We start from the raw sequence: 144,179 nt of genomic DNA, 5'->3' as shown, positions 1-144,179 counted from the left end.
ATCAACTGAAATACCTCTGCTAGAAACCACGTGTCCCAGAAAACCGACTGAGGATAACCAGAACGCACACTTGCTGAACTTCGCGTACAGCTGATGTCGTCGAAGAATCTCCAAGACTATGCGAAGATGCTGTGCGTGCTCCTCCTCGGAATGTGAGTAGACCAATATGTCATCAATGAAAACGATAACAAACTGATCCAGATACTCAAGAAAAATGCGGTTCATCAAGTCCATAAACACCGCTGGAGCATTGGTAAGCCCAAATGGCATTACCAAAAACTCATAATGACCGTATCTGGTACGGAACGCTGTCTTCTAAATATCTGAATCTCTGACTCTCAGCTGATGATATCCGGATCGCAGATCAATCTTAGAATACACTAAAGTACCTCTGAGCTGATCAAACAAATCCTCAATCCGTGGTAATGGATATTTATTTCTGACGGTCACTGAATTCAGCTGCCTGTAGTCAATACATAACCTCATGGTACCGTCTTTCTTCTTGACAAATAATACTGGAGAACCCCATGGTGAAACACTAGGGCGTATAAATCCCCTATCCAAAAGCTCCTGGAGTTGAACCTTCAGCTCGTTCAACTCTTTCGATGTCATACGATACGAAGCTTTCGATGTCGGTGAGGTTCCCGGAATCAGCTCAATAGTGAACTCCACTGGCCTTCTAGGAGGCAAACCAGGAAGCTCCTCAGGGAATACATCTGGATACTCTCGGACTACAGAAATGTCGGAGAGCTGCGAACTGCTGCTATCGTCTGTACTAATCAAAGATAATAAGAAACCCTGACAGCCATGTGACAACAGCTTCTGAGCCTGAATCGCCGAAATAATCGAGATGTCGTCGTCTCTAATGCCAGTGAAACTCCACGAGGGTTGGTTCGGAGGCTGGAAGGTGACCACCCTCGTCTGGCAATCAACGGTAGCATGATATACTGATAGCCAATCCATGCCAAGTATGATATCAAACTCGACCATCTCCAATACTAGAAGATCTACTGTAAGTATCATGTTGCCAAAATCTAACGGGCAACCTTTGACCTCCTGGGTGACATCTAAAGTATCACCGGACGGTAGAGAGACAGTCAATCGCTGGGGTCTACAAGTGGGTAATCTACCAATCTCCCGCATAAAGGTACGAGATATGAAAGAATGCGAACTACCAGTATCAATCAATATATCAGTGGAGAATGAATAAATGGAAACCATACCGCAGAAAATGGATCCGTCGACCCGCTGTGCATCCTCCCTGGTAATCACATGTACACGTCCAATCTCTGACGGAGGAGGCGGTGGTAACACTGCCAGCGGCTGTTGCGGCTGGGAAGAAGCCTGCCACTGAGGCGCTGCTGGATAATGTGCCAGAGAAGATTGAGAAGACGGTGACTGATACTATGCAGCTAACTGAGACTGAGTCTGGTACTGACCTAAAGGTTGAGGCTGCATCTGATACTGCCCCTGCATCGGATAATAAAGTCCCGGAATAGAACCCTGGGGTGCTATGGAAGCACTGGAGTACTCCTGTCCAAGCATGCCAAATGCCGCTGCTGCAGGTGAAGCACTCTGCTGCTGACCATGTGAAGGTTGGACTCGTCGCCCTCCTTGATAAGTTCCGGACTGACCGGACTGTCCTCTATGATCAGACCCTCCGGAAGCCATATGCTGAGTCTTCTGCGGACAATCTCGGCTCTGGTGCCCAAGCAGTTTGCAATGAAAGAAAACTGACTGTCCCAATGTAAAATACCGGAAAAATAGACGAATATTAATAAGGGAAATTTCCGGAATTTTTGGAAATTTTTCGGAGCTCGTGTAGACGAGCTAACGGGGACAAGAACGGGGTCCGGAAAAGCCTGTTTTGGCTACCCGATTTAAGCGAGGAAAAGATTATATTTATATATCCTTTTTCCTTTTTATTTCTTTATTTCTTTTGTTTTCTGTTGTCGCCGAACCGAGCCATCTACCCCGCATCTCTTCCCCGAGACCTTCTTCTCCCTCGCGACCTTCTCCTTGCCCTAACCGCCACAAGCGGCGGTTCATTCCCCTCCCTCGCGTATAAGCTTCGGCTCTTACCTCTTCTTCTTTCTTTCCGAGCGCGCAAGCCTTAGCCTCTGCCCCGATTTCTTTCTTCCCGCACGAAGCAGTCCAGCGACGCCGCCGAGCTTTGGTCGCCTCACAGCCACTCTCCTCGGTCGATTCTCTGTGCCGGCAACCGAGCCATAGCGCTGACTTCTTCCCGACGCCTTCTCTGCCCGAAGCCGATCACCTCTTCCTCAGCCCTAGCGTCACTTTTCACGACGCCGGCCAAGGTTTGGCTACCCTATCTCCTCCTTTCTTCTGGTACAGCATTTCATACCTTTCCTTCCACTCGCGTCGTCCCAATTGCAACGGCCGACACTGGTCGGAAAGCCGCCGATCACCTCACTGTGGTCACACCTGATGTGCTTTGCCTTCTCCACAGGGAAGACAGATTCAAGGATAGAGAGTTCGGTGCCTTGGCTGTTGGCCACAGGTTTTTGGTTCCAATCGGTTGTTATTGGCTACTGTCGAAGAGGAAACAGGTAGAAATATGATTTCCAATTTTTGTGCTTGGTGAGTTAATTGGTTATTGTGGTGTTTCTTGGTTTCTAACAGCAATTAACCTTTTGCTGGCAGCAACAAAACCTTGTGTGGATCAACAATCAAGGCTGTGAATAGAGGTAAGGTGTATAAATTTGTTTTGGTATTAGGTTCATATTTGGAAGATTTCAAGTTTAGACCTAAATCAAATTGTATAGTGGAACGAATATGTAGCTAAATAAAATATCTGTGTATTGGTATTTCAGGACTTTGACGCGAGACGAGTATCTTGGAGTCAGATTTGCACCCTTTTATCGGAGGCGGGTACTTTTGACTTATGTCATTTGATATGCTTAGTAATTAAATTAACATGTTGTATTAATTGTGTTTCTTATCTGTTTCGGTTAATCACTACCCAAATCTTACATGCTTGATTGATTGATTGGTTTTGCATCTCAGGTATATTTTACCTGTTTATACATGCTTATAGGGGTAGTGATATACCATGTTTCACCATGTTCAGGACCTAGGTTTTATACCTTCTGTATACCTTTGGATTGTTTTGGATTCGTTGACCTATGATGCATTTTTATATATATGTGGATTAGGTCAGGATATTCTTGTGGTTAGTGCCATGCACCATTTGCATGATTGCATGCTGAGCGATAGTCCGCTCCATTATTGTTGAGCACATCGCCAGTTACATGGATCTGCACACACCACCACTCATGGGTTAGTGGTCGATTCAGGCTGAGTGTGTTGCAGCAGGGACTCTGTTAGGCACCGTTGGTCCGCTCATGGGTAGTGTGACACAACGTGTTATCCGGCAGGGATTCCTCCCCGTCTTTGAGTACCGGGAGTTGAGAGCATTGCGCTCCCCCATCTATGATTTGGGGTAGGAGGATAGGTGTACTCCGACAGCATCCCGTCCACTCGGTCACTCATCAGGAGTAGTGACGACAGAGTGCACGGTTGTCACAGCCCTACCCACTCGGCCTCACTTTTGTATGAGATGATCGACTGGCGTCAGGGGTGACCAGGACGCATCATTGGCATCATATGCATGATGCATTTATTGCTTGTGTTTGTGTTTGCTGCATTTATATGCTGCATATTATTTGGATACCTATGTTTGACATGCATACAGGATTTCCTTATCCCTCGGACTGTTTGACCTTATACTCAGGACCTGGTTAGTACAGTATTCTCCTGTTTATTTCAGATGCATTCTTATCTTTCTTATCAGGAGACTGTACGCATGATTAGTGCTAGGTGTTATTTTTTTTACTTTGCATATCAACTGTACCTGCTGAGTGTTGGACTCACCCCGCCTCCATTGTTGATATTTTCAGGTTGATGCTGTCAGGAGGGAGTTCCAGTCGCTAGTCCTCACTGCACGTAGTGCTGGTCCTGCAGACCTCCAGGATATGTTTGGTTTTCTTTGGTTTCTTTCTGTTCTAGACTGTTTGAACTCGTTATGTTCTAGATTTATTTGCTTATGGACATGATATAGATTTTATTATATCGATGGATTTGGATTTGGTTTTTTATTCTACTACATGCCTGCCTGGATGGCAGAAGATGTGAGTTCGTCGGTTTTGAGCTTTACGAGTGTAGTTGAGTAGGGTGGTTTTTGAGTCAGAGTATTATTATTGCGTGGTTGTGTCAGCCAGAGGCTGAATATATATATAAACTACGTGGTGATTGCTTTTTATTATTGTTATGATTCCAGCCGCCTGTGGCTGAGTATTTAGTGCTTGTAGAAAATTTTTGATTGTCCGCCGTACAGGGGAGATGCTGCCGAAATTTTCTCGGACAGGGACTCTTCTGGGGGCGTGACACCCAAAGAACAGGCTGAAGTGACATAATCTCTGGATCCACATCTGAAACAGCGAATGTCGCTGGCGGGTTGTTTCCGGTTCTGCTGGGAAGACCGAAAACGTCCTGAAGAAGACTGCCCTGATTTCTGAGGTTTACGTGATACCCCAGATGTACCCTGATTTGATCGACTACGCCTGCTCTGCTGTGGTGTAGCCTGAGGCTGCTGGATCTGTCCAGATGTCTGACTCGGTTGTTTCCTTTTCCTATCCGGAAAAACTCTCTGCTGAGCTGACTCAATAATGAGGGCCCTGTCCAACATCTCCGCATAAGATGTGATACCAAGACCGACAAGTCTTAGTTGCAAATGTCCATCCAACCCCTGAATGAACTGCTGCATACGTGAACTGTCCTCAGCAACTAGCTCTGGACAAAATCTGGCCAATCTATCAAACTCTGCAGTATACTCAGTCACTGTCCGATTATTCTGTCGCAAACTCAGGAAATCCTGCCGGCGAGCCATCTGATAAGCTCGTGGAAAGAAACGGCTCTCAAAAGCCTCCCTGAATCTGGCCCAAGTGATGTTCTGCTCACCGATGATGGAACGCTGAGTAATCCACCAGGTGTCGGCCGCGTCCCGTAAATGAAAAGCAGCCAGCTCTGCTTTCTCCCAATCGGAGCAAGCAATATAAAAGAAAGTCCGCTCCATAGTCTCAATCCAAGACAAGGCCACACTCGGATCTCGGTCTCCTCGGAAGAGTGTGAATCGACTCTTCATCGACTCTGCCAACACTGGAATCCTGGCTCGTGCCGCGGCAAAGTCAGTGAGGTGTGTCGGAACGGCTGTCGGGACTGGCGGAAACACTGGAGCTGGTGCTACAGGTGGTACCGGTGCATAAACCGGAGGAGGTACTCCCGGTGCTGCTGGGTAACCTGGAGCATATGCCGTCGGTGGCACTGTATGGTGAACATAAGTGGTCGTAGCTGGATGTACAGTAGGCAATGGTATCGGATGTGGAGTAGCCGGTATCCCTAGTGCAGGTGCTGCTGAGTACACTGTAGGTACTGGGGGCACAGGGGCTGCTGGTGCCGGATACACGGTGGGTCCAGGTGGCGGTGGTGTCGGATACACCGTAGGCTGGGCTGGAGCTGATGTCGGGAACGCCAATGGTACCCCTGGTGGTACCGGAAATATAGTAGCAGTGGATACTGTCGGTGCAGCTGAGGTAGGTACCTCTAAGGGAGCCATCGGGGTCTGAGAGCCCGACGCACCCACAGTAGGCTGAGTCTGTCCCTGACTGACAGGCTCATCAACAGAAGGCATCTCTGGCGTATCCAGAGATCCCGCGGTCCTCGAACGTGGTCGTCCAGCACCACGTCTCGCAGCAATACGTGTAGATCGCCTCATATCTGTTAAATTATATTACAGATATTACTACAGGTATAAACAATTACCAAAATGACATCATACCTAATTGCTGTCTGGAGATGTTCCGTCGCTATCCAGTCCCCAAAATAACCTCGGAATTCCGTACGAGAAAGAACAAACATCGGAAATCCATATAAATCCAAAACGGAAGTCCATAACATAATCGAAAGGGAAAAATCCGTGCAACCCAAAATAACTACCCAGTTTGACTCGCAAACTTGGGCTAGCACAATATAGCACAATATATCCCGAATACCAAAAGCAGGTATCATAACTCTGCTCTGATACCAATAAATTGGTATCAGATAAATCTCAAAAATCCAACACACGAAAACCAAACAAGTATCGCCAAACTTGGCGCTTTGATACCAAATAAATAAATTGGTATCAGGTTATCCAAAACATCCTAAATACGAAAACAAAGATCGTAAAACTTAAGCTCTGATACCACTAAATTGTCACGCCCCAGAGGAGTCCCTGTCCGAGAAAATTTCGGCAGCATCTCCCCTGTACGGTGGACAATCTGAAACTTTTCTACATCCTCATATACCTCAGCCACAGGCGGCTGGAATAATAACAATAAATAAAAACAATCACCACACAGTTTATATAGATATTCAGCCTCTGGCTGTCACAACCACGCAGTTAATAATAGTAATCACAAACTATAATACTCTGACTCGAAATCCACCCTACTCAACTACACTCGTAAAGCTCAAATCCGACGAACTCACCTCTTCTGCCCTCCAGGCAGGCATGTAGTAGAATAAAATCCAAATCATACCAAAAGTCCATCAAACGGAAGGATTTCATACAATATCCATATGTAAAATCCAAAACAAGACTAAAACAAAGTCTGATAGAGAAAAACTAAAATAAAATAACAACTCAAAACCAGCAGAGGTCTAGCACTACGTGCTGTGGGGACCAGCGACTGGAACTGCTCCGGACAGTCTCAACCTGAAAATATTACAACAATGGAGGCGGGGTGAATCCAACACTCAGCAGGTACAACTGATATGCAAAATAAAGTAAATAACAGACAACACTAATCATGCGTACAGTCTCCTGAATACGAGAAGGATAAATGCAACTGAAACAAAAACAGGAGAACTGTACTAACCAGTATCAAGGTAAAAGATATCTGGGTCGTCAGACCGAGAGTGTCATAAACCTGTATGCATGTCAATCATATGAATCCAAATAAATGCAGCAAGTAAATGCAGCAAACACAAACAATCAATGCATCATGCATATGATGCTAATGACATGGTCACCCCTGACGCCAGTCAGCCGTCTCACACACAACGGTGAGTCCGAGTGGGTAGGGCTGTGACAACCGTGCACTCTGACATCACTGCCCCTGATGAGTGACCGAGTGGACGGGATGCTGTCGGAGTACATACATACTCTTACCCCAAATCATAAATGGGGGAGCGCAATGCTCTCATCTCCCGGTACACGATGACGGGGAGGACTCTCTGCCGGCTACCACGCTGAGTCACACTACCCATGAGCGGACCAACGGAGCCAAACAAAGTCCAACTGCCTGCCGGCTACAACGCTGCTACACTAAACCAACAGAGCGGAACTGACTGCCGGCTACCACGCTGAGTCACCAGACCAACGGAGCCAAACAGCAGCACTGCCACACACCTGTCTGATATACCACTAACCCATGAGTGGTGGTGTGTACAGATACAAGTAACTGACGATGCACTCACAATAATGGAGCAGACCACCGCACAGCATGCAATCATGCAAAATGATGCATGCCTCTAAACATGGCAATATCATGAATAGCATAGCAAGATCCATACATAAATAAAAAGTGTACCACAAGTCAATGTATCGGATGGAAGGTACACAAACAGATAGGGTATCAAATAAACCCTAGGTCCTGAACATGATGTATCATATGGTTGGGTCACTACCAAAAGCATGTATGGTCAGGTCAATAATAACATGCAGTGCATAATAAATAAACAAACAACATGTAACAGATCATGTAGTGACCAACCGAATCAAAAGGATAACACAATCATTGCTATATGTTAAACACTTTATTATGCATATCAAAAGACATAAGTCAAAGTACCCGCCTCCAATAAGAAATGGTCCAATCCAAAAATTGAGAAACACGTCTCGCGTCAAGGTCCTGTATATCAAACATAAGGTCTAGTTTAGCTAATTCTATCATACTACAATTAGCCAAACTAAATTCTAACCCAATTTAAGAACTTCTAAATTGGATCCAACTAATCCATCCAACACAATTAATACACCCTAATCAACACATAAAGATCTATTTCTTAATTCCAACTCAATCTACAACACGAATACAACTCTCTACTTCTTACCTCAATTCTTCTTCCGCCGTTCTGTAATGACAACAGACCCAAACAGCAACGGGATGGCTGGAATTGAGGAAATCCCAATCTGCAACCCGATCAGAACCAAAAGAAAAATAGGATGGTGGCACTGTAGAACCTGGTGGTTAATAGTGCTTGTCGCAGTTGAAACTTGCTCCAGCAAAGGTCACTGCAACAAGGCATCACCCAAATCAGAGGCATTGAAATCTGCAGCCCTAGAACTGTGATCAATAAACCAACCTATTGCAATTACCTGAACCTGTGCCCTTCTTCCCCCCTGCCGGCAACTGGTGGACGGAAAAGATCGCCCCAATACTGAGTCTAGGGCACGGGAGGTGACACTAAGGCACAAGCACAGAGGAACTCGGCGATCGGCTAACACTGCTGTGCTGGCTTCGTGCGGGAAGGAGGCTCGTCTAGGGCACAGGCGACGACTCGAGTAGAAGGAGGAGAGGCCGATGCTAGGGCTGAGGAAACCTCGGCTTGATCGACGCTGCTCGGATGGCTGGCAATCGGAGATAGGCGCGGCGGAGAGTGAGTGGAGGAAAAGAGAGCACCGCAGGAGATCGGCACTAGGGCACAGGGTGGCCGACGATGACCGGCGCTGCTTCGGTCCAGAGAAGGCAGCGACAAGGGATCGGCGGTGTCGCACGGCACAAGCACAGAGAGAAGAACACAGAGAGAAGAAAAAGGTCGGCTTCTCCCTTGGTCCGGGCTTATGCACGAGTGGGAGAGGCGGTTGGTGCTCCGGCGGTTAGGGCTCAGAGAGGGTGCGGCGGCGTCGAGGAGAAAAGGGAAGAGATGCGGGGGATGGCTCGGGTTCGGCGACAAAAGAAAACGAAAAGAAATAAAGAAAATAAAAAGGAAAAGGATATATAAATATAATCTTTCCCTCGCTTAAATCGGGTAGCCTAAACAGGCTTTTCTGGCCCCGTTTTTATCCCCTTTAACTTGTCCATACGAGCTCCGAAAATTTTCCAAAAATTCTGAGAAATTCCCTTATTAATATTCGCCTATTTTCGGTATTTTACAGTAAGAGTAATACATCAAAACCAAATGTGAGAATAAAAACAGGATCAATTGAACAAATGTGGAGAAAACAAAGCATATTTTTTAGCCTTCCATACTGGGAATTTAATTTGATCCGACATAATTTGGACCTTATGCATATTGAAAAAAATGTTTGCGACAACATTGTTGGAACACTTTTAGATGATGCCAACAAGAGCAAAGATAATTACGCAGCACGTAGAGATTTAAAGAATTTGGGTATTATGAAACAATTATGGCCTCGGGCACAATCAGATGGTAGAGAGTATTTGCCACCTGCATGTTACGCTATCTCTAAAGATGAAAAAAAATATTTTGTTCTGTATTAAAAGATATTCGTGTTCCTGATGGTATGCCATCTGATATCTCAAAGTGTGTGGATGTTGGACGTTGTAGGATTATGGGCTTGAAAAGCCATGATTGTCATATTATGATGGAACAATTCCTTCCAATTGCTCTTCGTCGCGTGTTGTCAAAAAAGGTAACTGCTCCACTTATTATTTTGTGTGAATATTTTAGAACAGTGTGTGCAAAGACCCTACAAGAAGAAGAATTACAGAAGGCTGAAGAAGGAGTTATTTTGGTTTTATGTCAATTAGAGAGAATATTTCCACCATCTTTTTTCACAATAATGGTTCATTTGGTGGTACATTTAGCGTATGAAGCAAGAATTGCTGGGCCTGTACATTATCGATGGATGTACCCAATAGAAAGATATCTAGGGAAACTTAAAAATTTTGTTAGAAATAAAGCACGACCAGAGGCCAACATTGCAGAGGCATATTTAGCAGATGAATGCGTTGTGTTCTGCTCTCGTTATGTAGATGGTAACAGCTCATTAAACAATTCTGGAACACGACATAAAGAGACACCAAATGATGAGTTTCCCACACTACCGATGTTTCCACATATAGGGCGACCAACAAAAGGGCTTCAAGTAGTTACCTTGGATGACAAAACTCTAACTCAAGCTCATAGATATATTCTCTCTAATTGTACAGTGTTGCAACCATATCGTGAGTAAGTATTACTATTTTTTATTTTTTTTGCATAATGTTTTATTATTTTATGATCAATCATTTTTTCTAATTATATATTAATGTTGATATTGAACAGTGAAATAAAAAATGAACTAAAGAGAAGACATAGATATGGCTAACGCCCAAGTAATTCTCAGTTGGATGACATGGTTAGAATGCAATTTCCAGAATGGTTTGCAAGACGAGTAAGTAATATATGTGATTTATTTGATATTATAAATTTTTAATAAATATACTTGTTAATTTTTTTACTGTAAAAAATTATATGTGTACCTTACAGGTTGATCGAGTAAATGAACGAATCGATGACTTAGATCTTAGGGTGCTTTCGCGTGGTCCAAATCCAGTAGCATTTAGCTATCATGGGTTCAACATAAATGGGTTTGCATTTCACACGGTGGAATCTGAAAAAAAAAAATAAAAAGGTGCAGAATAGCGGAGTTATGGTGCAGGCGATGCATGATAATGATAATCATGAGTCAATCTATTATGGTCGACTAACTGATATCATCTCACTTGATTATGGTGGTCGTGGACGAATTGTTCTTTTTCAATGCGATTGGGTTAACATTGCTACAGGTTTCAAAATTGATCCATTTGGATTTTCAATGCTAAATTTTTCACGCTTGATACGTACAGGAGAACGTGAGGAACATGAACCTTTTATTTTGGCTACGCAAGCTCAAATGGTTTATTATGTTCGTGATCCAAAGGAGGAGGATTGGTATTGTGCCATTCATCACACACCAAGAGATACATACAACATGGGCAACGAAGATGATATGGATATGATGCATTTTATTCATAATAATTTTTCTAATATGGAATCGATTTTAGGTGATGTAAATAGAGTAGATGTTGAATTAATTGGAACTGATGTAGAGGGCTCAATAGTTGATGTTCTTCCAGTTGTGAACAATGAAACAGATAATGAAAGCTTTAGTTGATTTTTGTATTGTCGTTCATTATGTTGAAACTATCTTTAGAATTCTAAAGCTCTATCAACAGGAATTGTTACTTAAAAAAAGAACAAGAATCTTCACTTCATGTGTTAGATCTCTTTGGTTGTGTGCCATGTGCTAGTTACAAGTAATTGATCATAAACAAATCTAAATGAATACATGTGCTATCAATTAAGAGAGTTGACAAATATATTAACTAACAGTAAACTATGAATTCAGTCAAAGATTTCTGAATCTGTGTTAGAAAAAGAATTGGAACTTGAATTCTGATAATTCAAGGAAATATCAGTTTAAGTCATGAAGGGTTTCAACAACATCCTTGATCACATAATTCAGCAACAGATTCTATGATTCTTTTTCCTTCACTTTTTTTAACCGAACACCAGATGATAATAAGGAAATAAGGATTTCAGCTAAGTTTACATCTACTAATTAAAAATCTACAAACAGAATTCGTAGCGCAATCCAGCAGCTAGTTCTTGTGGATACATTCATTGACCATATCATTGACCTATTCATTTCTTCAAACAGAGTGCAGATTCAGACTCAAGCCTGAAAAATTCCTGCATATCTGAACTTAAGAAACAAATTCAGCAACAAAACATAATCTGACTCAAGCCTGAAAAATTCCTGCATATCTGCATTTGGCACATAATCTGATTCCTGTTGACAAATATTTGATTTCTGAAACTGCATTCCTTTTCTGAAACTGCATTTGGCACATAATTCTGCTAATGTATCCCACTAAACTTTTGTCATCCAACTAACTGCATTAAGACCCATTAGAAGATATTAGTACATTCCCACTAATTCTGCACATGTAGGGACTTGATTCACAAAGGTTTCTAGTGGCAGTTCAAGATACTATGAGTTTACAGCTAGCCAAGCTAGGAGTTAATATAACAAGAACTCTAATGAAGTGCTGATGAAGCCATGATTCAGTTTCAGAACATAGCACATTGTCTAATTAGTGAGTTTATTAGATAATGCATTTCAGAAATTAGTGGGATGCCTTCCTAACAATTGGCATTTGGCAACGTGCAGTAGTGAGGTTATGTGCCAAATCTAAATTCTGAATCTGGTTTCTAATTTCTGAAATGAAACCAGATTTGTGATGTTTTAAAGTACTTTAATATTTTCACATTAGGTTTCTGATTTCTCAAATATTATGAAATACATCCCCATAGCATTTGCATATGCTCACTTGTTCATCTGCAATTGCATAGAGTTTTTTGATCTGCATTTGGTGAAACACGTTAGCCATAAAGAAGCAATTTTCTTTATACTTAATTTAATGCAAGAGTTTTTTTTTTTTTTTAAATTTCTTTATAAAATTTCTTTATAATTTCATTATACTTCACCTGCAATTGCATAGAGTTTTTTTTTTTTTTTTACGTTTTTTAAATTAATTTAAGTTGTTTAATTTTTTACATTTTTTTACAATTTTATTTTTTAAATAAAATATCACATATTTTATCTTTTTATTTAATTTTTATAATTTAAAATGGAATTTTTGTTATAAATAATTTTAGGGGTATTTTGGCAAAAAAAAAAATTTGTTAACCCGGAATCAAAGAAAATCTTACTTTTTTTGAGGTTTTTCAAATCTGGGTTGCATGTCCCTTTTGCTCATGCGTCGGACATGAATCATTACTTAGGAATTAACCGCTTACATAAATCAAACAAAGTTTTCATTAATAACCTTGGATGGATAACCAAAGTTATCAAGGATAACATCCAACCAAACGCAACATGATGGTTACGGGGTATTTAATTGTGGTTATCTTATAAAATGTCACTTAGTTTACATTAATTTTTTTTTTGTTTACAATATAAGCAGGGCACAAGGTTCAATCTTAATTACATGTCTTCGTAATTTGAATTGTCGTTAGTTATTAAAAATGTGTTGCATTATATCAAATCTAACCTCGTTACAATTCATATTAAAATCATAAGAAACAAGTCTGGATTATTTTTTTAGTTACATGCGAGTGTCCTTAATTATTTACATTCCCTATTTTTTTATTGTTATTATTATTCTTTTTGTTTAATTTTATTAAAATTGATAAATATAATTTTTATTTTTCATGATAATTCACATTTTTATAAATTTATTTGTTATTAGACATTATTAGTGCTACTATTACATTTTTATTTAAAAAGAAAATAATAGTGTCAAGAAGATTGTGGTTGTCGTACCGTATCAAGTTTTAACCTAAAATCGATTAACAATTTTAATTGTTATTATTTTTGTTTAATTTTATTTAAAATATTAATTGAATAAAATATTATTTTTAATATAATAAAAATAAGACTTTGTACTAATTTCTCTCACTCAAACAACAACAAAAATTGATAATTACAATTTTTATTTTTCATGATAATTCATATTTTTATCAATTTATTTGTTATTAGACATTATTAGTGTTATTATTATATTTTTATTTAAAAAAAATAATGTCAAGAAGATTGTGTTACGGCACCGCATTAAGTTTAAAACTAAAATCGATTAATCATTTTAATTATCATTATTTTATTTTATTTTATTTAAAATATTAATTAAACATTAATAATACAAATGAACTTTTATATTAATTTCCCTTCCTCACACTCCACCCAAAATTTCGCATTCCCGCTATTCATCTCCCTCCCCTCCTCTCCCCTTACCTTGCACGGCCGCCTGATATTTACCTACCGCTATTTCCCGATTCTGCGAGCAAGTGCGAGGAAGCTTCATCGCACTGCGCTCTGTGTCGTCGCTTCCGCCCTCTACCTCTGACCTCCGACCTAGCTCCGCCCGATATTTCCTTGCCGCTATTTCCCGATTCTGCGAGCAAATGCGAGGAAGCTTCATCGCGCTGCGCTCTGAGTCGTCGCTTTCGACCTCCACCTCTGACCTCCGACCTAGCTCCGCCTCCTTCTAGTTACACATCCAGGAGAACCTCCGTCCCCTCGCAGGTACGCAGCTAGCATAACCTCCTCCTCCTTCAAGCTATTTGACCTAGCTATCGTCACCGATTCCTTCCTCTGACCTCCACCTCTGACCTCCGACCTAGCTCCGCCTCCTTCTAATTACACATCTAGGAGAACCTCCGTCCTCTCGTATGTACGCAACTCTCCTCCTTTAAGCTATTTGACCTAGCTATCGTCGCCGATTCCTTCCTCTGACCTCCACCCCTGACCTCAGACCTGCGCCTCCTTCCAGTTACCAGGAGAACCTCTGATTCCAATATGCTATTAAGAGTATCTACAATTGCAATCCTGACAAGCTCCAAGTGGTACTTGTGACATTTTATCATAACTAAGTTATTTTTGTCACTAATTCATCTTTGTAGCAAAATCCATGCTTGTGCGTGTACTTTCAACCTCTTGCATCATGTTAAAATTTCAGATTCTTGATCTTTTGTAGATTGTTGCATTTTTAGGCTTTGGTTATATTGTTTTTGCTCATTTATGGAAAATTTTGGTTCTGCACTTTTTATTTTCTTGAGTTTTGTAATTCCATTTAAGCAAGGCATTGTTTGGTAGAGGTTCTATCATGACTTACTTAGCTGAAAGAATTGATCCATAAATAACAGTCACTTTTACCATTCAATAAGCACTCTACAGAATGTCTACCTATCTCTCTAATTGTTATTATAACATGGATCTTCTTGCCTATAAACATGTATTAATTCTGATTAAATCTGTAAAGTTTAATTATTGTTCAACTGGGTGAATGCTTAGGAATGGGTCACAGACAACCCTTTCATCATTTCACTGAGAATTACTTTTCAAGTTGGTGTGCGTCTTCTTGGTGGGTTAATAGCACTAGGCTATAGCATTGCAGCTATTTTAAAAAGAAACAACCATGTATTCTCTGATGATCAAGTAGTTGTAAAGCTTGATTGGTTAGAACAATTAAATCATTGCTATATACAGGTAACTCTATTTCTTATTTCATGAAATCATCATTTTCACTATTACATCATACATTGCCTTGGATTTATTTGAAGATGCATTTGTTAAGTACGTATGTATCTTTAGATAAATATACTAATTGACAGCTTTAGTTAAGAAGAGATTCACGTTAACAAATTTTTTTCTTATTTGCTTTTTTTGCACAAGGACGCACTAATATTCCATCATTGGAATATAAATTTGTAAGAATCAAAATTATTTCTTTTCTTTCTTACAGTTAGTTTCACACTGCTTATTTACTGTTTTACACTTTAATGCTCTTATCCTTGAAGTTCCAAGGTTTTATGAGATCTAGAAATTGATTACAAGCAATGTAATGTATATAGTTAGTTTTTGATGGAATTTGCAAATTAGAAGTATAAGTTGTTATGCAAATAGAAGAATTTATGCTATTAATATTTGGTGCTAAATGTGGATTTGTTATCCTGTTAGTCTCAAGAAAATGGAAGAAAATCGAGTCGTATTGAAATACAACAATTGAGTCGAAGAAGTAGAAAGAAAGGAGGCGCCCCTATTGATGACGAGGCAATACGAATTGAGGTAATAATATATTTCACTTTTTAAGTCGACTTTTAAATATTTTTTTATTCTATTAACAATTTATTTTCTTGTTAGAATTTACTTAAAGAGACTGTGGATCGTCACCTTCAAGATAAACCTGAAGGAACACAACCAATAGAAGTCCATGAGGAGGCATTTCGGTAATAATATTTTTTTAATTTCATTTCATTTTTGTAAAAGCTGTTGCAAATGGTTTAACTTTAATTTTATTCAATATATAGTGAGGTTTTTGGACCCGAGCATTCTGGTCAGGTATGATGTTTAGGAGCTGGTGCGCTGCCTAGTCAAGTGTTCCCAGAGCTATGTAAACGTAGCTCAATGTATTGGCAAGACTATCACTCTAATTCAGATATGACGGACAAATTTAAGGAAATGGGAGAGAAAATTAAAGATATGGAGTTGCGAGAAGCACAACGACAAATGGAAATAGAGCAGATGAAAAGACAAATGAAAGAAAATGATCAATTCCAAAATTTTGCACAGGTAATGCTCAGTATGATGTCGGGTAGTGCTGGAGGTTCTCATGGACTTGAATCATTACCGGCCCAGGTAATAACATTAATAAAATAAAAGAATTTGTTTAAAATTATTTGTATAGTTAAGTACATGATAGCAAATTTATTTATTTTTGTAGATGGCAGCTATGCTTACAAATATTATGCAACAACAAGTTTCATCAACTGCGGAAGGAAATAGATGTTGATCCTCCCCATCACCAGAATCAGATAATAACTAGACAGGTTAGAAATTTTTAAATACAAATGTTTTTGTTAAGATGAAGTTTTAGCAGCTCATCTTGTTTATCACAATTAAACTGGAAACAATTAAATTTTGAATTAGGTTCAAGGTCAAACTCCATTTTGTGACTCTATAAGTTTACTATTTTATCAAGTTAGTATATAGTCATTAAAGTCGTAAAGTATGACTTTATTAAAGTCTCAAAGTATGATTTTGGCTGATGTTAATTGCTTATTGCGATGCCTTTTCTGGCTTCTTAAGCAGTAAGATCAAATCTTGCTTTGGTTATTGCATCAATCTTGATCATCTCTCAACTTAATTGAGATGCTATGTATGATAGCTTTGATTGGAGCTGTTAACTGTGAAAATTTACCTCACTGAAGTGACCTCTGCTGTACTGGTTCAGGAAATTGAATTGTTCAACCGAAAAAAAAACCTTACCTAATTGATAAATTTACATTATTTGCTTGCTAGCAATATACTAGAACAATGTGCTCTTTTGTAACTTTATTTTTTATATCTGCAGAATTTGACCCAACGATCATTATCTTTTTTGAACAAGCCTGGAATGTCTATATTGCTCCTTGAGATATTAAACTACAGACTACTTCCTCTATACAGGTGCTACAATGAGATATCCTTTACCATGGTCTCTCTAAAAATCTAAAAAAGTTGTTTATTCCTTATAGAATTTAACTTGGATATTTCATGGTTCATATTGAGTTTTGTTGGTGATGGAAATCTTGTAGATCTGCAATATCATATCTCACAACCTTGACTAGATAAGCATTGAACGAGTTAAAGTAGTTTATGAAGACCATGTATAGCTGCTTTGTGCCTTGATCTTGTCTAAATTTTCTATTTCATCCTGTATTGTAATTTTTTTCCAACTACTAAATAGTTGGATTGGCCAAACATATGAATAGATTGCTTGTTCTTCTCGAAAATGGTCATATGCTAGTCATTTTAGGTTAGCATGATGTTATGAATCTTTAAAAAGGCTATTGCTAATGTTATGAAGCAAAAAACTGTATTCTTACTTTGATCACTAAAGTCGCAAGGGTATTCATCATTCTTTATAGCTATATAGTCTTTTATGTCTTTTTCCCTTCTATATGTCTTTGCATTATTTGAAGTTTGCATTTTTTTGAAGGTTGCTATTGAAGGTTGGAGTAAATGCCTTTTGTCGCTTGAAGCAAATGTCTTTTGATGCTTTATTGGCGGAGAAAACTTGTTATTGAAGTTTCTATATATTTTGGGAATTAAAGAAAGGATTGTATTAATGGTATAGTGTGGTGTTAAATGTATGTTATGAATATTTTGAACTTAAATATGAATATGACTTGTTTATTTGGTAATCCAAATTGTGTTATGAATATAAATTAGATTTGTGCAGTGAAATATTAATATTATCAATTGATTTAAATTGAGCATTCATTTTGGAAATCTATAGGTACAATATGATATAAAAGCATTTTTAAATATGGTAATTCTGTATATTTAGAGGTGGTTTAAAACCGCTCCTATAGATAGTGTCACTGTTGTATAATAAACTTATAGGATCGGTTACCACCGCATCTAAATGACTATTTTCTAAAATGGTTTACAACCGCCTCTAATAAATCATCCTTTTGTGTCAGTTTTAGACCACTTCTAAAAAGTCATTTTTAAATTGCAAAGTAAGTTATAAGACCGGTTTTAACTATTTGTAAAAGTTGACCTTCGGAATCGGTTACTAACCGCTCCTAAAGGTCCACCTTAAGGCGACCCATATTGATCTATATACGCGGTTACCAACTGCTCCTAAAGGTCCACCTTAAGACCGCTGCTATTGGTAAGCATTAGAAGCGGTTTATAAGTTTAAACCACCAGTCAGTATTACCGTTTCGGTTGCATTTAGCGTCGCCAACACCTGCACCGGTTTTGTAACCGGTGCAATAGGGTTAGCAGCGGTCGTAAACCGCTGGTATAGGCCTTGAAAAACCGCTGCTAAACCCTTATTTTTTTGTAGTGTTTGGATATTATCTTTTCTGATGTTTGGTCATCTCCTATATCATCATTTGATGGACTCAAGTATTATATTATCTTTGTTGATCATTTTACAAAGTATATATGGCTTTATCCTTTATGAAAAAAATCGGATGTATACTCTACATTTATTGCATTTAAAACTCTTATTGAAAATCGATTCTCGATGACTATCAAAATACTTTTCACTGCCAATGGAGGCGAATTTTAGCTCTTCACTCCTTTCTTGCTACTCATGGTATTAGTCACCTTACCACTCCTCCACACACTCTTGAACACAATGGATACTCTGAACGTCGTGATCGTCATATTGTCGAAACTGGTCTCACTTTATTGCATAAAGCGTCTATTCCACTCACTTTCTGGCCTTATGCCTTTGCTACGGCAGTCTATTTGATAAACTGCATGCCTAAGGTTGGTCTTTTCCACATGTCCTCTTTTGAAAAATTATTCACCACCATTCCTGATCTTTCTAAGTTTCGAGTTTTCGAGTGTCTATACTTTCCATGGTTGCGCCCCTACTCTCACCAGAAGCTTGATCCCAAGTCAACCTCTTGTGCCTTCCTGGGCTATTCTCTCACCTAGAGTGTCTTCATGTACTATGATGTCACTCTCAAAAGAGTTTTTGTATCTCGTCATGTTAAGTTTGTGGAGCATGTTTTTCTATTTATCATCACCTCCTCCTTGGATTTCACAGTAATAGACATTGATTCTGAGTTCTCTGCTGCACCAGTCCTCTCGTGGGACCCTTCGGCACCGGTTTCGTAACCTATCACTAGCCGTAGTCACCCGCAACGACTTCTTCACCACTGTCATTGCCGCCACCATCACTGCCTCTTGTTGTCGAGCCATCCATGCTGCCTGGTGGCGACCGACTCTCTAACCCACCACCTCTCTATCTCCCTCTCGCTTCTCAAAACCAACATCTCATGCAAACTCGCTCCAAAAATGTCATCTACAAATCCAAACCAAAGTATATTCTTCATACTAGACTTCCACAACCCCGTGCACCCTCCTCTGTCACGCAGGTGCTCCAAAATCCAAATTGGGTGCAGGTCATGCACGAAGAGTATGATGTTTTTCTCCGTAATTAGACTTGGACTTTTGTCCCGCCTTCGCCAAACCAAAATCTTATGGGAAACAAGTGGGTGTTTTGTATTAAGCGTAATTCTGATGGCTCAATTGATCGGTATAAGGCTCGCCTTGTTGCTAAGAGTTTTCAGCAGCGTCCTAGTGTTGATTTTCATGATACATTCAGCTCTATTATTAATCCAGTAACAATGTACATTGTTCTTAGTCTGACTGTGAATCGAGGGTGGTGTCTTCACCAACTTGATGTCAATAATGTGTTTCTTAATGGTCGCCTTGAATAGTAGGTTTATATGGTGCAACCTTCGGGTATGCGCAGTGCTGAGTTTCCGGATCATGTATGTCGTTTGCATAAGGCGCTTTATGGCCTGAAGCAGGCTCCGCCTGCTTGGTATTTGGAGCTCGCTTTCTTGGTCTCTTTTGGCTTTGTCGCATCTCGGGTTGACACATCCTTATTTGTTTATTTTCAGGATGGTACTCTTATTTACTTCCTTGTATATGTTGATGATATAATCATTACATTGAGTGATGCTTCTTTTGTTAACGTCATAGTATGTAAACTTCATGTAAAATTTGCGATTAAGGATTTTGGAGCTCTTTCCCTCTTTTGAGTGTTGAGATTTGTCCAACCTCAAATGGTCTTCTCTTGTCTGAGCAAAAGTATGCCATTGATCTTCTCTCCAAACACCACATGCTTGACTCTAAGCCGGTTTCCACTCCTATTGCTGCTAGCTCTCGTCTTACTTTGCATGATGAGTCTTTGTTTTTTATGCGACTAAGTTTCGACAAGTGGTTGGGAGCTTACAACATCTCCGTATGACTCATCCTGATATTTCCTTTGCGGTCAATAAGCTCTCACAGTTTATGCATGCTCCTTCAAAGACGCATTAGAGCGTTGTGAAGTGTCTACTTCGATATCTCAATGGTACTAGGGATCTTGGCATTCGTCTTCTTGTGGATACACCTCTTACTCTTCATGGTTCTCCGATACAGACTAGGCAGGAGATTCAGATGATCGGTGTTCTACGGGTGCATTTATTATTTTTCTGAGTGTTAATCTGGTTTCCTGGAAATCTACCAAACAGCACACGGTTACACGCTCTTTGACTGAGGTTGAATATCGTGTCATTGCTTCTACTACATCTGAGATCCAATGGATTACGCCACTTTTGACAGACCTACTTCTTCTGGTTACCACGCCTGCTGTGCTCTTTACTGATAATTTGGGTGTTACCTATCTTTCAGCTAATCCTGTTTTTCACTCTTTGATGAAGCATCTGGCTATTGACTATCACTTTGTTTGTGATTTGGTGCATGCCTCCGAACTATGAGCTCATATTCTTGTTGAGGATCAGTTGGCTGATGTACTTACCAAGTCACTTTCTCGACCTTGCCTGTTCGCTATTTGCAGCAAGATTGGTGTTATTTCTAGGGCACCATCTTGAGGGGACGTATTAGGAAATAATTATTATTAGCAAATACTTATTTGTTTACTAGTTATTAGAGAATAATTATTATTAGGAAATACTTATTTATTTTCTAATTATTAGAGAATAATTATTATTAGGAAATACTTATTTGTTTTATAGTATTTTATATGTTTTCCTATTTTATGTATTTTTCTATTTTTTACTTTATAATATTTTATATTTATATACCACATATTATCATTAATAAAGTATATGAATTTTATCGTCAACATTTCTTTTATTGAGGGTTCATAAAACCCAGTTAGAAGGACATTAAGTAATATTAGGAAACAAATGTTAACGAAAATAGTGAAATGAAAAGTAATAATATCTAACATGCACCCTTCCTTTAGCATCATTATAATCGTCACCATCTTTTTCATTTTTTTTTTCACCTTGGATGTACAATTGACTCATGTGTAGTAGTATCGTCATCATAAAATTGGAGTTAAATCTTGATTATTAACTAAGTATTTGTCTGTCTTTTCCTATTTACTATAAGAGTTGTAATTTCCATGAGGCCAGAGAGGCAACCGCCTCAAGGCTCAGCTCAATAAAGGGTCCATTTTTTTAATTATACCTGAAATAAAATAAGAGGCATGGACCCGACTATGAACCACTATAATTGCCAATTCATTCTGTGTCGTCAGTTCCTCCACATTCTGCGGTTGTTGGTTGATTTGTCTTGCCCGACTTCTATATCTCGGTTGCGATCTCCTTCTCCCCCAGTGACCCGCTGATTTGGACCTCGGCCTTCCTGCACGAGGCTCATTCATATTTGATTGAGATGCACGCCGACAGTCTTCCTTTCGATGACCAATCTTCTTACAAACTTCACAATATTCGGGCAACATTTCATAAACAATCCTGAGATCAACCTATGCTCCAGTAGGTAACGTGATTGGTACCTCATAAATTCTATCGTCAATGATCGGAACCTCCACCAAGAGACGAGTATACTCCAGCCGCTCCCTTGATCACGTCAAGTTATCAGTGTATAGAGGCTTTCCTATCTCTGAACCAATCATACTCAGTACTTTCCGTGACCAACAATCTAGTGATAACACATGGATTTGAATCCAAACTGGAACTAGTCGACTATCCTCATGGAAGAGAAAATACTTTGGCATAAGTTTTAAGAAAATGGAAACTCCAAAAGCAAAATAAGGCTCTCCTTGCAATACAACATCTCGATCCTCTTTTGTATCAAAACGGTAGACCACCCACCCACTTTTGTGCATAAAAAATTTGTAGGGAACCCTCCACTGATTGGCAATTGCATAGACTCCATTTCTTCCCGTATGTTGGCCCATGAAACAACCAATAAGACAAAAACCCATGGTGTCTTCAATGTCATCAATATCATCAAAATTGAAAGACACACCTTTAGCTTCATATTGCTCCAGAGACACGCCTGATGTTGCCTTCCGGTTGTTTCTGAATAAGCTTGCCCAAGTCTTTTTCTTTTGTGTCGCCTGTGCCGGTTGGGTAGGTGGAACAACATCCTTCTAATTATCGCCATCTCTAACCCCTGGTACTGAATTCGGCGTGACCCCCTCCGTTGGTGCAGCTTCATTTATGTTGATAGTCTCACCAACAACCTCCGACTTTCCATGTTCATCCACCTCAGCACCATTTTTGAGATTAGAAGACTTGCCATCAAAAACGTCCTTCACAGATTGGTCCACCTCACCAGAACGAGGGTCCACTTCAAACTCCTGGGTCACTTCATGAAATCCATTGGCTGCCAAGTTGACTGCTTCAATGTGGCTAAATCTTTGCTCTTCATATGAGGCAATTTGCAATTCACGTGCTTGACTCAAGGGAGAGTACTTGAGTCCCTTTTTCTTTTTTCCCATTGGGGAAAGTTGACATCTAAGCACACTTCAAAAAAATTAGCTTCTCAAATAAAAGCCACCGAATAAAGATTTGTCGTTGAAACTAGGAAAGTGGCCTCATCCCAGATTTGCCAATCAATGGGAAGATATTTGGCAATTAATTAATACAATGAATGCAAATTAATGAAAATATTTATCGTTGAATACTTTCCTTCTTTGGCAAAACTTGGCCGGACAAGACAACCACTTGAGTTCGCCGTCGGGAAAAAATACAACTAGAAATCACCAACCACTTTTAACTCTAGAACTCAGAGAGGCCAACGAAACCACAAAGAAAAAACAAAGAGAGAGAAACAAGGGGAGGAAAAAAAACCCAACGAATGGAAAAACCTCCATCTTGCACCGGTGATTAGGGATGTAAATGAACCAAACGTTCGCGAGCTATTCGGAGCTCGATTCGGTAAAAAGCTCGTTCGAGTTCGTTCGTTTATCTTATCGAGCTGAGCTCAAGCTCAATTTTGAACTCGACAGTTTTATCGAGCCGAGCTCGAGCTTAAGGATATTCAACTCGTGAGCTCGCGAACATGTTCGTTTATAGGCTCGCAAGCCAAAAAAAATGAGCCTTAAAACAAGCCTTAAACCAAGCCAAAAAAAATGAGCTCTAAAATGGGCCAAAAAAACGAGCTCTAAAACGAGCCTTAAAATGAGCCAAAAAACGAGCTCTAAACGAGCCCGAAAACGAGCCCGAGCTCGCTTAACGAGTTAGGCTCGTTAACTTTGATAACCGAGCTAATAACGAGTCGAGCTCGAACTATTCGCGAGCTTGATAATTCTAAAACGAGCCGAGCTCGAGCCTTGTGATAAAAGTTCGATTCGAGCTCGAGTCCGAATATAACTTAAACGAGCCGAACTCGAGCCTAATACTGTTCGACTCGTTTACATCCCTACCGGTGATGAAAAAGAGAAAGAGGAGGAAGAGTAGGGGGGATGAAAGCGCCCACACAGGCGCTGGAGAATGACTCCGTTGTTCCTACCAACCTCCAATCAACTTTTCTCTAGAAATTATAGAGAGAAGGGAGAGCTTCTCTCTCTAGAGTCTAGACCAAAGTGTTGGTGACTGAGAGCTGACTGAGAGCTCTTTCACTTATTCACTATTCATGTCTGTATCTATTATTGCTCCACCTTTTTCCTCTTTCCAGTGTCTGACTTGAGCGTCGGAGAGCCAACGCCAATGACCCCCTTCCCTGGCTCGGTACTGACTGCTCTTGTGCTTGCAGGTCGGAGCGTGATCTACATCCAGTCAACACAACAGTTACATCCCCAACTTTTGAACTCCACGATTTTCGGACAGGATCAAGATCAATTTCCGATAGATACATACCCTCAATGAAAAAAAATCTCTCTCGCCTCTTAGCCAATTTAGCGGTTGTACTGCGAGGAGCACCTAGTGTGAGCATAATGATCTTTTGCTACAATTATAATCATCACCACATCCTATAATAATAGTGCAATGGTTAAGTTATCCTATAGATAATTAAAGATTTTAAGGCTATGTTTGGTATGCATGATAGGATAGGATTTGATTGATTAGGATAGGATTAAAGGTAGGATAAATAATCCCTCTTAAAGTCAAGGTATTATGAATCCTATTTTTAACCATCCATAATCCTACCTTTAATCTAACTTTAACAAACACTTGATTAAAATTTGTTTAAAAATATAATTCTATTCTAACATACAAACCAAATGGAGGATAGGTCCAAGTTAAGCTATAGCACAGTGTATATAATTTTTTCTCTCAGAAAAAGTGAATCTAACAATAATGGGCTCTATAACTATTTTTTAATATCATTTCTAAAATTAATCAGTGGGAAGAATTAAATATCTAAATTATCAAATAAAAAAAATTATATTCGTCACCACTTATATGCGACGTTCATTTTTTTTTTTACAGACCTTTCTTTGTAAAAAAACATCTTCTTGACAGACAACTTCTTCGTAATTAACCTCTCCTTTGTAACTGACGGTTTCTTTGTAACTGCCTCATTGCATCAGAGCTCGGGCGAAGCATGGGTTGAGCCCAGCCATAAATTTGACTAGTCCGATTTTACTCAGACATGACTCAGATTGACTCGCCTTAAGCTTGGATGACTTGTTGAGTTGAGCCAAATAAATTTGGATGAGTGCCGGGCAGACTAGAGATAACCCGAACTCACCATGAGCTAGGCCAATTTGACTCGAGCTCTGTCTTGAATGGGGCTGATCCAACATAACTCAATTTGACCGTGAGTTAGGACAAGTTGACTCGAGCTCGTTGTTTGGCTTTCCAAATGCTCATTTGTTCCTCAACCTTAGTTAGGGTTGTAAAGAAGTCGAGCCAAGTTGAGTTTTGAGGTGTTTAAATTTGTTTGATAAGGTAATCGAGCCGAGTCGAACCGAGTCAAGTTTAATTGTTTGAGTTTGACTTAATTTATTTTTTATGAATTTGAGCTTATTTGAAACTTGGGTTGAAGATGTTATCGAGTTCTTAATTATATTCAAGTTCGACTTGAGCTTGGTTCGAGCTTGGTTTATTTATATGTTATGGAGTTCTCAATTTAAGCTTGTTTACTTGTTTGATTGGATATTGAGTTTGATAATTTAAATTTATTTATTATTTATTTAGTAAATTAAAAAGAGTTTTATTAATGAATATGATTTGTGAACATTATTCACGAACGTTAACGAGCTGAACACATATATGCTCAAGTTTATTTGTTTAGTTCAACAAATTATTTAAATTTATTTATTTAATTAATCTAGTATATATTAAATGAGCATAAATAAATTTTTACTAAATCAAATACTAAATTTATTTACAAATGCTTAATTTATTTACCGTCCTAACAATCATGAATGAACATAGAATACGATTTGGGTCTTCATAAATGTGCTTCGGCTTCTCGTTGTATAAATTTCAGACCAGAAAATGCAATCTGTGTATGCAAAACATGTTAGATTTAATCTTACTATTCCGTGGATTTGCATGATGTTTTGAAACACATATTTTTATGTGATTACCGATAAATTCTAATTCATGTTAATTGTAGATTGATATTATTGGATGTGAGTTTATATACCGAATGTGTTAATCTTATTATGCTATTAATTACGATGGGTTGATAATAGAATCGGTCCTACTGTTATACATAGACCATGATCTTTGACCCCACAGGTCATCCGAGTTGGTATGTGTGTTAGTTAGAGCCCTAGAGCCAATCATTTGATGATTGTATGGACTCATTGTATCATATTCTTGTATATTAATAAAGACATTTGTTTGGTTATTATACTTATTTGTATTAGTGCCAAATAGACTAAGTATAATAGCGTCCTTGAGTAGAAGGTTCATACCTATATCAATCGATTAGTTAAATCGATAGTGAGATGATATAGGGAACACTACTCTAAATCATTCCTAGTCGAGTATTAACATTCAGGGACAATGTTAATGCAATAAGACTAGCATGTAGGTCAGCTCGATGACTTGATCTCACAAGTCATGGATATGGAGACATCAAGTTGACACATGGGTATGCATTGGAGAATGTATACTGAATGACCCACCATGAGAAAGTATCATGGATCGTTATATGAGTGTCATATACTTTCTCATGTGGCTATTAGTATGACTATTAGTCCTTAGACCTGAAGTCACCATGGATCCCTACATAAGGAGTTATGTACTTTGGTTTCGTCTAACGTCACCCGTAACTAGGTGGACTATAAAGGCGATTACTGGGTATATAACGAATTATGCAGAGGGATGTGAGTGATGTAGATGGGATCTATCCCTCCCATATGACGGGAGCGACATCAGTATTCTTGATAGAGTTAGACCACGAAGTGCATGGCCATGCCCAAATGAGTCAACATGAGATGTTGAACTCATTTGATCGAGTGAGTCTACTTGGAGTTCAAGATTTAGATTAATTAGAGGATGACACGGTCTATGCCTCACATTGATCAATCTAGATGTCTAGGATAGAAGGACAATGTCACATTTTGTGAGGAGTCACAATTAGTAGTCACAAGGTGATGTCGGATCTCGACATTCTTGTAACTTGGGTAGTAATGATGTGTTGCTAGATACTGCTCATTACTTATGCTCCTAAATGGGTTTAGGGCATTGCCAACGTTACAAGAACCTATAGGGTCACACACTTAGGACAATTAGATGGAGATTAGGTTCATATGATGAACCAAGAGGATTAGATTCATTTGATGAATCAAATTGGATTAAGAGTAATCATAATTGGGCTAACTTGAGTTCGACTTAAGTTGATTCATGTGTTCAATGAGTCTAATTTAGATTTTGACTCATTGAATCAATTTAATTAAATGAATTAGATTCATTATATTAAGTTGGCTTGAATCAAATGGTTGGATTCGATCAACCATGGAAGAGATTTGGTCAAGTTTGACTTGATTTGAGAGGAAAATTAAAAGTCAAGTTTGACTTGACTTTATGCCACCTCATTGGTGAGTTGGCATTGATGTGGACCAATGATGTTACTTCACATCATCATGGGTGCCACCTCATGAAAGTTACAAAGTCATTCTCTTTAATGGCTTCATATTAATTGCAATTAATTTGGGAGTTTCACCATTGAGAGTGGCCGACCACTTTTGGTTTGAATGGGAATTTCATTCATTCATTCAAGTGTGTATTATTCTTCCTTCTTCCTCTCAAGCTCTCCCTCTCCCTCTCCTCCTTGCTTGGCTGAATCTTACCAAGGTGCTAGCACACCTTTGTGTGAGGTTTTCTCCACCTACGTGTCCGTGTGGATACTTCTAGAGGACCGACGCTTGACGGTCTAGAGATCCGGCAATTCCTTGGACGAGCGGGAACGCGAAAGGGCACGCTTCAAGGTATACTTCTTAACACATAGATCTAGGAGTAGATCTAAAGGTTTTGAAACTCGTACTAGTATTTCGTTCGATTTTTCCTTGCACGGATCTACGACTTTGGGTGATTCGGGGTTTCCGCGAAGCGAAAAGCGGTTTTCGCGGCCCGAAAAATCCAACAATGTGGTGGGATGCTTGCCACATGAGGTCGCGAGGTCGAAACTCAGGGTAGTCGGGGCGTAAATCCCCGGTCCCTGTGCAACTCACCCCACCTGCCACATGCTCGCTTTGGATGCTGTAATTTACCTCCCTCGTGATGGTCTTGGGTCGGGTGCGGCGGGGGCGCTGGGGGCGAGCGATTTCGCCTTTTGCCACATGATCTTTGTAGAATTAGTCCCCTCAAGGTGACATGGTGGTTGAGGTATGAGATGCTATCATATGAAATTTTAGGATCAAAACTCAACGCATTCGAGCATGCTCTTCCCCATATCTTAACTATTTGCACTAGCTAATAGTTAGTAGTTATCCATGATTTACCTCTTTTGTGTCGACTTGGGATGAATTGACAGAGACGTTGAGACAAATGAATCATCTTTACCACATGATCTCCATAGAATTCCATAGGATTGAATAATTTGGCATCTCCCTTCTTCCATTGGTAAAAAGAGTACAACATCATTACCTCAGCACCTACGAAAAATCTGTCTCTTATTTCTTCTTTCCAGAATCATTGGATTTCGATGACACAGGCAAAAGCTAGCCACTGGTGAAGAGAAAGAGGAACCTCCTTTGTTTGTCCGCTTCTGTTTGCACTAACCTTCCGTTCTAGTCCCACTCCCACAGCAGTCAGCCGGTACAGAGAATGGCATTTCCCTAGCTAGTTCACTGCAGTAACTCAGTGATCCCTGTGGGGATCAAATGGGACAACAATAATAAAAAGGAGTTTTTATTTTAGTTAAAATTAATAAAATTACTTCAATATAGTCAAATTCATTTTAAAAATGTTATATAATAGATATTATTGTACTAGCCATTAATTTAACATCTATTACTTGGCTACAATAATGTTATAACATTACTAATATTATAGTTAGAAATGATTTTAATATATATATATATATATATATAAGTCCTCTATTTATAATTTTTGAGCAAATTGAATTAATTTACTCTTACATGGTATATCAGTGAGTTCATAACTGCTAGTAGTAACCCTGGAATAAGGATATCTTCTATATGAGAAATTGATATGTGTGCTTTTATTGTTTTTTTAATCTTTTTAATAATTTTTTGCCCACTTAAATTATAGAGAAAGAGCAATAATTAAGAGATTCAAAGGGGAGGTGTTGAGCAAAACAAAGAAAGGGATGGGTGAAAAAAGGTATAGATAGATAGGGTTTGCAAGTACTGTGGTCCAAGACCTATAGGTGTTTGATATACATTGTGGGGGTACACCCTAAACCTTGATGGTGGTCACAGTCACAGATGGGCAGTGTTAGAATAATATAACTTTGTACTCCCACTTGATATTACATAGTGAGAAGTGCGAGAGGGGAGAGTTTCATGAGCCCACCATCAAAAGGCATGCCTGCTTCTTCAACTTCATCCCCACACTACTTTGTAGGTTCAATAAGTTTCTCTGAATCTCTCTCCCTATCTTTTATTGCATACATCATGGTTATCTCTCCTACAAGTACTTAAACATAGGGTTGTAAATAAACTAAGCCGAGCTAAGATTTAGGAAGTTCAAATTTTTTTGATAAGATAATCGAGTAAAACCAAATCGAACCTAAAATGAATCAAGCTTGAATTGTTTTTTTTTATGAGCTTTAGTTTGGTTCAAGCTTGATTTGAGCTTGATTCATTTAGATGTTATCGAGTTCTCAATTTAAGATTGTTTGATTATTTGAAGCTTTTATTTATTTGATCGATTATTGAGCTTAATAATTTAAACTTATTTGTTCATTTTAAAAGGTTTTTTGTTTATTTAGATGTTGATAAGAGCTTTATTAATAAACATAGTTCGTAAATATTATTTGCGAATGTTCATGAATATTATTCATAAACATTGTTCATAAATATTGTTCATGAAGATTAATAAGCTAAGCATGTATACAAACTATGATTATTATTTTTTTTTACAATCTAAGTGTTTGAATTTTGGTTAATTAATTCTGAAAGTAAATGATTTTTTTTATAAATGTAAAACATAATTTAGGCATATTTAAAATTCACTTTAACGAGGCTAGAAACAATTCATTTTTTCACTTAATATTAATATAATTTAAGGTTATATTTACTTAAAGGATAATAAATTGAAGATGCCCCCACGGGAATGCCACAGCGGTTAAGGTGCAACAGAGTTAAAGAGAGTGTCACGGTTCAATCTTCTATTGGGACATGTGTTGACGTTAAATTTAGTGAAAATATTTAGGTTGGACGGTCGTGGTCCAAGTATCCATGGGTGGGAAAAGTCCACAAGTTTACCTTCACGAGCGAAGTATCGATTTAGCGTTAGACGATCTTACAAGGATAACAAAGATTGTAGGGGCCCACTGTTGTTGACTTGCTACAACACTTTCGTGATTTACCCTAAGGACAGGTAGAAAAACTTTTGTGAGATCAGACTGATCTCCTCTAAGATTAATTGGATCGTAAAAATTGGATACATGGATAATTACAAAAAATGAAGATAGAATCAAAAGAGAAGAGGGGTAGAAAAGGAAAAAAATAAACATGATTTGGATCTTAGCAAAGGATGGACATTAAGAATTTTATAGATAAACAAATTTAGAAAGTAAGAAAAAATTTACTCTAACAAATTTCATTCAAGTAGTATCAAAAATGAGAACTCATTCCTTAAACCCTAAAAACACTGCCTAACTATGCTTTAATGAGAACTTATTTCTTAAACTTTAAATCCTAAACTCTACTAGTGCATTCAGTTCAAGGTTATCATATATAACCTTGGTTATGTAATTACCAGATAATCATAAAATCAGATTATAATGAATAAAATATAACTTAATATTATTTAGTTCAACCTTAGTTAATTTAATAAAAACTTATTTATTTAGAAGTTTTAGTATATAATTTTGTTTAATATTTTATTTTAAAAATGTTAATAATATAATTCATAATTACTGAGGAAATAAATTGATATGAATATATAGAATTTATTAAACTTTTTCAAAAATTTTAAATATTTTAATGAGATAAATAAGTTTGGGTTTAGAAAAACATGTTTGGTTATTTATTTAAACTGTGAGTTGATTAGAACTTGACCTTTGAAAAATTAAAACCTAATTTTTAATTAAACTCTTCCTTGGCACCGTTCTCTTCTCGTTCCTCATGAGCACTTGTAGTGTTGTCGCCAGAGCAACCGACCGAGTGCAAGTCCACCACGTCACCTCCATCCATGCGAGATGTCGACATCCCATCCTTCTCCTTTTTGAGTCATGCAAGACGTTAGTGCCTAAACTAGAGTTCCTCGTGAGCGCCTGCAGTGCTATCACCAGAGCCACCCCATCCTTCTCCTTCCCAAGCCACGTGAGATGTCGATGCACGTACTAGAGTTCCTACACTGCCTGACCAGTTCGAGAAGACGAAGGTCCACCCATGTGTGCCCTTCATTGGCCACTCCTCGCCGCGGCACTCTGCCCCTTACTCGCTGATCACGTTCAATAATCGGTAGTTGCTCATGCTCGACAACAACCCGCCATTAGATTCTCATCAACTTCGGAATCACGAAAAACCTTAGACTTTGAAAGTAATAGGATTTCGTGATATATGACCCTTTTGTCGATGTTTTGTGATGTGACGGACATACATTATAATTTAGGAATCGATCATTACCTAAACCAAACGAAGTTAAATAATATAACCAGATATAGATAACTAAGGTTATCATAAATTATGTATCTTAAACTAAACACACCCTAAAACACTCCTTATCCCTCCCAATCATACTCCAAGTTCATTCTGCAATCAAACATGCATGCTCTGAAATGATCATGAATGGAGTAGACTTGTAGCAACACAAAATCATCCTGATCCAAAGGCAATACAAGAATAATAAATGCATTGCAACTGAAAAGAAAATCATGTAGCCACAGTGTAAAGCTTTCAGTGTTCTATCACACTATTGTTGTTCCTTGGGTAAGCTAAATAATGAGGTCATGCTAGTAAGATATTTACTGATATGTGCAGGGTGATAAGATTTTAGGTATTGAACATAGGATTTAGGGTTTAAGTTTAAAGTTTAGGATTTAGTGTTTAAGATATGTAATTGGTGTCCTTTTAAACTTTAACTCTATGCATGTTCTTCTCCACCTTTTTGAGGGAAACACAATAGGCTCACACACAGTAGCCAACACTCCATGCCCTAAAGTCAAAAGTACCAAAAACTACACCACATACACCAACAAGAAACACTGTCCCTTTCATCTCACTACCTCATAGCTAATAATAATAATAGAAAATAATCTCAAATTAATTTTAGTCAATTGAGATTTATCATATTGACATCACAATCAAGATCGACATGAATCAAATAGTAAAAATAATACTTCCAAATTTATTATATTTATTACTATGCTTATAATTGTATGTCATATTTAATCTTTCCATTATTGTTTAGACAACTTATATAAATAAGTCTATTGATTGTAGTAAATAACAGATAAAAAAATTATTCTCTATTCTATTTATTTCTCTATCTATTAGTTTCAACATAGTATCAAAGTCATTTTCTTTTCCTTCCAATTTTCTTCTTCCGAATTTTTATTACAGCAGCTACAGGAATTTCTACATGCTGGTTTGATATCATTGTCTACAGTGCGGCAACCTCGGCAACTTCGACGACGCAATAGTAGCTTCGGCCACAACAACTTTTCTTCTCCTTTCATCAACAACTCTTTCTGTCGACGACAACAACTTCGACAACGTCAATCATAGCAAGACAGAGTTGCTATTTGTTCATTTTATTCATCTGTCGTTTTTCTTTCTTATTTATTTTTTTCCCTTCTCATTCTCTGTTCTGTTAAAAAAAAGCAAAAAAAAAATAATCAAAGAGAAAAAAAAAATGAAAAAATAGAGTGCAAAAAAATATCTTCTTTAGATTCTACTTGTTGGTTGCTACTCGGAAAACCTAATGGTTCCACTGTACAAAAATTTTGTACAAAGGTCTGAACCTTTTCCTAGTTACCATGTGTTCTTTTAAATTAAACTTGGATCGCCTGCGGAACTTAACACGTTTGATTCAAAGTTTAATATATTTGTTCTTTTAGGTTTAGACTTAGATCTCTTGTGGAACTTAACACGTTCGATCCAAATCACCTAGGTTATTAATTCCATTAAATATTAATTTCCAAAATTGACTTCCAGGACTGCATGGCGAGACACATGGCCTTCTTGGATATGGGAACAACCACCACCACCTAGACAAAGCCTTTTAAGGAAAGCTAATATTTAATTTCCTTAAATAACTTTAGGTCAACCGAAAAGAACAATCAAATCACAAGGAAAAGAAAAACAAAGAACACAACATCGAAAACAAATTCGAAATACTAGAATCGCATGCCTCTTGTATTTGGTATTTTTTACATGAAGATAAAACTAGTATGATGCGGAAATAAAATACTAGTATACATTTTCTTTTGCAAGCAAAAACCTCTAGGTCTTCTACCGTATTCCTCTTCTAACCTCGGACGTTGTGTGGGCAACGGTCTTCCGAGATGAGAAACCACCAAAGCACCTTCTTATCCTCCTTACAAGGTTCGGCCAAATCAAGTGTACCTCCAAAGAAGAAGAGAAACAACCAACCAAGCTCCAAGGGATGAAAGCTTTCTCTCCTTCTTCTCCAAGCTAGAAACCGGCCACCACTTAATCTCCAAGAGCAAGGGGAATTTCGGCCACAAAGATGTTGGAGTATATACTGAAAGCCTAAGCTTTGTAAATATTCATTATGAATAAAGAATCACATTTGGTCAAATTGTCTATATTTAGTTGTAGTTGTTCAATTAATTTATACTGTAGATAACATAGTATGTGGTGCCACATGCAGAAGATGATGTTATCAGTACCTTATAAATTATAAACAGTAGCTCACGACCAAAATGGAAAGGAACAAACCATTAGAAGGTCGTAGTGTAATTAGGTATCAGTTTATCTTGACTGTATAATTACACTAGTACACTTAGAGTGTATTGAGTAGGACCATTTGAGGTCGTTTCTTTTATACTGACTTTATAAAGAAACAAAGACCTCGGTTATTATGGAAGTGTGTGCTCTTAATCCTAATATAATAACAAGCATATATATTTGATATTTATTTCTTTAATTTATCAATGGGTGAGATTTAGTTCGATGAATCAATAAGTCTGATAAGTTGGGAAATAGTATCACTTATAGTGTGTGTTGTTGATTATAGAAGGAAACTGTGTCCTAGAGATACTAGGTTGATAATGTCCTCAAGAGGAGGTCATAAGGATTGTCATGTTAAACCCTACAGGTGGACCTAGTCCGACATGATGATAAGGTTGAGTGGTACTACTCTTGGACTAAGATATTAATTAAATGAGTTTTCAGTAACTCACTTAATTAGTGGACATTCGATATCTTAAACACAGGGAGACTAACACACTCATAATAAGAAGGAGCCCAAAAATGTAATTTGGGATTGGTGCGATAGTTCAATAATAGTTCTCTAGTGGAATGAATTATTTTTGATAAAATTAAGTTGTGTGTTCGGGGCGAACACGGGATGCTTAATTTTATCGGGAGACCAAAACCAATTCCTCCTCTCGGTCCCTATCGTAGCCTCTTATTTATAGAGAACTATACCCACCTATACCCACCTTCTATACCCACCTAAAAGGGGCCAGCCAAGCTAGGGCCGGCCTAGGTATAAATTGGGGTGGCAGGCCTTAGCTTGAACCCAAGCTAGAGGGGCCGACCAAATTAAATTAAAAAAGAATTTTAATTTTAATTTTTATTATGTGGAAGATATAATTTATTAAATAGAATTAAAATTAAATTATCTCTCTTGTAAAAGATCTATAAAAGATTAAAGAAAGAGATTAGATCTCTTTCCTTATTTGTAGATTGGTGAGATATTTTATTTTCTCTTTAAAAATTATTCACATGTTGTAAAATTAAAATTATAGAAATTTCTTTTTATCAACCATGAAGAGATTTTGAAGAGAAATTTTAATTTTAAAATTTCCGGAAACAAATTAGGAAGTTTTAATTGTTGATTGAAACTTGTCTAATTTGATTTCATGATGTGGCCGGCCATTAGAATTTAATTGGGAAATTTTATTTTATTTTTCTCAATTAAATCATGTCAAGGAAATTAATGAAATTTTATTGTAATTAAATTTCCTAATTTGCTTAGGCCAAGGAATATAAAAGAAGGGGTGAGGGTGCCTTCATGAGATACAACCTCTATTATTTCTCTCCCTCTTTTGTTCCTTGGTGTGGCCGGCCATCATCCTCTCCCTCTCTTCCTCTTGTGGTGGCCGAACCTCTCTCTCCCCTTGGAGCTCTTGTGGTGGCCGGATACTACTTGGAGAAGAAGAAGAAGAAGGAGAGAAAGCTAGCATCTTTTGGAGCTTGGTTGGTGTTTTGATCTTCTTCCTTGGTGAAGCTTCCTTATTGTTGGCCGAACCTAGCTAGGAGGAGAAGAAGGTGGTTGGTGGTTTCTCATCTCGGAAGATCGTTGCCCACACAACGTCCGAGGTTAGAAGAGGAATACGGTAGAAGATCAAGAGGTCTTTCTAGAAGGTATAACTAGTAATTTTTCCTTTCCGCATCATGCTAGTTATTTATGGAAATAATACCAAATAAAAGAGGCTTACGATTCTAGTATTTCGAATATATTTTTCGATGTTATGTTCTTTTGTTTTATTTATCCTTGTGATTTGATTGTTCTTTTCGGTTAACCTAAAGTTATTTTAGGAAATTAAATATTAGCTTTCCATAAAAGGTTTTGTCTAGTCGGTGGTGGTTGCTCCCATATCCAAGAAGGCCGTGTGCCTCGCCACGTTAGTACTGGGAACCAATTATGGAAATTAATATTTAATGAAATTAATAACTTAAGGTGATTTGGGTCGAACGTGTTAAGTTCCGTAGGAGACCCAAGTCAAAACCTAAAAGAACGAATAGATTAAGTTTTGGATCAAACGTGTTAAGTTCCGCGGGCGATCCAAAATTTAATTTAAAAGAACACATGGTAGCTAGGAAAAGGTTCAGACCTTTGTACAAAATTTTTGTACAGTGGAATCTCTAGGTTTTCCGAGTATCAACCAACAATTGGTATCAGAGCTAGGGTTTTGCCTCTGTGTATTTGGTATTAGTTTAATTATGCACATGTCATACATAATTTAGGCAGGATAATAGTAGGATGTGCTAATTTTGTGGATGCAGGATCCAACTATTATGGCTTTTAGTTATTATGTGTGTGATTGGACCCTTGGACATGTCAAGGGCATTTAGATGTGTGTGTATGATTGTATTAAAAATACAGTAGGAGCTGTATTTACTTTTATTAGGATTTTATTTTTGATCTAGATACATGTACATTCCTTTTATGGAATATAGGATCAAAAATGTAAAATTCTATTTATGTCGCGGATCGAATCTTGCAAAGCATGGAACCTTCTAAGGACCAGAGGCGCAGCGGAACTAGGAGCAAGATGGATGCGACATCTAGACCCGGTGGCGGTGGCCAAATATGGTAGCAGCTTGGGATGACAACACACGGAGGACAACTAAAGATAAAAGCCATAATAGTTGAAAATTAGATTTTCTATTTATTGCTTTTATATTGTGTTGTGTGTGTATGTTAGTTTACATGTTTAGTAGGCTAGCATAGTTAAAATTCCTCATTTATAAATAACTAAGTGAGAGAGGGATTTTTAAGTAAATCCCATGGTCTCCATTACTGGTTTGTAAGTGATGCAAACAAGCTTGCGCGTTGGCTCTGAGTGCCTTCCTCCATAACGGATGAGCTTGTTTGTGGATCACTAGAACATACTTCCATTTTTGGATGACTATAGGAAGTTAATTAAGAGCGTGTGATCTTCCCCAACGGAAGGGGCATAATCTTATTAATGAACTTAGTGTCAAGTAATGGTATACACTTAGACACATCTAATAGTATTCCCCCCATCGGAGTCACTGCTATCATTTGTGTGACCAAAAGACACCAACTATTAATTTTATTTGTCAAAAAGTTAGGTTGACAAGATAATAAAATTAATGGGTTAAAACCCTCCTTTTACAAATGTTGAATTTGTATACGTCCACACTAACGTGACATACAAAATTCACGGTGTTTTGAGGTGTTGGTTAATTTAAAATAGTATTGTTTGAGGAATCAATATTATTCTAAATTTAGAGTTCTGACCAAAAGTTATTTGTGATTCTTAGGATGACTTTCAACCCACTGTCTATCATACTTCAACAGAATAGACTTACTGGACCAAATTACATAGATTGGAAAAGGAACCTGAACATTGTTCTTATTGCTGAAAGCTATAAATTTGTACTGACTGAGCCTTGCCCTGAAGCACCTATTGGTGAATATACCCAAGAGGAGATTGAATTGTTAGAGTGTATACTAAAAGCCTAGCTTTTGGTATAAACATTTATCTAGAAATAAGAATCACATTGGTCAAATGTCTACATTTATGATAAATGTAGTTGTTCAATTAATTTATATTGTAGATAACATGGTGTGTGGTGTCACACACAGAGGATCATGTTATCAGTATCTTATAAATTATAAACAGTAGCTCACGATCATAATGGAAAGGAACAAACCATTGGAAGGTCGTAGTGTAATTAGGTATCAGTTTATCTTGACTGTATAATTACACTAGTACACTCAGAGTGTATTGAGTAGGACCATATGAGGTCGTTTCTTTTATACTGACTTTATAAAGAAACAAAGACCTCGGTTATTATGGAAGTGTGTGCTCTTAATCCAAATATAATAACAAGCACATATATTTGATATTTATTTCTTTAATTTATCAATGGGTGAGATTTAGTTCGATAAATCAATAAGCCCGATAAATTGGGAAATGATATCACTTATAGTGTGTGTTGTTGATTATAGAAGGAAACTGTGTCCTAGAGATACTAGGTTGATAATGTCCTCAAGAGGAGCTCATAAGGATTGTCATGTTAAACCTGCGGTGGACTTAGTCCGACATGATAATAAGGTTGAGTGGTACTACTCTTGGACTAAGATATTAATTAAATGAGTTGTCGATAACTCACTTAATTAGTGGACATTCGATATCTTAAACACAGGGAGACTAACACACTCATAATAAGAAGGAGCCAAAAATGTAATTTGGGATTGGTGCGGTAGTTCAATAATAGTTCTCTAGTGGAATGAATTATTATTGATAAAATTAAGTTGTGTGTTCGGGGCGAACACGGGATCCTTAATTTTATCGGGAGACCAAAACCAATTCCTCCTCTCGGTCCCTATCGTAGCCTCTTATTTATAGAGTTCTATACACACCTATACCCACCAATAGGGGGTCGGCCAAGCTAGCTTGGGAACCAAGCTAGGGCCGACCTAGGTATAAAATTGGGTGGCCGGCCCTAGCTTGAACCCAAGCTAGTGGGGGCCGGCCAAATTAAATTAAAAAGGAATTTTAATTTTAATTTTTATTATGTGGAAGAAATAATTTATTAAAGAGAATTTAAATTAAAATATCTCTCTTATAAAAGATCTACAAAAGATTAAAGAAAGAGATTAGATCTCTTTCCTTATTTGTAGATTGGTGAGTTATTTTATTTTCTCTTTAAAAATTATCCACATCTTGATAAAATTAAAATTATAGAAATTTCCTTTTATCAACCATGAAGAGATTTTTAAAGAGAAATTTTATTTTTAAAATTTCCGGAAACAAATTAGGAAGTTTTAATTGTTGATTAAAACTTGTCTAATTTTTTCCTTCATTGATGTGGCCGGCCATTAGAGTTTATTTGGGAAATTTTATTTTATTTTTCTCAAATAAATCTTGTCAAGGAAATTAAGGAAATTTTATTGTAAATAAATTTCCTAATTTGCCTAGGCCAAGGAATATAAAAGAAGGGGTAGGGGTGCCTTCATGAGATAGAACCTCTATTGTTTTCTCTCCCTCTTTTGTTCCTTGGTGTGGCCGGCCATCCTCTCTTTCTCTTTCTCTTCCTCTTGTGGTGGCCGAATCTCCTTCTTCCATTGGAGCTCTTGTGGTGGCCGGATACTACTCGGAGAAGAAGAAGAAAAAGGAGAGAAAGCTAGCATCTCTTGGAGCTTGGTTAGTATTTTGGTTTTTCTCCTTGGTGAAGTTTTCCTTTGTGGCCGAACCTTGCTTGGAGGAGAAGAAGGTGGTTGGTGGTTTCTCATCTCGGTAGATCGTTGCCCACACAATGTCCGAGGTTAGAAGAGGAATACGGTAGAAGATCAAGAGGTTTTTTCTACAAGGTATAACTAGTAATTTTTCCTTTCCGCATCATACTAGTTATTTATGGAAATAATACCAAATACAAGAGGCTTACGCTCTAGAATTTCGAATATGTTTTTCGATGTTGTGTTCTTTTGATTTTTCTTTTCCTTGTGATTTGATTGTTCTTTTCGGTTAACCTAAAGTTATTTTAGGAAATTAAATATTATATTTCTATAAAAGGTTTTGTCTAGTCGGTGGTGGTTGCTCCCATATCCAAGAAGGCCGTGTGCCTCGCTACGTCAGTACTGGGAACCGATTATGGAAATTAATATTTAATGGAATTAATAACAAAGGTGACTTTGAATGTTAAGTTCCGCAGGAGATCCAAGTCAAAACCTAAAGAACAAATAGATTAAGTTTTGGATCAAGCGTGTTAAGTTCACAAGCGATCCAAAATTTAATTTAAAAGAACACATGGTAGCTAGGAAAAGTTTAGACCTTTGTACAAAATTTTTATGCAGTGGAACCTCTAGGCTTTAGAGTAGCAACCAACAATTGGTATCGAGCTAGGGTTTTGCCTCTGTGTATTTGGTATTAGTTTAATTATGCATATCATACATAATTTAGGCGGGATAATAGTAGGATGTGCTAACTTTGTGGATCTGAGGATCCAACTATTATGGCTTATAGTTTTATGTGTGTGATTGGACCCTTGGACATGTCAAGGGCATTTATATGTGTGTGCATGATTGTAATACAGCAGGGGCTGTATTTAGTTTTATTAGGATTTTATTTTGATCTAGATACATGTACATTCCTTTTATGGAATATAGGATCAAAATTGTAAAATTCTATTTATGTCATGGATCGAATCTTGCAAAGCGTGGAACCTTCTAAGGACCAGAGGCGCAAGGAGCAAGATGGATGCGACAGCTAGACCCGGTGGCGGTGGCCAAATATGGCAGCAGCTTGGGATGACAACACACGGAGGACAACTAGAGATAAAAGCCATAATAGTTGAAAATTAGATTTTCTATTTATTGCTTTTATATTGTGCTGTGTGTGCATGTTAGTTTACAAGTTTAGTAGGCTAGTATAGTTAAAATTCCTCATTAATAAATAACTAAGTGGGAGAGGGATTTTTAAGTAAATCTCATGGTCTCCATTACTGGTTTGTAAGTGATGCAAACAAGCTTGCGCGTTGGCTCTGAGTGCCTTCCTCCATAACGGATGAGCTAGTTTGCAGATCACTAGAACAGACTTCTATTTTTGGATGACTATAGGAAGTTAATTAAAAGCGTGTGATCTTCCCCAACGGAAGGGGCATAATCTTATTAATGGACTTAGTGTCAAGTAATGGTATACACTTAGACACATCTAATAGTATCCTCCGGAGTCACTGTTATTATTTGTGAGACCAAATGAAACCAACTATTAATTTGTCATAAAACTAGGTTGACAAGATAATAAAATTAAAGGGTTAAAACCCCTCTTACAAATGATTGATTTTGTATACGTCCACACTAACGTGGCATACAAAATTAACGGTGTTTGAGATAATTTTATTTGTCATAAAGTTACGTTGACAAGATAGTTAATGGGTAAAACCCTCCTCTTACAAATGTTGATTTTGTATACGTCCACACTAACGTGGCATGCAAAATTTACGGTGTTTTGAGGTGTTGGTAAATTTAAATAGTATTGTTAGAGGAATCAATATTATTTTAAATTTAGAAGTCTTGACCAAATATTTGATTAAAGATAGACCAACTATTAATTTTATTCGTCATAAAGTAAGGTTGACGAGATAATAAAATTAAATGATAAAATTTCCTCTTTGAATTTGTATACGTCCACACTAACGTGGCATACAAAATTCATGGGATTTGGTCTTAACCAAATATTTTTGTGATTCTTAGGATGATGGTCAATCCCTAGCTGATATACTTTAGGATAGACTTAGTGGTCCCACTTATAATTCATTGGAAATAGGATTTGGACATTAAGGTAGATGTCCTCTTAGAACTAAGAACAATATAGGTGTATTTTATTCATTAGTTCAAACATGTTTAGTGGTGTTATCTACGGAACCTGGAGTGTAGATACAGATGTCATTAATCATGTCCGCAATTCATTGCGGGTTCCAGGAAACCGACAACTAAATGAAAATAAAACACCGCCCACATGGGCACTTCTGTAAAAAGTGGCGGCTATTGCGATGGGAGATGTTTATCTTTGATAAAACAAAACATGGATTTTAAGTAATTGTCTTTACGCACCAAGTTTAGAAAGAACTAGTTTTAGGTTTCTAAACTATTCAAAGAACATGATATTCTCTTTTAATAACAAAGTTGTTATTAAGAAAAGACGGAAGTTATACGCTCTGGTACGTTAGTTGGCAATTTATAAATCCAATAACTCTCACGATGCAACAAATGGAAATTAGTAACACATCTTCTAACTTTAAGAGAAAGTAACCTTGAAATGAACCAATTATATCTTTGGCATCTAAGGCTAGGTTATATTAACTTGTATGATTCATTGGTAGGTGATGAACTTTTGGGTTCATTAGTAGTGAAAATCTTTCAACTGCGAGTCTTACTTGGAAGGAAAAATAACCAAGAAGCTTTCAAGTCTAAGGGTATGGAGTCAAAGATATGTTGAAATTGGTTCATTCCGATTTATGTGATCCTATGACTATCCAAGCAAGAGGTTGTTTCAAATATTTTCGTTTTATATGACAACTATGATATATGATACATTTACTTGATGTGCCACAAGTCTAAGTGCTTTGATTAGTTCAAAGAGTATGAGGCCGATGTGGAGAAATGTCAAGGTAAAGTATCAAGACACTACGGTGAGATCGTAGTGGCAAGTACCTCTTGGGAGAATTTAGGAGTCACTTATCGAAGTAGGGATTCAATCCCAACTAACTACACCTAGGTATATCCCAACAGAATGGTGTAGAAAAGGAAGGACTCTTATGGAAATAAGTAGATTGATGATGAGTTATTTAGAAAATTACCAAATTCATTTTAAGGATATACTCGGAAGGAAGTGAACATAGTACCTTCAAATTCATAACTCTCTATCATATAAATTCTTAGATAATAATATCGAAGCATATTCGGATTCGGATAGTCTAGCACATATGAAGAGAGACAATGAAAAGTTGGACAGAATTCACTTGTTTGTGGGTTATCCTAGAGAAATGAAAGTAGGTTTATAGTCTTAAAAATCAGAAGGTCATTATTAGCATCAATGATCGATTTTAGAAAAGAACTATGTAATAAACCTCATGCCCATAAGAAAATTTGTTCTTAAGGAAATAATAAAGACATGTCTAATCTAGTACCAAGTGTACAAGATGAGATACCACAAGGCGCAACACGTATCACAAATGATACACAATTGTAGAAAGTGCCTCATCGTAGTGGGAGGTTATTAGGCAACCTAAAAGATTTATGTTTTGGGAGAGTTTTTGGACTCGATCCCGGAGGACATGAATCGATCTCGGACATATGACAAAGCACTCCAAGATAAAGATGCAATATCTTGGCAAGAGTAATGAATAATGGAATTAGAATATATGTATTCTAATAAAATCTGGAAGCTTATAGAACCACCAATGGTATAAAAGCCTTTGGGTGTAAAAGGTCTATATTAGGAAAGATGGATAGACAGGAAGGTAGAAACTCTCAAAGCAAGGCTAGATGAAAAAGGAAACTTTTCATTGGTAGCCATGCTTAAGTCTATCTGGATTCTTTTATCTATTTGGCAAGTGGATGTCAAGACGGCATTCCTTAATGGAAGTCTAGAAAAACATCCATATAAAGCAACCGAAGGGTTCATTGCAAAGGCTAAGAGCATCTTGTGTGTAAGCTCAATCAGTCTACTGAGGCAAAGCTTCAAGGTCTTGGAACATCCGGTTTATCAAAGTAATCCAGATCTATGGATTTAGTAACCGGATAAGTTTTGTGTATACAAAAGGTGTGATGGAAGTGTGGTGGTATTTCTTGTACTATATGTATATAACATTTTTGGTAGTTGGAAACAATATCAAAATGTTGTCAGAAGTAAGGGTATGGTTGTCCAAATAATTCGATATAAAAGACTTGGGAGAATGAATATATTCTTGAGATCAAAGTAATAAGGGATCGCAAGAAAAGAATATTTTACTTATCCCAAGCTTCATACATCGGAAAAATCCTTGCTCGTTTTAAGCATACAAAACTCCAAGAAAGGTTTCTTACCTTTTCAGGATGGAGTAACTTTATCTAAAGATATGTCTCTGTAGACATCAAAGGAGATAAAGGAAATAAAGGCAGTTCTTTATGCTACGGCTGTGGAAGCCTAATGTATGCTATGCACGAGATCAGAAATCTGTTTTGCCAAGGGCATAGTTAGCAGATATCAAAGTAACCCTGGACAAGGACAGTGGACTGCAGTAAATCATATATTGTAGTACCTTAGAGACACTAGAGATTATATGCTAGCTTACAAGGCAGTTAATTTAGTCCTTGTGGGTTGCATGAATTTTGACTTCCAATCAGATAGGGACAATAATAAGTTAACCTCGTGGTTTTGTGTGTACTTTAGAGAGGTAAAGTCATAACTATGGAAGAGTGATAAGCATAGGTGTTTTTCTGGACTCCACCATAGAAGCTTAGTATATGGCAAGCCTCTGAGGTAGTCATAAAAGCTGAATGACTCAATAATCTCAAGATAGACTTAGATATGATTTCTGGTTTATCCAAAGATTATTACAATTTATTGTAATAATATTGGTGCGGTAGCAAACTCGAAGAAAGCATAAGTCTATAAAGGCAAGTAAACACAATAGAGCGCAAGTACCACCCAATACGAGAAATCGTATAAACGAGGAGAAGTTGTTGCTGCCTAGATTACATCAGGTGATGACCTATAGATCCTTCCACCGAGGTCCTTAAGGCAAGAGCTTTTGATGGACATGTTGAAGGGTTAGGAATCAGATGTATAGCAGCAGATATAGCAGCTTAGTCTTTTAGTATAAGTGGGAGATTGTTAGAGTGTATACTAAAAGCCTAGCTTTTGGTATAAACATTTATCTAGAAATAAGAATCACATTGGTCAAATGTCTACATTTATGATAAATGTAGTTGTTCAATTAATTTATATTGTAGATAACATGGTGTGTGATGTCACACACAGAGGATCATGTTATCAGTATCTTATAAATTATAAACAGTAGCTCACGACCATAATGGAAAGGAACAAATCATTGGAAGGTCGTAGTGTAATTAGGTATCAGTTTATCTTGACTGTATAATTACACTAGTACACTCAGAGTGTATTGAGTAGGACCATATGAGGTCGTTTCTTTTATACTGACTTTATAAAGAAATAAAGACCTCGGTTATTATGGAAGTATGTGCTCTTAATCCTAATATAATAACAAGCACATATATTTGATATTTATTTCTTTAATTTATCAATGGGTGAGATTTAGTTCGATAAATCAATAAGCCCGACAAATTGGGAAATGATATCACTTATAGTGTGTGTTGTTGATTATAGAAGGAAACTGTGTCCTAGAGATACTAGGTTGATACTGTCCTCAAGAGGAGCTCATAAGGATTGTCATGTTAAACCCTGCAGGTGGACTTAGTCCGACATGATAATAAGGTTGAGTGGTACTACTCTTGGACTAAGATATTAATTAAATGAGTTGTCAGTAACTCACTTAATTAGTGGACATTCGATATCTTAAACACAGGGAGACTAACACACTCATAATAAGAAGGAGCCCAAAAATGTAATTTGGGATTGGTGCGGTAGTTCAATAATAGTTCTCTAGTGGAATGAATTATTATTGATAAAATTAAGTTGTGTGTTCGGGGCGAACACGGGATGCTTAATTTTATCAGGAGACCAAAACCAATTCCTCCTCTCGGTCCCTATCGTAGCCTCTTATTTATAGAGTTCTATACTGTAACGCCCGAAAATTCTCAAATTATTTTTAGAAATATTCTATGATTTTTCTGGAATTTTTAGATATTTTTCCGGAATTTTCCGAGTAGCGGAAGTAGCAAAAATAGTTGAAACCGTAAAATAGCTTAGGCGGGAATCGAACCCGAGACCTATGGTTTACGGATAAGTTTAGTAACCGGTGAACCCAGCAGGGCCGTGCTGAAAGGAAAGGGAATCAATTATATTTATAATTGGTTTGGCCGAATTAATTATTTAGTATAAATAGGAAAACATAAGTTGGTTTGGGTTATTTTCTACTTGGTTCGGCAACTTCCTTCTCCTCACCCTAACTCACGCCGATTCCCTCTCCTCCTCCTCCTCTCGGCGCACCAAGCCAAGGCTCAAGGGATCATCTTCCGGTGACGACTCCAACACGAAAAAGATTCTTCTCCGCGAGAGGAACGCGAAGACGTGAGCGAATCGTCGAGAAGATCACCTCCACCGGAATTCTAGCGAATAGAATCGTAAGAAATTACGAATAGGAGGTAAGAAACCCCTCACCTGCAGTATAATAGCTCCGTTTGATTTCCTACACACTAGTTTTAGCTATATGTAGGTTTTTTTTCGGCACTTAGGGTGTGTTTAAACCCTCCTCGAGGATTAGGGATCTAGTTGAGCACCTCTAGACGGGCCGGACACGTTGTTCTCCTTTAGTTGGAGATTCTAGACGTTGTCGGGTGCCTAGAGGTGACCTCCCTATTAGAGGAGAGAGTTGGAGCACACCAAGTGTTAGGTAAAATGTTAGTGTAGCTAAATACCACCTCAGTTATGTTTAATAGCTCAGTTAAATGCATTAGAAGTGTTTAAAATAGGAAATCAGTGTATTTTAGCTTATATGCGACTACGGTCCAATGAGTGGGCTCCCATAGTCGCCTCTAGGTTCAGACAACCTAGCTCTAGGTTCAGATAACCTAGAAACAGCAAGTTAGAACAGTTAGCTATATTCAGTATTTTATTTTCAGTGGCATTGTACTGGATCAGATATCCATCGGGTTGGACTCCCACAGTCGTCCCTAGGTTTAGATAACCTAGTTAACCCTACTAAATTCGGGACTTGCAAACCCGGGTCTAGTTAGGGATGCGCGCACAGCAAGTACAGTTGCCGGGCCCAAGCAGCGTGATTATGTATTTTCACTTATTATGAAATAGTTTTCAAAACTCAAAATTAGTTATATTAGTTGAGGTTGATTTCAGTATCAGTTTAGCTTCAGTTTAGCTCTTCCTTGTTTATACCTTATGATAGCTTATGTTCAGCTTATGTTATGCCATGCTTTGTATGATACCATGCCATGCCATGCTTGCATATTCAGTATGTTTTTTTCAAACAGCATGATTTAAAATCATATCTGCATCGTGTGCATGATTTAGTGAGGTAGATGGTTTCTTACTAAGCTTTAAGCTTACAGATTCTACTTTTCCTTATACTGCAGATAAAGGTAAAGGAAAGATGGACTAGCAGAGGGAGCTGGAGAACAATGCAAAGGATGGTGTGTGTGGCAGGAACTGGAATAAAAGACCTTGGAGAGTTTAGCAAATTAGAAACTAGTCCTTCCTTAAGACATTTTCTTATACTTTGTTTTTTTATGCATTTCTAGTAGTTAGAGGTTGTGAGTTGATGAACCTTGCTTTAGCTTAAGTTTAGAATTGTTACTACATGTTATTAGAATAGTTTATCATGCATTAGATATTTGTTATGTGGTATTTTGGTGCGGAGTCAAGGAGTTTATTTCGAAATCGAAACCACGATCGTTGGCGGATCGATGATCTCTGATCGGTCGGTGAGCCGATCGGGGATCTGAGTTTCTGTGAACGATACATTGGGTTCACTGATCGATCCGTGGATCGATCGGGAGGCTGAATCGTGACTCAGCGATCGGTGACGGACCGATCGATGGCCAACGATCGATCTCAGCGGCCGTCGAGGGACCATTGGATCGGTCGATGGGCCGATCATTCTCCTGAAGAGCGCATGGAGGCTCACCGATCGGTCTACCGACCGATCAGCGAGTCCTGGATCGATCGGTGATCGATCCGACCACATCTTGCTATGGATCGGTCGGTAGACCGATCCAGCTGCGTGGGGATCGATCCCTGGATCGATCCAACATCCAATCGATCCATGGATCGATTGGAATGTTGATTACTGACTAGCAAGTCATCCGGGGCATAGATTGTCTTCCCTAGCATGTGTACAATTATTAGGTACATGTAGGCGTTCAGTTTCATGTCCCGATAATTAGAATAGCAAAATTTTAATTAGCCCACTTTCCAGTATAGTTTAGCATTATTGTAATGCAGCCTTTGACTACCCGGAAGGTGGGTGATTCTGATGTATCGAGGCGAGGTTCCATACTTCCTACACACATCAACATTGTACCTGCAGCTTCCAAGTAAGGATACCTCTACTCTCTTTATTGTTTCTTGCTTTCTAGTTATAGTTCATTGCCTATTAGTCCGTGCTAGTCTTTTAACATGATATCGGTAGTTATATAACTGCAATTACCTTAGTTATGTTATGTTCTCTATGTCTTTAGAAATGGCACGAGGGCGTCCGGCTAGAACGACACTAGCTCTGAGCCCGCAAGAGCGGGCGGTTCGGTGCCTCCTCCGGACCTTCTGACACTAGTGGCTCGATTCTGACTAGCGGCTAGTGAGCAGCGACGAAAAGCCACCTTAAAGGCTAATTGAGTACCCCACGGATCACCGGGAATCGCTGACTCGGTAGTCTTAAGTTCCACCGGCTCGACCTCGGCACAGACTCACCGGCTGCACTACCAGCACAGTGACCCGGTGAACGAAAAGCCTATATGATCCGGTGGCGTGATCAAGCCGAGAACTTCTCGGGCACTAATGAACCATGGGATGCACAAGCACGGTTCAGAACACTGAGCACGATGGAGCTCCGGACTGGCGAGAACACGAGAAGGTGAAGTGTGCCTCCTTATGCTGACAGGAGACGCGCGCATGTGGTGGGAAAGAATCGAGCAGGCGCCCGGTGAACCGGATGACATGGGCGACTTGAGAAGGAGTTCTTGAGGAATTCTTTCATATCGGGTTACAAACCGCCACTACGGCAGTTCAGTTTGTCAGAGGGCAACCTATCGGTTGAGGCCGTGAAGAAATTCAACGGGTTGGCTCGTTTATGCCCGGAGCTAGTCGGCACAGAAAAACGAATCGGTTGATGCTCAAGATACCGAGGCGAGATAGCATGAACGTGGTGGTGGCATACATAGGCCACAAACCACGGAGGAGTTAGTGGCGGTGCCTTGACCAGAGCATTACGGTGCACAGCATGGCGTGAGCAAGTCTCCTCGAGTCCAAGGCCAGGAAACTCTCACACTCAAAAGCAACAAGGCCACAGCCAACTGGAAAGGAACTCCAACAACAAGCGCCGTCGGGTGACTCAAAGGAGGACCACCTAGGCGGCCCAGTTATCCAAAGTGTGCCACTTGTGGAAATTCCACCGGGGTTTATGTGAGGGCACACGAGGATCTTTGAGTGTGGACAAGAAGGGCATGGCCAGCGGTGCGAACAAGACCGGTCTTCCTCATACAGTGATTCGGTATGCGGGCCAGCCAGCTCGGTTATATCAGATCGGGCCGCTTTAGAGGGTCCATATTAGCAGGCAGATTAGAAGCCCCTCCGGCTATGGCGAATGGGATCTACTCACTCACGAGGAGAGGCACGTGATGCCTCGACGCAGTTGTCACGGTCGATTAGCATTTTTCGAGTATAATGCTCTTTCTACATTGATCTTGGGGTAACCCATTCATATATAGCCGGGATGTTCTCCGAAAATTAGGAATACCCCGAGGTACTCGGTGGTGATTTACGGCACTACTTTCGGAGAGGTCATGGCATCCCATGCTCGGGCGGTGCGGTCATTATAGCAGACGGGAACTCTTTTGCGATCGATCACGCTAGAAATGATTGACTATGGCGTCATCCTGGAATGGACTTTCGATCGGATACGGTGCTTCCATAGAGTGCAGTAAACAGAAAGAGCAGAAATACAGTTTGAATACCACGGAGAACCAAAGAGAAAGGCAAATTTCTCTCAGCAATGAAGGCACGAAGTTGATGGATTCGGGATGTATGGGGTACCTAGCACATGTAGTCAATACCGGCCAGGCAAGGCCAACAGCTAGAGGAGGTCCGAGTTGTATGTGACTACCGCAGTCTTCCTGAAGAGTTACACCAGCACAGGGAGATTGAATTTGAGATAGAGCTTTTCCGACACTAATCCTATTTCCAAGGCGCCTTGCATGGCTCAGTGAGCGAAGGAACTTGCTGAGCAACTCTGAGGCTGCTTGACAAGGGTTTCATCGCCCTAGTCACTCACCATGGGAGCGCCCGTCCTGTTCGTGAGGAAGAAGGATGGAAGCATGCGGCTATGCATAAACTACGAGCAGATCAGTCACACGATCAAAACGGTATCCTCTTCCCGGAATAGATGACATGTTCGACCAGTTAAAGGGAGCAGCAGTGTTCTCTAAGATTGACCTCGGATCAGGATATCACCAAGTTAGGGTCAAGGAGGGTGATATCTCGAAGACAACATTCAGGACCAGATACGGACATTACGAGTTCGTAGTCATGCCTTTGGCGTAACAATCCAACTACATTCATGGATCTCATGAGCAGAGTATTCAGGGAGTATTTAGATAAGTTTGTTATTGGGTTTATCGATGACATTCTTATCTACTCGGGAACTCGGGAAGAACACTCGAGCACCGAAACTAGTATTGCAGACCCTTCAGCAGAAACAGCGCAAAGTTCACGAAATGTGAATTTTGGCTAGATCAGTGTCCTTCTGGGTCACATCATCTCAAGGATGGTATTATGGTAGATCCCGATAAGATAGAAGCGATAAATGGCTGGAAGAGACCTAAGACCTTGAGATCGGGAGCTTTACGGGATTAGCGAGGATATTACAGGGAAGTTTGTGAGGACTTCTCAGGTAGCCTCCCCAGCGCTCTCTTACCGGAAAGAGCAGAAAATTTGGGTGGGCGGAGTGAGAGCGACTTGTGAGCTAAAAGGAGGTTGACGGTGCTCCCATTTTGGCTCTACGGATGACACGGCAGCTTTGACATCTATAGTGATGCCTCTAAGTTGGGACTAGGAGCAGTACTGATGCAAAATGGCAAGGTGATCGCCTATGCCTCCAGACAACTCAAGGATTATGAGAAGAATTACCCTACTCATGACCTTGGTGGCAGCAGTGGTGTTCGCTCTCAAAATTTGGAGACATTACTTATATGGAGCTCGATGCAGTGTATACACATCATCGAGTCAGTATTTCTTCACTCGGAAGGATCCGAACATGCGACGGTAGCGGTGGCTTGAGGTGGTCAAGGACTATGATGTAGACATCCTCTACCATCGAGGGAAAGCCAATAAGGTAGCAGATGCACTTAGCAGAAAATCCAATGCTACCTTATTATCTCTTCTGCCATGTCACCGCCCCTACGAAAGGAGATCAGATTTTGGTCTCGATCGTTGGACAGCTCTCTACTATGACCTTAGAGTCTACCTTGCTTGGTGATATTCATCGGCTCGGAGCGGGACCACGAAATTCGAGAAAATCAAGCAGGGCTAGCGAATCAATAGAGAATTGAGTGTCCGATGGCGGGGTGTTGTATTTTGGTGACTATGTGTTCCGGATCGGGAGGAACTACGAAGGATTTTAGATGAGGCTCACAAGACTCCTCATGATGTATCGAGTTCCACCAAAATGTATCGGGACTGAAGAAATTTTGGTGGCCGGAATGAGGCGAGACGCCATGGATATGTTAGCATCGCCTCACATCGGGTCAAGGTAGAACATCAGCGACAGGAGGTTCTGCGGCTATCTGATTCGAATGGAAGTGGGAGGATATCTCTGGACTTCATAGTGGGTCTACGGAACCACGAATGGTTTTGATGCCATCGGGTAATAGTCGACGGGTTGACTAAATCGCACTGTGGCTATCAAGATATCCTACTCCATTGGAGCTAACTCGGTTGTATCTCCGGAGATCGTCGGACTTCATGGAGTCCCACGTACCATTATTTCAGACGGAGGCGGTTACATCACAGGGTGTGTGCAGTCGACATTGAACGAGTTAAAGTTCAGCCACATTTCCATCCGGAGACGGATGGTGAGACAGGCGGTAATCAGGTACTGAAGATATGCTGCGTGTGCTAGACTTCAAGGAAGTTGGCAAATATCTGAGCTTAGCCAAATTGCATACAACAACGACTTATCGAGCCACTATCGGCATGGCACCTTATGAGGCTCTCTTTGGGCGGAGGTGTAATACTGGTATGAGAGTGGTGAGCAGAAGGAACTAGAGCTTGAGACAGATCTAGTAGCGAGATACCACGTGACCATACGGTTCGCGGAGGATAGAGGCAGACGGCCGAAGTCGGCTATCTCGATACGACCACAGACCCTAGAGTTTCGTTGGGATACAATTTTCTCGAGTAGCTCCCATGAAGGGAGTCATGCGTTTTGGGAAGAAGAAGCTAGCTCCCGGATATGTGGGACCATACCTCATCGGAAGAGTGGGCAAGGTAGCATATGAGCTAGAGCTACCCGAAATGTCATTTGTCCAGCGTATTCATGTCTCTATCTTGAAAGCATACGGATACCAGTGATTGGGCCCGGTCAGTACGATCAAGACCTCGCTATGATAGTCGACCTATTCGGATAATAGACAAAGCGGTTAAGAAATTGCGAACAAAGTACCATTAGTCAAAGTCATTTGGCGTCAATGACAAGAGGCAACTTGGGAGGCGAAGCCAGATGAGAGCAGTACCGAATATTCTAAGTTAGGCAGACTTTTATAAGGTATGGGGAGTTATGCGCCGAAAATTCTCAAATTATTTTAGAAATATTCTATGATTTTTCTGGAATTTTTAGATATTTTCCGAATTTTCCGAGTAGCGGAGTAGCAAAAATAGTTGGAACCGTAAAATAGCTTAGGAAATCAAACCCGAGACCTATGGTTTACGGATAAGTTTAGTAACCGATGAACCCAGCATAAAAGAAAGGGAATCAATTATATTTATAATTGGTTTGGCCGAATTAATTATTTAGTATAAATAGGAAAACATAAGTTGGTTTGGGTTATTTCTATTTGGTTCGAGAATCTTTCCCACCCCTTCGCCTCCATTCCTCTCCTCCTCCTCCTCTCGGCGCACCAAGCCAGGCTCAAGGGATCATCTTCGCGGACTCCAACACGAAAGATTCTTCTCCGAGAGAGAGCGAGACGTGGCGGATCGTCGAGAAGATCATCTCCAGAATTCTAGCGAATAGAATCGTAAGAAATTATGAATAGGAGGTAAGAAACCCCTCCTGCAGATAATAGCTCCGTTTGATTTCCTACGCACTAGTTTTAGCTATATGCTTTTTGCACTTAGGGTGTGTTTAAACCCTCCTCGAGGATTAGGGATCTAGTTGAGCACCTCTAGACGGGCCGGACACGTTGTTCTCCTTTAGGAGATTCTAGACGTTGTCGGGTGCCTAGAGGTGACCTCCTATTAGAGGAGAGAGTGAGCACACCAAGTGTTGATAAAATGTTAGTGTAGCTAAATACCACCTCATTATGTTTAATAGCTCGATTAAATGCATTAGAAGTGTTTAAAACTGAAATCGGTGTATTTAGCTTATATGGGACTACGGTCCAATGGGTGGGCTCTAGGTTGAGACAACCTAGCTCTAGGTTGAGATACTTAGAAGCAGCAGTTAGAATAGTTAGCTATATTCAGTATTTTATTTTGATTGCACTTTGTCTTGGATCGATATCCATCGGTTGGACTCCATTCGTCCTAGGTTTAGATAACCTAGTTAACCCTACTAAATTCGGGACTTGCAAACCCGGTCTAGTTAGGGATACGCAGAAGTACAGTTGTCGGGCCCAAGCGGCATGATTATGTATTTTCACTTATTATGAAATAGTTTTCAAAACTCAAAATTAGTTATATTAGTTGAGGTTGATTTCAGATCGTTTTAGCTTCAGTTTAGCTCTTTCTTGTTTATACCTTATGATAGCTTATGTTCAACATGTTATGCCATGCTTTGTATGATACCATGCCATGCCATGCATATTCAGTATGTTTTTTCAAACGGCATGATTTAAAATCATATCCGCATCGTGTGCATGATTTAGTGAGGTAGATGGTTTCTTACTAAGCTTTAGCTTACAGATTCTATTTTCCTTATACTGCGGATAAAGGTAAAGGAAAGATGGACTAAGCGGAGGAGGACAATGCAAAGGATGGTGTGTGTGAGCTGAATAAAGAACCTTGCTCGGCGGAAGAGTGGGCAGGTAGCATATGAGCTGAAACTACCCGAAATGTAATTGTCCTAGCGTATTTTGTCTCTATCTTTGAAGAAGCATGCCGGATACCACCGGTGATTGGGCCCATCGGTGAGATCCGCGAAGACCTCAGCTATGATAGTCGACCTATTCAGATAATAGACCGAGCGGTTAAGATTGCGAACAAGGAAGTACCATTAGTCAAAGTCATTTGGCAGATCCACTGTGAGAGAGGCAACTTGGGAGGCGGAAGCGGCATGAGGCAGTAGAAATTATTCTAAGTTAGAGGCGAACTTTTATAAGGTATGGGAGTTATCGCCCGAAAATTCTCAAATTATTTTTAGAAATATTCTATGATTTTTCTGGAATTTTTAGATATTTTTCCGGAATTTTCCGAGTAGCGGAAGTAGCAAAAATAGTTGGAACCGTAAAATAGCTTAGGCGGGAATCAAACCCGAGACCTATGGTTTACGGATAAGTTTAGTAACCAGTGAACCCAGCAGGGCCGTGCTGAAAGGAAAGGGAATCAATTATATTTATAATTGGTTTGGCCGAATTAATTATTTAGTATAAATAGGAAAACATAAGTTGGTTTGGGTTATTTTCTATTTGGTTCGGCAACTTCCTTCTCCTCACCCTAACTCACGCCGATTCCCTCTCCTCCTCCTCCTCTCGGCGCACCAAGCCAAGGCTCAAGGGATCATCTTCCGGCGACGACTCCAACACGAAAAAGATTCTTCTCCGCGAGAGGAACGCGAAGACGTGAGCGGATCGTCGAGAAGATCATCTCCACCGGAATTCTAGCGAATAGAATCGTAAGAAATTATGAATAGGAGGTAAGAAACCCCTCACCTGCAGTATAATAGCTCCGTTTGATTTCCTACGCACTAGTTTTAGCTATATGCAGGTTTTTTTTCGGCACTTAGGGTGTGTTTAAACCCTCCTCGAGGATTAGGGATCTAGTTGAGCACCTCTAGACGGGCCGGACACGTTGTTCTCCTTTAGTTGGAGATTCTAGACGTTGTCGGGTGCCTAGAGGTGACCTCCCTATTAGAGGAGAGAGTTGGAGCACACCAAGTGTTCGGTAAAATGTTAGTGTAGCTAAATACCACCTCAGTTATGTTTAATAGCTCAGTTAAATGCATTAGAAGTGTTTAAAACTGGAAATCAGTGTATTTTAGCTTATATGGGACTACGGTCCAATGGGTGGGCTCCCATAGTCGCCTCTAGGTTCAGACAACCTAGCTCTAGGTTCAGATACTTAGAAACAGCAAGTTAGAATAGTTAGCTATATTCAGTATTTTATTTTCAGTGGCACTGTACTGGATCAGATATCCATCGGGTTGGACTCCCACAGTCGTCCCTAGGTTTAGATAACCTAGTTAACCCTACTAAATTCGGGACTTGCAAACCCGGGTCTAGTTAGGGATACGCGCACAGCAAGTACAGTTGTCGGGCCCAAGCAGCATGATTATGTATTTTCACTTATTATGAAATAGTTTTCAAAACTCAAAATTAGTTATATTAGTTGAGGTTGATTTCAGTATCAGTTTAGCTTCAGTTTAGCTCTTTCTTGTTTATACCTTATGATAGCTTATGTTCAGCTTATGTTATGCCATGCTTTGTATGATACCATGCCATGCCATGCTTGCATATTCAGTATGTTTTTTTCAAACAGCATGATTTAAAATCATATCTGCATCGTGTGCATGATTTAGTGAGGTAGATGGTTTCTTACTAAGCTTTAAGCTTACAGATTCTACTTTTCCTTATACTGCAGATAAAGGTAAAGGAAAGATGGACTAGCAGAGGGAGCTGGAGGACAATGCAAAGGATGGTGTGTGTGGCAGGAACTGGAATAAAAGACCTTGGAGAGTTTAGCAAATTAGAAACTAGTCCTTCCTTAAGACATTTTCTTATACTTTGTTTTTTATGCATTTCTAGTAGTTAGAGGTTGTGAGTTGATGAACCTTGCTTTAGCTTAAGTTTAGAATTGTTACTACATGTTATTAGAATAGTTTATCATGCATTAGATATTTGTTATGTGGTATTTTGGTACGCCAGAGTGCTGAAATCAGAGTTTCAGCTCGAAATCAGAAACCCCTGATCGGTCAGCAGACCGATCAGGGAGTCTCTGATCGGTCGGTAGACCGATCAGGGATCTGGTTTCTGTGAACAGAACTTTCTGTTCGTTCCCTGATTGGTCGTGAGCCGATCGATGGCCCTGTCGATGCCCGGGCGATCGAGGACCCGGTGGATCTGGAGCCGACGGTTCGCGATTGAAGGCCGCCAAGCATGACATGCTGAGCCTGGGCGGCGGCGACGGGACTATCAGCGTGCTCTGGATCTGATGGTCGGGCATCGACGTGATGCTGGACGGTCGGTAGGCCGATCCAGAGTCTCCTTCCGTGCCAGTATCAAGCTGGATCGATCCCTGGATCGATCCAACAGCCCAATCGATCCATGGATCGATTGGAATGCTTGATTACAGCTAGCAAGTCATCCGGGAGGCATAGATTGTGTTCCCTAGCATGTGTACAATTATTAGGTACATGTAGGCGTTGGGTTTGGGTGTCGATAATTAGAATAGCAAAATTTTAATTAGACTTCGCACAGTATAGTTTAGCATTATTGTAGCGGCTAGGCCTTGATACCGGAAGGTGGGTGGGTGCATATACCCTATACCCACCTTACATACCCACGATAAGGGGCGGCCAGCTAGCTTGGGAACGAGCTAGAGCCGTCCTAGGTATAAAATTGGGTGGCGGCCTAGCTTGAACCCAAGCTAGTGGGGGCGGCCAAATTAAATTAAAAAGGGATTTAAATTTTAGTTTTATTATGTGGAAGAAATAATTTATTAAAGAGAATTAAAATTAAAATATCTCTCTTGTAAAAGATCTACAAAAGATTAAAGAAGATTAGATCTCTTTCCTTATTTATACATTGGTGAGTTATTTTATTTTCTCTTTAAAATTATCCACATGTTGATAAAATTAAAATTATAGAAATTTCCTTTAATCAACCATGAAGAGATTTTTAAAGAGAAATTTTATTTTTAAAATTTTGGAAACAAATTAGGAAGTTTTAATTGTTGATTAAAACTTGTCTTTTTTCCTTCATTGATGTTACGACCATTAGAGTTTATTTGGAAAATTTTATTTTATTTTTCTCAAATAAATCATGTCAAGAAATTTTATTGTAAATAAATTTCCTAATTTGCCTAGACGAGGAATATAAAAGAAGGGGAGGGTGCCTTCGTGAGATAGAACCTCTATTGTTTTCTCTCCTCTTTTGTTCCTTGGTGTGGCGCCATCCTCTCTTTCTTTCTCTTCCTCTTGTGGTGGCGAATCTCCTTCTTCCATTGGAGCTCTTGTGGTGGCGGATACTACTCGGAGAAGAAGAAGAAGAAGGAGAGAAAGCTAGCATCTCTTGGAGCTTGGTTAGTATTTTGGTTTTTCTCCTTGGTGAAGTTTTCCTTTGTGGCGAAGCTTGGAGGAGAAGAAGGTGGTTGGTGGTTTCTCATCTCGGTAGATCGTTGCCCACAGCGTCCGAGGTTAGAAGAGGAATACGGTGAAGATCAAGAGGTTTTTCTACAAGGTATAACTAGTAATTTTCCTTTCCGCATCATACTAGTTATTTATGGAAATAATACCAAATACAAGAGGCTTACGCTTCTAAATTTGAATATGTTTTCGATGTTGTGTTCTTTTGATTTTCTTTTCCTTGTGATTTGATTGTTCTTTTCGGTTAACCTAAAGTTATTTTAGGAAATTAAATATTATATTTCTATAAAGGTTTTGTCTAGTCGGTGGTGGTTGCTCCCATATCCAGAAGGTGGTGTGCCTCGCCCGCGTCGATCTTGGGCAGATTATGGGTAATATTAATGGAATTAACAAGGTGACTTAGATCGAGCGTGTTAAGTTCGAGGAGATCCAGTCAAACCTAAAGAACAAATAGATTAGTTTTGGATCAAGCGTGTTAAGTTACTGGCGATCCAAATTTAATTTAAAAGAACACATGGCGACTGGGAAAGGTTGGACCTTTTCCTGGGCGCCATGTTCAAATTAAAATTTGGATCGCTGCGACTACTGCGTTGATCAAACAATCTGTTGTTTCAGTTTTTGACGGATCTGTGAATATGAGATTATTAATTCCATTAAATATTTCCATAATTCGACATGTGACGTGTTATTGAACAGCTCAAACACTTTTATCAGAAAACTGTGTTAATTTCCTAAAATAACAGGTTGAGGCAATCAAATCTGAGGAAAAGAAAAACAAAAGAACTGCTATATCGAAAACAGATTCGAAACTCTGAAATCGTGTGCCTCTTGTGTTTATGTATTTCAAAAATAACTGTTGATCGGGCATTACTGGAAAACGATCTTCGTATCTCTCTAACCTCGGCGTTAACTGACGGATCTTCCGACAAGACTCCTGCCTTCTTCTTCTTCCTGATTCGGCCATCAAAACTTCTTCTAGGATGAAGAGGTTCGGCCACCACCACCATGCTCCAAGGGATGCTAGAAACAAACTTTCTTTCTCTCCTTCTTCTTCTTCTTCTCTAAACAACCGGCCACCATATGTAGTCTCCACAGGTTCGGCCATCAAAGAGAAGAAAGGAGGAGGATGGCTGGCCACAATAAGGAAGAAAAGAGAGGAAAAATAATAGAGTTGTTCACCATGAGGCACCTCTACCTCCTCTTTTATGGCCTTAAAAAGGAAGTTTAAATAAAAATTTCCTTAATTCTTTTGCCATTGATAAGGAAAATTTATTTAATTAAAAATAATTTTTTCCTCATCAACAATGTGGCCGACCACTTTAAACCAAGCAAAGGAAATTTAATTCATTCAAGAATTAAAACTTTCCTAATTTGTTTCCGGAAATTTTATAAAAAATTTCTCTAAAAATTTTTCCCTTCATGATGGTCAATAAAAAGGAAATTTTATAAATTAAAATATTTCTTTTAAACATGTGGATTAAAAAGAAAGTTATCTTTAAAAATTAAAATCTCTTCCAATCTACAAATAAGGAAAGATATCTAATCAACAATTGTTGGTTGCTACTCGGAAAGCCTAGAGGTTCCACTGTACAAAAATTTTGTACAAAGGTCTGAACCTTTTCCTAGCTACCATGTGTTCTTTTAAATTAAATTTTGGATCGCCTGCGGAACTTAACACGTTTGATCCAAAACTTAATCTATTTGTTCTTTTAGGTTTTGACTTGGATCTCCTGCGGAACTTTACACGTTCGACCCAAGTCTCCTTAAGTTATTAATTCCATTAAATATTAATTTCCATAATTGGTTCCCAGTACTGACGTGGCGAGGCACATGACCTTCTTGGATATGGGAACCTGAACATTGTTCTTACTGCTGAAAGCTATAAATTTGTACTGACTGAGCCTTGCCCTGAAGCACCTACTGGTGAATATACCCAAGAGGAGATTGAATATCATAGGAAATGGGTAAAAGCAGATGAGATGGCGCAGTGTTACATTTTGACTTCAATGTCAAATGTATTGCAACATCAGTATCAAGATTTACCAACAGCTTATGATATTATGAACAATCTCAAGGAACTCTTTGGTCATCAAGATAGGGCTTCTAGACAAGAAGCCATGAGAAAGATAATGACAGCCACCATGCAAGAGGGTACTCCTGTAAGGGATCATATCCTAAAGATGATGGCTTATCTGAATGAAATACAGATCCTTGGAGGAGAAATTGATGGGGAAACCCAGATCGATATGATCCTCCAAGCGCTCAAAATTTTGAGCGGTTTCGCTGAACTATAATATGAATAAGAGGATTTATTCATTAGCGGAACTCTGACAAAACTTCAAAGAAGGATTATTTCGTCACAATGCTCAAATTCACTATCTTGAAAATGGTTCTACTTCTAAACGAGGAGAAGAAGAAGAAGAAGAAGCAAGTGGTTCAGCGAAAGTGAATAAGTCTCAGTCTGGGATTTAAAGGTGGAGTGAAGCCGGAAGAGAAGTGCTTCATCTATGACGAGCGAGGACATTGGGCGGTTGTCCTCGTGGGAACAAAACAAAGGTATATCTCATGCTCTAGTTGTTGAAACATGTTTAGCGGTGTTATCTACACATTGTGTAGTTCTGGGCCATCGATCATGCTGCAATTCCTGCAGGGGGGGTTCGAGGAAACCAGACTATACGAAGGTGAAATTACAGTCTACATGAGCAATGCTACTAAGGTGGCATGTTGCGTGGGAGGCGTCTACTTATCTTTTAGTAGAAATAGGAATTTGGTTTTAAAATTGTCTTTATGTACCAGTTTTAGAAAGAATTTAATTTCAGTTTCTAAACTATTTTTAGATGGATATTCAGTTTCTTTCAGTGACGATGTAGTTATTAAGAGAAATAAAGTGATTATCTGTTCTGGTACATTAGTTGGCAATTTGTATACTTTAAATCCAATTTCTTCCACAAAGCAAAACATGGAAATTTATAACTCATCTTCTAACTCAAATAAAAGAAAAGAACCTTCGGAAATGAACCAAGCATATCTTTGGCATCTAAGGCTTGGTCATATTAACTTAAGTAGGATTCAGAGGCTAATAGCCGATGGACTTTTGGGTTCATTAGAGTTGGAAAATTTTCCAACTTGTGAATCTTGCTTGGAAGGTAAAATGACCAAGAGGTCATTCAAGGCCAAGGGGTATAGAGCCAAAGAAGTGTTGGAATTGGTTCATTCTGATTTGTGTGATCCTATGTCTGTCCAGGCAAGAGGTTGTTAGAATGTATACTAAAAGCCTAGCTTTTGGTATAAAATATTTATCTAGAAATAAGAATCACATTGGTCAAATGTCTACATTTGTGATAAATGTAGTTGTTCAATTAATTTATATTGTAGATAACATGGTGTGTGGTGTCACACACAGAAGATCATGTTATCAGTACCTTATAGATTATAAACAGTAGCTCACGACCATGATGGAAAGGAACAAACCATTGGAAGGTCGTAGTGTAATTAGGTATTAGTTTATCTTAACTATATAATTACACTAGTACACTTAGAGTGTATTGAGTAGGACCATTAGAGGTCGTTTCTTTTATACTGACTTTATAAAGGAACAAAGACCTCAGTTATTATGGAAGTGTGTGCTCTTAATCCTAATATAATAACAAGCACATATATTTGATATTTATTTCTTTAATTTATCAATGGGTGAGATTTAGTTCGATGAATCAATAAGCCCGATAGGTTGGGAAATGATATCACTTATAGTGTGTGTTGTTGATTATAGAAGGAAGCGTGTCCTAGTAATCTAGGTTGAGAATGTCCCAAGAGGAGCTCATAAGGTTGTCATGTTAAACCACTGAGGTGGACTTAGTCGACATGACAATAAGGTTGAGTGGTACTACTCTTGGAGCTAGATATTAATTAAGTGAGTTGTCGTAATTACTTAATTAGTGGACATTGTTATCTTAAACACGGAGACTGACACACTCATAATAAGAAGGAGCCCAAAATGTAATTTGGGATTGGTGCGTAGTTCAATAATAGTTCTCTAGTGGAATGAATTATTATTGATAAAATTAAGTTGTGTGACACGGGATGCTTAATTTTATCGGGAGACCAAAACCAATTCCTCCTCTCGGTCCCTATCGTAGCCTCTTAATTATAGAGTACTATACCCACCTATACCCACCTTCTTACCCATCCCATAAGGGCCGGCCAAGCTAGCTTGGAGACCAAGCTAGGGCCGGCCAAAGTTTAGTTCATGGGTGCTTCAAGTGGTCGGCTCTAGCTTGGGTTCAAGCTTGGTGTGGCGGCCAAATTAAAATAGAAAGGATTTTATTTTTAAATTTTTCTTATGTGGATAACATATTTTAAAGAGAGTTTAAAATTTAAATATTTCCTTTTATAAGATTCTACAAAGATTAAGAGAAAGCTAAATCTCTTTCTTATTTGTAGATTAAAAGGTTGATTTTAATTTTGGTAAAAACTTTCCTTTTTAACCATGTTCATGATTTAAAAGAAAGTTTAAAAAATTAATAATTCTCTTTTATTAGTTTCTACAAAAGATTAAGAAAAGATTTGATATCTTTCCTTATTTGTAGATTAAAAGATATTTTAATTTTTAGAGATAATTTTCTTTTTATCCACATGTTTAAAAGAAAGATTTTAATTTATTAAATTTCCTTTTTATAAACCAATCATGAAGGGATTAAATTATTGGAGAAATTTTTATAAATTTCCGGAAACAAATTAGGAAGTTTTAATTCTTGTTTTAATTAAAATTTTCCTTGATTTGGGGCTTGAGGTGGCCGTCCATTGTATTTGAAAAAGAAAATTATTTTTCTTTTCAATGGAAAAATAATTAAGAAAATTTTTATTAAATTTTCCTTATTTGCCAAGACCAAGGATTATAAAAGAGGGGGTAGAGGAGGCTTCAAGGCTGAACGACTCTATTCTATTTTTCTTCCTCTTTTCCTTGGTGGTGTGATCGGCCCTTCCTTCTTCTCTTCTTCTTCTCTTTGTGGCCGAACCTCTTCATGCTTATGGAGTTTTAATTGGTGGCCGGATCTAGCTTGAGGAAGAAGGAGAGAAAGCGTACATCCCTTGGAGCTTGGTTGGTGGAAAAGATCTTCATCTTTTGGAAGCTTTGTGCTTGGCCGAAATTTGAAGAAAGGAGAAGGTGCTTTGGTGGTTTCTCATCTCGGAAGATCGTTGCCCACACAACGTACGAGGTTAGAAGAGGAATACGGTAGAAGATCAAGAGGTTTTTCTAAATGGTATAACTAGTATTTTTTCTTTCCGCATCATACTAGTTATTTTTGGAAATAATACTAAATACAAGAGGCATACGATTCTAGAGTTTCGAATTTGTTTTCGATATAGTGTTCTTTTGTTTTTCTTTTCCTTGTGATTTGATTGTTCTTTTCAGTTAACCTAAAGTTATTTTAGGAAATTAAATATTAGCTTTCCATAAAAGGTTTTGTCTAGTCGGTGGTGGTTGCTCCCATATCCAAGAAGGTCATGTGCCTCGCCACGTCAGAACTGGGAACCAATTATGGAAATTAATATTTAATGGAATTAATAACTTAAGGTGACTTGGGTCGAACGTGTTAAGTTCCGCAGGAGATCCAAGTCAAAACCTAAAAGAACAAATAGATTAAGTTTTGGATCAAACGTGTTAAGTTCCGCAGACGATCCAAAATTTTATTTAAAAGAACACATGGTAGCTAGGAAAGGTTCAGACCTTTGTACAAAATTTTTGTACAGTGGAACCTCTAGGTTTTCCGAGTAGCAACCAACAGAGGTGGTTTTGAATATTTTGTCTCTTTTATAGATGATTATTCAAGATACGGATATATTTACCTAATGCGCCGCAAGTCTGAGTGCTTTGATAAGTTCAAAGAATACAAGCCTGGTGTGGAGAAACGATTAGGTAAAAGTATCAAGACACTACGATCTGATCGTGGTGGCGAATACCTCTTAGGAGAGTTTAGGAATTACTTATCAGAGGCCGGGATTCAATCCCAATTGTCTGCACCTGGAACACCCCAACAGAATGGTGTAGCAGAACGAAGGAATATGACTCTTATGGAGATGGTTAGATCGATGATGAGTTATTCAGAATTACCAAATTCATTTTGGGGATATGCTCTGGAAACAGCAGTGTATATACTGAACTTAGTACCTTCTAAATCAGTTTCTTCTACTCCCGTAGAATTGTGGAATGGGCGAAAACCCAGTCTAAGACATATTCGAATTTGGGGTAGTCCAGCACATGTGCTGAAACCAGATGCTGATAAGTTAGAATCCCGTACAGAAGTTCGTGTGTTTGTAGGATATCCCAAAGGAACGAAAGGTGGTTTATTTTATAGTCCTAAAGACCAGAAGGTCATTGTTAGCACCAATGGCCAGTTTTTAGAAGAAGACTATATAATGGATCACAAACCCAGTAGTAAAGTTGTTTTAGAAGAACTAAGAGAGGACACGTCTACTTTAGTACCAACAGTACAAGATGAAGTACCACAAGAGACTGCAACACGTGTTACACATGATACACAACCACAGACAGTGCCTCGTCGCAGTTGGGAGGCGGCCTGAGAGATTCATGTTTTGGGAGAGTCTTGGACTTGATCCGGGTAAATATGAACTGATCCCGGACATATGTGAAGCACTCCAAGATATAGATCCAGCATCTTGGCAAAAGGCAATGAATTCGAAATAGAGTCTATGTACTCTAATAAGGTCCGGAGCTTGTAGAACCACGATGGTGTAAAAGCCGTTGGATGCAAGTGGATCTACAAAAGGAAGAGAGACGGACGGGAAGGTAGAAACCTTCAAAGCTAGGCTTATTACGAAAGGGTACTCAGAAAGAGGGAATCGACTATGAAGAGACCTTTTCACGGTAGCCATGCTTAAGTCTATCCGGATACTCTTATCCATTCTTTCATATGGATTATGAGATTTGGCAAATGGATGTCAAGACACTTTCCTTAATGGAAGTCTTGAAGAGAACATCCATATGAAGCAACGAGGGTTCATTGAAAAAGGCAAAGAGCATCTAGTGTGCAAGCTCAATCGGTCCATTTATGGACTAAAGCAAGCTTCAAGATCTTGGAACATCCGGTTTAATGAAGTAATCCAGTCATATGGATTTATTCAAAGTCCGGATGAGTCTTGTGTATATAAGAAGTGTAACAGAAACGTGGTGGTATTTCTTGTACTATACGTAGATGATATTTTGTTAATTGGCAACAATGTCAAGGTATTATCAGACGTAAGGGTATGGTTGTCCAAACAATTTGATATGAAGGACTTAGGAGAGTGTGCACACATTCTTGGGATCAAAGTAATAAGGGATCGCAAGAAAAGAATGTTGTGTTTGTCCCAAACTTCATATATAGATACAATCCTTGCTCGTTTTAGCATGCAGGATTCCAAGAAAGGTTTTTTTACCTTTTAGGCATGGAATAGCTCTATCTAAAGAGATGTCTCCTAAGACATCAAAGGAGATAGAAGACATGAAAGCAGTTCCTTATGCCTCGGCTGTAGGAAGCCTTATGTATGCAATGATATGTACGAGACCTGATATTTGTTTTGCCGTGGGCATGGTCAGCAGATATCAGAGTAACCCTGGACAAGGACATTGGACTGCAGTAAAGCATATATTAAAGTACCTGAGAAGGACTAGAGATTATATGCTAGTTTACCAAGCAGATGATTTGCTCCCTGTGGGTTACAGTTGATTTCAATCGAGATAGGGACAACGATAAATCTACATCGAGGCTATGTGTTTACTTTGGGAGGTGGAGCCATTTCATGGAGGAGTGTTAAGAAATACGTTTCGGACTCAACCATGGAAGCTGAGTATGTAGAAGCCTCTGAAGAAGCAGTATGGCTCAGGAACTTTCTAATGGACTTAGATGTGATTCCTGGTTTGCCCAAAATCATCACAATTTATTGTGATAATAGCGGTGCAGTTAAAAACACGAAGGAACCACGAGCTCATAAGGCAAGTAAACATATAGAGCGCAAGTACCACCTGATACGAGATATCGTGAAGCGAGGAGAAGTTGTCATCGCCAAGATTACATCAGCGGATAACCTGGCAGATCCTTTCACTAAGGCCCTTCCGGCGAAAGCTTTCGATCGACATGTGGAGGGAATGGGAATCAGATGTATGGTAGAAGATATGGCAGCTTAGTCATTAGTATAAGTGGGAGATTGTTGGAGTGTATACTGAAAGCCTAAGCTTTGTAAACATTCATTATGAATAAAGAATCACATTTGGTCAAATTGTCTACATTTGTTTGTAGTTGTTCATATAATTTATATTATAGATAACATAGTATGTGGTGTCACATGCAGAAGATGATGTTATCAGTACCTTATAAATTATAAACAGTAGCTCACGACCAAAATGGAAAGGAACAAACCATTAGAAGGTCGTAGTGTAATTAGGTATCAGTTTATCTTGACTGTATAATTACACTAGTACACTTAGAGTGTATTGAGTAGGACCATTTGAGGTCGTTTCTTTTATACTGACTTTATAAAGAAACAAAGACCTCGATTATTATGGAAGTGTGTGCTCTTAATCCTAATATAATAACAAGCACATATATTTGATATTTATTTCTTTAATTTATCAATGGGTGAGATTTAGTTCGATGAATCAATAAGCCCGATAAGTTGGGAAATAGTATCACTTATAGTGTGTGTTGTTGATTATAGAAGGAAACTGTGTCCTAGAGATACTAGGTTGATAATGTCCTGAAGAGGAGTTCATAAGGATTGTCATGTTAAACCCTGCAGGTGGACCTAGTCTGACATGATGATAAGGTTGAGTGGTACTACTCTTGGACTAAGATATTAATTAAATGAGTTGTCAGTAACTCACTTAATTAGTGGACATTCGATATCTTAAACACAGGGAGACTAACACATTCATAATAAGAAGGAGCCCAAAAATGTAATTTGGGATTGGTGTGGTAGTTCAATAATAGTTCTCTAGTGGAATGAATTATTATTGATAAAATTAAGTTGTGTGTTCGGGGCGAACACGGGATGCTTAATTTTATCGGGAGACCAAAACCAATTCCTCCTCTCGGTCTCTATCGTAGCCTCTTATTTATAAAGTACTATACCCACCAATACCCACCTTCTATACCCACCTAAAGGGGGCCGGCCAAGCTAGCTTGGGAACCAAGCTAGCCTAAGCATAGTTTAGGGTGGCTAGCTTGAACCCAAGCTAGAGGGGCCGGCCAAATTAAATAAAAAATTTTTAATTTTAATTTTTATTATGTGGAAGATATAATTTATTAAAGAGAATTAAAATTAAATTATCTCTCTTGTAAAAGATCTACAAAAGATTAAAGAAAGAGATTAGATCTCTTTCCTTATTTGTAGATTGGTGAGATATTTTATTTTCTCTTTAAAAATTATTCACATGTTGTAAAATTAAAATTATGGAAATTTCTTTTTATCAACCATGAAGAGATTTTACAGAGAAATTTTAATTTTAAAATTTTCGGAAACAAATTAGGAAGTTTTAATTGTTGATTGAAACTTGTCTAATTTGATTTCATGATGTGGCCGACCATTAGAATTTTATTGGGAAATTTTATTTTATTTTTCTCAATTAAATCATGTCAAGGAAATTAAGGAAATTTTATTGTAATTAAATTTCCTAATTTGCTTAGGCCAAGGAATATAAAAGAAGGGGTGAGGGTGCCTTCATGAGATACAACCTCTATTATTTCTCTCCCTCTTTTGTTCCTTGGTGTGGCCGGCCATCATCCTCTCCCTCTCTTCCTCTTGTGGTGGCCGAACCTCTCTCTCCCCTTGGAGCTCTTGTGGTGGCCGGATACTACTTGGAGAAGAAGAAGAAGGAGAGAAAGCTAGCATCTCTTGGAGCTTGGTTGGTGTTTTGATCTTCTTCCTTGGTGAAGCTTCCTTATTGTTGGCCGAACCTAGCTAGGAGGAGAAGAAGGTGGTTGGTGGTTTCTCATCTCGGAAGATCGTTGCCCACACAACGTCCGAGGTTAGAAGAGGAAAACGGTAGAAGATCAAGAGGTCTTTCGAGAAGGTATAACTAGTAATTTTTCCTTTCCGCATCATGCTAGTTATTTATGGAAATAATACCAAATACAAGAGGCTTACGATTCTAGTATTTCGAATATGTTTTTCGATGTTATGTTCTTTTGTTTTATTTATCCTTGTGATTTGATTGTTCTTTTCGGTTAACCTAAAGTTATTTTAGGAAATTAAATATTAGCTTTCCATAAAAGGTTTTGTCTAGTCGGTGGTGGTTGCTCCCATATCCAAGAAGGCCGTGTGCCTCGCCACGTCAGTACTGGGAACCAATTATGGAAATTAATATTTAATGGAATTAATAACTTAAGGTGATTTGGGTCGAACGTGTTAAGTTTCGCAGGAGACCCAAGTCAAAACCTAAAAGAACGAATAGATTAAGTTTTGGATCAAACGTGTTAATTTCCGCAAGCGATCCAAAATTTAATTTAAAAGAACACATGGTAGCTAGGAAAAGGTTCAGACCTTTATACAAAATTTTTGTACAGTGGAACCTCTAGGTTTTCCGAGTAGCAACCAACAATTGGTATCAGAGCTAGAGTTTTGCCTCTGTGTATTTGGTATTAGTTTAATTATGCACATGTCATACATAATTTAGGCAGGATAATAGTAGGGTGTGCTAACTTTGTGGATGCAGGATCCAACTATTATGGCTTTTAGTTATTATGTGTGTGATTGGACCCTTGGACATGTCAAGGGCATTTATATGTGTGTGCATGATTGTATTAAAAATACAGCAGGAGCTGTATTTAGTTTTATTAGGATTTTATTTTTGATCTAGATACATGTACATTCCTTTTATGGAATATAGGATCAAAAATGTAAAATTCTATTTATGTCGCGGATCGAATCTTGCAAAGCGTGGAACCTTCTAAGGACCAGAGGCGCAGCGAAACTAGGAGCAAGATGGATGCGACAGCTATACCCGGTGGCGGTGGCCAAATATGGCAGCAGCTTGGGATGACAACACACGGAGGACAACTAAAGATAAAAGCCATAATAGTTGAAAATTAGATTTTCTATTTATTACTTTTATATTGTGCTGTGTGTGTATGTTAGTTTACATGTTTAGTAGGTGTAACGACCCAAATTTCCTAATTTTGAGTCTCAGAAATAATTCAAAAATATTTAGAAATACCCTTAAAATATTCTAGGGATTTTTAGAAATTTTTAGAGTATTTTTATGTAAATTTTGGAGTTCGTTTGGTATTTTTACCAAACAAAAGAAGTTTAAAAAAAAAAAAGTAAAGTGTTAAGGTTGGGTTTTGAACCCTAAACCTTAGACCGAACTAGACCTTAACCAAGGTCAGCCAACCAACTGAGCTAAGCAAGTTTTGTTATAATATAAGGGAATTAAATGTAGTTAAGTAATTGTAAGAAACGAAATAAAAAAATTCCGTTTAAAAAGGAGCCGAGGACGGCTCGAACCCAAGACCTTCGGGAACTTATCTTTCCAGCGGACCAAGCGCGCCAGCGGGTATTTCGTAAACAGATTCATAACGAATTGGTCTTAAGCTGTAGTTATAAAAGAACAAGATAAAGAAAGGGTTAAGTTATACTCTTTTCTCTCCCGTGACCTAATTCCTTCGATCTTCCCTCTCTCGCGCGACAAAGGCAGCCGGGCGGAAACAAGCCGCAGCTAGGGCATCCCTCCGGCGGCCGGCGAGGGGCGAACTCCGGGGGTTCTTCGTCGATCCGAGGTCGCTCGTCAAGAAGGAAGCCATGAGCGAGGAAGAGGCCCCGATTTCAAGTTCACACGAACGCTAGAAGCACTAGAAGGTTCCTCCTTCGGCTGTGAATCAAGGAAACGAAGGTGAGTTGCTTCTCACCTGCAGTAGGAGTAGTTCCGCGACATTGATCTTCTTTTCCTTTTGATTTCGGAATTTGATTTCATTCCTTATCATCCACAGCATGTCCTTTTGTTTCGGATTGTGTTGTGCCGAAATTATTGTGCTAGGGATATAGTTTCTTTTGTTTGGATCATGTGTGCAGAATTTTAGGGATTAAGGGAAATTTCCGAGATTTGTTTTCTCCCTGTTATTTCTGCCGTAGCATTCTATAGCATGCTTAGAGAGTTCTATATGAGATTCGCTTATTTCTTTTTTTAATGTGGTAGTAGCATGCTTTAGGAATTGATGACTGGAAGATTAAGAGTAATTCCCAAGAATTGTTTCCTCTGCCTTATTTCTGTTGAAGCATGTTTAAGGAATCCAGATTTCTTGTTTCCTTGACTTATTTCTGTTGAAGCATGTTTAAGGAATCCAAATTACTCGTTCCTTAGTTTGTTTCTGCTGTAGCATGCTTAAAGATCCCAATTGCTATGTAAAAGTATAGCTTTGAACAGGTTTTACACAGTTTTTTTTATTAAGTGCAGATTGTTTTTATAGTGTCAAGCTTAGTATGCAGACTTAATTAATTCCATGCTATCCAATGTGTATGAGCAGTTTTATTTTAGAGCATGCAATTTCTGAATTTAGGCTGCTTTCATGAACCTAAACAACTCTTCATCTTAAGCATGTAGTTCTAGATTTTTCTGTGCCATTTAATAAGCATTACCAGTCCTCTTTACCATTAGAATGACATGAACAACATGTGTTTAAGTGGTTCATTTTATGTAAGCTTTACATATTTTAGTTTATATGCAATTAATTGGAAACGAGTCAGAATTTGCAAACCTGTTGAGATCATGCTTTAGTGTAACTTGTGTTAACTTTGATAGCAGTAGTAATTTTCCTTTAGGCTATGCTCGGTTAGAAACAAATCAACATGAGTAGATCCATTAAGTTCTGTTATATGTGTTTTCAGTTTTGGTATGAGGTTTTAAGTGTTGTACCATGTTATTTTTAGGCACTTCAGTATGGCTTGTAGATTTTGATAAGTATTGCATGCAGAATTTCAGTTTTAGAATAGATTTTTATTAAGCTTATAGTACAGAATTTTTTATTAGCATAATATGCAGATTCTTGTTAGGCTTTGCATGCAGATTTATGTTAAGCTTTGTATACAGATTTTCAGTACGTAGGGTGTGTTCTAGTGCACACCAAGTGCTTGATAAAATGCTTAGCTCAATATAATGCTACAGTAGGCATTTTAATAGCTCAGTAAATGCAGTAGAAGCATTTGAAATAACTTATTTAGTCTTGCTTCAGCTTATATGGGACTACGGTCCAATGGGTGGGCTCCCACAGTCGTCTCTAGGTTCAGATAACCTAGCTCTAGGTTCAGACAACCTAGTTAAAGCAAGGTAAGAAAATTAGCTATGAAATCAGTATTTTATTTTCAGCAGTGGCACTGTACTGGATTAGATATCCATTGGGTTGGGCTCCCACAGTCGTCCCTAGGTTTAGATAACCTAGTAAGCCCTACTAGACTCGGAACTTGCAATCCCGGGTTTAGTTAGGGATGCGCGCACAGCAGGTACAGTTGCCGGGCCCATCAGCAGCATGATTATTATTTTAATCTATTATGTAAATAGTTTTCAAAACTTCACAAATTAGTTATGTGAATACAAGTTAGACTCAGTTTAGCATTAATTAGTTTAGCTTAGGTATCAATTCAGTTTCTTATTGATACACATGATAGTTCTATGATTGGCTTTACATGTTAGTTTTTCAGTTAGTTTCTTCGCTATTTATGAGCATGATTAGCTATACATGTTTAGTATTTCAGTTAGTATGATTCCTTTACTGCTATTTATGAGCATGATTAGCTATACATGTTAGCTTTTCAGTTAGTTGATTTCTTTGCTATTTATGAGCATGAGTAGCTCTACATGTTAGCATTCAATTTTAGCATGTTTTTATTTATATACATGCATATCGAGTTTTAGTGAGTAGGATAGCGCTCACTAAGCTTTTAGCTTATAGATATTATTTTCCTCCTACTGCAGATAAAGGAAAAGGAAAAGTATAAGAAGGAAGGCGACAAGGAGATGCTGTGACAGTGTGTGTGATGCCAGGACTATGGAGAGATCCAGAATTAGCTGGCAAAATTGTCAAGACTTTTCCTTTAGTTCTCTTTTAATGTTATATTGAAATTGAGTTTATTTCCACATTTGTAGTTTGATACCTCCTATTGTTGGAGTGATATGGTTGTTTGCCATTGCTAGAGTAGTTTCATATTTTTATTGTGCTATTATACTGCGTGGTTGTGAAATTATATGTTCCAGCCGCCTGTGGCTGAGTATACTCTGTATGTATTTACGGATATGGTCACCGGTACAGGGGCGACTCTGCCGAGTTTTTTCGGTAGGATTTTCCTAAAGATTTTTATCATACCGGTTAAGTAGAGTTAGTAGTCAAGTAACGGTCATCCTTAGAGTGTAGTAGTAGTAAGAAGGGTGGTCGTTACAGTTGGTATCAGAGCAGTTCCCATTCTCCAGCGTCACACACATCAGCATCAGCCTTGCCGTCTTCCAAGTAAGAATACCTATACCTCTACTCTATTTATGTTTCTTGCTTTCATGTTTAGGAATAATTATAGCATGCTTATGTGTGATAGCCTCTAACATGTTTATAGTAGCTAGTTAAACGTGATTACATTAGTTATGTACATCCTCTATGTCTTTAGAAATGGCACGAGGACGCCCAGCTAAGAAGGCACCAGCTACTGAGCCCCAGCAAGAGGCAGGCAGTTCAGTGCCTCCCTCAGACCTTACAGCATTAGTGGCTCAGCTACAACAAGCAACAGGAGATAGCCACCTTAAAGGCTAATCAGAATACTCCCACAGTCACCGCGGAACCTAACCTAGCGACCCCAGCATTTATAGAGGTTCCACCGATCCAGCCTACAGCAAGCGGAAGCAAAGAGAGAGGCTTACATGATCCAGTGGCGGTGAATCAAGCGAGAACTTCTCCGGCACCAACGAACCATGGGATGCTCAAGCAGGTTCAAAACACTGGAGAGCACGATGGAGCTTCCGGAACAAGAGAAGGTGAAGTGTGCCTCCTTCGCCTGACAGGGGACGCAGTATGTGAGAGCGAAGCGCCCAGTAAATCAGATGACATGGGCTGACTTCGAGAAAGAATTCTTCGAGGAGTTCTTTCACATGCGGGTCACAAATCGCCACTACGACGAGTTCACGGAGTTTCGTCAGGGCAACCTATCAGTTGAGGAAGCCGTGAAGAAATTCAATAGACTGGCTCGTCTATGTCCTGAATTAGTCAGCACAGAAAAGGAACGAGTCCGGTTGATGCTCAAGATGCTGAGGCTCGAGATAGCAGTGAACGTGGCTGGTGGCATACATAGGCCACAAACCACAGAGGAGTTAGTGAGCAGTGCCTTGACTACAGAGCATTACCAGAACAGCATAAAGCAGCAGAAGCAAGTCTCCTCAGAGTCTAAAGGCCAAGGAAACTCTCACAATCAAAAACAGCAAGGCCACAGCTCTAATTGGAAAGGGAACTCCAACAGCAAGCGCAAATCAGGGAGTGACCCAGAAGGAGGACCATCTAGCAAGCGGCCTAGTTATCCAAAGTGTGCTACTTGTGGGAAATTCCACTCGGGGGTTTGTCGCAAGGGCACACGAGGATGCTTTGAATGTGGACAAGAAGGGCACATGGCCAAGCAGTGCCCGAACAAGACCGGTCTTCCTCAGCCACAGCAGATTCAGCATGCAGGCCAGCCAGCTCAGTTATATCAGATGCAGGCCGCTCTAGAAGGTCCATCTATCAGCCAGGGCAGATTAGAAGCCCCTCCAGCGATGGCGAATGCGAGGATCTACTCACTCACCAGAGAGGACGTAGCCAATGCCTCGACAGTTGTCACAGGTCAGATTAACATTTTACAGTATAGTGCTACTGTTCTATTTGATACTGGGGCAACCCATTCTTATATAGCCAGGGCATTCGCCGAAAAGTTAGCAATACCCCCAGAGGTACTCAGTAGTCAGTTTCTGACAACATTACCTTCGGGAGAAGTTATGGCATCCACGCACTGGTTCAGAACAGTGCCAGTCATGATAGCAGACAGAGAACTCTTTTGTGATCTGATAGTGCTAGACATGACTGACTACGATGTCATTTCCTGATCAGATACGGTGCCTCCATAGAGTGCCGTAAACAGAAAGTCGTATTCCAACCTGAAGCAGAAGCACATTTTGAGTACATCGGAGAACCCAAGAGAAAAAGAGCAAGTTAAGTCCTCGATACGTAGGACCCTACCCCGATCACAGAGAGAATTGGGAAGGTAGCTTGCAAGCTAGACTTACCTCAAGATATGTCAGCAATACCCAATGTATTTCATGTCTCCATGCTAAAGAAGTGTATTCACGACCTTAGCCAAGTGATTCAGCCTCAGACAGTGCAGATCCAAGAGGATCTTAGCTATGAGAGCAGACACAGATAGTGGACAGAGCAGACAAGAGACTAGGAAACAGAGAAGTGTCATTAGTAAAAGTCATCTGGTAGAACCAGAAGCACGAGAAAGTTACTAGGGGAGCGTGGAGACAACATGAGACAGAAATATATCCGGAATTAATCTAAGTTCGAGGACGAACTTTTTATAAGGTATGGGGAATTGTAACGACCCAAATTTCCTTATTTTGAGTCTCAAAAATAATTCAAAAATATTTATAAATACCCTTAAAATATTCTAGGGATTTTTAGAAATTTTTAGAGTATTTTTATGTAATTTTTGGAGTTCGTTTGGTATTTTTACCAAACAAAAGAAGTTTAAAAAAAAAAAAGTAAAGTGTTAAGGTTGGGTTTTGAACCCTAAACCCTAGACCGAACTAGACCTTAACCAAGGTCAGCCAACCAACTGAGCTAAGCAAGTTTTGTTATAATATAAGGGAATTAAATGTAGTTAAGTAGTTGTAAGAAACGAAATAAAAAAATTCCGTTTAAAAAGGAGCCGAGGACGGCTCGAACCCAAGACCTTCGGGAACTTATCTTTCCAGCAGACCAAGCGCGCCAGCGGGTATTTCGTAAACAAATTCATAACGAATTGGTCTTAAGCTGTAGTTATAAAAGGACAAGTTAAAGAAAGGGTTAAGTTATACTCTTTTCTCTCCCGTGACCTAATTCCTTCGATCTTCCCTCTCTCGCGCGACAAAGGCAGCCGGGCGGAAACAAGCCGCAGCTAGGGCATCCCTCCGGCGGCCGGCGAGGGGCGAACTCCGGGGGTTCTTCGTCGATCCGAGGTCGCTCGTCAAGAAGGAAGCCATGAGCGAGGAAGAGGCCCCGATTTCAAGTTCACCCGAACCCTAGAAGCACTAGAAGGTTCCTCCTTCGGTTGTGAATCAAGGAAACGAAGGTGAGTTGCTTCTCACCTGCAGTAGGAGTAGTTCCGCGACATTGATCTTCTTTTCCTTTTGATTTCGGAATTTGATTTTATTCCTTATCATCCACAGCATGTCCTTTTGTTTCGGATTGTGTTGTGCCGAAATTATTGTGCTAGGGATATAGTTTCTTTTGTTTGGATCATGTGTGCAGAATTTTAGGGATTAAGGGAAATTTCCGAGATTTGTTTTCTCCCTGTTATTTCTGCCGTAGCATTCTATAGCATGCTTAGAGAGTTCTATATGAGATTCTCTTATTTCTTTTTTTAATGTGGCAGTAGCATGCTTTAGGAATTGATGACTGGAAGATTAAGAGTAATTCCCAAGAATTATTTCCTCTGCCTTATTTCTGTTGAAGCATGTTTAAGGAATCCAGATTTCTTGTTTCCTTGACTTATTTCTGTTGAAGCATGTTTAAGGAATCCAAATTACTCGTTCCTTAGTTTGTTTCTGCTGTAGCGTGCTTAAAGATCCCAATTGCTATGTAAAAGTATAGCTTTGAACAGGTTTTACACAGTTTTTTTTTATTAAGTGCAGATTGTTTTTATAGTGTCAAGCTTAGTATGCAGACTTAATTAATTCCATGCTATCCAATGTGTATGAGCAGTTTTATTTTAGAGCATGCAATTTCTGAATTTAGGCTGCTTTCATGAACCTAAACAACTCTTCATCTTAAGCATGTAGTTCTAGATTTTTCTGTGCCATTTAATAAGCATTACCAGTCCTCTTTACCATTAGAATGACATGAACAACATGTGTTTAAGTGGTTCATTTTATGTAAGCTTTACAGATTTTAGTTTATATGCAATTAATTGGAAACGAGTCAGAATTTGCAAACCTGTTGAGAGCATGCTTTAGTGTAACTTGTGTTAACTTTGATAGCAGTAGTAATTTTCCTTTAGGCTATGCTCGGTTAGAAACAAATCAACATGAGCAGATCCATTAAGTTCTGTTATATGTGTTTTCAGTTTTGGTATGAGGTTTTAAGTGTTGTACCATGTTATTTTTAGGCACTTCAGTTTAGTATGGCTTGTAGATTTTGATAAGTATTGCATGCAGAATTTCAGTTTTAGAATAGATTTTTATTAAGCTTATAGTACAGAATTTTTTATTAGCATAATATGCAGATTCTTGTTAGGCTTTGTATGCAGATTTATGTTAAGCTTTGTATACAGATTTTCAGTACGTAGGGTGTGTTCTAGTGCACACCAAGTGCTTGATAAAATGCTTAGCTCAATATAATGCTACAGTAGGCATTTTAATAGCTCAGTAAATGCAGTAGAAGCATTTGAAATAACTTATTTAGTCTTGCTTCAGCTTATATGGGACTACGGTCCAATGGGTGGGCTCCCACAGTCGCCTCTAGGTTCAGATAACCTAGCTCTAGGTTCAGACAACCTAGTTAAAGCAAGGTAAGAAAATTAGCTATGAAATCAGTATTTTATTTTCAGCAGTGGCACTGTACTGGATTAGATATCCATTGGGTTGGGCTCCCACAGTCGTCCCTAGGTTTAGATAACCTAGTAAACCCTACTAGACTCGGAACTTGCAATCCCGGGTTTAGTTAGGGATGCGCGCACAGCAAGTCGGGCCCATCAGCAGCATGATTATTATTTTAATCTATTATGTAAATAGTTTTCAAAACTTCACAAATTAGTTATGTGAATACAAGTTAGACTCAGTTTAGCATTAATTAGTTTAGCTTAGGTATCAATTCAGTTTCTTATTGATACACATGATAGTTCTATGATTGGCTTTACATGTTAGTTTTTCAGTTAGTTTCTTCGCTATTTATGAGCATGATTAGCTATACATGTTTAGTATTTCAGTTAGTATGATTCCTTTACTGCTATTTATGAGCATGATTAGCTATACATGTTAGCTTTTCAGTTAGTTGATTTCTTTGCTATTTATGAGCATGAGTAGCTCTACATGTTAGCATTCAGTTTTAGCATGTTTTTATTTATATACATGCATATCGAGTTTTTGTGAGTAGGATAGCGCTCACTAAGCTTTTAGCTTATAGATACTATTTTCCTCCTACTGCAGATAAAGGAAAAGGAAAAGTATAAGAAGGAAGGCGACAAGGAGATGCTGTGACAGTGTGTGTGATGCCAGGACTATTGAGAGATCCTGAATTAGCTGGCAAAATTGTCAAGACTTTTCCTTTAGTTCTCTTTTAATGTTATATTGAAATTGAGTTTATTTCCGCATTTGTAGTTTGATACCTCCTATTGTTGGAGTGATATGGTTGTTTGCCATTGCTAGAGTAGTTTCATATTTTTATTGTGCTATTATACTGCGTGGTTGTGAAATTATATGTTCCAGCCGCTTGTGGCTGAGTATACTCTGTATGTATTTACGGATATGGTCACCGGTACAGGTGAGACTCTGCCGAAATTTTTCGGAAGGGTTTTCCTAAAGATTTTTATCATACCGGTTAAGTAGAGTTAGTAGTCAAGTAACGGTCATCCTTAGAGTGTAGTAGTAGTAAGAAGGGTGGTCGTTACAGTAGGCTAGCATAGTTAAAATTCCTCATTTATAAATAACTAAGTGGGAGAGGGATTTTTAAGTAAATCCATAGTCTCCATTACTGGTTTGTAAGTGATGCAAACAAGCTTGCGCGTTGCCTCTGAGTGCCTTCCTCCATAACGGTTGAGCTTGTTTGTGGATCACTAGAACAGACTTCCATTTTTGGATGACTATAGGAAGTTAATTACGAGCGTGTGATCTTCCCCAACGGAAGGGGCATAATCTTATTAATGGACTTAGTGTCAAGTAATGGTATACACTTAAACACATCTAATAGTATCCTCCCCATCGGAGTCACTGCTATTATTTGTGTGACCAAAAGACACCAACTATTAATTTTATTTGTCAAAAAGTTAGGTTGACAAGATAATAAAATTAATGGGTTAAAACCCTCCTTTTACAAATGTTGAATTTGTATACGTCCACACTAACGTGGCATACAAAATTCACGGTGTTTTGAGGTGTTGGTTAATTTAAAATAGTATTGTTTGAGGAATCAATCACCAAAGCACCTTCTTCTCCTCCTTACAAGGTTCGGCCAAATCAAGTGTACCTCCAAGGAAGAAGAGAAACAACCAACCAAGCTCCAAGGGATGAAAGCTTTCTCTCCTTCTTCTCCAAGCTAGAAACCGGCCACCACTTAATCTCCAAGAGCAAGGGGAATTTCGGCCACAAAGATGGAGAGAAGAGAAAGAATGAGGCCGGCCACACCAAGGAAAAAAAGAGGGAGAAGAATAATAAAAGTTGTGTGTCATGAAGGCACCCCAACCTCCTCTTTTATAATCCTTAGCTTTGGTAAATATGGAAATTTAATTACAATAAAATTTCCTTAACTTTCTTTGACATGAATTAATTAAGAAAAATTAAACAAAAATTTCCTAAACCTTCATGTCATGGCCGGCCACATCAATAAGAGCAAACAAGGCAATTTCAATCAACAATTAAAATTCCTTATTTGTCTTCGAAAATTTTAAAAAAATAAAATTTCCCTTTAAAATCCCTTCATGGTTGATAAAAAGAAATTTTTATAATTTTAATTTTTCAACATGTGAATAATTTATAAAGAAGAAAAATAAAATATCTTTCCAATCTACAAATAAGGAAAGAGATCTAATCTCTTTCTTTAATCTTTTGTAGATCCTTTTAAAAGAGATATTTTAATTTTTAATCTCTCCAATAAATTATATCTTTCACATAAGAAAATTTTAAAATTAAAATTTTTTTTAATTTAATGGGGGTCGGCCACCTAAGCTTGGGTTCAAGCTAGGGCCGGCCACCCATGAACCAAGGCTTGGTCGGCCCTAGCTTGATCCACAAGCTAGCTTGGCCGGCCCCTACATCATGGGTATGAAGGTGGGTATAGGTGGGTATAGTACTCTATAAATAAGAGGCTACGATAGGGACCGAGAGGAGGAATTGATTTTAGTCTCCCGATAAAATTAAGCATCCCGCGTTCACCACGAACACACAACTTAATTTTATCAATAATAATTCATTCCACTAGAGAACTATTATTGAACTACCGCACCAATCCCAAATTACATTTTTGGGCTCCTTCTTATTATGAGTGTGTTAGTCTCCATGTGTTTAAGATGTCGAATGTCCACTAATTAAATGAGTTACTGACAACACATTTAATTAATATCTTAATCCAAGAATAGTACCACTCAACCTTATCGTCATGTCGGACTAAGTCCACCTGCAGGATTTAACATGACAATCTTTATGAGCTCTTCTTGGGGACATTATCAACCTAGATCACTAGGACACAGTTTCCTTCTATAATCAATAACACACACTATAAGTGAAATCATTTCCCAACTTATCGGGCTTATTGATTTATCGAACTAAATCTCACCCATTGATAAATTAAAGAAATAAATATCAAATATATGTGCTTGTTATTATATCAGGATTAAGAGCACACACTTCCATAATAACTGATGTCTTTGTTCCTTTATAAAGTCAGTATAAAAGAAACGACATCTAATGGTCTTACTCAATACACTCTAAGTGTACTAGTGTAATTATATAGTTAAGATAAACTAATTCCTAATTACACTACGACCTTCCAATGGTTTGTTCCTTTCCATTTTGGTCGTGAGCTACTGTTTATAATTTATAAGGTACTGATAACATCATCTTCTGTATGTGACACCACATACTATGTTATCTACAATATAAATTAATTGAACAACTACAAATAAATGTAGACAATTTGACCAAATGTGATTCTTTATTCAAAATAAATGTTTACAAAAGCTTAGGCTTTCAGTATACACTCTAACAATCTCCCACTTATACTAATGACTAAGCTGCCATATCTTCTGCCATACATCTGATTCTCATTCCCTCCACATGCCGATCGAAAGCTTTTGCTGGAAGAGCCTTAGTGAAAGGATCTGCCAGGTTATCTGCTGATGCAATCTTGGCGATGACAACTTCTCCTCGCTTCACGATATCTCATATCAGGTGATACTTGCGCTCTATATGTTTACTTGCCTTATGGGCTTGTGGTTCCTTCGAGTTTGCAACTGCACCGCTATTATCACAATAAATTGTGATGATTTTGGGCAAACCAGGAATCACATCTAAGTCCATTAGAAAGTTCCTGAGTCATACTGCTTCTTTAGCCGCCTCAGAGGCTGCTACATACTCAGCTTCCATGGTTGAGCCCGAAACGCATTTCTGCTTAATACTCCTCCATGCAATGGCTTCACCTCCTAAAGTAAACACATAGCCTGATATAAACTTACTGTTGTCCCTATCTGATTGGAAATCTGAATCCGTGTAACCCACAGGGAGCAAATCGTCTGCTTGGTAAACTAGCATATAATCTCTAGTCCTTCTCAAGTACTTTAATATATGCTTTACCGCAGTCCAATGTCCTTGTCCAGGGTTACTCTGATATCTGCTAACCATGCCCACGATAAAACAGATATCAGGTCTCGTACATAGCATTGCATACATTAGGCTTCCTACAGCCGAAGCATAAGGAACTGCTTTCATGTCCTCTATCTCCTTTGATGTCTTCGGAGACATCTTTTTAGATAGAGCTACTCCATGCCTAAAAGGTAAGAAACCTTTCTTGGAATCCTACATGCTAAAACGAGCAAGGATTGTATCTATATATAAAGCTTGGGACAGACACAACATTCTTTTCTTGCGATCCCTTATAACTTTGATCCCAAGAATGTGTGCACAATCTCCTAAGTCCTTCATATCAAATTGTTTGGACAACCATACCCTTACGTCCGATAATACCTTGACATTGTTGCCAATTAACAAAATATCATCTACGTATAGTACAAGAAATACCACCACGTTTCCGTTACACTTCTTGTATACACAAGACTCATCCGGACACTGAATAAATCCATATGACTGGATTACTTCATTAAATCGGATGTTCCAAGACCTTGAAGATTGCTTCAGTCCATAAATGGATCGATTGAGCTTGCACACTAGATGTTCTTTGCCTTTTTCAATGAACCCTTCTGGTTGCTTCATATGGATGTTCTCTTCAAGACTTCCATTAAGGAAAGCTGTCTTGACATTCATTTGCCAAATCTCATAATCCATATGAGCAGCAATGGATAAGAGTATCCGGATAGACTTAAGCATGACTACCGGTGAAAAGGTCTTCTCATAATCGATTCCCTCTTTGAGAGTGTACCCTTTCGCAACAAGCCTAGCTTTGAAGGTTTCTACCTTCCCGTCTGTCCCTCTTTTCCTTTTGTAGATCCACTTGCATCCAGCGGCTTTTACACCATCGGGTGGTTCTACAAGCTCCCAGACCTTATTAGAGTACATAGACTCTATTTCAGAATTCATTGCTTTTTGCCAAGATACTGCATCTATATCTTGGAGTGCTTCGTCATATGTACGGGGATCAGGTTCATGTTTACCCGGAATCAAGTCCGAAGACTCTCCCAAAAACATGAATCTCTCAGGTTCCCTCACCACTCTCCCACTACGACGAGGCACCGTCTGTGGTTGTGTGACATGTGTTGCAGTCTCTTGTGGTACTTCATCTTGTACTGTTGGTACTAAAGTAGACGTGTCCTCTCTAAGTTCTTCTAGAACAACTTTTCTACTGGGTTTGTGATCCATTATATAGTTTTCTTCTAAAAATTGTGCATTGGTGCTAACAATGACCTTATGATCTTTAGGACTATAAAATAAACCACCTTTCGTTCCTCTGGGATAACCCACAAACACGCGAACTTCTGTACGAGATTCTAACTTATCAGCATCTGGTTTCAGCACATGTGCTGGACTACCCCAAATCCGAATATGTCTTAGACTAGGTTTTCGCCCATTCCACAATTCTGTGGGAGTAGAAGAAACTGATTTAGAAGATACTAAGTTCAGAATGTACACTGCTGTTTCCAGAGTATATCCCCAAAACGAATTTGGTAATTATGAATAACTCATCATCGATCTAACCATCTCCATAAGAGTCCTATTCCTTCGTTCTGCCACACCATTCTGTTGGGGTGTACCAGGTGCAGACAGTTAGGATTGAATCCTGACCTCTGATAAGTAATTCCTAAACTCTCCTAAGAGGTATTCGCCACCACGATCAGACCGTAGTGTCTTGATACTTTTACCTAGTCGTTTCTCCACATCAGCCTTGTATTCTTTGAACTTATCAAAGCACTCGGACTTGAGGCGCATTAGGTAAATGTATCCGTATCTTGAATAATCATCTATAAAAGAGATAAAATATTCAAAACCACCTCTTGCCTGGACTGACATAGGACCACACAAATCAGAATGAACCAATTCTAACACTTCTTTGGCTCTATACCCCTTGGCCTTAAAAGGTCTCTTGGTCATTTTACCTTCCAAGCAAGATTCACAAGTTGGAAAATTTTCCAACTCTAATGAACCCAAAAGTCCATCGGCTATAAGCCTTTAAATTCTACTTAAGTTAATATGACCAAGCCTTAGATGTCAAAGATATGCTTGGTTCATTTCTGAAGGTTCTTTTCTCTTATTTGAGTTAGAAAATGTGTTATTGATTTCCATATTTTGCTTTGTGGGAGAAATTGGATTTAAAGTATATAAATTGCCAACCAATGCACCAGAACAGATAATCACTTTATTTCTCTTAATAACTACATCGTTACTAAAGGAAACTGAATATCCATCCAAAAATATTTTAGAAACTGAAATTAAATTCTTTCTAAAACTGGGTACATAAAGACAATTTCTTTAAACCAAATTTCTATTTCTATTTAAAAATAAGTAGACGTCTCCCACTACAACATCCGCCACCTTAGTAGCATTGCCCATGTAGACGGTAATCTCTCCTTCAGTTAGTCGTCGGGTTTCCTGGAACCCCTTTGTTGTTCTGATTCCTATGAGGACAATCCGCCTTCCAATGCCCTGACTGCTTGCAGATGAAGCACTTGCCCTTCGGCTTCTTCATTCCAGCTTTAGGTCATGTACTCTGAGATTTATTCACTTTCTTTGCTGAAACAACTTGTTTCTTCTTCTTCTTTCCTTTCGGTTTAGAAGTAGAACCATTTTCAGCATAGTGAATATGAGAATTGTGACGAAACAAACCTTCTGCTGCCTGAAGTTCTGTCAGTAGTTCCGCCAATGAATATACCCTTTTGTTCATATTGTAATTCAGGCGGAATTGCTCAAAACTTCTAGGTAATGTTTGGAGGATCATATCGATCTGGGTTTCCCCATCAATTTCTCCTCCAAGGATCTGTATTTCATTCAAATAAGCTATCATCTTTAGGATATGATCCCTCACAGGAGTACCCTCTTGCATGGCGGTTGTCATTATCTTTCTCATGGCTTCTTGCCTAGAAGCCCGATCCTGATGACCAAAGAGTTCCTTGAGATTGTTCATAATATCATAAGCTGTTGGTAAATCTTGATGTTGATGTTGCAATACATTTGACATTGAAGTCAAAATGTAACACCGCTCCATCTCATCTGCTTTTACCCATTTCCTATGATATTCAATCTCCTATTGGGTAGATTCACCAGTGGGTGCATCAGGGCAAGGTTCAGTCAGTACAAACTTATAGCTTTCGGCAATAAGAACAATGTCCAGGTTCCTTTTCTAATCTATGTAGTTAGGACCAGTAAGTCTATTCTCTTTTAGTATGATAGCCAGTGGGTTGAAAGTCATCCTAAGAATCACAAATAACTTTTGGTCAGAACGCTAAATTTAGAATAATATTGATTCCTCAAACAATACTATTTTAAATTAACCAACACCTCAAAACACCGTGAATTTTGTATGCCACGATAGTGTGGACGTATACAAATTCAACATTTGTAAAAGGAGGGATTAACCCATTAATTTTATTATCTTGTCAACCTAACTTTTTGACAAATAAAATTAATAGTTGGTATCTTTTGGTCACACGAATAATAGCAGTGACTCCGATGGGGAGGATACTATTAGACGTGCCTAAGTGTATTCCATTACTTGACACTAAGTCCATTAATAAGATTGTGCCCCTTCCGATGGGGAAGATCACACGCTCTTAATTAACTTCATATAGTCATCTAAAATGGAAGTTTGTTCTAGTGATCCACAAACAAGCTCATCCGATATGGAGGAAGACACTCAGAGCCAACGCACAAACTTGTTTGCATCACTTACAAACCAGTAATGGAGACCGTGGAATTTATTTAAAATCCCTCTCCCACTTAGCTATTTATAAATGAGGAATTTTAACTATGCTAGCCTACTAAACATGTATACTAACATGCACACACAACACAATATAAAAGCAATAAATAGAAAATTTTATTTTCAACTATTATAGCTTTTATCTATTGTTGTCCTCCGTGTGTTGTCATCCCAAGCTGTTGCCATTTTTGGCCACCGCCACCGGGTCTAGCTGTCGCATCCATCTTGCTCCTTGTTCCGCTGCGCCTTTGGTCCTCAAAAGGTTCCACGCCTTGAAAGATTCGATCCGCGACATAAATAGAATTTTATATTTTTTTCGATCCTATATTCCTCGAAGGAATGTACATGTGAACTAGATCGAACATAAAATAAAAATTTACATCCATCGATCCTATATTCCATAAAAGGAATGTACATGTAACTAGATCAAAAAATAAAATCCTAATAAAACTAAATACAGCTCCTGCTGTATTTTATAATACAATCATGCACACGCAATAAATGCCCTTGACATGTCCAAGGGTCCAATCACACACATAAAAACTATAAGCCATAATAGTTGGATCATGCATCCACAAAGTTAGCACATCCTACTATTAACCTGCCTAAATTATGTATGACATGTGCATAATTAAACTAATACCAAATACACAGAGGCAAAACCCTAGCTCTGATACCAATTGTTGGTTGCTACTCGGAAAACCTAATGGTTCCACTGTACAAAAATTTTGTACAAAGGTCTGAACCTTTTCCTAGCTACCATGTGTTCTTTTAAATTAAACTTGGATCGCCTGCGGAACTTAACACGTTTGATCCAAAGTTTAATCTATTTGTTCTTTTAGGTTTAGACTTGGATCTGCTGCGGAACTTAACACGTTCGATCCAAATCACCTAGGTTATTAATTCCATTAAATATTAATTTCCAAAATTGACTTTCAGGACTGCATGGCGAGGCATATGACCTTCTTGGATATGGGAACAACCACCACCGCATAGACAAAGCCTTTTAAGGAAAGCTAATATTTAATTTCCTTAAATAACTTTAGGTCAACCGAAAAGAATAATCAAATCACAAGGAAAAGAAAAACAAAGAACACAACATCGAAAACAAATTTGAAATACTAGAATCACATGCCTCTTGTATTTGGTATTTTTTACATGAAGATAAAACTAGTATGATGCGGAAATAAAATACTAGTATACCTTTTCTTTTGCAAGCAAAAACCTCTAGGTCTTCTACCGTATTCCTCTTCTAACCTCGGACGTTGTGTGGGCAACGGTCTTCCGAGATGAGAAACTACCAAAGCACCTTCTTCTCCTCCTTACAAGGTTCGGCCAAATCAAGTGCACCTCCAAGGAAGAAGAGAAACAACCAACCAAGCTCCAAGGGATGAAAGCTTTCTCTCCTTCTTCTCCAAGCTAGAAACCGGCCACCACTTAATCTCCAAGAGCAAGGGGAATTTCGGCCACAAAGATGGAGAGAAGAGAAAGGATGAGGCCGGCCACACCAAGGAAGAAAAGAGGGAGAAGAATAATAAAAGTTGTGTGTCATGAAGGCACCCCAACCCCCTCTTTTATAATCCTTAGCTTTGGTAAATAAGAAAATTTAATTACAATAAAATTTCCTTAACTTTCTTTGACATGAATTAATTAAGAAAAATTAAACAAAAATTTCCTAAACCTTCATGTCATGGCCGACCACATCAATAAGAGCAAACAAGGCAATTTCAATCAACAATTAAAATTCCTTATTTGTCTTCGAAAATTTTAAAAAAATAAAATTTTCCTTTAAAATCCCTTCATGGTTGATAAAAAGAAATTTTTATAATTTTAATTTTTCAACATGTGAATAATTTACAAAGAAGAAAAATAAAATATCTTTTCAATCTACAAATAAGGAAAGAGATCTAATCTCTTTCTTTAATCTTTTGTAGATCCTTTTAAAAGTGATATTTTAATTTTTAATCTCTCCAATAAATTATATCTTTCACATAAGAAAAATTTTAAATTAAAATTCTTTTTAATTTAATGGGGGCCGACCACCTAAGCTTGGGTTCAAGCTAGGGCCGACCACCCATGAACCAAGGCTTGGCCGACCCTAGCATGATCCACAAGCTAGCTTGGCCGGCCCCTACATCATGGGTATGAAGGTGGGTATAGGTGGGTATAGTACTCTATAAATAAGAGGCTATGATAGGGACCGAGAGGAGGAATTGGTTTTGGTCTCTCGATAAAATTAAGCATCCTGTGTTCGCCCCGAACACACAACTTAATTTTATCAATAATAATTCATTCCACTAGAGAACTATTATTGAACTACCGCACCAATCCCAAATTACATTTTTGGGTTCCTTCTTATTATGAGTGTGTTAGTCTCCTTGTATTTAAGATGTCGAATGCCCACTAATTAAGTGAGTTACTGACAACCCATTTAATTAATATCTTAATCCAAGAATAGTACCACTCAACCTTATCGTCATGTCGGACTAAGTCCACCTGCAGGGTTTAACATGACAATCTTTATGAGCTCTTCTTAGGGACATTATCAACCTAGATCACTAGGACACAGTTTCCTTCTATAATCAGCAACACACACTATAAGTGATATCATTTCCCAACTTATCGGGCTTATTGATTTATCGAACTAAATCTCACCCATTGATAAATTAAAGAAATAAATATCAAATATATGTGCTTGTTATTATATCAGGATTAAGAGCACACACTTCCATAATAACTGATGTCTTTGTTCCTTTATAAAGTCAGTATAAAAGAAACGACCTCTAATGGTCCTACTCAATACACTCTAAGTGTACTAGTGTAATTATATAGTTAAGATAAACTAATTCCTAATTACACTACGACCTTCCAATGATTTGTTCCTTTCCATTTTGGTCGTGAGCTACTGTTTATAATTTATAAGGTACTGATAACATCATCTTCTGTATGTGACACCACATACTATGTTATCTACAATATAAATTAATTGAACAACTACAAACAAATGTAGACAATTTGACCAAATGTGATTCTTTATTCAAAATAAATGTTTGCAAAAGCTTAGGCTTTCAGTATACACTCTAACACTACTGAGATCCCTATGCTATCCCAAAATATCCTTTTTTTCTTTTCATATAGTTCCTTCTTTTTCCATTAAACTTGACCATGACAATTATTTATTATGGAAATTACAATTTCTTTTGTTACTTTATGCTTATGACTTACTTGGTCATGTTGATAGTACTTTATCCCCACCTCCAAAATATGATCCATCCTACACTATTTGGTTTAAGAAGGATTAATTAATCTTGCCTTGGTTAATCTCATCAATTACTAAGCCTATACTTCCCATGCTCGTTGGCATCAACACCTTTCATCAGATTTATGAAGCTCTTAATCATTCTTTTACATCTCACTCTCAAGCACGGGTTTTCCAACTTCATCTACAATTACAGTCTATGCAACGAGATGTCTCTATTAATGACTATATGCAATCAATCAAGACCATTATACCAACAACCTAGTTACAATTGAACATATATTCTCGACATATATTCTCTGATCTAGAACTATTAATGCATGCTCTTGCAGGTGTTGGTTGCAACTCGGAAAACCTAGAGGTTCCACTGTACAAAAATTTTGTACAAAGGTCTGAACCTTTTTCCTAGCTACCATGTGTTCTTTTAAATTAAATTTTGGATCACCTGCGGAACTTAACACGTTTGATCCAAAACTTAATCTATTTGTTCTTTTAGGTTTTAACTTGGATCTCCTGCGGAACTTAACACATTCGACCCAAGTCTCCTTAAGTTATTAATTCCATTAAATACTAATTTCCATAAAAGGTTCCCAGTACTGATGTGGCGAGGCACATGGCCTTCTTGGATATGGGAGCAACCACCACCGACTAGACAAAACCTTTAATAGAAAGCTAATATTTAATTTCCTAAAATAACTTTAGGTTAACCAAAGAGAACAATCAAATCACAAGGAAAAGAAAGAAAACAAAAGAACACAACATCGAAAAACATATTCGAAATACTAGATCATAAGCCTCTTGTATTTGGTATTATTTCCATAAATAACTAGCATGATGCGGAAATAAAAATTACTAATTATACCTTGTAGAAAAACCTCTTGATCTTCTACCGTATTCCTCTTCTAACCTCGGACGTTGTGTGGGCAACGATCTACCAAGATGAGAAACCACCAACCACCTTCTTCTCCTCCAAGCAAGGTTCGGCCACAAAGGAAGAACTTTACCAAAGAAGAAAATCAAAATACTAACCAAGCTCCAAGAGATGCTAACTTTCTCTCCTTCTTCTTCTTCTTCTCCAAGTAGTATCCGGCCACCACAAGAACTCCAAGAGAGATGAAGTATTCGGCCACCACAAGAGGAAGAGAGGGAGAGGGTAATGGCCGGCCACAACACCAAGGAAAAAGGGAGATAAACAATAGAGGTTGTGTCCCATGAAGGCACCCCTACCCTTCTTTTATATTCCTTGGCCTAGGCAAATTAGGAAATTTAATTACAATAAAATTTCCTTAATTTTTCTTGACATGAATTAATTGAGAAAAATAAAACAAAATTTCCCAATTAACTTGAGATGGCCGGCCACATCATTGGAAACAAAAGAGGACAAGTTTTAATCAACAATTAAAACTTCCTAATTTGTTTCCGGAAATTTTAAAAAATAAAATTTCTCTTTAAAATCTCTTCATGGTTGATAAAAGGAAATTTCTATAATTTTAATTTTATCAACATGTGAATAATTTTTAAAGAAAAAATAAAACATCTCTCCAATCTACAAATAAGGAAAGAGATCTAATCTCTTTCTTTAATCTTTTGTAGATCTTTTACAAGAGAGATATTTTAATTTTAATTCTCTTTAAAATATATCTTCCACATAATAATAAAAATTAAAATTAAATTTCTTTTTAATTTTATTTGGCCGGCCCTACTAGCTTGGGTTCAAGCTAGGGCCGGCCACCCAATTTTATACCTAGGCCGGCCTAGCTTGTTCCCAAGCTAGCTTGGTCGGCCCCTATTGAGTGGGTATAGAAGGTGGGTATAGAACTCTATAAATAAGAGGCTACGATAGGGACCGAGAGGAGGAATTGGTTTTGGTCTCCGATAAAATTAAGCATCCCGTGGCCGCGAACACACAACTTAATTTTATCAATGATAATTCATTCCACTAGAGAACTATCATTGAACTACCGCACCAATCCCAAATTACATTTTTGGGCTCCTTCTTATTATGAGTGTGTTAGTCTCCCTGTGTTTAAGATATCGAATGTCCACTAATTAAGTGAGTTACTGACAACTCATTTAATTAATATCTAAATCCAAGAATAGTACCACTCAACCTTATTGTCATGTCGGACTAAGTCCACCTGCAGGGTTTAACATGACAATCTTTATGAGCTCCTCTTGAGGACATTATCAACCTAGTATCTCTAGGACATAGTTTCCTTCTATAATCAACACCACACACTATAAGTAATACCATTTCCCAACTTATCAGGTTTATTGATTCAACGAACTAAATCTCACCCATTGATAAATTAAAGAAATAAATATCAAATATATGTGCTTGTTATTATATTAGGATTAAGAGCACACACTTCCATAATAACTGAGGTCTTTGTTCCTTTATAAAGTCAAGTATAAAAGCGACCTCAAATGGTCCTACTCAATACACTGAGTGTACTAGTGTAATTATATAGTCAAGATAAACTAATACCTAATTACACTCGACCTTCTAATGGTTTGTTCCTTTTCCATTTTGGTCGTGAGCTAATGTATAATTTATAAAATCTTTAACATCATCTTCTGTATGTGACACCACATACTATGTTATCTACAATATAAATTAAATGAACAACTACAAACAAATGTAGACAATTAGACCAAATGTGATTCTTTATTCATAATAAATGTTTACAAAGCTTAGGCTTTCAGTATACACTCCAACAATCTCCCACTTATACTAATGACTAAGCTGCCATATCTTCTACCATACATCTGATTCCCATTCCCTCCACATGCCGATCGAAAGCTTTCGTCGGAAGGGCCTTAGTGAAAGGATCTGCCAGGTTATCCGCTGATGCAATCTTGGCGATGACAACTTCTCCTCGCTTCACAATATCTCGTATCAGGTGGTACTTGCGCTCTATATGTTTACTTGCCTTATGAGCTCGTGGTTCCTTCGAGTTTGCAACTGCACCGCTATTATCACAATAAATTGTGATAATTTTGGGCAAACCAGGAATTACATCTAAGTCCATTAGAAAGCTCCTGAGCCATACTGCTTCTTTAGCTGCTACATATTCAGCTTCCATGGTTGAGTCCGAAACGCATTTCGCTTAACACTCCTCCATGAAATGGCTCCACCTCCTAAAGTAAACACATAGCCTGATGTAGACTTACTGTTATCCCTATCGATTGGAAATCTGAATCCGTGTAACCCACAGGAAGCGGATCGTCCGCTTGGTAAACTAGCATATAATCTCTAGTCCTTCTCGGTACTTTAATATATGCTTTATGCGTCAATGTCCTTGTCGAGGTTACTCGATGTCTGCGACCATGCCCACCAAAAGCGGATATCGGTCTCGTATAGCATTGCATACATTAGGCTTCTCACATAAGGAACTGCTTTAATGTCATCTATCTCTTTTGACGTCTTTGGAGACATCTCTTTAGATAGAGCTACTCCATGTCTAAAAGGTAAGAAACCTTTCTTGGAATCCTGCATGCTAAAACGAGCAAGGATTGTATCTATATATGAAGCTTGGGATAGACACAACATTCTTTTCTTACGATCCCTTATAACTTTGATCCCAAGAATGTGTGCACATTCTCCTAAGTCCTTCATATCAAATTGTTTGGATAACCATACCCTTACGCCCGATAATACCTTGACATTGTTGCCAATTAACAAAATATCATCTACGTATAGTACAAGAAATACCACCACGTTTCTGTTACACATCTTGTATACACAAGACTCATCCGGACACTGAATAAATCCATACGACTGGATTACTTCATTAAACCGGATGTTCCAAGACCTTGAAGCTTGCTTCAGTCCATAAATGGACCGATTGAGCTTGCACACTAGATGCTCTTTGCCTTTTTCAATGAACCCTTCTGGTTGCTTCATATGGATGTTCTCTTCAAGACTTCCATTAAGGAAAGCTGTCTTGACATCCATTTGCCAAATCTCATAATCCATATGAGCAGCAATGGATAAGAGTATCCGGATAGACTTAAGCATGGCTACCGGTGAAAAGGTCTCCTCATAATCGATTCCCTCTTTTTGAGTGTACCCTTTCGCAACAAGCCTAGCTTTGAAGGTTTCTACCTTCCCGTCTGTCCCTCTTTTCCTTTTGTAGATCCACTTGCATCCAACGGCTTTTACACCATCAGGTGGTTCTACAAGCTCCCAGACCTTATTAGAGTACATGGACTCTATTTCAGAATTCATTGCCTTTTGCCAAGATCTTGCATCTATATCTTGGAGTGCTTCATTATATGATCGGGGATCATGTTTACCACGGATCAAGTCCGAAGACTCTCCTAAAAACATAAATCTTTCAGGCTACCTTACAACCCTCCCACTACGACGAGGCACTGTCTGTGGTTGTGTATCATGTGTGACACGTGTTGCAGTCTCTTGTGGTACTTCATCTTGTACTGTTGGTACTGAAGTAGACATGTCCTCTCTAAGTTCTTCTAAAACAACTTTGCTACTGGGCTTGTGATCCATTATATAGTCTTCTTCTAAAAACTAGGCATTGGTGCTAACAATGACCTTCTGGTCTTTAGGACTATAAAATAAACCACCTTTCGTTCCTTTTGGATATCCTACAAACACGCGAACTTCTGTACGAGATTCTAACTTATCAGCATCTGGTTTCAGCACATGTGCTGGACTACCCCAAATCCGAATATGTCTTAGACTGGATTTTCGCCCATTCCACAATTCTATGGGAGTAGAAGAAACTGATTTAGAAGGTACTAAGTTCAGAATGTATACTGCTGTTTCCAGAGCATATCCCCAAAATGAATTTGGTAATTCTGAATAACTCATCATCGATCTAACCATTTCCATAAGAGTCCTATTCCTTCGTTCTGCTACACCATTCTGTTGGGGTGTTCCAGGTGCAGACAATTGGGATTGAATCCCAGCCTCTGATAAGTAATTCCTAAACTCTCCTAAGAGGTATTCGCCACTACGATCTGACCGTAGTGTCTTAATACTTTTACCTAGTCGTTTCTCCACATCAGCCTTGTATTCTTTGAACTTATCAAAGCACTCAGACTTGCGGCGCATTATGTAAATGTATCCATATCTTGAATAATCGTCTATGAAAGATACAAAATATTCAAAACCTCCTCTTGCCTGGACAGACATAGGACCACACAAATCAGAGTGAACCAATTCTAACACTTCTTTGGCTCTATACCCCTTGGCCTTGAACGGCCTCTTGGTCATTTTACCTTCCAAGCAGGATTCACAAGTTGGAAAATTTTCCAACTCTAATGAACCCAAAAGTCCATCGGCTATAAGCCTCTGAATCCTACTTAAGTTAATATGACCAAGCCTTATATGCCAAAGATATGCTTGGTTCATTTCCGAAGGTTCTTTTCTCTTATTAGAATTAGAAGATGAGTTATAAATTTCCATGTTTTGCTTTGTGGAAGAAATTGGATTTAAAGTATATAAATTGCCAACTAATGCACCAGAACAGATAATCACTTTATTTCTTTTAATAACTACATCGTTACTAAAAGAAACTGAATATCCATCTAAAAACAGTTTAGAAACTGAAATTAAATTCTTTCTAAAACTGGGTACATAAAGACAATTTCTTAAAACCAAATTCCTATTTCTACTAAAAGATAAGTAGACGTCTCCCAACAGCTGCCACCTTAGTAGCATTGCCCATGTAGACGGTAATTTCTCCTTCAAATAGTCGTCGGGTTTTCTGGAACCCCTGCAAGGAATTGCAGACATGATCAGTGGCTCCCGTATCTACACACCAGGTGCTGGTAGATAACACCGCTAAACATGTTTCAACAACTAGAGTATGAGATATACCTTTGTTTTGGTTCCTACGAGGACAGTCCGCCTTCCAATGTCCTGCCTGCTTACAGATGAAGCACTTGCCCTTCGGCTTCTTCATTCCAGCTTTAAATCCCGTACTCTGAGATTTATTCACTTTCTTTGCTGAACCAGCTTGTTTCTTCTTCTTCTTTCCTTTCGGTTTAGAAGTAGAACCATTTTCAGCATAGTGAATTTGAGCATTGTGACGAAATAATCCTTCTGCTGCTTGAAGTTCTGTCAGTAGTTCCGCTAATGAATAAACTCTCTTATTCATATTATAATTCAGGCGAAACTGCTCAAAACTTCTAGGTAGCGTTTGGAGGATCATATCGATCTGGGTTTCCCCATCAATTTCTCCTCCAAGGATCTGTATCTCGTTCAGATAAGCCATCATCTTTAGGATATGATCCCTTACAGGAGTACCCTCTTGCATGGTGGTTGTCATTATCTTTCTCATGGCTTCTTGCCTAGAAGCCCTATCTTGATGACCAAAGAGTTCCTTGAGATTGTTCATAATATCATAGGCTGTTGGTAAATCTTGATGCTGATGTTGCAATATATTTGACATTGAAGCCAAAATGTAACATCGCGCCATCTCATCTGCTTTTACCCATTTTCTATGATATTCAATCTCCTCTTGGGTAGATTCACCAGTAGGTGCATCAGGGCACTGCTCAGTCAGTACATATTTATAGCTTTCAGCAGTAAGAACAATGTCCAGGTTTCTTTTCCAATCTATGTAGTTTGGTCCAGTAAGTCTATTCTGTTGAAGTATGATGGACAGTGGGTTGAAAGACATCCTAAGAATCACAAATAACTTTTGGTCAGAACTCTAAATTTAGAATAATATTGATTCCTCAAACAATACTATTTTAAATTAACCAACACCTCATAACACCGTGAATTTTGTATGCCATGTTAGTGTGGACGTATACAAATTCAACATTTGTAAAGGAGGTTTTAACCCATTAATTTTATTATCTTGTCAACCTAACTTTTTGACAAATAAAAATAATAGTTGGTATCATTTGATCACACAAATAATAGCAGTGACTCCGTTGAGGAGGATACTATTAGATGTGTCTAAGTGTATACCATTACTTGACACTAAGTCCATTAATAAGATTATGCCCCTTCCGTTGGGGAAGATCACACGCTCTTAATTAACTTCCTATAGTCATCCAAAAATGGAAGTCTGTTCTAGTGATCCGCAAACAAGCTCATCCGTTATGGAGGAAGGCACTCAGAGCCAACGCGCAAGCTTGTTTGCATCACTTACAAACCAGTAATGGAGACCATGGGATTTATTTAAAAATCCCTCTCCCACTTAGTTATTTATAAATGAGGAATTTTAACTATGCTAGCCTACTTAAACTTGTAAACTAACATGCACACACAGCACAATATAAAAGCAATAAATAGAAAATTTAATTTTCAACTATTATGGCTTTTATCTCTAATTGTCCTCCGTGTGTTGTCATCCCAAGCTGCTGCCATATTTGGCCACTGCCACCGGGTCTAGCTGTCGCATCCATCTTGCTCCTAGTTCCACTGCGCCTCTGGTCCTTAGAAGGTTCCACGCTTTGCAAAATTCGATCCGCGACATAAATAGAATTTTACATTTTGATCCTATATTCCATAAAAGGAATGTACATGTATCTAGATCAAAAATAAAATCCTAATAAAACTAAATACAGCTCCTGCTGTATTTTAATACAATCATGCACACACATATAAATTGCCCTTGACATGTCCAAGGGTCCAATCACACACATAATTAACTAAAAGCCATAATAGTTGGATCCTGCATCCACAAAGTTAGCACATCCTACTATTATCCTGCCTAAATTATGTATGACATGTGCATAATTAAACTAAATACCAAATACACAGAGGCAAAACCCTAGCTCTGATACCAATTGTTGGTTGCTACTCGGAAAACCTAGAGGTTCCACTGTACAAAAATTTTGTACAAAGGTCTGAACCTTTTCCTAGCTACCATGTGTTCTTTTAAATTAAATTTTGGATCGCCTGTGGAACTTAACACGTTTGATCCAAAACTTAATCTATTTGTTCTTTTAGGTTTTAACTTGGATCTCCTGCGGAACTTAACACGTTCGACCCAAGTCTCCTTAAGTTATTAATTCCATTAAATACTAATTTCCATAAAAGGTTCCCAGTACTGACGTGGCGAGGCACATGGCCTTCTTGGATATGGGAGCAACCACCACCGACTAGACAAAACCTTTAATAGAAAGCTAATATTTAATTTCCTAAAATAACTTTAGGTTAACCAAAGAGAACAATCAAATCACAAGGAAAAGAAAGAAAACAAAAGAACACAACATCGAAAAATATATTCGAAATACTAGATCATAAGCCTCTTGTATTTGGTATTATTTCCATAAATAACTAGCATGATGCGGAAATAAAAATTACTAATTATACCTTGTAGAAAAACCTCTTGATCTTCTACCGTATTCCTCTTCTAACCTCGGACGTTGTGTGGGCAACGATCTACCAAGATGAGAAACCACCAACCACCTTCTTCTCCTCCAAGCAAGGTTCGGCCACAAAGGAAGAACTTTACCAAAGAAGAAAATCAAAATACTAACCAAGCTCCAAGAGATGCTAACTTTCTCTCCTTCTTCTTCTTCTTCTCCAACTAGTATCCGGCCACCACAAGAACTCCAAGAGAGATGAAGTATTCGGCCACCACAAGAGGAAGAGAGGGAGAGGGTAATGGCCGGCCACAACACCAAGGAAAAAGGGAGAGAAAACAATAGAGGTTGTGTCCCATGAAGGCACCCCTACCCCTTCTTTTATATTCCTTGGCCTAGGCAAATTAGGAAATTTAATTACAATAAAATTTCCTTAATTTTTCTTGACATGAATTAATTGAGAAAAATAAAATAAAATTTCCCAATTAACTTGAGATGGCCGGCCACATCATTGGAAACAAAAGAGGACAAGTTTTAATCAACAATTAAAACTTCCTAATTTGTTTCCGGAAATTTTAAAAAATAAAATTTCTCTTTAAAATCTCTTCATGGTTGATAAAAGGAAATTTCTATAATTTTAATTTTATCAACATGTGAATAATTTTTAAAGAAAAAATAAAACATCTCTCCAATCTACAAATAAGGAAAGAGATCTAATCTCTTTCTTTAATCTTTTGTAGATCTTTTACAAGAGAGATATTTTAATTTTAATTCTCTTTAAAATATATCTTCCACATAATAATAAAAATTAAAATTAAATTTCTTTTTAATTTTATTTGGCCGGCCCTACTAGCTTGGGTTCAAGCTAGGGCCGGCCACCCAATAATATACCTAGGCCGGCCCTAGCTTGGTTCCCAAGCTAGCTTGGCCGGCCCCTTATTGGTGGGTATAGAAGGTGGGTATAGGTGGGTATAGAACTCTATAAATAAGAGGCTACGATAGGGACCGAGAGGAGGAATTGGTTTTGGTCTCCCGATAAAATTAAGCATCCCGTGTTCGCCCTGAACACACAACTTAATTTTATCAATGATAATTCATTCCACTAGAGAACTATCATTGAACTACCGCACCAATCCCAAATTACATTTTTGGGCTCCTTCTTATTATGAGTGTGTTAGTCTCCCTGTGTTTAAGATATCGAATGTCCACTAATTAAGTGAGTTACTGACAACTCATTTAATTAATATCTAAATCCAAGAATAGTACCACTCAACCTTATTGTCATGTCGGACTAAGTCCACTTGCAGGTTTTAACATGACAATCTTTATGAGCTCCTCTTGAGGACATTATCAACCTAGTATCTCTAGGACACAGTTTCCTTCTATAATCAACACCACACACTATAAGTAATATCATTTCCCAACTTATCAGGTTTATTGATTCAACGAACTAAATATCACCCATTGATAAATTAAAGAAATAAATATCAAATATATGTGCTTGTTATTATATTAGGATTAAGAGCACACACTTCCATAATAACTGAGGTCTTTGTTCCTTTATAAAGTCAGTATAAAAGAAACGACCTCAAATGGTCCTACTCAATACACTCTGAGTGTACTAGTGTAATTATATAGTCAAGATAAACTAATACCTAATTACACTACGACCTTCTAATGGTTTGTTCCTTTTCCATTTTGGTCGTGAGCTACTGTTTATAATTTATAAGGTACTGATAACATCATCTTCTGTATGTGACACCACATACTATGTTATCTACAATATAAATTAAATGAACAACTACAAACAAATGTAGACAATTAGACCAAATGTGATTCTTTATTCATAATAAATGTTTACAAAGCTTAGGCTTTCAGTATACATTCCAACAGCAGGTTTGGGTCCTCAATATGTAACTTTGTTCCCAGTGTGACAACTTATATGGATCAAGTGTTACTCGAAACTCTTCATGGTATGCTATCTTCTCATGAAAGACTTCTACAGATACAATCTCAAAGTATGTCAGATTCTTTGTCTTTATCGGCACACATGATTAGCAAAGCTCCACAACCTTATCAACATAATCAGCCTCCCTAATATAATCATTAAAATCAGATTGGAGGATTTAAAGGCCGAGGTCGAGGTTGAGGTCGAGGATGTTATCAGATTTGCTTCAACTATGGTCATTATGCTCAAAATTGTTATAAAAGATATGATTCAAATTTTTGAGGAAAACCTATATTATTAAATTGACCCCCCCCCCCTTCATCTTGGCAATCTAGTACTCAATCATCTCATTCTGGAGCATTCTCACTCTCTATCCCTCCTAATGCAACGTCATCGATTTCTGAAACTCCAGGATGGCATCTGGATTCAAGAGCAACTCATCATATTACACTGGAGTATGATATTTTTACAGAAGTTTCACCTTATCATGAACCTGACATGATACAAATAGGCAATGGCTCAGGTTTACAAATTACTCACATTAGAAACATATTCTTTCATTCATGTGGTCATACTTTTCACATGCGCAACACTCTTCATGTTTCTTCTATCACTAAAAATTTACTTTCCGTACGTCAATTTTCTCTTAATAATAATGTTTTTTTTTATTTCATCCTCATCATTATCTTGTAAAGGATTTGTTGGTGTAATTTGCACTAATGGTATATCTCATATTTTGATGAATGATAAGTGAGTTAAATTAGGTGTTATCATGATCTAACCTTGTTACCGAGTATGCAGGGTTGACTGACTTGATGGTCAAGAGGATCTGGCACCAGGTAATAAGTCTAATTGGGATGTGCAATTCTCGAGTGGCGAAGTCCGGATATGCGATTCCTGCAGGAAGACCTGGTGGTTTAGATTGACGTCAAGGAGGAAACTTGACATACGGTAAGTAAAAGTAAGTCACTAGAGTAGAGTGACTAAGTGAGGATGCGTCTCGGTTGAGGGGACAGTAGGCGTCAGTCTAATTTAGGTCTATTTCGAAAACCTAAATTGAGAGCATGACTAGATCCTGGTCTAAAGGACAGGGTTTAAGTCATAAATTAATCTTATTATTATTATACTAACTTTATTTTGTATGTTAGATATTATCGTGTTGGACTAACCTAACTTGTAGGGTAAAAAGAGTAAACATGCCTCGGGTGAATAGTACCCGAGGCGCCTTCAAGAGTTAGAATGCACCTTCTTACTGTTCATGGAAGGCGCCTTCGGTGCTATGGAAGGCGCCTTCGGTGCTATGGAAAGCACCTTATAATGGATAAAATTTAGACCTTGTCACAAATAAGGAGCAGTAATTTCATGATAGGATTCTGCCTATGAAAGGCACCCTCAAGGATATGGAAGGCGTCTTAGACCCTCCATAAAAGGGGACCTCGACCAAGCTTTCAACATCAACTTCTATACGAGTTTCTACGCATCCGATTAGCTTTCCAACTGCTTCAGCTTCCTACTACTACCCCGCTATGACTCTGCTACACCCGATTGCCATCGAGAAGCCTTCCAAACACCGAGCTTGAGCCGATTATCTACAAAAAGTGCTTGCTAATGAAGTGTTAATTTCTGTACGTAATTACTGTAAATGGAAAGTTTAGCTTGTTACACTCTTCTGATTCTTTTTATACTCGATCTCCTCTTCCAGCGGTTCCGAAAGAAGTTTTTCGTGAATTATCCATGATAGGTCCACGGGACCTGGGTCTACAAGAAAGAGTCACTGAAGGCTTCAAACCAAGTAAAACTGAACATGTCTTTGAGTTTTCTATTTTGCTTTCATTTTTAGTTTTTTCGCTGCATATTTATTTCAAAAAGCAAAAAAGATACATTTTTAAAAACCACATGATTCACCCCTCTCTCGTATACGTCTTGATCCAACAAGTGGTATCAGTGCTCAAACTGCTAGAAGGTTTAACCGGCGACTGTACACAAAAGCTATAGTCTAATTGAGTCATGTGAGTAAAATATTGACCTCGAACAAAGGAAGTGGGAGCTCCTACTTTTAAATCAAGAGGACCAAACATCAGGCAGGAAATCCTAATAGGTCGAGGGGACCGAGGAGCAGGAAGACTTGGTGGGTCGAGGATCGAACGTGGAAAGGTTGTGGTCCTTCGTTTGAGGGGGTGTTGTTGGATTGTAAGTTTGCAAACAAAGTCCCATATTAAAAATACATGGGAAAGATCATGAGTTTATAAGGGAAAGATATCTCTATTGGTATGAGACCTTTAGGGTAGAGCCCAAAAATAAAATCATGAGGGTTTAGACATAAAGTGGGTCATATCATGCAATTGTGGAAATATCTAAATTCCTTTTGGTCCTAATAGGATCCCATGACAGGAACTATTCTACTCCAAGGGGCCACTAAAAACGGTCTTTATCATCTTCAACTCACCTCTCTCAAAATCTTTGTTGGAGAATGCATGAACAAATTCTCTTGGCATGCACATCTTAGTCATCCATCTCTATGTCTTATTTAGAATATTATTAATCATTTTGATTTACCAACTTCTTTAGCGTCATTATCTCATTTTTGTGAATCTTGTATGAAAGCAAAATCTTATAAATTACCTTTTGCATCCTCTACTCGCAACTCTAGTTTTCCTTTGTAAATTATTCACTCTAATGTATGGGGTCTTGCTCATATTCTTTCTAATCAAGGTTTTCTTTACTATGCTATTTTGTTTGATAACTTTAGCAAGTTCACTTGGATTTTGCCTATGAAAAGAAAATCTAATCTCTTTGATATTTTTTATTATTTTGAAAAGCATGTTGAGCGTTATTTTTATCAGAAATACTCTCCCTACATTCTGATTGGGGTGGATAGTATCAAGCGCTTCATGGTCATCTTACTTCCTCTAGCATCCTCCATTGAGTCTCTTACCCCCACACTCCTGAGCAAAATGGATTCCCCGAGAGAAAATATCGTCATGTGGTTGTAACTGCCTTAGCTCTTCTTAATCATGTCTCAGTTCCACTTAAATTTTGGGATGACACCATCCAAACCGCAGTCTACCTTATCAATCATTTACTCACTCCAATACTTTAAAACAAGTGTCCCTTAGAGAGACTTTATAATCATCCTCCAGATTACTCTTTCTTAGCTTCCATATATTTGGTGGTGCATGTTATCTTTGGCTACGACCTTACTCTAAACACAAGTTAAATCCTCACTCTCAACAATGTATTTTCCTTGGTTATAGTAATTTACATCATGATATTGGGTGGATATATATTTCTTGATCTGTTACTTTTGATAAATCTTTGTTCCCGTTTGTAGTTTCTACCTTGGATCCTCCTTCAGATAATCAAGGAACCTATCTAATATCACCGAGTAATATACTAGAATCCTCACAGATTGCTTTATCAGGGCATATTGAAAATACAAGGGGCGGATGATATCTTGGATCCTGCTCCATCTCCACAAATTTTAGTAGACTTAGCGACTAGTGGTGATGCACTCTCTAGTTCTGATTCCAATCTGTCTGATCACTCATTTTTGAGTAGCTCTAATGATGATAATCCTCAGTAAATACTTCCTCTAAGTGATATTTATGCACGATATCAACTAGTTTCCACTCGTTATCCTCTTCCACGTGCTCTTATTGTTTCTTCAAATTTTGTTGAACCTTCTAGCTTTACATAGGTAGTCAAAGATCCAAATTAGCGTACTGTGATGACTAAAAAATTTGATGCTCTTCTTCATAATACAACCTAGAGCTTAGTTCCTCGTACTCCATCTATGAATATTATGGGCTCTAAATGAATTTACCGAATTAAATACCATACAGATAGATCTATTAAACATTACAAAGCTCGCCTTGTTGTTAAAGGCTTCAATCAACAACCATGTATTGACTTTAATGATACTTTTAGTCAAGTCGTCAAAATTACAACTATCAAATTGCTATTATCTATAGCTATTAGCTCCAATTGGCCGATACAACAATTAGATGTTTCTAATGCTTTCCTTCATAGACACCTTGAAGAAACTATTTTTATAGAGCAACCACCTAGATTTATCAACCCGTAACTTCCAACATATGTGTGTCAACTTCAGAAATCTATATATGGTCTTTAGTAAGCACCTTGTGCATTGTTTCATAGTCTATCTACCTGACTTTATACTCACAGATTTTCTGGCTCAAAAACTGACTCTTCCCTATTCTACAAATGTAATAAGGAATTTTCAATATTTATTCTGATTTATGTGGATGATATCTTAATAACTGGCAGTAATCAAAATAGAATTACTACTTTACTTTATCTTCTTCGTCAAGAGTTTCCTATTCAAGATCTTGGCAATGCTCATTTTTTCCTTGGCATAGAGAGAAACTCTCACATTCTGAAGGTTGTCTTCTCTCTCAGAGCAAATATATTACTGGACTTTTACAACAAGTTAAAATGGACGGTACATGTCCTATCTCCACACCAATCATTGAAGATGGTTTCACTATACCTTCATCCTCCTCTTCAATGGCTGGCCCCTAGATCTACCGAAGCATTATTGGTGCCTTATAATATGCCATCTTTATACAACCCGATATTGTGTTCATTGTCAATCATGTCTGTCAATTTATGCATGCTTTTACTGAACACCATTGAGGATGTGCTAAGAGAATTCTTTGATATCTCAAAGGTACTATTCTACATGGTCTTCTTTTATATTGTCAGTCCTCATGAGAGTTGATTACCTACAGTGATGTAGATTGGGCTGAATCTTTCAGAGATAGACATTCTACTAGTGGATATACCATATTTCTTGGATGAAATCTTATTTCCTAGCTTTCAAAGAAGCAACCTATAGTCTTTCGCTCAAGTACTAAAGCTGAATATAAAATTATAGCTAATGTGGCATCAAAAATTATTTGGCTACAATTTTTTCTTTTGGAATTATACTTTTCACACAACCGTTACGCCTAAAATCTGGTGTGATAATATTGGAGCTACTTATCTTGCGTTAAATCCAGTTTTTCATAAAAAAAAATGTGGAACCGCCACATCAGTGGCCCCCTTAGAGCCGGTCCCATGGATATGGAGGGAGGTAAATCCAGGTATATAGCTGAAAGCGCATGGCCAGGACGCTAAGCCCAGGCAATGACACCCCGAGGATTGAACCCTGGACCTCTCAGCCACAAAACCATGCACCCCCAGCTATGCTACGCCCTGGGGACTAAATCCATTTTTTCATGCTCGTACAAAGCATGTAGAGATTGATTTTCATTTTGTTTGTGAGTGTGTGGCGACTCAACAACTTTCAGTATCTTACATCTATACTGAATTTACCAAGCCATTATCCAGATAACGTTTCACCAAGTTAGCACTCAAACTCAACATTTAAGTACTCCCGTTAAGTTTATCGGAGGGTAATGATAATAATGAAAAATAATCTCGAATTGATTTCAATCAATTGAGATTTATTATATTTGGTATCACAATTAAGATCAACATCACAATTAAGATTGACATAAATCAAATAGTAAAAATAATACTTCTAAATCTATTATATTACTATGATTATAATTATATGCTATATTTAATCTTTCTATTATTGTTTAGACAACTTATATAAATAAGTCTATTAACTTTAGTAAATAATAGATCAAATAACTATACTCTATTCTATTAGTTTCAACAATAACTACATGCTTATATCAAGTTGTGTGCGTACATATCTAGGGACCAATTGTCCTTGGATGCATCATGGGGACAATGATGGAGCTAAAAAAAAATCTACCCAAGCTAACCGGTATGTGATAAGAGTTGTGTATATATATATAAAATATTGCAAAATTTGATTTGAAAATCTATGGTTGATTGAATGAACCATTGATTAAAATGGTTAAATATATGACCTTCTCTAAATCTTAAAATGGTGTCTCTGCCCTTGCGTGGAGAGACGCCGAATGAAATGGTTCGAGAGATAGTTAGCCTCGTTGTGAAAAGTGGATTCGAATCATATATAGTGAGGAATAAACTAGGAAATCACATTGACCAACTCGACTCCGATGAAGTCGACCGTGGATATTGTACCAATGTGAATCATACAATGAGGAACGCCCATGGATTGTGGCTATTATACCAATGGATCGATAGATGAACACCACACGAAACTGAACTATAGTAAAAGAGATGGTTGACCTCATCATATAATGAAGAACATTTTAAAATTCGTAGATATCTATCTATCTATCTATCTATCTATCTATCTATCAATGTAGTGCTAATAGATGAATATCATTATAAAAAAATTATTTATGAACAATAACGATTGTGATAAAAAGACAATTTCACATTCGCTCGGTTGATCTACTTGCTTGGCCACTTCACCTATTCGGTCGTCTCCACTGCTTGGCCGATCTACCAGCTTTGCCATGTGTCAGCTTTGCCTCATGACCCGCTTTGCCGATCTACCCACTCTGTCAATCTGCGATCTACGTTCAACACTTAGCAGAAAACTAGCCCTCGCTGGTAGTCTAAGATTATCAGTTCAGATCATCTTGACAAATAAGTGAATTTAATTCGATATATTGAAATTCAGCTAATTCTCAAAATCTCCAGCAGATTATTTTTTTCAAACAATCTTGAAACAGATTTCAATTATGTTGAGATGGCTACAGAACAAAGTGTTGAGGTGTAACAGACTCAACACATGAAGGCTCCCCCTGCCCAGATTGGAACTGTGTCAATCAATCACGGGGAAAAGTCAGAGAAGTTTAGTGGACTAAACTTCAAGAGGTGACAGCAGAAGATACTCTTCTACTTGACTACGCTCAATTTGGCTCAGTTCTTGACCGAGGACTCTCCCAAGCATGCTGAGGATTCTAATGCTCAGACCATCAGTACAGTGGAGACATGAACTCATTCTGTGTTCCTTTGCCGAAACTGTTGGAATATGCCTGATGCGAGTGCTTGTTAGAACACGTTTCATAAATATGTGCAGCGGAAAATAAAACAATAATAATTCCTAATTATTACATCACACACATACAAGGATACAACATGTCAAACATAATCACATAATTAAAATTTTATGGGAGGTAAATTTACGCTAGGTAGACCTTACGGATGACCTGTAATGAGAAGGGCATCAACCGTAGCGACGTTGTCGAACCTCGCCTCTATTTGTATCCACGCCGAGCTCCTCAAGATAACTCCTTGAGTACAAGCCTCTCCTTTGGAAGTTACTAGCGACGAGTGAAGAAGAGGGATCAAGAGGAAGAAGAAGAGAAGCACACATGGGAGAGATGTTCTCCCTTGTTGTGGTCACGGCAACAAGGAGGGGAGCCTCCTTGTTCTTGGCGGTGAGAAAGAGGGGAGAGGGAGAGGAGGATTGAGTTTCCAAAAGTCAATCAACCAAATAATGAAACTTGTATCTAATTCTCTCCCAATTACATCTATATCCTCTTTAATGAGTTGGATTAGAAAGTCCAAATCTAACTCATTATCCCTTAACCAAAAATTTACTCATTAACCCCTTGGTTTGATTCACAACTAAATCAAGTTGGTTCATTACTAATTCATGATTAAACCAAATATAGTTCAACTCTACCATAAGAGATGTAGCTCATCTGCGCTTCCATTATGACAAATATTTCCATATTTATCTTATGTATGGTACAACTAAATATTTATCTCTTGATCTAATAATTCTATTCTTTAACTTGTTTTACGTCTTTTAGAGACTTGTTAGTGCGTGTGACCCAATAGGTTCTCGATTTATCTTGGTCGTTCATAATTAGCTACTTAATTATAGAATGATAATGAGTGACATCTAGTAGTACATCATGATCTCGAATTAGTCAAAAAATCATAGTTGATTTTAGAACTAATTCTAAACTCTTTAGCAGCTACAGTGAGTCATGCATTGTTCCTTTCACTCATCTTATACCCGCTTAGTTCAGGACATGGTCTATGTGTCTGTCCCCACTAGACTGACTACGTCTCTACGACCAAGATGACTTGTATGTTAGAATTTGAGGGATGTCCTAAGGCAATCGCCTTACATTTTTTTTCCTATTTATTTGATAAGTATAAATTCACTATTTGAGTACATATTATATATTTGATTGTCTTAAACTTATTTATTGAATGACCATAATATAATTCATAGCATGAGAGAATTTGTGATTGGATCACAACTAGTGATTATTTTTACATGTGCAATTATGAATATATTGAAATTTTCCTAGTCGTCGAATTGATGTATTTGAACACCATCAATTCTGTAAGACTAGTACGGGTTATACTCCTTGGTTCAACTAAGCAGCTATTTTTTCACTGGCTGGAAACATTGAGATATCGAGAGTTAAGCGTGGATGCTGGTTATGGTAACTAGTTCATTAGAGTGACTCGCTGTAAGACTTCATATGGTTCTCTACATATATATAGATATGTCTGTAAAGTTCTTACTGTAGCACGAGTACAAGTTTCCTTCGACTTGAGGTATACAAGTCATCTTGGTTATGGAGACTTATACTTTGACATCTTAAGCAAACATCTCATTGAGGTGTGGACCCGGGATGATTGAGTATAAGTTAAAGTGTCTGAAGGTGTTTAGATAGCCCATAGAGGATTACTGCTCCTCACAAGGAGACGTATACCCAATGATCACTCATTAGGATTATTACTCAAAGTCTTTGGCCAAAGAATCACATGTTAAGAGTGTGAGACTCTTGTACACATGTACGAGTAATTTGAATCTACAGAATGAGGAAGTATTACTTGGGCTAGGTGTGACGTAGTCAGCTTAGTGGAGACAAGACACATAGATCATGTCCTGAACCAAGTGGGTATAAAATGAGTGAATGGAACGAGACATGACTCACTGTAGCTACTGAAGGGTTTAGAATTAATTCTAAGATTAACTATGATTTTTGAATAATTGGGGATCATGATGTACTACTAGGTGTCACTCATAATCGTTCTATAATTAAGTGGTTAATTATGGACAACCAAGATAAACCTAGAACCAATTAGGTCATATGCACTAATGAGTCTCTAAAAGATGTAAAATAAGTTAAAGAATAGAATTCTTAGATCAAGAGATAAATGTTTGGTTGGACCATACATAAGATAAATATGGAAATATTTGTCGCAATGGAAGTGCGGATGAGCCACATCTCTTATGGAAGAGTTGAACCATATTTGGTTTAATCATGAATTAGTCATGAACCAACTTCATTTTGTTGTGAAACAAACCAAGGGGTTAATGGACTAATTTTTGGTTAAGGGATAATGAGTTGGATTTGGGCTTTCTAATCCAACTGATTAATGAGGGCTATATATTGATATGGTTGAGAGAATATTACACACATGAGATCATTAATTGGCTTGTAAGGTTTTTGGAAATCCTTAACCTAATTTCTCTTCTCCTCTCCCTATCCCCTCTCTCTTTGCCGCCGCCAACAAGGGGAAGACTTTCCCCTTATTGTCGTGACCACCACAAGGGAGAAAACTCTCCCTTGTGTGCTTCTCTTCCTCTTCCTCTTGATCCCTCTTCTTCGCTCGTGGCTAGTAACTTTTGAAGGAGAGGCTTGTACTCAAGGAGTTGTCTTGAGGAGTTTTGCGTGGATACGAATAGAGGCGAGATTCGACAACGTCACAATGGTTGATGCTCTTCTCATTACAGGTAATTCGTAAGGTACACCTAGCATAAATTTACTTTCCGTAAAAATTTAATTATGCGATCATATTTGACATGTTGTATCCTTGTATGCATGTGGTGCGTGTGATGTAATAATTTAGGAATTATTATTGTTTTATTTTCCGTTACATATGTTTACGGAATGTGTTTTAGCACACACCGCATCGGCCATATCCCAACATTGTATATCTCAAGTCAAAGGAAACTTGCACTCGTGCTGTAATAAGAGCTTCACAGACATATCCATATAAATAGATAACCATATGAAGTCTTACAGCGAGTTACTCTAATGAACTAGTTACCATAACTAGCATCCACGTTTAACTCTCAACATCCCAATGTCTCTAGTTAGTGAGAAAACAACTTCTTGGTGAACTAAGGAGGAAAACCCGTGCTAATCTTATAGAATTGATGATGTCTGAATGTATCAATTTGACGACTATGAAAATTTCAATATGTTCATAATTACATATGTAGAGATAATCACTAGTTGTGATCCAATTACAATTTCTCTCATACTATGAATTATATTGCAGACATTCAGTAAATGAGTTTAAGACAATCAAACATATAATATGCACTCAAATAGTGAATCTATATTTAGTAAAAAACGTAAGGTGATTGCCTTAGGACTTCCCTCAAAATCTAACAGAAACAACATCCTCAACTGCCTTGCCGACTCGTTGTACATTGTGTATAGCATGAAGAGAACGACTAAGGAGCTGTGAGAATCCCTGGACAAGAAGTACAAGACAAAGGATGGAAGGGCTAAGAAGTTCATTGTGGTTCGATTCCTGGACTACAAGATGGTTGACTCCAAGACGATGATTATCCAAGTCTAGGAGATTTAGGTGAACTTGCACAAAATCCACTCAAAAGGGATGGTTCTAAGTGCAACATTCCAGGTGGTTGTTATCATTGAGAAGTTGCCTGTAGGCTGGAAGGACTTTAAGAACTACCTGAAGCACAAGAAAAAGGAGATGAATGTGGAGGAACTCATTATTAGACTTCGCATCGAAGAAGACAACAAGAGTTCAAAGAAAAAGTTGTTCTCTCAGGCTACTATGAAAGTCAACCTGGTTGAGCAGGGTCAAAACTCAAATTGGAAGAACCCTAAATCTTCCAAGATGTGGCCAAGAGGAGGCATTAGCAAGAAGAAGTTCTCTGGGAAGTGCTTCAACTGTGACCGAGTCGGTCACAAATCTCCAGAGTGCAGAAAGTCGAAGGAGAAGTAGGAGGCTAACCTGAACGAGGGACTAAAAATGGATGACCTCTGCGTTGTGATCTCTGAATTGAACCTGATGGGTTCAAACTCGTGGTAATGGTGGATCAATACTAGAGCCACCAAATATGTTTGCTGCAATAAGGAGTTGTTCCACAACATTGAAGAAGTCAATGGAGACAAACTGTTCATGGGGAACTCAGCAACCTCGAACATCATGGGCCAAGGAAAAGTGGTGCTGAAGATGACCACGGGCAAGGACCTTACTCTGAACAATGTGTTGTATGTTCTAGAGATTCGAAAGAATCTAGTGTCTTGATCACTGTTAAGTAAGTATGACTTTCACATTATTTTTGAATCAGATAGAGTTGCATTGTCCAAGAATAGAATATTTGTAGGAATGAGCTATATATCTGATGTGTTATTCAAGCTCAATGTAATGGCCATTAAGCTTAAGATAAATAAAAATAAAAGCTCTTCCACTTATATACTTGAGTCTTCATATTTGTGGCATGGTAGACTAGGGCATGTTAACAACAATGGGCTGCGCAGATTAATAAATATGTAAAGCATACCTACATTCAACCTTGACCCGAAACACAAATGTAAAATTTGTGTTGAAGCTAAAATGACAAGGTCATCCTTTCAATATATTGAAAGAAGTAATGAACCACTTGACCTAATCCACACTGACGCGTGTAACCTAAAAGGTACGCCAACACATGGTGAAAACAAATACTTCATCACTTTTGTAGATGATAACACAAAATACTATTATATGTATCTTCTCAAAAGTAAGCATGAAGATATAGAGAAATTTACTCTCTATAAGAATAAGGTTGAAAATCAACTTAATAAAAAGATTAAGGTGGTTCGAAGTGACTAAGGTTGTGAATATATATCACCATTTGCTGAGGTGTGTGCTGAACATGGGATTAGACATGAAACAACAACTCCTTATACACTTCGGCAAAATAGAGTTGTTGAGCGAAAGAATTGAACTCTAAAGGAAATGATGAATGCTCTTCTATTGAGCTCTAGGCTACTAGAGTTTAGAAGGGGGGAGTCGTTATACAGCTAATTACCTTTTAAATAAGGTGTTCCGAAAGAAAATATATAAGAGCCCTTATGAGTTATGGAATGAAAGATAATCATCCTACAAATATTTATGAATGCGAGGGTGTCTTGCCAAAGTGTTGGTGCTTGATTCGAAAATGATTAAGATAGGACCAAAGAATATTGATTGCATATTTATTAGGTATGCATATAATAGCAGTTCGTATCAGTTTTTTGTGTATGAGTCACAAATACCAGATATACACAAAAACACTATAATATAATCAAGAAATGCCTCGTTCTTCGAGCATATGTTTTCATATAAGACCCGAGAGGAATCTAGCTCCTCAAAACGAGTATATGAAACACAAGGTGAAAATGATGAAGAGAAACCAGTCGAGGTTGAGCTTAGACGGAGTAAAATAGCTCGAGTATAAAAATCCTACGGATTAAATTTTATCACTTTCATGTTGGAAAGTGAGTTCTGAAGTTACTCAAAAGCAGTAAACTCTTCTAATGGACCTCACTGGAGAGAGACAATTGCATCTAAGATATAATCTATCTTGTAAAATCACACTTAGGAACTTATGGATCTTCCTCGAGGAAGTAAACCACTAGATTGCAAGTGGATCTTCAAAAAGAAAATGAAGTCTGATAACACCATTGATAAGTATAAGGCTAGATTGATAATCAAAGGATACCGACAATAAGAAGGCTTTGATTACTTTGATACGTATTCCCCGGTGTCGAGAATAACTTCCATTAGAGTATTGCTGGCTATAACCACTCCATGGAATCTCAAAATACATCAGATAGATGTAAAGACAGTTTTTCTAAACAAGAATTTAGAAGAGAAAATCTACATGGAGCAACCTGAGGGGTTTTCTATGCTAGGACAGAAAAATAATTTTTGTAGATTGGTGAAGTCATTATATGGCTTTAAACAAGCACCAAGACAGTGGCATGAGAAATTTGATAATGCCATAAAGGAATATGGATTCAAAATCAATGAGTGTGATAAATATGTCTACATAAAAGCCATAGAAAATTACTACATCATCTTGTGTCTATATATAAATGACATACTTATCATTATGAGTAATGATAAGATAATCAAATCCACTAAGGATATGTTGAATTTGACATAAAAGACATGGGTTTAGCTGATGTAATTCTAGGAATCAAAATTCTTATAACAACAGAAGGACTTGTTCTCAGTCAGTCTCATTACGTGGACAAGATTATTGAGAAATTCACCAAGGGTGATACTGTATTGGCAGGAACGCCAATAGATATGAGTCAACATCTATCAAAAAATCTAGGTGAAAGTATCTCTTAGATAGAGTAATCTCGAGTGATTGAAAGTTTGATGTACCTGATAAGTTATACACGATCATACTTGACCTACGCAGTAAGTAAACTGAGTAGATACACGAGTAATCCAAGTGTTGAGCACTGGAAAATGATAACAAGAGTACTGAGGTACTTGAGATATACTCGTGAAAATGGACTACATTATACGAGATATCCTACTGTGATCGAAGGATACAACGATGTGAGTTGAATATTTAATATAAAAGACTCTAAGTCTACAAGTGGATATGTATTTACTCTAGGAGGTGCAACCATTTCTTGGAAATCTTCTAAGTAAATTGTAATAACTAGATCCATGATAAAATCTGAGTTTGTGGCTCTTGACAAATGTAGTGAAGAGGTTGAATGTCTACGACAATTCTCAGAAGATATCCTGTGATGGCCGAAACCTATACCGGTAATTTGCATACATTGTGATAGTCAGTCGGCAATCTGTATAATGGTAAGTCTAGACATATACATCATAGACATAATTGTTAGAGTGTATACTGAAAGCCTAAGCTTTTTGTAGACATTTATTTTGAATAAAGAATCACATTTGGATAAATTATCTACATTTATTTGTAGTTGTTCAATTAATTTATATTGTAGATAACATAGTATATGGTGTCACATACAGAAGATAATGTTATCAGTACATTATAAATTATAAACAGTAGCTCACGACCAAGATGGAAAGGAACAAACCATTGGAAGGTCGTAGTGTAATTAGGTATTAGTTTATCTTAACTATATAATTACACTAGTACACTTAGACTGTATTGAGTAGGACCATTAGAGGTCATTTCTTTTATACTGACTTTATAAAGGAACAAAGACCTCAGTTATTATGGAAGTGTGTGCTCTTAATCCTAATATAATAACAAGCATATATATTTGATATTTATTTCTTTAATTTATCAATGGGTGATATTTAGTTTGATAAATCAATAAGTCCGATAAGTTGGAAAATGATATCACTTATAGTGTGTGTTGTTGATAATAAAAGGAAACTGTGTCCTAGAAATCTAGGTTGAGAATGTCCCCAAGAAGAGCTCATAAAGATTGTCATGTTAAACCCTGCAGGTGGACTTAGTCCGACATGATGATAAGGTTGAGTGGTACTACTCTTGGACTAAGATATTAATTAAGTGAGTTGTCAGTAACTCATTTAATTAGTGGATATTCATTATCTTAAACACAGGGAGACTAACACACTCATAATAAGAAGGAGCCCAAAAATGTAATTTGGGATTGGTGCGGTAGTTCAATAATAGTTCTCTAGTGGAATGAATTATTATTGATAAAATTAAGTTGTGTGTTCGGGGCGAACACGGGATGCTTAATTTTATCAGGAGACCAAAACCAATTCCTCCTCTCGGTCCCTATCATAGCCTCTTAATTATAGAGTACTATAGCCACCTATACCCACCTTCACACCCACCTAAAGGGGGTCGGCCAAGCTTTTCTTGGAGCCCAAGCAAGGGCCGACCAAACCATGTTTAGATGGGATTGATTGTGGCCAGCCCAAGCATGGGTTCAACCTATGTGTGGCCGGCCATTAAAAATAGAAAAGGAATTTTAATTTTAAATTTTTTCTTATGTGGAATACATGATTTAAAAGAGAGTTTAAAAATTAAAATATTTCCTTTTATAAGGTTCTACAAAAGATTAAGAGAGGAGTTAAATCTCTTTCCTTATTTGTAGATTAAAAGGTTGATTTTAATTTTGGTAAAAACTTTCCTTATTTATAAATCATCCACATGTTGAAAAGATAAATTTTAAAATTATAGAAATTTTCTTTTATAGCATCAACCATGAAGGGATTATTAAAGAGAAATTTTATTTTAAAATTTTTCCGGAAACAAATTAGGAAGCTTTAATTTTTCTAGCGAAATTTTTTCCTAGTTTGCTTGTTTGATGTGGCCGGCCATATGCATTAAGAAAATGATTTTAATTTTAATTAATTAAAATTTTTCTTTTCAATGGCAAAATAATTAAGGAAGGTTTTATTAAATTTTCCTTATTTGCCAAGGCTAAGGATTATAAAAGAGGGGGTTTGTGTGTCTTCATGAGACACAACCTCTATTCTATTTTCTCCCTCTTTTCTTCCTTGGTGTGGCCGGCTTCTTCAAAGTCTCTCTTCTCCTTGGTGTGGCCGAACCTCTCATCTTTCTTGGAGATCAAGTGGTGGCTGGATCTTAGCTTGGAGAAGAAGGAGAAAAGGCTTGCATCCCTTGGAGCTTGGTTGGTTGAAAAAGTTCTTCATCCTTTGGAGGTTTTGTGCTTGGCCGAAACTTGAAGGAAGAAGAAGAAGGTGCTAGGTGGTTCTTGTCTCAGAAGATCGTTGCCCACACAACATCCGAGATTAGAAGAGGAATACGGTAGAAGATCAAGAGGTCATTATTCACAAAGAAAGGTATAACTAATAATTGTTTCCCGCATCATGTTAGTTTTGTTTCTTTGTAAAAATACCAAATATAAGAGGCATGCGATTCTAGTTTTCCGAATTAGTTTTCGAAGTTGTGTTCTTTTATTTTTTTTTTCTTTTCCTTGTGATTTGATTGTTCTTAGCGGTTAACCTAGGGTTACTATGGGAAGGTTAAATATTTAATTTCCTTAAAAGACTTTATCTAGTCGGTGGTGGTTGCTCCCATATCCAAGAAGGCCAAGTGCCTCGCCATGCAGTACTGGAAGCCGATTTTGGAAATAGATATTTAATTGTATTCGTGACCTAGGTGATTTGGATCGAACGTGTTAAGCTCCGCAGGAGATCCAAGTCTAAACCTAAAAGAGCAAATAAATTAAACTTAGGATCAAACATGTTAAGTTCCGCAGGCGATCCAAGTTTAATTTAAAAGAACACATGGTAGCTAGGAAAAGGTTCAGACCTTTGTACAAAATTTTTGTACAGTGGAACCATTAGGTTTTCCGAGTAGCAACCAACAATTGTTATCAGAGTTAGGATTTTGCCTTTGTGTATTTGGTATTAGTTTAATTATGTACATGTCATACATAATTTAGGCAGGATAATAGTAGGATGTGCTAACTTTGTGGATGCAGGATCTAACTATTATGGCTTATAGTTATTATGTGTGTGATTGGACCCTTGGACATGTCAAGAGCATTTTATTGTGTGTGCATGATTGTATTATAAAATACAGCAGGAGCTGTATTTAGTTTTATTAGGATTTTATTTTTGATCTAGATACATGTACATTCCTTCGAGGAATATAGGATCGAAAAATATAAAATTCTATTTATGTCGCGGATTGTGTCTTGCAAAGCGTGGAACCTTTTGAGGACCAGAGGCGCAGCGGAACAAGGAGCGAGATGGATGCGACAACTAGACCCAGTGGCGGTGGCCAAAAATGGCAGCAGCTAGGGATGACAACACACGGAGGACAACAATAGATAAAAGTCATAATAGTTGAAAATTAGTTTTTCTATTTATTGCTTTTATGTTGTGCTGTGTGTGCTTATTAGTATGCATGTTAAGTAGGCTAGCATAGTCAAAATTCCTCACTTTAAATAACTAAGTGGGAGAGGGATTTTAAATAAATTCCACGGTCTCCATTACTGGTTTGTAAGTGATGCAAACAAACTTGCGCATTGGCTCTGAGTGCCTTCCTCCATATCGGATGAGTTTGTTTGTGGATCACTAGATCAAACTTCCATTTTGGATGACTATAGGAAATTAATTAAGAGCGTGTGATCTTATCCATCGGAAGGGACACAATCTTATTAATGGACTTAGTGTCAAGTAATGGTATACACTTACGCACGTCTAATAGTATCCTCCCCATCGGAGTCACTGCTATTATTCGTGAGACCAAAGGAAACCAACTATTAATTTTATTTGTCAAAAAGTTAGGTTGACAAGATAATAAAATTAATGGGTTACACCCTCCTTTTACAAATGTTGAATTTGTATATGACCACACTATCGTGGCATACAAAATTCACGGTGTTTTGAGATGTTGGTTAATTTAAAATAGTATTGTTTGAGGAATTAATATTATTCTAAATTTAGAGTTCTGACCAAAAGTTATTTGTGATTCTTAGGATGACTTTCAACCCACTGGTCATCATACTAAAAGAGAATTGACTTACTGGTCCTAACTACATAGATTGGAAAAGGAACCTGGATATTGTTCTTACTGCTGAAAGCTATAAGTTTGTATTGACTGAGCATTGCCCTGATGCACCCAATGGTGAATCTACCCAAGAGGAGATTGAGTATCATAAGAAATGGGTAAAAGAAGATGAGATGGCGCGGTGTTACATTTTGGCTTCAATGTCAAATGTATTGCAACATTAGCATCAAGATTTACCAACAACTTATGATATTATGAACAATCTCAAGGAACTCTTTGGTCTCCAGGATCGGGCCTCTAGGCAAGAAGCCATGAGAAAATTAATGATGGCCACCATGCAAGAGGGTACTCCTATGAGGGATCATATCCTAAAGATGATGGTTTATCTAAACGAAATACAAATCCTTGGAGGAGAAATTGATGGGGAAACCCAGATCGATATGATCCTCCAAACACTACCTAGAAGTTTTGAGCAATTTCGTCTAAATTATAATATGAATAAAAGGGTATATTCATTGGCGGAACTACTGACAGAACTTCAGGCAGCAGAAGGTTTGTTTCGTCACAATTCTCAGATTCACTATGTTGAAAATGGTTCTACTTCTAAACTGAAAGGAAAGAAGAAGAAGAAACAAGTTAGCTCAGCAAAGAAGGTGAATAAATCTCAGAGTACAGGATCTAAAGCTGGAGTGAAGAAGCCAAAGGGCAAGTGCTTCATCTGCAAGCAGTCAGGGCATTGGAAGGCGGACTGTCCTCGTAGGAATCAAAACAACAAAGGTATTGTTAACAAGAGCCCTAGAGCCAATCATTTGATGATTGTATTATGGACTTGTTGTATCATATTCTATATAAATAAAAGGCATTTGTTTTGGTTATTATACTTACTTGTATTGGTGCCAAATAAACTAAATATAATAGCGTCCTTGAGTAGAAGGTTCTCACCTATATCAATCGATTAGTTAAACTGATAGTGAGATGATATAGGGAACACTACTCTTAATCATTCCTAGTCGAGTATTAACATTCAGGGACAATGTTAATGCAATAAGACTAGCATGTAGGTCAACTCGATGACTTGATCTCACAAGTCATGGATATAGAGATATCAAGTTGACACATGGGTATACATTAGAGAATGTATACTGAATAACCCGCCATGAGAAAGTATCATGGATCGTTATATGAGTGTCATATACTTTCTCATGTGGCTATTAGTATGACTACTAATCCTTAGATCTAAAGTCACCATGGTTCCCTACATAAGTAGTTATGTACTTTGGTTTCGTCAAACATCACCCGTAACTGGGTGGACTATAAAGGCGATTACTGGGTATGTAACAAATTATGCGAAGGGATGTGAGTGATGTAGATGGGATCTATCCGTCCTATATGACGGGAGAGACATCGGTATTCTTGATAGAGTGAGACCACGAAGTGCATGGCCATGCCCAAATGAGTCAATATGAGATATTGAGCTCATTTGATTTAATGAGTCTACTTGGAGTTCAGGATTTAGATTGATCAGATGATGACACGGTCTATGCCTCACATTGATCAATCTAGATGTCTAGGATAGAAGGGCACTTGTCATATTTTGTGAGGAGTCACAATTAGTAGTCACAAGGTGATGTTGGATCTCAACATTCTTGTAACTTGGGTAGTAATGATGTGTTGCTAGATACCGCTCATTACTTATGCTCATAAATGGGGTTAGGGCATTGCCAACGTTACAAGAACCTATAGGGTCACACACTAAGGACAATTAGAAGGAGATTAGGTTCATATGATGAACCAAGAGGATTAGATTCATTTGATGAATCAAATTGGATTAAGAGTAATCCTAATTGGGCTAATTGAGTTGGACTCAAGTTGATTCATATGTTCAATGAGTCTAATTTAGATTATGACTCATTGAATCAATTTAATTAAATGAATTAGATTCATTATATTAAATTGGCTTGAATTAAATGGTTGGATTAGATCAACCATGAGAGAGATTAAGTCAAGTTTGACTTGACTTGAGAGGAAGAGGAAAAGTCAAGTTTCACTTGACTTTTTGCCACATCATTAGTGAGTTGGCAAGATGTGGACCAATGATGATGCTCCACATCATCATGGTTACTTAAGTGAGATGTCACCTCATGGAGGTTACAATTCTTCACTTTAATGGCTCCACATTAATTGCACTTAATGTGGAAATGGGGGTTACACCTTTTTGAAAGTGGCCGACCACTATTGTGATGGCATGGAATGAATTTTTCATTCAAGGCACATTCACTTCATTCTCTTCCTCAAGCTCTCCCTCTCCCTCTCCTCCTCTACCATTTCTGAGACCCTTTGGAGTGCTAGCACACTCTAAGGCTCTCTCTCCATTGAGTTGTTTGTGTGGATACATATAGAGAGTTTTCTAAGTTGACAACTTTGAGATCCGGCACCATTTGGACGAGCGGGAACGCGAAGGGCTTCGCTTCAAAGGTATAACCTTTTTCCCTTGTAGATCTAAGTGTAGATCTAGGTAAACTCGTACTCGTAGTTTTTCGAAAAATTTTATTCTTCGCACGGATCCGTTGGCTAGGGAGATTCGGGGTTTCCGCGACGCGAAAAGCGGTTTTCGCGGCCCGAAAATCCCAACAGTGGTATCAGAGCCACGTGCGAAGGTGTGTACGAGTTTATTTTGGTTTTTATGAAAAATAAACATTCTGTGAATTTCTATAATTTCATGATTTTTATAGTTTTAAAGGGTATTTTTCTCGTAGAAGCGAAGCACATGTGTTTAGACACTTGTAGGCTTCGACTACCGAGAAGATTTTTCCGTTACGGCAATGTTTCGACCCAAAACTTTTGGGACAGCGGGCTAAGGCACTGTAGGCTCGCTTAGGAGCAACTCGCGATGGTTAGATCGCGGGTAGGGGTACTGCCCCTAACCCCGCAAGGGGATTTGCTCCGCGATTGCGCCCGAAATCGCTAATCGGAACCGCCGGGAAAAATTTACTCATAAAAATTGTAAAAATTATGAAAAATTACAGAAAATTATGAAAAAATATATAATTTAGAATTATATATTATTTTTGTGATAGTCATGGCCCAAAAAGACCCAATATGATTGGATTTGTGTTGTAATTTATAATACGGCCTACGTGCCGTCATGTGTTTGTGTGTGCTGTATTTGATACGCGACCTGCGCGTCGTGCCTCCCTATTTATATTCTGGTTGTAAATTAGATTTAGACTCGAATGTAACTCGAGTTTCAAAATGCAATGTAAATTTTGAAGTGGTGGAAGGTCCACTCAAGACGGAGTTACGAGGAAGGCGCGAGCAACACAAGGTGGTCAAAAGGAAGGTGCTTGAGAAGCTGTTGACCTTAGGTTGACCATCCGATCTTCTCATTGGCTTGAGAAGATCATAGTAGGGTCATGACATAATCACAAAATTATTTAATTAATTGCTTTTGTGTGTATATGATGCATGCTAGTTAATTAAGTAATTAATTAGTGCTTAACGATTAGATTAGATCTAAGTCGTGCACATGATGCACCCTTCGATTAGATTAGATCTATCGAGTATATGATACGCATCATCGTTTAGATTAGATCTAAATCGCGACAACTCGTAATGCCTACCATGCCGTGATACCTACCACAACCTCGATCACATGTTGTTGTTGAATCTGCCAAAGCAGAGCAACACATACTATCTTGGTAGGGTACGGAGGGACAATCTTGGTCCCGCCTATCAACGCATGGGTGAGTACAAATCAATTAGATTGAGTAACTAGTTAACTCAATTGGATCGAGTTTAACTATAGGCATTATCCAATGGTTGGTAGATAGGTCAAAATCACGTTTATATTAACTCTTGGGCGTATTAGCCAAAGCTAACTTGAGTTTTAACATCAATGTGGATCTTGATCCTATAAACAAGAGTTACATAGAGATGTAATTGGTAATCGTTACCTACCGATCATACTAAAACTTGGGCGTATTAGCCAAAGCTAACTCAAGGGTTAGTATGATGTGGATCTTGTCCCACATGAATTATAGAATTCAGTGGGAGCATCATTTAGTAAAGGCCTAATTAAATGATTTAAAAGGAATATGATATTTATTTCTGCATTTATTTCTGTTGTAGAATTACCATGACGTTGAATACGAACACCTTCTCCCTGCGTTCTGTTCTTAAGAAGGACAAGCTCAACGGAGCAAATTTCCTGGACTGGTACAGGAATCTGAGAATAGTTCTCACTCAGGAACGTAAACTGTACGTTCTGGAGCAGCCCATTCCGGAGGCACCTCCTGCCACTGTCACGCGAGCTGACCAAGATGCTTATAAGAAGCATCAAGAAGACGCATTAGATGTGTCCTATCTCATGCTCGCGACCATGAACTCTGAGCTTCAAAAACAACATGAGTTGATGAGTGCTTATGATATGGTTGAACATCTTTGTCACCTATATCAAGGACAAGCAAGGCATTGGAAGAGGAACTCCAAAGAATACCTAGAAGATCTTAAGAAGAAGAGAAATAAGATTTCTACTTCAGGTATACATGTTATAGAAGTCAACCTCTCTATCTCTTCATTGTGGGTATTAGATACCGGATGTGCTTCGCACATTTGTACTAATGTACAAGCGCTGAGAAATAGCAGGGCATTGACGAAGGGTGAGATAGACCTACGAGTAGGCAATGGAGCACGGGTTGCTGCTGTTGCTATAGAACTTATCATATATCTCTGCCCTCTAGGCTTGTACTAGAATTAGATGATTGTTGTTATGTGTCTGCATTAACTAAGAACATTATATCAGTTTCTTGTTTGGACAAGAAAGGTTTCTCGTTTACAATAAAGAACAAATGTTGTTCCGTCTATTTAAACGATATGTTCTATTGTAGTGCACCTCTGATAAACGAACTCTATATTCTAGATCTTGAAAGCCCTATTTATAACATAAATACCAAGAGGTTCAAGTCAAATGACCTGAACCAAACCTATCTCTGGCACTGTCGCTTAGGTCATATAAATGACAAGTGCTTATCCCAGCTCCATAAGGATGGTTTGCTGGACTCATTTGATTTTGAATCTTATGAGACGTGCGAGTCATGCCTACTAGGAAAGATGACCAAGACTCCCTTTAGTGGGCAAAGCGAGAGAGCGATTGACTTGTTAGGTCTTATACATAGTGATGTATGCGGCCCTTTCAATGTCGCTGCTAGAGGCGGTTATAGGTACTTCATCACATTTATTGATGACTTCAGTAGATATGGTTATGTGTACTTGATGACACATAAATCTGAATCCTTTGAAAAGTTCAAAGAATTCAAGAATGAAGTACAGAACCAGCTTGGCAAGAGTATTAAGATACTTCGATCAGATCGAGGTGGAGAATACCTTAGCCATGAGTTTCGTGACTATCTAGCTGAGTGTGAGATTCTATCCCAACTCACTCCTCCTGGAACACCACAGTGGAATGGTGTATCCGAAAGGAGGAATCGTACCCTATTAGATATGGTACGATCTATGATGAGTCACACAGATCTTCCGACATTCCTTTGGGGCTATGCTCTAGACACGACAGCTTTTATACTCAACCGAGTTTCATCCAAGGCCGTGATAAAGACACCATATAGGATATGGACTGGGAGAGATGCCCAGGTGTCTTTCATGAGGATTTGGGGATGTGAGGCTTACGTTCGACGTCAAGTCTCAGACAAGTTAGGAACCAAATCCGACAAGTGCTATTTTATAGGATATCCCAAGGAAACTAAGGGATATTACTTCTACATTCCCAGTCAGCACAAGATAGTTGTGGCAAAGACTGGAGCCTTTCTAGAAAGGGACTTTGTTTCTATAAAGACTAGTAGGAGTACATTCTATCTTGAAGAAGTTCAAGATGCGGATCCTAGCACTGAAGCCTCGATGGAAGTTGAACTGGAACCACAAAGTGTTGTGGATGATGTTGTTCCACAAAGAGTTGAGGAACAACAACCAGTTCAAGTAGACATACCTCTTCGCAGGTCTGATAGGGTACGTCGTCAGCCTGAGAGATACTCATTTCTCTTGTCTGACCATGATGACGTTGTGCTCATAGAGGATAAGCCTACCACCTATCAGGAAGCTATGATGAGACCAGATTCTGAGAAATGGCTAGAAGCCATGAGATCCGAAATGAAATCCATGTACACCAACCAAGTATGGACTTTGGTTGATCCACCTGAAGGGGTAAAACCCATAGGGTGTAAGTGGGTCTTTAAGAGAAAGACTGACATGGATGGACTTATCTGTAAGGGTCGCTTGGTAGCTAAATGTTTCAAGCAGATTCATGGTATTGACTATGATGAAACCTTTTCACCAGTATCGATGTTTAAGTCCATTCGGATTATGCTTGCTATTGCAGCTTACCACGATTACGAGATCTGGCAGATGGATGTCAAAATCGCGTTTCTAAATGGAAACCTACTCGAGGATGTGTACATGACACACCCTGAGGGTTTTGTAGATCCAAAGCATACTAGCAGAGTATGCAAGCTGCATAGGTCCATTTATGCACTAAAGCAAGCTTCTCGGAGCTGGAATCTTCGATTCGATGATGCAATCAAACAGTTTGGTTTCATCAAGAATGAAGATGAACCTTGTGTCTTCAAGAAGGTTGTAGGGGATATAGTTGTCTTCCTCATATTGTATGTGGATGACATACTACTCATTGGGAAGGACATCCCTATGCTTCAGTCTATCAAGACCTGGCTAGGGATTTGCTTCTCAATGGAGGACTTAGGTGAGGCATCCCGCATTCTAGGGATACAGATCTATAGAGATAGATCTAAGAGATTGCTTGGCCTAAGTTAGAGTACATATATTGACAAGGTACTCCTTCGGTTTGCCATGCAGAACTCCAAGAAGTGATTTCTGCCGATGTCACATGGCGTGAGTCTTTCGAAGACTCAAGGTTCCTCTTCTACAGAGGAGAGAGACCGCATGGATCAGATCTCTTATGCCTCAGCCATAGGATCTATCATGATCGCCATGCTATGTACTCGATCTGATGTCTCGTATGCTTTGAGCATGACGAGCAGATACCAGTCAGATCCAGGTGAAAGTCACTGGATAGCGGTCAAGAATATTCTTAAGTACTTAAGAAGGACTAAAGAATATTTCTTGATATATGGAGGCAATGATGAGCTAGCTGTAAAGGGTTACAGTGATGCTAGCTTCCAGACCGACCAGGATGATTATCAATCGCAGTCAGGGTTCGTATTTTGCATTAATGGTGGTGCTGTGAGCTGGAAGAGTTCGAAGCAGGACACAGTAGCTGATTCTATGACAGAGGCCGAGTACATTGCTACATCAGAGGCAGCAAAGGAGGCAGTTTGGATCCGCAAGTTCATCACTGAACTTGGGGTGGTTCCCAGTATCGCTGACCCCATTGAGCTCTATTGTGACAACAATGGAGCTATAGCACAGGCGAAGGAACCTCGCTCACACCAGCAGACCAAACACATACTACGGCGCTTCCATCTCATTCGAGAGATTATCGAGAGAGGAGATGTGAAGATTTGCAGAGTACCCACAGAGGCTAACATCGCAGATCCCTTGACCAAGGCTTTGGCACAGAGGAAGCATGATGGTCACACTAGGTCATTGGGGCTTAGAGCCTACACTGATTGGCACTAGTGCTAGTGGGAGATTGTTAGCAAGAGTCCTAGAGTCAATCATTTGATGATTGTATTATGGACTTATTGTATCATATTCTATATGAATAAAAGGCATTTGTTTTGGTTATTATACTTACTTGTATTGGTGCCAAATAAACTAAGTCTAATAGCGTCCTTGAGTAGAAGGTTCTCACCTATATCGATCGGTTAGTTGAACTGATAGTGAGATGATATAGGGAACACTACTCTTAATCATTCCTAGTCGAGTATTAACATTCAGGGACAATGTTAATGCAATAAGACTAGCATGTAGGTCAACTCGATGACTTGATCTCACAAGTCATAGATATAGAGATATCAAGTTGACACATGGGTATACATTAGAGAATGTATACTGAATGACCCGCCATCAGAAAGTATTATGGATCGTTATATGAGTGTCATATACTTTCTCATGTGGCTATTAGTATGACTACTAGTCCTTAGACCTGAAGTCACCATGGTTCCCTACATAAGGAGTTATGTACTTTGGTTTTGTCAAACGTCTGGGTGGACTATAAAGGCGATTACTGGGTATGTAACAAATTATGTGGAGGGATGTGAGTGATGTAGATGGGATCTATCCCTCCTATATGACGGGAGAGACATCGGTATTCTTGATAGAGTGAGACCACGAAGTGCATGGCCATGCCCAAATGAGTCAATATGAGATATTGAGCTCATTTGATTTAGTGAGTCTACTTGGAGTTCAGGATTTAGATTGATCAGAGGATGACACGGTCTATGTCTCACATTGATCAATCTAGATGTCTAGGATAGAAGTACACTTGTCATATTTTGTGAGGAGTCACAATTAGTAGTCACAAGGTGATGTTGGATCTCAACATTCTTGTAACTTGGGTAGTAATGATGTGTTGCTAGATACAGCTCATTACTTATGCTCCTAAATGGGTTTAGGGCATTGCCAACGTTACAAGAACCTATAGGGTCACACACTAAGGACAATTAGAAGGAGATTAGGTTCATATGATGAACCAAGAGGATTAGATTCATTTGATGAATCAAATTGGATTAAGAGTAATCCTAATTGGGCTAATTGAGTTGGACTCAAGTTGATTCATGTGTTCAGTGAGTCTAATTTAGATTATGACTCATTGAATCAATTTAATTAAATGAATTAGATTCATTATATTAAATTGACTTGAATTAAATGATTGGATTAGATCAACCATGAGAGAGATTAAGTCAAGTTTGACTTGACTTGAGAGGAAGAGGAAAAGTCAAGTTTCACTTGACTTTTTGCCACATCATTAGTGAGTTGGTAAGATGTAGACCAATGATGATGCTCCACATCATCATGGTTACTTAAGTGAGATGCCGCCTCATGGAGGTTACAATTCTTCACTTTAATGGCTCCACATTAATTGCACTTAATGTGGAAATGGGGGTTACACCTTTTTGAAAGTGGCCGGCCGCTATTGTGATGGCATGGAATGAATTTTTCATTCAAGGCACATTCACTTCATTCTCTTCCTCAAGCTCTCCCTCTCCCTCTCCTCCTCTACCATTGCCGAGACCCTTTGGAGTGCTAGCACACTCTAAGGCTCTCTCTCCATTGAGTTGTTTGTGTGGATACATATAGAGAGTTGTCTACGTTGACAACTTCGAGATCCGGCACCATTTGGATGAGCGGGAACGCGAAGGGCTTCGCTTCAAAGGTATAACCTTTTTCTCTTGTAGATCTAAATGTAGATCTAGGTAAAATCGTACTCGTAGTTTTTCGAAAAATTTTATTCTTCGCACGGATCCGTTGGCTAGGGAGATTCGGGGTTTTCGCGACGCGAAAAGCAGTTTTCGCGGCCTGAAAATCCCAACAGGTATATCTCATGCTCTAGTTGTTGAAACATGTTTAACGGTGTTATTTACCAGCACCTGGTGTGTAGATTCGGGAGCCACTGATCATGTCTGCAATTCTTTGCATGAGTTCCAGGAAACCCGACGACTATATGAAGGAGAAATAACCGTCTACTGATCTTTTGATAGGAATAAAAAATTGTTTTTAAGAAATTATCTTTATGTACCCAGTTTTAGAAAGAATTTAATTTCAGTTTCTAAACTGTATTTGAATGGATATTCTGTTTCCTTTAATAATAATGTAGTTATAAAGATAAATAAAGTGATTATCTGTTCTGGTGCATTAGTTGGCAATTTATATACTTTAAATCTAATTTCTCCCACAAAGCAAAATATGAAAATTTATAACACATCTTCTAACTCTAATAAGAGAAAACAACCTTCGGAAATGAAGCAAGCGTATCTTTGGTATCTAAGGCTTGGTCATATTAACTTAAGTAGGATTCAAAGGCTTGTAGCCAATGGACTATTGGGTTCATTAGAGTTGAAAAATTTTCCAACTTGTGAATCTTGCTTGGAAGGTAAAATAACCAAGAGGCCTTTTAAGGCCAAGGGGTATAGAGCCAAAGAAGCGTTAGAATTGGTTCATTCTGATTTGTGTGGTCCTATGTCTATCCAGGCGAGAGGTGGTTTTGAATATTTTGTCTCTTTTATAGATAATTATTCAAGATACGGATACATTTACCTAATGCGCCACAAGTCCGAGTGCTTTAATAAGTTCAAAGAGTACAAGGCTGATGTGGAGAAACGACTAGGTAAAAGTATCAAGACACTACGGTCTGATCGTGGTGGCGAATACCTCTTAGGAGAGTTTAGGAATTACTTATCAGAGGTCGGGATTCAATCCCAATTGTCCGCACCTGGTACACCCCAACAGAATGGTGTGGCAGAACGAAGGAATAGGACTCTTATGGAGATGGTTAGATCGATGATGAGTTATTCAGAATTATCAAATTCATTTTGGGGATACGCTTTGGAAACGACAGCGCACATTCTAAACTTAGTACCTTCTAAATCAGTATCTTCTACTCCCACAGAATTGTGGAATGGGTGAAAGCCCAGTCTAAGACATATTCGGATTTGGGGTAGTCCAGCACATGTGCTGAAACCAGATGCTGATAAGTTAGAATCTCGTACAGAAGTTCGCGTGCTTGTGGGTTATCCCTGAGGAATGAAAGGTGGTTTATTTTATAGTCCTAAAGACCAGAAGGTCATTGTTAGCACCAATGCCCAGTTTTTAGAAGAAGACTATATATTGGATCACAATCCCAGTAGCAAAATTGTTTTAGAAGAACTTAGAGAGGGCACGTCTACTTTAGTACCAACAGTACAAGATGAAGTACCACAAGAGACTGCAACACGTGTCACATATGATACACAACCACAGACGGTGCCTCGTCGTAGTGGGAGAGTTGTGAGGGAACCTGAGAGATTCATGTTTTTGGGAGAGTCTTCAGACTTGATCCCGGGTAAACATGAACCTCATCCCCGAACATATGACGAAGCACTCCAAGATATAGATACAGTATCTTGGCAAAAGGCAATGAATTCTGAAATAGAGTCTATGTACTCTAATAAGGTCTGGGAGCTTGTAGAACCACCTGATGGTGTAAAAGCCGTTGGATGCAAGTGGATCTACAAAAGGAAAAGAGGGATAGACGGGAAGGTAGAAACCTTCAAAGCAAGACTTGTTGCGAAAGGGTACACTTAGAAAGAGGGAATCAATTATGAGGAGACTTTTTCACCGGTAGTCATGCTTAAGTCTATCCGGATACTCTTATCCATTGCCGCTCATATGGATTATGAAATTTGACAAATGGATGTCAAGACAACTTTCCTTAATGGAAGTCTTGAAGAAAACATCTATATGAAGCAACCAGAAGGGTTCATTGAAAAAGGCAAAGAGCATCTAGTGTGCAAGCTCAATCGGTCCATTTATGGACTGAAGCAAGCTTCAAGGTCTTGGAACATCCGGTTTAATGAAGTAATCCAGTCATATGGATTTATTCAGTGTCCGGATGAGTCTTGTGTATACAAGAAGTGTAACGGAAATGTAGTGGTATTTCTTGTATTATACGTAGATGATATTTTGTTAATTGGCAACAATGTCAAGGTATTATCGGACGTAAGGGTATGGTTGTCCAAAAAATTTGATATGAAGGACTTAGGAGATTGTGCACACATTCTTGGGATCAAAGTTATAAGGGATCACAAGAAAAGAATGTTGTGTCTGTCCCAAGCTTCATATATAGATACAATCCTTGCTCGTTTTAGCATGTAGAATTCCAAGAAAGGTTTCTTACCTTTTAGGCATGGAGTAGCTCTATCTAAAGAGATGTCTCCGAAGACATCAAAGGAGATAGAGGACATGAAAGGAGTTCCTTATGCTTCGGCTGTAGGAAGCCTTATGAATACAATGCTGTATACGAGACCTGATATCTGTTTTTCCGTGGGCATGGTTAGTAGATATCAGAGTAACCCTGGACAAGGACATTGGACTGCGGTAAAGCATATATTAAAGTACCTAAGAAGGACTAGAGATTATATGCTAGTTTACCAAGCAGACGATTTGCTCCCTGTGGGTTACACGGATTCAGATTTCCAATCGGATAGGGACAACAGTAAGTCTACGTCAGGCTATGTGTTTACTTTGGGAGGTGGAGCCATTGCATGGAGGAGTGTTAAGTAGAAATGTGTTTCAGACTCAACCATGGAAGCTGAGTATGTGGCAGCCTCTGAGGCAGCTAAAGAAGCAGTATGGCTCAGGAACTTTCTAATGGACTTAAATGTGATTCCTGGTTTACCCAAAATCATCACAATTTATTGTGATAATAGCGGTGCAGTTGCAAACTCGAAGGAACCACGAGCCCATAAGGTAAGTAAACATATAGAGCGTAAGTACCACCTGATACGAGATATCGTGAAGCGAGGAGAAGTTGTCATCGCCAAGATTGCATCAGCAGATAACCTGGCAGATCCTTTTACTAAGGCCCTTCCAGCAAAAGCTTTCGATCGGCATGTGGAGGGGATGGGAATCAGATGTATGGCAGCAGATATGGCAGCTTAGTCATTTGTATAAGTGGGAGATTGTTAGAGTGTATACTGAAAGCCTAAGCTTTTTGTAGACATTTATTTTGAATAAATAATCACATTTGGTCAAATTATCTACATTTATTTGTAGTTGTTCAATTAATTTATATTGTAGATAATATAGTATGTGGTGTCACATACAGAAGATAATGTTATCAGTACCTTATAAATTATAAATAGTAGCTCATGACCAAGATGGAAAGGAATAAACCATTGGAATGTCGTAGTGTAATTAGGTATTAGTTTATCTTAACTATATAATTACACTAGTACACTTAGAGTGTATTGAGTAGGACCATTAGCGGTCGTTTCTTTTATACTGACTTTATAAAGGAACAAAGACATCAGTTATTATGGAAGTGTGTGCTCTTAATCCTGATATAATAACAAGCACATATATTTGATATTTATTTCTTTAATTTATCAATGGGTGAGATTTAGTTCGATAAATCAATAAGCCCGATAAGTTGGGAAATGATATCACTTATAGTGTGTGTTGTTGATTATAGAAAGAAACTGTGTCCTAGTAATCTAGGTTGAGAATGTCCCCAAGAGAAGCTCATAAGGATTGTCATGTTAAACCCTGCAGGTGGACTTAGTCTGACATGATGATAAGGTTGAGTGGTACTACTCTTGGACTAAGATATTAATTAAGTGAGTTGTCAGTAACTCATTTAATTAGTGGATATTCATTATCTTAAACACAGGGAGACTAACACACTCATAATAAGAAGGAGCCCAAAAATGTAATTTGGGATTGGTGCGGTAGTTCAATAATAGTTCTCTAGTGGAATGAATTATTATTGATAAAATTAAGTTGTGTGTTCGGGGCGAACACGGGATGCTTAATTTTATCAGGAGACCAAAACCAATTCCTCCTCTCGGTCCCTATCGTAGCCTCTTAATTATTGAGTACTATACCCACCTATACTCACCTTCACACCAACCTAAAGGGGGCCGACCAAGCTTTGCTTGGAGCCCAAGCAAGGGCCTGCCAAACCATGTTTAGATGGGATTGATTGTGGCCGGCCCAAGCATGGGTTCAACCTATGTGTGGTCGGCCATTAAAAATAGAAAAGGAATTTTAATTTTAAATTTTTTCTTATGTGAAATATATGATTTAAAAGAGAGTTTAAAAATTAAAATATTTCCTTTTATAAGATTCTACAAAAGATTAAGAGAGGAGTTAAATCTCTTTCCTTATTTGTAGATTAAAAGGTTGATTTTAATTTTAGTAAAAACTTTCCTTATTTATAAATCATCCACATGCTGAAAAGATAAATTTTAAAATTATAGAAATTTTCTTTTATAGCATCAACCATGAAGGGATTATTAAAGAGAAATTTTATTTTAAAATTTTTCCGGAAGCAAAGTAGGAAGCTTTAATTTTTCTAGCGAAAAATTTTCCTAGTTTGCTTGTTTGATGTGGCCGGCCATATGCATTAAGAAAAGGATTTTAATTTTAATTAATTAAAATTTTCCTTTTCAATGGCAAAAGAATTAAGGAATGTTTTATTAAATTTTCCTTATTTGTCAAGGCTAAGGATTATAAAAGAGGGGGTTTGGGTGCATTCATGAGACACAACCTCTATTCTATTTTCTCCCTCTTTTCTTCCTTGGTGTGGCCGGCTTCTTCAAAGTCTCTCTTCTCCTTGGTGTGGCCGAACCTCTCATCTTTCTTGGAGATCAAGTGGTGGTCGGATCTTAGCTTGGAGAAGAAGGAGAAAAAGCTTGCATCCCTTGGAGCTTGGTTGGTGGAAAAAGTTCTTCATCCTTTGTAGGTTTTGTGCTTGGCCGAAACTTGAAGGAAGAAGAAGAAGGTGCTAGGTGGTTCTCGTCTCAGAAGATCGTTGCCCACACAACGTCCGAGATTAGAAGAGGAATACGGTAGAAGATCAAGAGGTCATTATTCACAAAGAAATGTATAACTAATAATTGTTTCCCACATCATGTTAGTTTTGTTTCTTTGTAAAAATACCAAATACAAGAGGCATGCGATTCTAGTTTTTTGAATTAGTTTTCAAAGTTGTGTTCTTTTGTTTTTTTATTTTCCTTGTGATTTGATTGTTCTTAGCGGTTAACCTAGGGTTACTATGGGAAGGTTAAATATTTAATTTCCTTAAAAGACTTTGTCTAGTCGGTGGTGGTTGCTCCCATATCCAAGAAGGTCAAGTGCCTCGCCATGCAGTACTGGAAGCTGATTTTGGAAATAGATATTTAATTATCTTCGTGACCTAGGTGATTTGGATCGAATGTGTTAAGTTCCGCAGGAGATCCAAGTCTAAACCTAAAAGAACAAATAAATTAAACTTAGGATCAAACATGTTAAGTTCCGCAGGCGATCCAAGTTTAATTTAAAAGAACACATGGTAGCTAGGAAAAGGTTCAGACCTTTGTACAAAATTTTTGTACAGTAGAACCATTAGGTTTTCCGAGTAGCAACCAACAATAATACCATTATACAACTACTCTCAACAAGAGTTATCGTTGTTGACTTTGTGAAGTCAAAGGATAACTTAGCAAATCCATTAACCAAGGGGTTAAACAGAGAGTTAGTTGCAAGCTCATCGTGAGAGATGGGCTTGATGCCAATGATAAATATTAGTGCAAAAGAAACCCAACCTATCCAAACTGGAGATCCCAAGAACTAGCTTTAAAGGGATAACCTAATTGTACTGATAAAGTTACTCACTGTGGTGAATGACCCAATGGATCAGTGAATAATGGAGGTTGAGCATACAATTTTTAATGATCCAAGTAGAGTAATGACGAATACTCTTAAGATATCACCTATGTGAGAAAGAAGTGGGGTCATTTCGAAGAGAATTGGAGGCACAATTCTTATAACTTCTCTCAAAACTAGGCCTGTTCATGGCCAAGAATGAACACACTCATGAGAACTGAGTTGTATCAAGAAGAGTCTTGGGTGAGATATGTCAATGCTTGCATAGACGGCAGAACAGTTCAAGGATATCACATCTACTATCAGCAGTAAGCAAATAGATCTTCACAAGGGAAGGTTCAAAGGGTAAAGTCTATCTGTCTTATACTGGACTCAACTGTTGAATGTTATCACATACCCTATTTCATTCATGTGGGGGATTGTTAGATATATGTGAATGAAGAAGAGGTAGAAGAGGCATGAAGTTCCATTGTGAATGGGGCTTTAGTCCTATATTGGGAGCTTCAAGGCATATTAGTTGGTTTATATTGATTCACATGCATTGATGATGTGAACAAATGCATGGGGAGAGACTCTCTCTCACGCATGAGTGCGCAGGGGATGCAAATCTAGGGCCCGAATTGCACTGGACCAAGTTGACTTGTGTACGAGCATGACCTGTGGGCGCTAAATGCCTAACTGATCAGGGCAAAATTGGTCCAAGTGGAACAACCAACATTTTACCACATATAAGGATTAATGCAAAATGTAAATGGCTGAGTGAAATGTGGGTGTTTCATTGCTCTATGAATAATGATCATTAATCGATCATTAACATTGCCCATGGGTCTGAGCTCCTATATAAGAAGGTTGCGATCATAGGCAACATAAACAGAAGCGACAACTCTCCACCTCTGTTCCCCTCCTCCTCTGTTGTGCATCTCTTGCTCGACGGATTACCAGTGGTAGCAGTTGGGTACCTCTCAGTTAATCGTGACTACTAGTACTTAGTGTGCATCGTGATTAACCATTGTATCGTGGGAAACAGATGACCCGAGAAAACCTTGAAGCACAGTCAGAGGCGGGGCGAATCTGTTTTAAGGAAACTGCGTCCATCACAGGCCTCAGCCTCTTCGTCCGCTAGGCTGCATGCACGTTCGACCGCACGCTTGGTCGGTCGCTCTCTCGCTCGGCCACTCACTCGATCGGCCTCTTTATCTTCTTGACTGCACGCCTGCTCGGTCGCTCACCCACTCGGCCTCTTCTTTCACTCAGTCGCTCATTCGCTCGACCTCTCACTCGCTCATCCTCTTCGTCTGCTCGGTTGCACGCCAATCCAGTCACACGCTCGCTCGACCGCTTACTCGCTCGACCTCTCCATTCGCTCAACCGATCACTTGGTCGACCTCTCTACTCGGTTGGCTGATCTTCTTGATTGACCACACTACCCGGTCGGTTGTTCTGTTAGTCGACTACTTAGCCTGATCGATCTGTTCTGCTGCTCTGCTCGCTCGACCGCACTGTTCAATCGGCCGCTTCGCCCGTTCGGCCATCTCCACTACTCGATCGATTTGTCAGCTCTACCACGTCTCAGCTATGTCTCATGACCCGCTTGGCCGATTTGCCCATTCTGCCAATTTGTGATCTGCACTCAGTACTTGGTAGAAAATCAACTCTCACGGGTAGCCTAAAATTGATAGATAAATAAATTTAATTTGGTGTATATAATTTTAGTTAATTCTTAAAATAATTCAGCTAATTCCTAAAAGTTTTCGTAGATTCTTTTTTCGAACAGAATTTGTGAGGATTAACGTTACAATGACTATAATAACCAATGATTGTTCTCTGTAATGACTCTAAAAGTCACTACAAGAGATATTCACCTAAAGGGATCCCTTAGGTCATTAGTTATTGTATTCCCCAACCTAAAATCAATTTATACGAAACCTTTATCAATTATTCATGATGAACCAAGTAACATTTAACTTGTGATGATCGATTCGATCGTATGAAAATTTTTCATTGATTATTAGGATAAATTAGAAATATTTATGATGAGTGACCCAACATCTTATAGTTATACCTGTACCATAACTCCGAGGGTAGAATAATGAATCAGATAATACTAAACTTGGAGTGACTAATCTGGTTCCGACTGCTAGAATAAATTAAAAAGCATTTACGATGACCGACCTAAATACTTAGATGATAATTTAATGTTATTTCACTGCACCGTAGCCCAAGGCTTTATCAATTATTCATGGTAGCATTATAAAGGGCATGCACATGATAATTATCCAAATCAACTAGGTCTTCAATCTTAACGCACACTATATCATTTTTATACGAAATGTCGTTGATCTACCTAACACACATAAATAAACAAACAAACACTTGAAGTCAAAGCTTATATGATATATAACCTTTGATGGTCGAGTTAATTGAAACATGCATGATGATGCAGCTATAAAGGGGAGTTCATCTATCATGGATCAATTGATATGGTGTCGATCAAAGTTAAGGTGGTCAACGTCAGGGCTTACGAAAAGAACCTCGGCGAAAGGTGGTTGTCTAATTATCCCGGTCGACAAAGGAATGGACGAGTGGATCATCCGGTCGGTCAGACAAATGGACATCATGGGCCGATCAGACGAATGGACAACCCGTAGTTGGTTGTTTCGGTCGGCAGGAAAATGAGCCGCTAGGCCCGCCCGTCCGGCAGGAAAGCGAGCCGCTCGGACCGTCCGTCCAACGCAAGAATGGCATTACACAAGTAGAAACGAGAAAACAAAAGAGAACATTCTGTCTATCATCATTAAATTTGAAGAAGTCAAGACCAAGAAAAACACTCCATTTATCATTAATGCACAGAAGTCAAAACAAAAAAAACTTTCTCTGGCAATTAATATCATTAAATAAGGACAGATGAATGATCACAAAGAAAGGTATAAAAGAGTACGCTAGGTACGAGAAAAGGTAAGTGATCCGGCGGTTAGAACACGGGACCCATAGCGAGGGGTCAACGCCACGTGGAAGTCAAAGGGCCAGGTGGTCCATCGGAGAAGGGTGAGCCGACCGGACTCATGAGAAAAGGGCAGACCGACCGACCGACAGGAGAAGGATGAGTCGGCCTCTCGACCGGCCGACCGATGAACATCCGATAATAAAAAGGCGCCCTGACAGGGATCGGGGTTCCGGCGCTCGATTGAACAGTAACGAAGGGCCGAGCGGACGTCATAATCGTCCGAAGGCAATGTAACATACTGCTAGTAGTCCCTATATAACATCTTACCGAAGATCTCCCCAGCAGGCCGATGAAGAGGAATGCTGGCCGGACGGACGCCTCGTCCCGCCGGCCAGACGGACGCCCCGGCCTGTGGTCGGTAAAGAAGGACAAGAACATCTTATGACAGCTGTCAAGTCCTATGGCTAGGCCATACGCTAAGTCTGACAACGAGGTGTTATGTTGTCCCATCGAAGACGTGCTTGGACTGTAGCAGTATGGCATCAGGTAAGCTTTCTGACAGACACATACCGAGGTATGGGTTGCGGACACGTATGCGCCTCGGTGGACATGCAGGAGCTCTTTCACCACTCTATATAAAGAGCCTTATACTTCGCCGGAGGTACGCGTGGGACACCTTTGGAGCCACTTTTTTCATTACTTGCTTGCCTGACTTGAGCATCGGAGGGTCACCGCCGGGAATCCCTTCCCGGCCCGACTTCTGTGCAGGTTCGCCGAAGGTTCGTGCAACTAGTCGAAGATCCACGTCAGCAGCTGGGGAGCGCCACGTGCCCAGCGTCCGTTGATTCAGCATTCGGACAGGATCAAATTGGCGCCGTCTGTGGGAACGCTCCTGCATCCGAACGGAAGCAATGGACGAGGCTGGACGACAGCACACGGTGACGCTTTCCACAGAAGAACTTGATGCTCTGATCGAGTTGAGGGCCGCCAAGCTTGTGGAGCAAAAACAGAAGGCACTAGCCGAGCGGCCTGAGCAGCAAGCCACATCGGCCTCAGGTGGCCGAGCGGAAGCCCCACCAGCCACGGTTCCATTCCATCGAGCTCTATTCCGCACCCCTGAAGCCACAGCAACTAATTGAGATCGAGGATCATCTTCAGATGAAATGCCAAGACGAGATAGCAGAAAAGGAAAATCCCCCCCCCCCCCGAGCGGACGCATCCCCCGAGCGGATCAACTGCCAATTTTCAGAGGCTATTCTAAGAGACCCTCTGCTCAAGCACTATGTGCCTCCGACGATCGGTGAGTACAATGGAACCAGCGACCCGGATGATTATTTAGGTAAATTCGATAACACTGCAACTCTGCATCAATACACAGATGGGGTGAAGTGTCGAGTTTTCCTCACCACTCTTTCCGGATCGGCTCAACGATGGTTTCGGAGGCTGCCGGACGGTTCCATCACAAGCTTCAAGGACTTCCGAATGGCCTTCCTCCATCATTTTGCAAGCAATCGGCGCTATCAAAAAACCAGCGTTAGTCTGTTTGCCATCAAACAGGAAGCCCGCGAATCGCTCCGAGCTTACATCCAGCGGTTCAACAGAGTGGCCATGGACATTCCAACGGCCACCTCGGAGACCATGATGAATGCCTTCACACAAGGCCTCGTGGATGGGGATTTCTTCCGGTCACTCATTCCGGACACACATAACACCAGGGATTGCCGTAGTCTTCCATTAATCGCCCACCCTGTTCCCAGAGGTGGCGGTCGGCGGTCGCCATCAGCTGACAGACGATCGAAGCCTAGTGAAGCCGAGCGGACGGTAGCCGACAGACGACAACAACAAACTCCTGAGCGGCATCGCTCTCCGAGGCGGGAGAATCTCCGGATGTCTAGGGAGCGGCCTAAACCGTCCGCTCGGGAGGAAGAGAATAGGAACAACACTTCCCGGGGCGTGATCAACATCATAGCAGGTGGGCCGACCGGAGGAGATTCTAACCGAGCAAGAAAGGCGAGCGTCCGGCAGCTCCAGATCCATGCAGTCGGCTGCAGTCAAGAACGGGCGAGCGGACCCGAAATCAGTTTCGGGCCCTGGGACTTGGAAGGAGTTGAAGTGCCCCACAACGACGCTCTGCTCATCAAAGCGGTAATAGCCAACTACACTATTCACCACGACACAGGAAGCTCGGTCAACATCATATTCAAAAGGGTGTTCGATCAACTACAAATTGACCTAGCCGAGCTGCTGCCCATGACAACCCCCCTCTACGGATTTACGGGCAATGAAATCCTGCCGGTCGGACAAATCTGGATGGCTATTTCACTGAGAGAAGAGCCGCTCAGGAGGACGCGGACAGCCAACTTCGTGGTGGTCGACTCTCCCTCATCATACAACGTCATTTTGGGACGACCGGCGCTCAGCGAGTTCCGGGCGGCCGTCTCCACCTTCCACCAGAAGATCAAGTTCCCCGTCGAAGACAAAGTGGGAGAAGTACGGGGAGATCAACTGGCAGCTCGGCGATGCTACGTCGAAATGGTCCGAGCAGAAGAAAATTCCGCTCGGAAGTCGCCACGGATCGAGGTGAACGCTATAACTGAAAAGCCTCCCTCTTTAGTTTACGAAGAAAAGGAGGAAGTGCAAATACACCCGACCCGATCGGAAGCCACGACATTCATCGCGTCTGATCTAGAGGCAAATCAGAAAGAGGAGGTGATCCAATGCCTCCGAAGAAACCATGATGTCTTCGTCTGGTCGACACATGAGCTGCCTGAAATTTCACCGAGTATAGCGCACGTCCGGACGACTCGAGTAAAGCAAAGAAAAGAGACTTGTGGCGAGCGAATGCCATAATCCGAGCGGAGGTGGAGAAACTCTTGGAGGCCGGCCATATCCGCGAGGTCTGGCTGGCGAATGTGGTGCTAGTTTCCAAACCCGGCAACAAGTGGAGAGTGTGCATCGATTTCCGGGACCTTAACAAGGCGTGCCCAAAGGACTTTTACCCCTTGCCCCGAATCGATCAACTGGTGGATTCTACGGCCGGCTCCGAGTTGATATGCATGCTCGACGCCTATCAGGGATACCATCAAGTGCCGCTCACCCGGGAAGATCAAGAAAAAGTTAGCTTCGTGACGGCCAACGACACCTACTGCTACAATGTGATGCCGTTCGGATTGAAGAACGCGGGAGCCACTTATCAACGGCTGATGAACAAAGTGTTCAAGGAGCAGATCGGGCGGAATCTGGAGGTTTATGTGGACGACATTCTGATCAAGTCCGTCCGAGCGGCCGATCTCTTCAAAGACATGGAGGAAACCTTCCGAACGCTGCGGAAATATGGAGTCAAGCTAAATCCTCAGAAGTGCCTGTTCAGAGCAAAAGGAGGGTGTTTCTTAGGTTACATAGTGACCGAGCGGGGTATCGAAGCAAATCCCAGCAAGGTGAAAGCTCTACAAGACATGCCTCCTCCGCGAAATACGAGGGAAGTGCAACGTTTGACAGGTCGGATAACTGCCTTGTCTAGATTCATATCCAAAACTGCTGACCGGAGCCTTCCTTTTTTCAAAATCTTGCGCAAGGACACTAAGTTTCACTGGGACGAAGAATGCGATCGGGCATTCGAGGATTTGAAAGCATATCTGAACTCTCTCCCGGTATTAGCCAAGCCGGCTGCGGGTGAGCCGCTTTATATCTACTTGTCTTCAACCGAACACGCAATCGGCTCGACACTGGTGAGGGCGAGCGGAGAAGAGCCTGTGTATTTTCTTAGTCATATTTTAAAAGATGCTGAATCTCGCTACACTGGGCTCGAGAAGCTGGCTTTCGCTCTGGTCCTCGCCGCTCGGCGCCTTCGTCCATACTTCCTGGCGCATACCATCATTGTCAAAACCAATAGCCCACTCGGGCGTGTATTGCTAAATCCAGAAGCGTCCGGATGACTCATCAAATGGACTACAGAGTTGAGCGAATTCGACATTCAATACCAGCCCCGTTCGGCAATTAAAGCACAGTCCTTGGCGGATTTTGTAACTGAGGTGCAAAAGCCGGAGCCAGAAGCTATGTGGAGAATATATGTGGACGGATCGTCCACTCGGCTCGGAAGCGGGATTGGAGTACTACTGCTCTCTTCCCAAGAAGAAAAAATACACTTATCCGTCCGGCTAGATTATAGAGCTACAAACAATGAAGCGGAGTATGAAGCCCTCATAGTCGGCTTGCAGGCAGCTCGGCATGTTGGAGCTGGTCGGGTAACGCTCCATTCGGATTCGCAGTTGGCCGCTCAGCAGCTTTCAGGCACCTTTGAGATTAACAACGCTCGGCTCAAACTCTACGCAGAAGCATTTGAAAAACTCAAAGCCGATTTCCGAGAGGTTATTATCCAAAAGATACCCCGAGCAGAGAATCAAGCGGCCGATGAGTTAGCCAAACTTGCAAGCTCAATAACGTCGGTCGCCATCCAGCAACCAATTGAGCAAGTATCCTTGGTGGCGCACGTCGACCGAATGGAAGGCCTCACGTTTCCAAGCGACTGGAGGACACCCATCACGGAGTTTTTGCGCTCGGGCGCCACACCGCCCGATCGGAATGAAGCCCAGCTGTTAAGGAGGAGAGCCGGTCGGTTCACACTCATCGGTGATCAACTCTACAAGAAGGCTTTCTCTCGCCCGCTGTTGAAATGCGTGAGCTCGGAAGACTCGGCTTACATCCTCCAAGAAGTACATTAAGGATCATGTGGAGGACATCCGGGCGGACGATCATTAGCTAAAAAGATCCTGCTAGCTGGATACTTTTGGCCGACCTTGCAAGCTGATGCCGCTCGGACCGTCGCAACTTGTCTATCTTGCCAGAAGTATCACAATGTCTCTCACCGACCGGCAGAGGAAATGAAGGCATCCACGGTCTCCTGCCCGTTTGACCAGTGGGGAATGGACATTGTTGGTCCATTTCCTATGGCGACCGGGCAGCGAAAATTTCTATTGGTGGCAGTCGATTATTTTTCCAAGTGGGTGGAGGCCGAACCGCTAGCCAAGATCACCGAGCAGATGGTCAAGAAGTTTATCTGGCAACCCATTATCTGTCGGTTCGGCATCCCTCGCCGACTTGTTTCCGACAACGGACGGCAGTTCACTGGAAAGTTGCTCGAGGATTGGTGCCAAAGCTATGGCATCGAGCAACACTTCACGTCCATAGCATACCCCCAAAGCAATGGTCAAGCTGAAGTAGCTAATCGGGAAATTCTTCGTATTCTGCGTGCTCGGCTCGACCATTTGGGAGGAAGTTGGGTGGATGAAGTGTCGGGCGTCTTATGGGCCATCAGAACGACTCCAAAGGAAGGGACGGGCGTCACGCCTTTCCACTTGGTGTATGGCGGCGAAGCGGTCATTCCTGTTGAAGTCGGTGTCGAGTCCGTCCGGATCCAGAGTTATGATGATGGCAACGCCGAACGGAGGAACATGGAGTTGGATTTGGTCGACGAGGAGCGAGCCAAGGCGTCCGTTCGGCTGATGGCGTACCGGCAGCGGATGAAGCAAAACTACAACCGCCGCGTAATCCCCAGATCATTCCAGGTCGGTGACCTTGTCTGGAAGAAAGTCAAGTCGGTCAGCGACGTCGGCAAGCTGGAAGCTCCCTGGGCGGGCCCCTTCAAGGTTATCGAAAAGCTCCGCTCGGGCGCTTACTATTTGGAGGATGAAGACGGACGGCAGCTGGATCGGCCATGGAGCGCGAATCATCTCCAGCCTTATCGAGCTGGATGAGAGGTGCACTGATGTAACTCATTTTTGTGTATATGCTAGTCGCCCATGTCCTTGTAATGCAGGAAGCAAAAATGGTTCAAAGGATGACTAATGTGTTCGCCGAGCGGCTTCATTAAAATTAGCCTTTAAGGCTGTCGAGCTCCGACGTTAAAAATCGAGAGACGAGCCGGCGTCTATAAACGCTCCGAGCGGAAGACCGTCGAGCTCCGACGTTAAAAATCAAGAGACGAGCCGGCGTCTATAAATGCTCCGAGCGAAAGACCGTCGAGCTCGGCGTTAAAATCAAGAGGCGGCGTCTATAAATGCTCGAGCGAAAGACCGCCGAGCTCGAGCGATAAAATCGAGGCAGTGGCGTTTATAACGCTCGGCGGAAGACCGTCGAGCTCAGACGTTAAAGTCTATAAACGCCCGGGCGGAAGGCCGTCGAGCTCCGGCGTTAAAAATCGAGAGACGAGCGTCTATAAACGCTCCGGCGGAAGACCGTCGAGCTCAGGAACTGTAAGACGAGCACGCGACCATTAATCCTCCGGCGGATAGCCGATACATTCCGGCAGTAAGAGCCGACCGACGACAGAGCTTGTTTTTTAAGACCAGCATACGGCCGAGCGGCTCGATTAGCAAAAATATGGGGAAAACCCCTTTGAGTCGCATGGCGAAAGACGTTTTTCGAAGACAATCGGCTTGAGCTCATGTTAGAGTATGGAGCCGAGCGGAGGAGTTTTAAAGAACACTTTAAACATAACGAAAGAAAAATTTCTTGCCAAAACAAAAGTTGCAAGAACAGAAAGATGATCTATTTACGCCAAACGCTGGGCAAACAAAAGAAGTTACAGCAAAAATAAGTTGTGTCGAACAGCAAGAGTACAAAAACATAAACACTCCTCACACGTCAAAATCAAAAAGAGCATCAGGAATGGCGCCCATCACGGTAGCTAGATCCTCTGGGGGGATGGTCAGCTCGGCGGGAAGGTGGCCTTTAGCCTTCAAGTAATCCACCGCCGCCTTGATCGCTTCTTCGAAAGTGAGGGAAATCTTGTTGGTGAATTTCTCTCCGAAATCATCCGAGCGGACAAATGCTTTCCTCACTTCGTCAGAGCGGGCCGACTCCCCATCCTGATACCCTTGGAGCGCGGCTCGGGAAGCATCGTTGGCGGCATGGAGATCCTTCAAGTCTCCTTCAAATTTGAGCAGATCGGCCGAGCGGCCCTCCTTCTCGGTGGTCAGGAGGGCATCCAGCTCCTTGACGTGTTGCTCTAGCCCTCTGATCTCCACCTTCATTAGATCCATGTCATCAATGGCCTTGCGCTTCCGAGAGGTCGCCGTCTTGATCTCTTTATCCCGTTGTTTGACCACAGCTTCAAGCCGAGCGACCTCGATCGCCAGATCGGAAGCTCGTTTCCGTTTGGCTTCCAAAAGCTTTTTGCTTTTCTCCAGAGCAACAGTGGATTGCCCTTGGTTTGCCTCCGAAAGTTTGAGTTTTTTCATTTCGTCCTCCAGCTCAGCCAGTCGATTACTGATCTGCGGGCCGATCGGCGGTCGATAAATACTCCTCCGAAGGAAAGCGGAGAACTGTTTTGATCACCCTCAGGCCGCTCGGATCCTCCTGAGATGCGGCAGCCTGGCCAGAAGGCTCGCCGGTCAGGGCAGGACGCTCGCCTAGTCGCTTGAGGCGACGCAGAGGCCGGGAGGCGAAAGGCTGCGTCTCGGAAACAGTCGAGGATAGCCCAACTTACGTCGGAGTGTGCTCTGAAGAGACTGCCTCAGAGACTGCGTGAGCTGCATCACTCCGCTCGGAAGGCTGCCCATCTGATGAGATCGGTTGAGGGGCTTGCTCCAGACGCCGGCGCTTTCGAGTCACCAAAGGTGCCTCGTCGGCCGATCGGCCTTCCTCCTCGGCCTGGGCAGATGTTGTGATATTGGCCGCGGCCTCGTCAGTGGAGACGCGGGCGGCCGAAGCCTCGGGAGCAACTTGAGTTCCCTCGCTCCCTTCAGTTGTAGGGCCGGTCAGGACCAGCCCCCGTTCGGCCGCTTCCTTGTCCTTCACCGCCTCAATATGAGCGGCTTTCAGCTTGAGCTTTTCGGTTGCCTTAGCACGCCACATAATTTCAACTGCAGAAACAAAGAATAAATCAGTTAGAACAAAAGAAAAAGGGGGGATAAGAATCGCTTACTCATGCTATAAGGCAGATCGGCTTGGATGGGAGACAAGCCGAATATATACATTACTCCAGGAAGGAGCAACTTGTCGATATCGTAACGTTAGCCGACCAGCTGGTTGGCCACATGAAGATACGCCGGATGGCTCTTGAATTTGCCAAGACCCGGTTGATTCGGCACCGCCGTCTGCCACTTCGTTCGGAAGGCCGGCCGTTCGGGGAGACTCATAAAAAAGAAATGCTCCTTCCAATGCTTATTGGAGCTCGGCATGTTGGTAAATAGGACGAAACCCAACCTAGATTGAAATATGAAGGTCCCCCACTCGGATTGTTTTGGGTAGAAGAAATAGTGGAAGATTTGGGGGGCCAAGAGGATATCATTCAACTTGAAAAGGACTATCACCCCGCTCAGCAACCTAATCGAGTTCGGGACTAATTGGCCGAGCGGGAGGCGAAAGTGGTTGCATATTTGGATGATGAACGGATGTGGAGGAAAGCGCAGCCCGGCCAAAAATTGATCACGGAAGAGGCAAATGGTGCCGGGCGGCGGATCATTAGGCCGATCGGAAGGAGTAGCTACAACTATCTCATGGTCAGCCGGAATTTCATACGCTCGAATGAGACGCAGTGCGTCTTCTTCATTGAATCGGCTCTCCATAGTCGTATACCAGAGACTAGGAGCGCCGACTGTAGGCGTAGAAGTACTCGCCATGGTCGAAATAGAAGAGATATTGACAGAAAAACTAAAAGAAAATGCCGACGGAATGAAAAAGAAAGCAATACAGGAGGAGGGGAGCTGAAAAGGAAGGCTTACGGGTACGAGAAAGATTGAGGAAAGGAAGAAGATGACGAGCGCACCAAACGGGCGGGGAATAAGGATCGCCGGAGCAGAAACAACGGCGGGGGGTCGAAGGTCGATGAAGAAGAAGGCGGCGGAGAGAGGGGGCCGCGAGATTTATAACGTTTGCCCCATACGGCCTTAGCCGTCCGATTCAGGTCGTGAAGAACGAAATCATCATCCAGCCGTTCATTTCAAACAGCGGCTGTCCCATCGGAGGTGACGCCACCGCCATACCCTAACAAAAGTAAGATTGCCACGTGTCAGCAAGATACGGGTTACATTTAATGAGCGCCCTGTATCGTACGCAACGCACGTGGTTGGCAGTAGAGAAGAGGATTCGGCATGAATTCCAAGGCAATACAAGGCACGGGCAAGATACCGCCGAACGGATGAGCATCCCTAATCCTGGCCGAGCGGACTAATGTATCAGTCGTTACTCGGTCAGATCGGCAGTCCAGTCAGTCGGACTTCGCCTCCTTCGACTAGACTTGAGGGGAAGGCAAGTGATCCGGCGGTTAGAACACGGGACCCCATAGCGAGGGGTCAACGCCACGTGGAAGTCAAAGGGTCAGGTGGTCCATCGGAGAAGGGTGAGCCGACCGGACTCATGAGAAAAGGACAGACCGACCGGCCGACCGGAGAAGGATGAGTCGGCCTCCCGACCGGCCGACCGATGAACATCCGATAATAAAAAGGCGCCCTGACAAGGATCGGGATTCCGGCGCTCGATTGAACAGTAACGAAGGGCCGAGCGGACGTCATAATCGTCCGAAGGCAATGTAACATACTGCTAGTAGTCCCTATATAACATCTTACTGAAGATCTCCCCAGCAGGCCGATGAAGAGGAATGCTGGCCGGACGGACGCCTCGTCCCGCCGGCCAGACGGACGCCCCGGCCTGTGGTCGGTAAAGAAGGACAAGAACATCTTATGACAGTTGTCAAGTCCTATGGCTAGGCCATACTCCAAGTCTGACAACGAGGTGTTCTGTTGTCCCATCGAAGACGTGCTTGGACTGTAGCAGTATGGCGTCAGGTAAGCTTTCTAACAGACACATACCGAGGTATGGGTTGCGGACACGTATGCGCCTCGGTGGACGTGCAGGAGCTCTTTCACCACTCTATATAAAGAGCCTTATACTTCGCCGGAGGTACGCGTGGGACACCTTTGGAGCCACTTTTTTCATTACTTGCTTGCCTGACTTGAGCGTCGGAGGGTCGCCGCCGGGAATCCCTTCCCGGCCCGACTTCTATGCAGGTTCGCCGGAGGTTCGTGCAACTAGTCGAAGATCCACGTCAGCAGCTGGGGAGCGCCACGTGCCCAGCGTCTGTTGATTCAGCATTCGGACAGGATCAGTAAGATTGATCATTTTCTTGATTACTCATTCTCTTTTCCTGATTTTAACTTGAGCGTCAGATGGCCAACACTAGAGACCCCTTCCCTGCTTTGGTTTTGTTTTGCAGGATTGAGGTATTCATCCTGTCTGTAGTCACCCAATCCTCAGCTTTCCAGCTTCCTTCATTTCAATAGGATCATTTTGGCGCCGTCTGTGGGAATATAGTTTGCATCCGAATAAGAAGATGGAAGACGTTGGACAACTCACCGCAGTGATGCTGACGCAAGAGGATCTCGATGCACTAATACAAGCTCGAGTGACGAAGATATTAGAGCAACAATAACATGCGTTGACCGATCGACCAACACATGAGCCTGCTACCTCTGTAGTAGGTTGACAGGCTGGAAGAGGAGATCGAGCTGATCAACTTTCCGCTCGAGAGACAAATAGGAGACCGATCGGCTCCTATGGGGATTCCCGTAATGTGACAGTCCCCTTCAACCAAGCGCTATCATGAGCTCCCCCAGAAGAAAGGGGTCGAGCGAATAGAGATAGGGGATCTTCCTTGGATGAGGTGCCCGTACGGGATGCACGAAAGGGAAAAGCGTCGAGAGAAGACAACTCACCCGAGAGGGTCAATCAACAATTTTTGGAGGGGATCCTAAATAACTCTCTGCCAAATCATTACACCCCTCTGATGATCAAGGAGTACAATGGAGCAACCGATCCCGATGACCATTTGGCAAAGTTTGACAACGCGACCACCCTTCACCAGTACACGAATGAGGTGAAATGTCGAGTCTTTCTTACCACTCTATCTGGGTCGGCGGAATGATGGTTCAAACGATTGTCGAACAACTCGATCCACAGCTTCAAGGACTTCCGAGCGACATTCCTACATCACTTTACTAGCAGCGCCGCCACCAGAAGACGTGCGTGAATTTGTTCTCGTTGAAGCAAGGACCCCCGAGAGGCCCTGAGGGCTTATATCCAGCGCCTCAATCAGGTGACTATGGATATTCCAGGCGTCTCCTCAGATGTGTTGGTGAACGCCTTCACCCAAGGGCTCGCCGAGGGAGAGTTCTTCCGATCGCTCATTCGGCGGCCGCCGAAGGACCTTGGTCATCTCCAAAAGAAGGCCAACGAATACATTAATGTGGAAGAAGCCCAGGTAGCAAGGAAAAAGGAGACGAGCGCCAAGCCCGTAGGAGCATTCGATCGACGTCAATCGAGTAGTCATTAATCACCTAAAGGGCCCCGGTCGGG

Source organism: Zingiber officinale, chromosome 10B (genome assembly GCF_018446385.1).
Source record: "Zingiber officinale cultivar Zhangliang chromosome 10B, Zo_v1.1, whole genome shotgun sequence".
Lineage (NCBI taxonomy): Eukaryota > Viridiplantae > Streptophyta > Magnoliopsida > Zingiberales > Zingiberaceae > Zingiber > Zingiber officinale.
This window is presented reverse-complemented; position numbering follows the sequence as displayed.